This window comes from Myotis yumanensis, unplaced genomic scaffold (genome assembly GCF_028538775.1).
Source record: "Myotis yumanensis isolate MYYU_CA2020_CCGP unplaced genomic scaffold, mMyoYum1.0.hap1 SCAF_2, whole genome shotgun sequence".
Classification (NCBI taxonomy): domain Eukaryota; kingdom Metazoa; phylum Chordata; class Mammalia; order Chiroptera; family Vespertilionidae; genus Myotis; species Myotis yumanensis.
Genome location: NW_027223753.1, coordinates 114,463,125 through 114,592,897, shown reverse-complemented (window position 1 = coordinate 114,592,897; position 129,773 = coordinate 114,463,125). Strand labels below are relative to the sequence as shown.

Below are 129,773 nucleotides of genomic sequence, written 5' to 3'. Positions count from 1 at the left end.
TTCCGTGCTGTTTGTTTCTTTTCTTTATAAGCTGGATATAGATACGTAGACAGACAAACAGAAAGAAATCTGGTTCCTAGATAAAATTAAATTATATATAAAAATAAAATCTCTCCTTATGTCATTTTTTGTCTCTGTTAAGCCCTCTGCAGCTGCTTTCAGTGCTTAGAGGAAACAACTCTTTTGAGAATCTGATCTTCCCCTGTCCTGTTGAATGCCTACATTTTTCCTGAATAAATACACAGAGTAAGACATACTCTTTCTAAAGGAGCACATAGGAACCGCCTATACCTTTTCCTACCCACCCCACTGGTCTGCCAACTCACACACAAGCCAAAGGTTAGTTTGTAAAGAACAACTTTTCTGCACATATTTCCAAGTTAATTTGTTAATGCATTTTCATTTGGTTAAAAGAAAAATGTTTTAACTTAGGTAGCATGCAGAAAATGAAACTTCAAGGCGAATAATATTTTATGTCAAAAGAAAAAGCCAGTTTGGCGTGAATTGCTGATTACAACATCTGTATCATGGGTATTTTCATTCAGGATTTTAAATACATCGGGCAAATGAATGAGTCCCTACAGACCCCTGTCTCGTTTGGTCTTAATTTAGCAATATTGTGTTTTCCCTGTGCAGCCTGTTTTTGTTTTAGGAACATGGAGTTATCTCTAACAAAATGTCCCTTTTGGAGTGGACTGCTGGAAAGCTATTGCCAAATGAGAACCCTAGCAAGCGCCCAGCCACTGATAAGAGATCTCACTACAAGCGTCTCACACAGCCAGGACATTCCTTTCTAGCAAGAATGGTCCAGCAAGGGGTCCCTGACTCTTACACCAGTCACAGCTCACCCTCTAGGACTGAGCACAGGATCCTTGGTTCCTGTAGAAGGAAGGGCAGGGTGATGGTTGTGTAAACCCCAAACTAGCAGTGTTACTTCTTACAAAAGGCATTTTTAATTGACCTAGTTTCTGAATTTATTTTCTGTTCCTAGTATATTTTGTCTTTGAATTTTAATTTATTTATAATATATATTATTTTGCCATATTTTATAGGTTGTTGTACTCTATCTTAAATTGTTCTTGGAACAAATCTTTAAGTAAAATAATACAGCAAAGATTAAGTATCTATGTTTTGTACATAAAGGTATAATAATTTCTATATATAAAGGTATTAATAACTTTATATGTCAATGTTCAGTGAAAATAAGTTTTTATTTTATCTTATAAACAGGGCACTCAGTAAAAATTGAAATGTTTTTAAGGTAAAAAGTTATTTATTAATTTAGTTAAATTAAATCTTTATTGTTCAGATTATTACAGTTGTTCCTCTTTTTTTAGCTCCCCTCCACCAGGTTCCCACCCCATCCTCTGCCCTTACCCCCCCCCCACTGTCCTCATCCATAGGTGTACGATTTTTGTCGAGTCTCTTCCTGCACCCCCACACCCCTTCCCCCCGAGAATTGTCAGTCCACTCCCTTTCTATGCCCCTGATTCTATTATATTCACCAGTTTATTCTGTTCACCAGATTTTTTATTCACTTGATTTTTAGATTCACTTGTTGATAGATATGTATTTGTTGTTCATAATTTTTATCTTTACCTTTTTCTTCTTCTTCCTCTTCTTTTTTTTTTTTTACAAGTATACTTTTTACTCCATGGAGGTGGAATAATACCTTTGTGTTGTTGTTGTCATTGTGTGTGTCTGTGTGTGTCTTTTTTAATATATTTTCATAGATTTCAGAGAGGAAGGGAGAGGGAGGGAGGTAGAGAGAGAGAGAGAAACACCCACGATGAGAGAGAGAGAATCACCAGGTCGGCTGCCCCCTGCACACCTACTGGAGATCGAGCCCCCAACCCGGGCCTGCTCCCTGGACTGTAATCGAACCCAGGACCCCTTCGTTCCCCAGGCTGATGCTCTACCCACTGATCCTTCTTCCTCTTCTTAAAGAATACCTTTCAGCATTTCATATGATACTGGTTTGGTGGTGATGAACTCCTTTAGCATTTTCTTATCTGTGAAGCTCTTTATCTGACCTTCAATTCTAAATGATAGCTTTGCTGGGTAGAGTAATCTTGGTTGTAGGTTCTTGCTATTCATCACTTTGAATATTTCTTGCCACTCCCTTCTGGCCTGCATAGTTTCTGTTGAGAAATCAGCTGACAGTCATATGGGTACTCCCTTGTAGGTAACAAACTGTTTTTCTCTTGCTGCTTTTAAGATTCTCTTTGTCTTTTGCTCTTGGCATTTTAATTATGATGTGTCTTGGTGTAGTCCTCTTTGGATTCCTTTTGTTTGGGGTTCTCTGCGCTTCCTGGACTTGTAAGTCTATTTCTTTCACCAGGTAGGGGAAGTTTTCTGTCATTATTTCTTCAAATAGGTTTTCAATATCTTGCTCTCTCTCTTCTTCTGGCACCCCCATAATTCGGATGTTGGTACGCTTGAAGTTGTCCCAGAGGCTCCTTACACTATCTTCATATTTTTGGATTCTTTTTGCTTTTTGCTTTTCCTGTTGGGTGTTTTTTACTTCTTTGTATTTCAAATCTTTCACATGATTCTTGTGATCCTCTAGTCTGCTGTTGGATCTCTGTATAATATTCTTTATTTCAGTCAGTGTATGCTTAATTTCTAGTTGGTCCTTTTTCATATCCTCGAGGGTCTCACTAGATTTATCAAGGGTCTCACTAAATTTATTGGCGGTTTCTAGAAAATTCTTGAAAAACCTAAAAAGTGTAGTTTTGAATCTATATCCAGTAGTTTGCTTTCCTCCATTTCTGTCATTTGTGACCTGTTTCTTTGTCTCCGCATTTTGGCAGCTTCCCTGTGTTGATAGGGTGGCTTTCTGTGCTAGCTCAGCCTCCCCAATTACCTGAGGTCTACACTCTTGGTGCACCCCTTTGTGGGCTGTGTGCACAGTCTTGTTGTAGTTAAGCCTTCATTGTAGTTGGTATCACTGGGAGGAATTGACCTCCAGGCCAATTGGCTGAGAATCAGCTGTGTCTACAGTGGGAGAACTTCTGTGCTGGAGACACCTTTATGGGGCAAGACTTGCTTCAGTGGGGCTTTGGTGCTCACTGAGTCTGCCCCCTGAGTGTGTCCCTTATGGATCTGAGGAGTTGTAATCTGGATGGTCCCACTCTGACCACTGGGTACACTGGCTCTTGGATCTCTAAGGAGGTGCTAATTTAGCCTCTGCCTGAGGCTACCTAGCAGGAGCTATGGAGAGATCTGCAGATTCCTCTTCCTTGTTTGGGGTTTGGAGGTGCCCAGATGAGGCCCAGCTGTGAAGCAATGCAAGCTGCTGTGGTGCCTTGGGCCTTCATTTGGAAGTTCTGGGTCTCTCTGACCCAGCTGCAGTTTGTTAGGTAATTTTAGATTGCAAAGGGCCAGGCCATTCATATGCAAAAGGCTCTGCGCACAGCTTGGGTGGGGTGGGGTCTCAGGGAATCAACAGGGAAGAGCAAACAGCTATGGCTGATCCTCAGCCCTGCCCTAAGAGGCCCCAGGTCTCAGTGTCCCGGTGGTAATCGCTGCAAGCACCTCTGAGAGTAAGCTGCCCTCAAGTTCCACCCGATGCCAGACAGTCCAGTTTCTCCCCAGATTAGTCTGGGTCCCCAGAGACTCGCCTGGAACTGGAGTTCAGAGCAGTTGGGAGCGTGTGTCTCCCTCTCAATTGAAAAAGACAACCGTGTCCTCAGTTGCCAGCCCTTTCCCTGCACACCTCCGTACCTCTGCACTTTACTTCTGCACCTCCTCTGAGTCTCAGTGTGCTTTTCTCTTTCCTTCTAGTTGTAGAATTTCCACTCAGCCAGCCTTCCTGTGGTTCTGGATGATGTCCGTTTTGTCTTTTAGTTGTATTTTTTAAAAATATATTTTATTGAGTTTCCACAGAGAGGAAGGGAGAGGGACAGAGAGTTAGAAGCATCGATGAGAGAGAAACATCGATCAGCTGCCTCCTGCACACCCCCCACTGGGGATGCGCCCGCAACCAAGGCACATGCCCTTGACTGGAATTGAACCTGGGATCCTTCAGTCCGTAGGCCAACGCCCCATCCACTGAGCCAAACCGGTTAGGGCTTAGTTGTATTTTTGAAGTGGTTGTGCGCAGCAGCAATTTCAGGTGTTTACCTATGCCGCCATCTTGGATTCTCCTGGTAAAAAATTATTTAAAAGTAGCTAGAAATTTCCTGGGACCATCAATTTGCCTTTGAACTTTCTGTGTTTTGAGAAAAATGACTAATTGTCCTTTCAGCTTCTCAAACATGGAGCAGGCGAAAGCCATTTGCTTGAAGACAAGGATCATGATTTTTCTGAATAGTTACCTAAATTGACTGTGTCTTTAGTGGGACAGCCCTGAAGGAGATGGCAAATGCGTTTCTTTTTCTCAAATATTGAGTTGGACTGGAATGTCCCTCAAAATCATTGTTTGTTCTTAAAGAAGATGCATGTAACATTTTTCCAAATGTGCAGGCCTGCGATCCTTTTCACCTAGCACTGGCTGGTTTGGCTTCGTGCTGTACAGGTTTATGTGCAAACTTCAGTCACACCTGGACCTGATTTTATTTTTAAGTGAGTAACAAACTAGGGACATTGTCAACTGTTGTAAATGCCTTGTCAGGGTCCTAGACTGACACAACTGTTCATTCATTGGGGAAACTTTTTAAACTTTCCCTACGTACCAGGTGGAGGCAGGAGAAACAGTAAGCAAAGTCAGCTGTGGCCCCTCCTCTCTCACAGAGCTTAGGCTCTTTTGAGGTGATGACAATAGGACTAATAAAAAACACCTTAATGACTATAAACTTGAAAAGTGAGACAAGGGTTCAGAGGGCAGGGGTTTCTGATGAGTGATATCTTGTAATAAAGGCCTGGAAGTTTAGGAAACAGCATCTCTAAGAAGAGACAGTTAAGCTGCACTTGGAAGGCTGAGTAGAGTTTACTAGGAGAGGGGAAGAGGAAGAAGGTACAAATCCCTGTGGTGAATGAGCCTGAAGAACAGAGAAGCCCCAGGGGCTGCCATGCAGAGAGCAGGGTGAAGATGGTGGAGAGGCAGCTGGAGGGGCAGGTAAGCACCACCACAAGCAGGGTAGATGAGAGGCATGGGCAACCTCGGAAGGTTTTTAGTGGCCTGGTAAGATTTGCACTTTGAAAAAATCGCTCAATGTAGAGAATGAGTTGGAGAGAACCCAGAGTAGATGCAGAGACTAGTTAGAAAGCTATAGCAGTGACTAGGCAAGACAGGACCAGAGTAGAGGGGCAGCAATAAATGTAGAGCAAATACCACTTGGGGGGTAAAATAGACAAGGGGAAGAGATTGATTGCAGGGGGATGGAAATGAAGGAGAAGACGGGCTCAGGAATGACTTTTAAGTTTCTTGTTTGAAAAGTGGTGGTTGTGCCTCCATTGAATTTGAAAACACTAAAGAACAACAGACTTGGAGGGGAGAAAGTCACAAGTTCAGTCTTGTACATGAACATTCATGTGGAGAGATAGAAGAATGCATTAGAGAAAAACAAAGTTGGAGGGATCACAATAACAGATATCAAGTTATAATATAAAGCCACTGTTCTCAAAACTGCCTGCTACTGGCACAAGAACAGACATGTAGACCAGTGGAACAGAACAGAGAACCCAGAAATAGACCCAAGCCATTATACTCAATATTTGACAAAGGAGGCAGGAGTCTACAAAGGAGGCAAAGTATACAATGGAGTCAAGACAGTCTCTTCAATAAATAGTGTTGGGAAAATTGGACTGATACATGCCAAAAAATGAAACTAGATCACCAACTTACACCATACATAAAATAATCTCCAAATGGTTAAAGGATTTAAATGTAAGATGGGAAGCCATAAAAATCTTAGAAGAATCAATAGGTAGCAAAATAGCAGACATATGTCGTAGCAATATCTTTACTGATACAGTTCCTAGAGCAAAGGAAACTAAGGAGAAAATAAATAAATGGGACTAAATCAAAATAAAAAAGCTTCTGCACTGCAAAAGAAACCATCAACAAAACAACAAGAGAGCCCACTGCATGGGAGAATATATTTGCCAATGTTATATCCAATAAGGGTTTAATCTCTGAAATTTCTAGGGAACTCATACAACTTAACAAAAGGAAGATAAACAATCCAATCAAAAAATGGGCAAAGGACCTAAACAGACACTTTTCAAAAGAGGACATATAGAAGGCCAAGAGACATGTGAAAACATGCTCAAAGTCACTAATCATCCGAGAGATGCAAACCAAAAAGACAATGAGGTATCATCTCACACCTGTCAGAATGGCTATCATCAACAAATCAACAAACAACAAGTCAGGTGAGGATGTGGAGAAAAAGGAACCCTCATGCACTGCTGGTAGGAATGCAGCCTGGTGCAGCCACTGTGGAAAACAGTATGGAGTTTCCTCAAAAAATTAAAAATGGAACTCCCATTTGACCCAGTAATCCCACTTCTAGTAATATATCCCAAGAAATCAGAAACACCAATCAGAAAGGACATATGCACCCATTCATAGCAGCACAATTTACCATAGCTAAGATTTGGAAACAGCCTAAGTGCCCATCAGCAGATGAGTGGATTAGAAAACAGTGATACATCTACACAATGGAATACTATGCTGTGGTAAAAAAGAAGGAACTTTTACCATTTGCAACAGCATGGATGGGCCTAGAGAGCATTATGCTAAGCAAAATAAGCCAGTCGGAGAAAGATAAATATCACATGATATCACTCATTTGTGGAATATAATGAACAACATAAACTGATGAACAAAAATAAATCCAGAGACATAGAAGCATCGAATAGGCCATCCAACCTCAGGTGGGGAGTGGGGGGAGGGGAGTAAGAGAGCAACCAAAGGACTTGTATGCATGCATATAAGCATAACCCATGGACACAGACAGTAGGGAACGGGGGGGGGGGGGTGAGAGTGGCCGGGAGAGGTCAATTGAGAAAAAAGGAGACATATGTAATATTTTAACCAGCGGTCACCAGCCTTTCGGACCTCACGGACCACCAGTGGTCCGCGGACCACCGGTTGGTGACCACTGCAAGTTTAAACAAAAAAGAATTTTTTTTTTTTTTAAAAAAGAGTGCATTAGAGCGCAGCCTGTGTGTCTCAGGGGTTGAGTATTGACTCAGGAACCAAGAAATCACTGGTTCAATCCCCAGTAAGGGCACATGCCCAGGTTTCAGGCTCAATCCTCAGTGAGGGCCTGCAGGAGGCAGCCAATCGATGATGTTTCTTTCATCAATGTTTTTATTTCTCTATCCCTCTCCCTTCCTCTCTCTCTAAAAATCAATTTTAAAAAATATTGCATTAAATTAAGGATCTGGGATGCAGAGGAGAGGTTTGGACCAGAGAAATACGTGGAAGTCACTGATGGTAACATGATGGTCTGGAATAAAATTGCCTCTGGAAACTATGAAGCAAGAAAAGAACTGGACCTACAACTGAGCCCCGAGCAATTCCAGAGTAAGTAGTCAAGTGAGGTACTTGACTAGTAATAGCCTAGAAAGGAGGCAGAAAACACACAGCCAGATAGAGGACGTGGCCATCAGTGATACCCAACTAAAAGGTATTTTCAAACTTCTGGTTATGTGAGGCCCAGAGCTTCTGCAACTTGTGGGACTATCTTTATAATGGATGAATGAATGAATTAATGAATGATTTTCAGTCAAAGACTCTTTGTGTTAAAATCAACCAGAGAGGATTAAGTTTATTTATTTATTCAATCCAGTCAGTTATTTTCAGGATATCCAGTTTAACTTCAACTCTGATGAATGGATTCATATCCTATCTCCTTCCAGAAGGACTCAGGGTGGCTGATAACTGGTAAACCCTCTGGAGAACTTTGTATATCTTCAGGTTCTTGTTATTGAACCCAATTTAAAAACAAATAAACAAACAACAAAAAAACTTCTCACTTGTCCACAAGATGGTGCTATTAGAGTGATTTTTTTCAATCTCATTATCCAACATAATTATCAAAGTAAATATGGACAATTTAGTCACAATACACACACACAAAGTAAATAATTATAAAATTGATGTAATGGATATGTAATCTTCGTGATACTTAGAATTGGTGTCACTAAGCATGGTGAGTAGGAGTCTTCTCTCCAGTGGGGACAGCAAGAACTATATTAAACCAAGTAGCTCCATGTGCACCATCTCTTCCCAGTACAGACGCCACTGTCTCTCACCTGGACCTTTAAAATGGCCATCCAAGTGCTCTCCTCATCTTTTCTCTTGTCCCCTTCCAATCCTTTTCCAACAAAGCAATTTGTTCTCTTCTAAAATTTGGATGATCATAGTATAGTAATTCATATTATAATCATTTTTATGTACTTCAGACAAAATGCCAAAATCTTAACATGATTTACAAGAGCTTATAAGATACCAGAGGCCCCGGTGCATGAATTTGTGCACAGGTGGGGTTCCTCAGCATGGCCTTCAGGGATTGGGCTGAAACCAGCAGTCCAACGCTGCCTGCTGCTCCTGCCTGCAACTCCAGCTCATCCTGGCCCCCTGCTGCACCTGCCACAGGCTCGTGCCCAGTCAGTCCTGATCAGGAGAGGCTTATGCCGCTGCACCTGCACTCTCCAGCCGTGAGCCCTGAGTCTGGAGCCCATCCCAAGGGGGATGGAGGGAGGGCGGGTTGCGATAGGCCCTCCGGGCAGGCAGTGGGATGCCCTTGCCAGCCTGGGATCCAGATCAATCGCCGGTTGTCGGGAGCCTCCTGGCAGCCGCTTTTATATCCTTTCTTCTTTGCAGAGCATATAGGGAGGGGAAGCAGCCAAGGTGCAAGAGGCCAACTTCCAGAAGGCACTGTCGGGATCATGCCATAGGTGCTGGTACATCGGTGCCTGGCCTGTTCTCTGGAGATTGGACCTGCAGGACTACTGAGGGAATGAGTGGCTGCCACCTGCTGGTGGGCCACTGGGCCGGGTCAGTCAGCTGAGCGGCACTCCTGCTGTGGGAGCACACTGACCTCCAGGGGGCAGCTCCTGCATTGAGCATCTGCCCCCTGATGGTCAGTGCACGTCACAGCGACTGGTCAACAGGTCATTCCGGTGGTTCCAGTTATTTGGTTGTAACTGTTGCTTAGGCTTTTATATATATAGACTTGAGGCCTGATGCACAAAATGCGTGCAAGGGTATGCCTTCCTTCCCCCGGCTGCCTGCACCGGCTTCCCTCTAGCACCCAGCTTCCCTCCAGCTGCCGGCACATGGGACCCGGGCTTCCCTCTGGCCGCCAGCAGGCACCCAGGACCTGGGCTTTCCTCACAGTCCCAGCTTCGTCTGGAAGATCGTCGGGAAGGATGTCTGGAAGGACGTCCAATCTAATTAGCATATTACGCTTTTATTATTATAGATAGCTCCTGACCCATCTCCTGCCATTCTCCTTCTCCACCCAAATCAAGGTCACCCCCAATTCAGGGCCTTGCACATGCTGTTCCCTCTGCCCACAATAATCTTCACCCATCGTGTTCTTCAGATCTCTGCTTAAGAAACTGCTTCTTCAGGAGGGCCTTCTCTGAGAGCATCCCCCATCTAATAGGTCCCCCTGGTCCTCTCTCAGCACCTTGTTCTCTGTATCACCATGGTTTCAATTATGTACTTATGTGTATGCTTGTGTGTTAAATACCTTCTACCCACTAGACAATGGTTCCCAAACTTTTTGGTGTCAGCACCCATTTATGCTCTTAAAAATTATCAATAACCCCAAAGAGTTTTTGTTTATCTGGGTTATATCTATTTAATATTTATCCTATTAGAAATGAAAACTAAAGAATTATTTAAATATTTATTTATTTAAAATAACAATAATAAACCTATTACATATTAACCTAAAATAGTGGGTTTTTTTTAAAAAAGAATCAATATTTTTCAAAAAAATAGAGAAAAGAGTGGCATTATTTTACATTTCTGTAAATCTGTTTAAAGGCCAACTTAATATGAGACAGCTATATTCTTATATCTGCCTCTGCATTCAATCTATTGTGATATGTTTTTAGGTGGAAATATATGAAGAAAGTCAAGCCTCACATAGATATTTAGCTAGTAAGGAAGGAGAAATTTAATAGCTTTGTGGCTGTTCTTCTTTGATGCTACCTCAAAACTCTACAAGTAGTCATTTCTTGCCGGAAGCCGGTCCATCCTTGCTGCTTGACACAGTCGCTGCAGGAAAGAAACATCTGCACAGCATATGTTTCAAGGGACCTGGCATATATAGCATATTGTTCTTAATATGTTTGCTCTCCTTAGCACCATGTGTTTTAACCAAGGTCACCTCTCTGAGAAAGGTTGTTTCCCCAGGTGGGGATTTTTCCCTGAGGTTAGGGAGGGGATACAACCCCTTAATTAAGTGCCAGGCGGGTAGTTAAGCTACATAATCTTTACTCCCTGGAATGGAGATAAGAAACGCCCTAACCTTTGTAATAGAAATTGACAGGATTATAATCAACTGGTATAAATACAGATGTAACGAGACAACTAGAGAGAACCAAGACACAGAATCTAGAGACAGGACTTGGCAGAACAACATGGCAAGAGAACCTTACTAGAACCTGGTGACTGAACCTGGCTGGAGAACCTAGCAAGAGAACATGGACACAGCACCTGGCTGGAGATCCTAACCAGAACTTCGCTGGAGATCCTGGAGGGAGAACCTCGCTATGCTGATGAACTGAAACCAGTTTCCATGTCATTCATTCTTCGCCGACTCCGTCCACACCTTTGGGGATCCCTGGACCTGCTGGGGCTGGACCCCAGCATGCAGGCGCAGAACGAAGACTGAAGATGACTGAAGATGGCAGCGGCCACAGAGCTGGAGCAAGCAGGAGGCTTGGGTTGCTCCTGGCAATGGAGGAAGCCAAGCTTCCCTCCGCCCTGGGCTCTGCTCAAGGAGGGGCTGGGGGCCTGGGGTTTACTAAACTTCACTGGAGCTGCTCCCCACACCCCCACCCCCTGCCCCAGAACCGCACTGCCCGCAGCGAGGCACCCAGCAGCGTCCTGACAGGTGGGCGGCCAGGAGACCGGAGTGGAGTGGGGGCTGCAGGGAGCCACGGAAGGGCGGGGCTGGAGCCAAGCTCCTGAGGGTCTGAGGAGAGCGCCTGAAGGAAGAGGAAGCTTCAGCAAAGCGGCCAGCCAGGAGAGGAGGACAGGCCTTCACCTGAGAGTCGGCTCCTAGGTGAGTGCCGGAGCTCCGACTAAGCGGCTGGCCAGGAGGTGGGTGGCCCAAGGGGCGCAGAGCGGCGCCAAGGCTGGGTGCACTGGAGGGGGCTCAGGCCGAGGCAGGGTGCTGGCAGGCAGAGAGCGAGGTTCTGCAGTGGCCCCAAGACGCGGGAAACAAGAAGTGATGACTGGCATGGAAGGATTCCCCCGGCGGAGGGGCGCGGACTCGCAGCCCTGAGGCGGGGGTTAAGGGGCGGCACCACCTCAGTGCAAGGGCGCCGCACTGCTGGGTACCCCACTGCAGCGGTTCAGTGAAGCTCCCGGCGCTAACCAGGCCTCGCCTCGGCCTGCGCACTTGAGAGGCCGGGACTCTTGCTCCCGCCTTGGCCCAAAAGCAAGCCTGTGCCGCCCACTTCCAGTTCCCACCCCGCCCCCAGTTCCCGCCCTGCCCCATGGGGGTGCACACCTGCACGGTGAGTGCAAGCCTACCACCTGCTCCCCAGAAGGGGGGGCAGTAAAGAATGGGGGTGGGGCGGGGGAGAGGAAAGAATGTGGAGCATCCACCATAAAGAGGTGTTTGAGAACGAGGCTTGGAAGCCTCACCTGGAGGTTTTTTTCTGTTTGCTCCGCAGCAGCCCCTTAGGAAAGGTGGAGAGCACAGTTGTGAGAGCTCCCTGTGTGCTGAGTCCAGTACCACAGCAATCTGGAATTGGCCTCAGTTTCCTGGTCTGTAAAATGGATTAAGCGTGTCCCAGTGCCTTCACTGAGGTTTGAGGGCCAATTGAAATACTATATAAAGAAAATGAGTGAAGAAGTGAGAAAGAAAAGGAAGGGCAGGCAACACAAAAGAAAGATTGAAAGGAACCTGTAAACCTATTGTCACTTAAATAAGGAATATAGTCAATAGTGTTGTAATGACGGTATGAAGCCAGGTGGGTACTGGAAATATCAGGGAACACTTTGTAAAGTATATGATTGCCTAACCACGATTCTGTAACTAATATAAAACCTGAAACTAATACAAAATAATATTAAATGTAAAGAAATGAAAATAGGAGTGAAATTTTTCTAAATTTCAAAGTTTAAATAAAGGCTGCAAAGGAAGGAAGGGGGAGAATACAAATAGTGTTTTTCATTTTACCACTTTATTGTCTTTTCAGTACATGAAAAAGACAGTTGTCTTTATTCGGTGCTTGTATACTTTTCTAAGTCATTATCTCATTTGATGTTCAGGGCAACTTAAAGACAAGATAATTATTCCCTCCACTATTCAAAGAAAGGAAATCTTGGTGTCTGGCCCCAATGATTCAATCATCAAGCCCTTATTGTAAAGCAGGGTTAGTGAAATTTTCTGTGAAGGGTCATATCTATACTAATAAAAGCCTTGGGGGTGATCGGGCCAGCAGGGGAGGGCAGTTGGGGGCGATCAGGCTGGCAGGGGATTAGTTAGGCGTCAATCAGGCCGGCAGGGGAGCTGTTAGGGGGTGGTCAGGCTGTCAGGCAGAAACGGTTAGGGGCAATCAGGCAGGCACGCAGGCGAGCAGTTAGGAGCCAGCAGTCCAGGATTGTGAGAGGGATGTCCAACTGCCTGTTTAGGCCTGATCCCAGCAGTTGGACATCCTGGGATCAGGCCTGCTGGACATCCTGGGATCAGGCCTGTCAGACATCCTGGGATCAGGCCTGCTGGACATCCTGGGATCAGGCCTGCTGGACATCCTGGGATCAGGCCTGCCGGACATCCTGGGATCAGGCCTGCTGGACATCCTGGGATCAGGCCTGCTGGACATCCTGGGATCAGGCCTGCTGGAATCCAGGGACGTCCTGGGATCAGGCCTGCTGGACATCCTGGGATCAGGCCTGTCAGACATCCTGGGATCAGGCCTGCTGGACATCCAGGGACATCCTGGGATCAGGCCTGCCAGACATCCTGGGATCAGGCCTGCTGGACATCCTGGGATCAGGCCTGCTGGACATCCTGGGATCAGGCCTGTCAGACATCCTGGGATCAGGCCTGCTGGACATCCAGGGACATCCTGGGATCAGACTTGCTGGACATCCAGGGACATCCTGGGATCAGGCTTGCTGGACATTCTGGGATCAGGCCTGTCAGACATCCAGGGATGTCCTGGGATCAGGCCTGTCAGACATCCTGGGATCAGGCCTAAACCAGCAGTCGACATCCCCCAAAGGGTCCGAGATTGGAGAGGGTGCAGGCTGGGCTGAGGGACACCCCCCTCCCATGCACAAATTTCGTGCACCGGGCCACTAGTATCTCAATAAAGCTGTTTATAAAGATAGCTACTTATAAGGAGTACTGATACATTCACTTGAAAGGGGTCATAGTAAAATTATAAAAGCCTGTCAGATTCGTGGGGACAAAAAACCTCTCTTTCTCTAACCAGAATGTTTTGAGAGGCATAAGTGTATCTGGGAGAGAGGTGGTGAAAATTTCATCACCACACCCCTCCCTTGGGTAACCAAAACAGTTCCTTTACAAGAAACTAATATATGGTCTGCTTCACACCCTGAAAGCAGACCCTCCCCTACTTCACTTCTAAGTAGCTTTTGTTTTGCATGAGATTATAAACCCCACAGAAGGGATGCAACTGGCCCCTTCCTCTGCCAAGGACACTCAAGTTCACAGCACTCTTTCCCCTGCCTCCCTGTGGTGCCTGCACAGCTGAGCACCATTCGCAGATGTGTGCAGGGAGCACACAGGTTACCCTCAGCAGCAGCCCAAGAAGCCACATTGTGCAAGAGCTAATCAGAATCGACGGCCCAGAAAGATGGGGAGTCTGGAGAGCAAAACAAAAGTGGCAGGTGAGCAACCTGCTTGACTGCTACTTAACATTAAGACAGATGCACTAACTAAGCAATTTAAAACCATGGGGGTGGAGCAGGGCGGGGCACATGAGCTGGCTAAGGGAACTTAACTGTCCTGTTTGTAGAAATAAAATAGCCCCTTGTTATTGGCTGGTTCTCAGGCCAGTCTCAGCGCAGGAAGTGCCGACCACATGTGAGGTGTGTGTGAGTGCACATCTCTGAATGTGAAGCCAGTTTAGAATGACAGCAGAGAGAGTCCAGCGCCTGAATTTCTAGGCAATAAAAAGGCAGAAAGTTATGTGCACGTAGCTGTAATCAGGCATGTAAAACCAAAAGCCAATTTGGACTCTTCCAGAAAATGAGATTTCCCATTTCGAAAAAGGAACAGTACAGCATGAGTAATACTTTGCTCCTGCGGCGACCTGGGTCACTTTGCCCTGCACACTCAGGGCTGAGCTTGCTGGCTAAGGGAAAGAATGAACTAAGGATGTAAGACGCCAGGGCTCTTTGTTCTGCCTCAACATTAAAAAAAATTGTGTGAACAACTGCCATGCCAACCTGCAGGCCACACCTGGGCTGCTCTTTTCTGGCTTCCTTTCCCTGGAAATCCTGAGGTTTTCAATAGTTTTATTTACATGGAGTCTGCTACTGAATAAATAATTCAAAACCATTCCATCCCTTCCATTACTTCTTTGCTTCTGTCTTGTGAGTCATCTTTTGGCCTGAGAAATAAATGTAATCCATCCTTTGATTAAATGGTATCTTTAGGGAGGGAGGGAGGAAGAGGGAAAGAGGGAGAGAGAGAGAGAGAGAGAGAGAGAGAGAGAGAGAGAAGAGAGAGAGCACCCCAGGGTGTTTAAGACAGGCTGGTAAGGGGCAAGCTGCCCAGAGAGCTGGACTGGGAGGAAACAGAACAGTGCACCCTGGTAATTGTGCACATTTTGTGAAAAGCCATAACAGTCACCAGCTTAGTCAGAAAAGCTGACTTCTTGTCATGTCTGACTTATTTTGTACCAGAAGAAAATAGTACTCTCTCACTGAGTTTGTTTTCTTATTTTTAAACTAGAAGCCCGTCGCATGAAGATTCGCGCAATAGGCCTTCCTTCCCCTGGCTGCCGGCACCGGTTTTCCTCCAGCACCTGGGACCCAGGCCTTTGGTCCGCTGCGGCTGCAGCGAGGCTTGGCTTCTCCCCTCCAGCCTCAGTGAGGCTTGGCTTCTTAAAGTCAAGCCTCTTCAGTCTTCAGTCTTCACTCCATGCCTGTGTATGCAAATTAACTGCCATCTTTGTTGGGTTAATTTGCATAGTCGCTCTGATTGGCTGGTGGGTGTAGCAGAGTGACACCAATTTGCATGTTTCTCTTTTATTAGTGTAGATAACTACAGTCCACAATCTATTTCCAAAAGTATTAGGACTACAACAATACATTAAGTGCTTTAGGCTCCTTGAAACAATCAACATGGGGGAAAATGATTCAACGTTTAGTTGAAGTTTAATAGTTAAACATTTGGCATATGTTTTTAAACCCAATGTGTGCATGCACTTTAAAGATGTGGAATTGAAGAGTGCAGGCAATGGTTCCTAACATTGACTTAGGTGTAAGCTTTGCAATTGCTCTCTTCTCCTCACTCCCCATTCTCCAGCTGTGAGATTTCATTATCAAATTGTAAACACAATCAGTTATTTCATGCAAATGCCTTGACATAAATTTAATATTTTTAGAGCATCAATAAATATTCCGAGTGTGACCAAAAAGGTTGCTTATGAGATTACAGTCGGCATTGAGGTTTCAGGCAAATAATGACCAAAAATTAAGTTTATTATTAAGTTACAGCAAGGGACACCCTGTATGTGCAAATCAGAATCACAGAAAATGGCTTTCCCTTGGACACTACAGAATGTAATTTCGTGCAAGATGGCAGAGAGGTTCGGACCTGTTAAAAGAACTCTGTCTACCCTGACTGAGACAGCATTTCTCCTAGTGGTTCTGAACCTGAACCTTCATCACCCTCCATCCCACCTCCTCCTGAGTCCTGAGACACCCTGTGAACTTCCACCCCTTCTTTCAGCCCTAGGAATGGGGACCTTGCTACTAGGTCAAATCCTAAGAGCCCCCTACTACAACAAAGGAGGTTCAAACTTAAAGAGAAGTCTCACACTATCACCAGATAGGTGCCTTACATGCTTCCTTAATCTTTGATTTAAACCCCCACTTGAAAATAGCTTCAGCATCTAATACCAAATTGGAAATGCAGTTTACATGGCAAGAGAGAAAGAGTCACAAAGAAAGCACACGACAGATTTCCAAACTGACCACCTCTGTCACTAGGTGTTTGTTTTTTTTTAGCTCATAATCAATATAGCATTAAATAGACTGAAATCGTGCATTAGGTTTGCAACATGCTTTTCCATGTATCAGCTATTGTAAACTTCATAATGATCCTGGAGGTGTTTTAGCAGCCCATTTACTGGTGAGGAAATACATTCAGAGAAGGTAAACAAGCTGAAGTCTTACATCTGCAGGGGTCCTCAAACTTTTTAAACAGGGGGCCAGTTCACTGTCCCTCAGACCGTTGGAGGGCCGGACTATAGTTTAAAAAAAAACTATGAACAAATTCCTATGCACACTGCACATATCTTATTTTGAAGCAAAAAAACAAAATGGGAACAAATACAATATTTGTATTTGCATGTGGCCCGCGGGCCGTAGTTTGAGGACCCCTGATCTAGAAGAACTCAAACCTGGGACTTGTGATTCCATTGGGGGAGGGGTATCCTTCTACCCTTGTCTCTGCTGCCACCTGTTCACTAAATCAGGTGTGCAGGGGAGGCCAGCCCACCACCCCTGAGTCTTGAGGGCTGATGGAAAGAGTGACTTCAGAGCCAAGCACTGTTCTGCCGTCTCCCTGACCCCAAACAGTGCTCTTCATGAGTCTATGACATGATAGCTGAGTTTTGAAGTCTTTCTGAAAGACTCCAGGACTCTTCTGGATCCTTTAGCAAAAAAGTGAATACTGCCCCAGCAGGCCATTGGTCCTTGTTTGCACAGAATTCATTTATTCATTCATTCATTCATTCACTCATTTATTATCTCCTTGACGACAGAAATTCTATGTTTTGTTCACTGATAAAATTCAGCATTTAATACAGTGCCTTGCATGTTGTAAGCTCCAAATAAAACTGAAAGATCAGTCAGAGGCCAAAAACCAGGTGACACAGGCTTTATTAGAGGAAAGACCTGCTGGGCTGTCTCGCAAAGGGAGAGCAGCAGTCCGTGCAGCGGTTAGAACTCGTTTTAAGGAGAATGAGGAAGGCACGAGGGCTTGGGGTACTTGAAGAGAGCTGGTTGGTTAGTCAATGTATATGTCCATACAAGGTGTTCCTTCTGGGTTGGGACCATATCACATTTACAGTAAGTCATCGCCATTCCAGGGACGGGTGGGTTTAGTAATCACATTCCAGGGAAAGGTGAGTCTATCAAAAACTGTTGAATAAATGCACAGTTCCTATAAGCTTCCCCTATCGTGACTAAATTATATCTCACCATCATGTGTGTTTAAGGCCATAGGCAAAATCCCCAGAAGAAAAAGGAAATGTTATGGGAGGGAGCTGCCCAGAAGGGGATCCTCTCTGTCCTGGGGGCCATACTAAGATATAAGGGGAGTGAGGGACACATAGTAGCTCAGTCCCAACAATCCTCTTTCAAAACACTGAAAAGGTAGACGGGGTAATTATAGTGTAACCTAGCATTTCTTTTTTTTTTTTTTTTGAGACAAAACTGTCAATTTGGATATTAAAGCAAATATGTATCATAATTTATAACTAAGATCCCTAAAGGAAATTGATGCTAGCAGATATTGATTACACCGCTGGACCAAATGCCTAATAAATAACAAAAGATTCTTCATCAGAATATCACAGAGCTTTAGCCCTTTGCCTCATTGCACTGCCCAGACACCGCTCAGGCTGTGGCACCATGAAGATCTGGACTTCGGAGCACGTCTTTGACCACCATGGGAAACTGTTACAACAACCGCAATGCAGAAATACCCAAACCCTATGAACCCAAGTGTGGTTGGAGATGATGTACCGGACAGACATAGAGATCTTTCTGGAAAGCTGCACAGCCATAGACTGCTCAACACAGAGTGGGGACTGCCTTCCACTGAAATCTCTGATAGGTGTGGCAGGAACCAAAACACATGTGCAAGACCATTCTGAGGTTGACTCTGTAGAGAAAACAATGGAACTAAAATCCACTAATATTTCATTTGCAAATATGGTTTCAGTAGATGAGAGACTTATACACAAACCACATCCTCAAGACCCAGAAAAAAGTTTTGACTCCAGAGGCCATAATCACTGTGAAAGGAGCCAGTCTCAGAAGTCATCTCTGGCAAGTACGATATCTCAAATGCTAACAGAGGCCAAGAAGCAATGGAATGGCTAATGCATAGATTAAACGCTGACATTAAGAACTGACTGCTTCGACAGGAGGGAGCATACAGATGCCAATGGCAGCAGCAGCATTTGTAGAGCAAGCATGTCAAACTCGCAGCCTGCAATGAATATTTATTTACTCATTTATTTCAGCCCGTTGTATTCAGCATACGTTTCTATGAAAATTGAAGCTTTTGGTTTTTTCTTTTGCGGCCCACATAAATTTAAAACTTGTTTATTTGGCACATGTTAGCCTTTGAGTTTGACATGCTTGTTGTAGAGAAATGATGGAAGTTGATATATAACACCCAGTCCCAGATCTCTACTAGCTGGCATTATAATTATTTGTCATTTAAAAAATACAACTATGTTTTAGGTTGAATTTTTTAAAAAATAAGTTTAAAAAAGGTTATGTGATTCGATCAAAACAAAGAGGTACAGTGTTTCTAAATAAAAGGGAACAGTGAAATTATTAATGTTGTTTGAAATGACTGTCTGTCTTTGAAGGTTCCGTTATTTATGTAAAAATTAAACAATTTTTTTAAGTACTTGGAAATTGGTGTTAGCTTATTAAATCTTCTTCAAGTAGAATTTTAAAGCTTTTCATGCATTGGAACTCTACCGGGCTTTGGAGCAACCCCAGGACAAAGCAGAGCCACCTGCAAATAGACACAAATGCCCTGCTGAGGAAAACTTCAAGAGGGAACTTTCTAAGGAGAAATTGTATCGTTTTAAAAGATATTAATTAGTATAAAATAACTTGCTCTGCTATAAACCACCATTAAAAACTACAGTGTTTTAATTTGGTACTAAAATGACATTTGTTAATGTAAAAACATTCAAACCTGTAAAGAATTTGTGAGTTTATTTGAACCAAACAGTCGACAATTGACGGGAAGCAGTATCTCAATGGATTGGGATAGTGCTCTGAGTATGGTGGGTTTTCATCTATTTTTATACATTGCAATCAAAGGAGGAGATGTAGGTGGGTTACAAGAAATCCATTGGTGATAGATTAGAGAGGCGGGAGAAAGCAAAGCGGGGATACCTCTGGGATTGGATGAAAAGTAAAATGATAGACACATACTTAGGTGGGTGTAGGATAGGGTGTAAGATAGCCAACAGTCAACAATTAACATGATAACAATGAAGGAATTTGTGGTATCTGTCCTGGCGCCCAAGCACGTTAGCTTGTTCTGCAAGGGGTCCAGAAAAAGGGAAGTTACAAGCTACCCAGACATTTCAAGGATATGTTATTATACATGCAAAAAGACAGATAGGCTCAGTTAAGGTAAAGGTTGACCTTGTCAGTGAAGATACCAGCTAGGATGTATCTACCCACCATAACTGCTTTTAGTTAAAGTTCCATTTCAGACCATCCTTTGAGGTGACTTTAGGTCTCTGAGTTTCAAGACCGCCATGTGGCCCCTTTCGTCCACACATTTTGGGAGTGAAAATTATCAGTCAAGTAAAATATAACTCCAACAAAAATATGATTTGATTCTATTAAAGAGTACTATTGATTTGCCAAAGTTTTGTAACTTAGTGAAGGTGTTCCCTTCCTTGGATTTGTACTCTAGGAGTCAGTGTGCTGTATTGTGGGCTGGTTATGTTAACTGAAAAAATAAAGTCATTACTGAATTTTGCTTCACTCTAAACTTAAAAAATAAAAATAAAAATAAAAATCACACAGCCTTAAACAGCAAAGTCCAAGTCTTAGGGGTCTAGGAACAGAGCCTGGAGCTGCTGCACACTGGACTTGGCTTCTCAATGTCCTGATTCCTCAGCAGGAAGGCAGAAAGGGCAGAGGGAGGAGGACGGAGGAAGGTGGGGGAGGGGCAAAAAAGGCAGAGGTAATGGAGTTGGTTAGGAAGGAGGCACTTTACGTGATTGGGCACATTTTTTTAAGCTAATAGTTAAACAACAACAAAATAATCCTGGTTTTGTAAGGTGTTTGATAATTACAAAAAAACAACAACACCCTGGATTTTAGAAGCCTCATTTCAATAATGTTTAAAGAATATATTGTTTGGTATGATCCCAGAGTTTAACTATAAGATATGGTATACTTTATTTACATATTTAGTAAATGCTTCTGGCAGTTCTCTAGTTGAAAGATCAGACGGAGGCCTAAAACCAGGACTACAGGCTTTATTAGAGGAGAAGCACCTGCCGGGCTGTCTCGCAAGGGGAGAACAGCAGCACGTGCAGGGGTGGGCACGCCTTTTGAGGGGCGGAATGGGAAGGGGTGGGGGGCTTAGTGTACACGGCGCACACTGATTGGTGGCCTACTACATTGTCCATATAGGACAAGGGCTTAGGGTATTTGGCAGGTGTGGATTGGTGGTCCAATGTATAGTCCATATAAGGTACCTGGTTAGTCACTCAGGTATTTCTGGGCTGCAGGTTACGTCATACTCCACCCACCCGTTGGGGGAGGGAGGATCTATCATTCCAGGCTTTTGGTAATATTAAAAAAAAATTGAGAGTCAGGGCAAGGTCAGGGGGCGGAGGTCTGTCTTCCATAGCTACTTCCTGCTGAGAGGGGATGTCGTCAGGGGCATCTACCCGGGGTCTCAAAGATTCCAGTGACATAGGTGTCTCTAGGTTCTGGATTCAAGTCCAGATAGATTTCTCCCACCTTCTGGTTGGCGAACGCCTGCATTCTGTTCTGTAAAAAACTAGTAAAACAGCGCATGAGACGGGCCAAAGAGCAAGATTAAAAGAATAAATACCAGTGGGCCTAATTGTAGGAGAAGCCATGGAGTAAGTGAGCCAAAGATGGCATAACCCCCTTCTAGCTGGTTATGTCGTCTTTGGTCAATCCTGTCCTGGAGGGATTTAATGTAATCTTTGACAATTCCTGATTCATTTACAAAGTAGCAGCATTCTTCCCCAAGAAAGACACAGGTACCTCCTTTTTCTGCTGTCAAGAGATCTAAAGCACGCGGGTTCTGTAGGGCTACTGCTGCTAAGGAGTCTACCTGCCTTTGAAGGGATTCAAGAGGATTGCTAATGATGGAGATATCTTCTGAAAATTTAGCAGACAATTTGTGGGAGAAATGAACAGAGGAGGAAATGCCTCCTACTCCTGTCTCTACTGCAGTGAGAACTCTCGTACCCACTAAAAAGGGAACAAGGGCTGCCCTTTTGTGGCGAGACCTGAGAAGACCAAGAGAGGATTCGAGTTCTCCCTCTGTTCTGATAGAAAGATTGGGGGTTAGGAAGACATAAAGGCAGAGCGAGTGTGACAGGTCCTGGGGGACACAGGTGTAGTCTGTAGTCCCACAAAGGAGAAAAATACCCCATGGAGGACAGGCTAAGGGAGGGGGTAAATTTATAGATTGTGCACAGTAGTAAGGTAGGTGCAGGAGTAGTTGAGGTAGTGATTTGAGAGGTATTTGTTAAACAGGTAGTGTTTTCCGTATTAAAGAGAGAGATGTTGTATAGGGTGCGTTGAGGTCTGGTATAAGTGAGAATTAAGTTAGTGGTCCAATAAGTTGGGATTGGAATGGCTATGATGAGGGGTTCGAGCCAGTGACAGACAAATCCAGCAGGATGTAGAGAAGAAGGGATTGATGTTAGAGAGTAGATGGAAAGTTGTGTTGATGAGGGTGGGCAAAGGAGTAGGTCCAAGGTTTGCAGGGAGAGAGAGAATGTCCGTTAGTGAGGGAGGGATAGGTCGGGATTAATAAAGACAATTATAGTAGAATTGATGACTCCTTCATCATCCCAAGTCCGTTTCATCTGAAAATATTAAAAACCTGAGCTTCTTCCAGAGTAAAAAGTTGGAGGGTCCCTTGCCAGGTAAGAGCCTGTGAGGAATGATGTGTCATCAGGTCCTGGATGGTGTCGCCGAGTCTTCTTCGGGGATGGTGGGAGGCATTTGGTGAGCCTGAGGGAGGTAGGTATTACAGTGAAAGTGGGAGGGAATGTTAGAATGGGCTGTTATCCAAAGGAAAAGCAAACAGGAAGGAAAGGAGCAGTGGAAGCCAGGGACCTGGATGGTTGGATAAGAAGACACTGTGCTGGCTTAACTTCTTATTTTTACTGAACCTTAACCCTTGCTGTTTTTCTGAATATTCTGGTTTAGCTTAAGAAGTATCCAGCAACTTTGTCCTGCCAGACTTGGAGACTGAAACCTCACTTTCTTGCTCAGAGAAAACTATTTACAATTCTTGTAAATAGTTAATTTAGAACTCCTTTCTTCCTTCCTTTCTTCCTTTCTTTCTTTCCCTTTCTTTCTTTCTTTCTTTCTTTCTTTCTTTCTTTCTTTCTTTCTTTCTTTCTTTCTTTCTTTCTTTCTTTCTCTTCCTCCCTCCCTCCCTTCCTTCCTTTCTTTCTTTCTTTCTTTCTTTCTTTCTTTCTTTCTTTCTTCTTTCTTTCCTTCTTTCTTCTTTCTTTCCTTCTTTCAACATTTCTCTTTTCCTTCTCATCACATACACAACCTTCACAAATTTCACACTTTCCAATTAGCCTTCAAACCTTCTTTCTATGTCCTTCAAAAATGCATAACCCTGCCGAAACCGGTTTGGCTCAGTGGATAGAGCGTTGGCCTGCGGACTGAAAGGTCCCAGGTTCGATTCCGGTCAAGGGCATGTACCTGGGTTGCGGGCACATCCCCAGTGGGAGATGTGCAGGAGGCAGCTGATCGATGTTTCTCTCTCATCGATGTTTCTAACTCTCTATCTCTCTCCCTTCCTCTCTGTAAAAAACCAATAAAATATATTTAAAAAAAATGCATAACCATGCCTCAGACCTTCCATTAAGTATTTCTCTTACTTTCAAGAAAGAATACATACTAAGAGCAGGCGAATTAAAACATGTAACCCAGCAATGCTCCAAAGTCTTTAAGTTAATAAAGACTTTGGAAAATTATGTATAGGTAGGTATATGAGGCTGGAGAGAATGCAGCAGGAGGAGGGAGTAGGCCCTGCAATCTGTTCTCAGGCCTCTAGCTGCTTGGATTTTAAAACTGCCGCATTTTTCCTAGAGATAACGATCTCAGTTTCTGATAGTAGCCGGACTGTTGAGTAAACCTGCCCAGTCAAGGAAGTTGTTTTTTGGGAGCAGGGTGAGAAGACGCTGAGGTCAGAGTAGTTTTCAGAGCATTAAAGGGGTGAGAATGTTGGCCTTGGGATCTAAAGGCTCAGTGAGGGGGGTCCCTTCGCCATGTCACGTCATGGAGGAGCTTTGCAAGAAGACTACAGTTGTGAACCCAGAGGCAAGAGTACCCAGTGAGCCTGAGAACGGAGAAGATTTCTTTTTCAGATGAGGGGACAGTCACAGAGGAGATAAGATAAGGCATTTACAGTCCCAGGAATGGCGCAGCCTTGTGGGGTGAGACAGTGAAACTGAGGTAGGTGACTGTGGTTTGGGACAACTGGGCTTTATGAGGGGATACATGGTAGCCCTGGCTGGGCACACAGGTAGAATGAGAAAAGAATGAATGGGGGAATTTAGTAAGATGCAGTGTAAAGGTGAGGTGGCTAATGGCTGTGAGACTGATCCGTCAACCCCCATAATAGAGACTGAGGAGTGGACAAGGGTCCCAGCGAATTCGAAGAGGGCAGAGTAAATGGCCCAGTGTCAATTAAAAAGGAGATCGGCTTACCTGTCACCACAGTCGTTACCCGAGGCTCTGTCCTGGTGATGTAAGTCTGTGGGGCCCTGTCGGGGCCTGGGCAGCTTCTTCGGTGGCCAGTCCCAGAAGGTCTGGGAGCTCCAAACCGGATCCAGAGGGTGGCCGTGCTGGGCTGGCTGAGGCCTGACCCAGAGGGCCAGACTACAGTCTGATTTCCAGTGGCCTTTCCTTCCACACCTTGGGCAGGGCCCAGACGGGGGTCTTGGGTTTGAGCAGGACTTGGCTCACTGTCTTTCCTTGCTGCTTTTGAGGCATGGGCCCGGAGGCGGCTTAGCCCCTGACTTACCCGCAGTTGGAGGACCGGCACTTTGTTTGGGGTTTGAAAGCGGTGGCTAGGAGCTGGAAGGCCTCCTAATCGGCCTCAGCCTTGGCCTGATCTCGTCTTTGATTTTGGATATGGGTTTCCTCGTCTCTATTATTAAACACCTTAAAGGTAATGAGGTCTTCTTGAGGGGTTTGTGGAAGTTTGGTGCACATGTTGCGGGGAGTAAAGGTGGTCAGGTACTGGGGCGAAGGTGGCTGCTGGTTAAGAGGGTCTGAAGAGAAATGTCTGAGGTGTTTTTCGATTTGAGAAAGATCAGAGAGTGAGAAGGGAATGACTACCCAGGTAATACCCTCGCCCCTGCGACTTTCGAGCAAAGGGAACTGGCCAGCCACCTCAATTTGGTTGCTGGAGGTCAAGGGTGGAGAGCACCCAGGGGAAGGTGGGCGGTTAGAGGTCTCAGAGAGCGTGGGATGCAAGTTTCTACCTCAGGGCTGTAAGGGTCAGAAGACAGAGAAAGGAGCTGAGAATCAGTTTGAGAGGGCAAAGAGGACTTTGCGAGGAGGATCTGATGAGTGGAACATGAGGAGTAAAGCGAGGGGCGAGAGCAGAGGGAAAAAGAAGCCTGTTGGTAGGGATTTCGAAAGCTTTCCCTGTCTGGTGGCAAAAATTATCTAGATCTCGGAGGATATTGGAATCGAAAGTGCCGTTTCGGGCCACTGAGAGAGTTTATATTGTGGCCAGGTAGAGCTTCTTTGGTTTGATGTAGCCAGAAAGACCAAGGGTCCAGAGATTGGCAAGAAGACACCCTAAGGGTGTGTTTCGAGGGGGTTTGGACTGAGAGGTCCCTATGACTGGAGGGAAGGGCGAGAGAAGTTGGGGAGGGAACAAGGAGCGTCCTTTCTTTTCCCTCAGCCAACCTGTAGCAAGAGAGAGACGAGAAAAGGTTCCAAGGTCGTCACCCCGAGACCTTTCCTGCAGAGTAGAAGAGAATTCCCAGCCAGGTACCTGGGCTTTCGTAGAACGCACGAAACCTGTAGCCGAGTAGACGGGAAACTCTGTAGGCCCTAATGCCCCTCCAGGTCACAGGGAGCGAGAGAAAAAAAATAGGGGGGGGGGCGCGGGGGGGGCGGGGGGCGGGGTTGGGAAAGTCCCTGAAGCCTACCGGTGGAAGGGAAGCGATGAGATCCCCACGTGTCCTGGTGCGGCAGGGTTCGAGAGGTGTCCGGAGCGGGCCAATCAACTCAGAACCGTACCACCGAGCAGAGCCAGAGCAGGAATCAGAAGTTCGGGCCTAGGTTCGAGGATCGTCCATGCTCCCGCTCACCTCCCCCTGGGTTTCGGCACCAAAATGAAAGATCAGATGGAGACCTAAAACCAGGACTACAGGCTTTATTAGAGGACAAGCACCTGCCGGGCTGTCTCGCAAGGGGAGAACAGCAGCACGTGCAGGGGTGGGCACGCCTTTTGAGGGGCGGAATGGGAAGGGGTGGGGGGCTTAGTGTACACGGCGCACACTGATTGGTGGCCTACTGCATTGTCCATATAGGACAAGGGCTTAGGGTATTTGGCAGGTGTGGATTGGTGGTCCAATGTATAGTCCATATAAGGTACCTGGTTAGTCACTCAGGTATTTCTGGGCTGCAGGTTACGTCATATCCCGCCCACCAGTTAGGGGAAGGGAGGATCTATCACTAGTAAGCAAAGGCAAAAGGTCCCCTCATGCCTGGTCACTTGAGGCAGCGGGGTCCTGGCGATGGCTGGACTCCCAAGGGCATAGTGTGCCAATGCATCAAGTCCCACTCCCAGCCTAGTGGCATCACCTTGGTAGGTTGAATTGGCCATGGTAAGAGTATTTACATCACAGAAATTGGCAAACAATCAGAACTTTTAATTTTTTCAGAGATCTGTGGTTAAACATTTGTCAATGTACTGCTGATTGAGAGATCCTCTTAACAATAGAAGTATAATGTGGTGGCCACCTGTGGTGTTGGAGAAAAGGGTGTAACTGGTCCCCATTTTTTTGTGGTAAGTAGTACTGGAGGATTGTCAGGATGAATAGATCTATTAGCATAAAGTGCTGAAGCTCCTTCAGGGTAAGAAGGTGCTGTCTGCTCGTCCCCTGCTTACTGAAATTCACATTAGGGAGATCTGTTAGGAGAATCATGGGGTTATCCCAAGCAAAACCCAGCTTAGCAAAGGGCAACAAGGTCATGATATAAAATTACCCTGAGGAAAAGGGGTAATTTAGACTGGTCCAGACGCAACCCAAAGGACTTGAAGGTTCAGGAGGGGCTATAGGTTCCCCAGCTGTGTCATTCCTCAGAGGTTTCATGCCTTGGGCACCCATGGTTATGAACTAGAAGCTAACATGTGAAGCACCTTTGCAATGTTTCAGAGAGTACGGAAGTCATTGGTTCAACAGCACAGAATAGTCTTCAAGAGCAATACATACTAGGAAGCAATGAGTGGTGAAGGAATGACCAGTTTCTGGTGCTACGCATGCCTGACATCTGAAAGCAGGACTAAACCACTATCCCAAGTAAACTCCTGCAATTTTTCAACAAATAAGTGGAAGGAGACATCCCTTCAGAATTTGTGAAGGAAACACTGGGCTTCATGCTAATGAGATAGTGTGAGTGCTCAAGCCATCACAGGATAAGCAGAGACCCTTTTATGTGTAGATATGGAAGAAAATAGATTCCAGTAGTAATAGTAATTATCATAAGATGTTGGTGTTGTGGATGACTATTTTTACACTCTGTCTTCTACAGTTATTTAAGAAAATTAACACTTAAGCCCTTATGCTTTACTACTGGATCAAAAAAATTCAAATTCCTCCCAATGGCAGGAAGTTGCTCCCAGACCCAAAGAGTTGGCACTTTCTGGCTAATGAGGGAACCACTTGGACTGTACCCCGCAGTTCCAACCACTCTAGGGTTTGGCCCATGCGAGGCCCCAGGATTCTACCATGGAACAAGTACGGGGCCTGGGAAGGTGATGGGCTGTCAGCCTCAGCAGGACTGGGAAGAGAAACACATCACTTAATATAGTGCCAGGGCCTTGCTTAATATAGAGCAAGGCCCTGGCACTATATTGAGTGGGACTGTGGCTGATCTTTTATCTTTTTCTTAAATGTTTTTAATGCCATGTTCTTATAATTAAAAAAAAAAGAGAGGCAAAAACAAGATTGGCTAACAGGTAGTAGATAAAATCTCTATTATTTCAAGTAGGGACTCCACAGTCAAGATGAGACTCTGTACTATTTTCCTTGCTGAGTGTCTGGGGGGGAATTTTTTGTGGGTATGAGGTGGGGGAGAGAGGACTTTTCTTCTAACATGAACTTGACTCCAACTCCTTGATGCCCCAGCTCCACCTGCCTGCCTGCCCCACGCACGTGTGGATGACAAGCTCCTCTGTGGCAGACAGAGGCAAGGGCAAGAACCATTCAAGAGCAGACTTAATAACTCCCTCTCCACATGCTAACATGGGATCAATGTGATCTAAATTGAAATATGTGGTTGAATGGCTTTCTGAAAAAGTCCTGTGCCTGTAAGTCTTTACAAAAGTTAAAATCCTTCAGGGAAAGGGAGGGGTGGGGAAGAAGAATGCTCCTGTGGACAGGTATTGTGCCTCTCACTCTTTTCACAGAGATGACAGAGAAGAGAATGAATTTTGTTGCTGATGGAATGGGAAGTGGTATTTGAGGAATCAAGGTAATCTCCGGAAAGCAACCTAAGTGGTGAAGGCCTGGGCATTTGTCCTTTATTAGGGATGGCAACTCCATGGGCAGAAGCGAGGGACAGAAAGTGAAACAGGGAAGAAGGTCGACACATGAGTGTGCGCCTGACTGCCAGACCTCAGACCACTCCTCTGAGAACCCACTGAAAACACGCCTCAGGGTCATTCAGCCTGGAGAGAAAGGGCTATAAATGAATCTATCAGCTCTTATCTCAGGCATAGGGTGTATTTGTGTGAACCTTTCACACTCACCATCAACAGGGAAGCCCTAGAACCGAATGCAAGAGTTCTGAGTACAGGCGTGTAGCTGGGTGCTGTCAGGTGGCACTGGCATGGAGTTGATGGTGGCCTATGTGTATCTGGTCACCATTGCAGCCTCGAGACCTGGAGCTATAGGCTCACCTTCACCTGGCTAACTCCTACTGATGCTTCAGAAGTCAGACCAGACCCTCCTCCCTCACAAAACCTTCTCTGCCAAGCCACTCCTCTATCCTTCCACTAAACTGATTCACTTAATAATGCAAACATTGACAAGTTATTGCAGCCAAAAAGTTCTTAGAGTCTATCAAGTAAATTACTTTCAACATGTTGATTTAACACAGCACAAACATATACCCAAGATAGACTCTATATTGATTTTTAAATTCTTGTTCACTGTGGCAGAAATTGATAGTTGTGCCCAAGTATTCATTTTCCTTCTTATATAGTAATATAGTAATACTAATAGTTTTTATCTGGGCACATGGCCTCCCAGAATGCATTTCCCAGGCTCTCTTACAACAAGGTGTAGCCACATCACTCAGTTCTGACCAACAGTATGTGAGCGGAGGTGAGTAGTGCAAATACCAAGATGGGTCCTTAAACGGAAATGGTGAGTGCTCCCTTCCCACAGGTTTGAATGTGGGTGGACAAGAGCAGCACTTTCAAGATGGAGGAACAAAGAGATGGAAGAAGCCTGGGCCCTTCCCCCTGGTGCTTCTCTCCCAGCCCTGAATGCTGGATCCAGACTGTTAGGTGAGGAAAAGGTACACATCACACATTCAGTGCCTAAATGAAAAAACTGTGTTGACTGTCTTACATACTTAGGACTTCCTAAGCTCTAGGAGCTCAGAGTAGGGATATGGAGATAAAAGATGTAGTCCTTAGCTAAAGAAAGCTGTTAGCCTGGTAAGGAGGGAGACTATAAAAAGTTACATACACACACGTATGACAACTGATGACAGAATTAACTACAGGTGCCATGTGAGTGCACGTGAGAGGAGGTGATGTCCATTCTGACTTCTAAACAAGGCAAAGGAGTTACTGAGATATGAAGGGCAAAAGGAACAGCATAAACAAAGACGGAAAGCCAAGACAGAGCTTGGTGCTTCCAGGGAGAGGCAAGGCATTGGCTCTGTGGTCAGACTGTGTGGGTTCAAATCTTAGTCAAACACTGACTGGCTATAGGGAGTTACCTAGGCAAGTTACTTACACCCTCTGAGTCTTCCTCCTAGAGTTGTCATTAGGACTAAATGAGATAACCCATATACAATCCTTAGGACTGTACTTGACTTGTAGTACAGAGTAGGCTCAGTGAATATTAGCTTTAGAAAAGAGAAAAGTCAGTAGGTATGATTGGAACCCCGAGGGCAAAGTGAAGTTACCAGAGATGAGACTAGAGCAGTGGTCGGCAAACTCATTAGTCAACAGAGCCAAATATCAACAGTACAACGATTGAAATTTCTTCTGAGAGACAAATTTTTTAAACTTAAACTATATAGGTAGGTACATTGTTATTAACTTAATTAGGGTACTCCTAAGGCTTAGGAAGAGCCACACTCAAGGGGCCAAAGAGCCACATGTGGCTCGTGAGCCGCAGTTTGCCAACCACAGGACTAGAGGATAGTCTGTAACCACATCGTCAGAGAGATGGATTTCATCCTGGAGCCTAAGGGATTTTAGGCAGGAAATCGACATATTCAGATAGGTTTCTGCCTCAAGAGCTCAATTTGACAGCAGAGTAACATGGTCAGAAAGCGCCTGGCCTTCTTTCTAAATGAATCCTGGCTTTTCACAAAGAAGCATTATTCCACACATTGCACACTCTATTTTGTAAATTCTAATATTGAAACTGGGTGAATTGAGTAATATAAACAGGTTACCTACCTGGTAATGACAATTCATAACTGCCTTATCTTTGTCTAAAAGGAAAGCTTATTACAGCAAAATCTTGATATAATGGACAAATTTGGGCAAGGGGGTGTCCATTAAAACCAAAAGTCCTTTATATAATAAAATAGGTTTTTGAATTTGTATACTAAAAATTAACAAACTAGTTAGTTTATCTGTTTTTACTTATGTAGACACATTTGTGTAATTAAAATTAAGTACATGAGAGAAACCAAGATGGTGGCATAGGTTAACGCCGGAGTTTGCTGCCTCGAACAACCACTTCAAAAATACAACTAAAAGACAGAACGGACATCATCCAGAACCACAGGAAGGCTGGCTGAATGGAAGTTCTACAACTAGGAGGAATCGAGAATCAGAGGAGGCGCAGTGCTGAAGTAAAATACTAAGACTCCCAACAGCAGACCAGAGGAGCGCAAGAATCAAGTCAAAGATTTGAAATGCGAAGAAGCGAGAAACACCCAACCGGAAAAACAAAATGAAAAAAGAACCCAAAAATACGAAGATAGTGTAAGGAGCCTCTGGGACAGCTTCAAACGTACCAACATCAGAATTATAGGGGTACCAGAAGATGAGAGAGAGCAAGATATTGAAAACCTATTTGAAGAAATAATGACAGAAAACTTCCCCCACCTGGTGAAAGAAATGGACTTTCAAGTCCAGGAAGCGCAGAGAACCCCAAACAAAAGGAATCCAAAGAGGACCACACCAAGACACATCATAATTAAAATGCCAAGAGCAAAAGACAAAGAGAGAATCTTAAAAGCAGCAAGAGAAAGAAACTCAGTTACTTACCAGGGAATACCCATACGACTGTCAGCTGATTTCTCAACAGAAACTTTCAGGCCAGAAGGGAATGGCAAGAAATATTCAAAGTGAATGCCAAGAACCTACAACCAAGATTACTTTATCCAGCAAAGCTATCATTCAGAATTGAAGGTCAGATAAAGAGCTTCACAGATAAGGAAAAGCTAAAGGAGTTCATCACCACCAAACCAGTATTATATGAAATGCTGAAAGGTATCCTTTAAGAAGAGGAAGAAGAAGAAAAAGGTAAAGATACAAACTATGAACAACAAATATGCATCTATCAACAAATGAATCTAAGAATCAAGTGAATAAATAACCTGATGTACAGAATGAACTGGTGATTATAATAGAATCAGGGACATAGAAAGGGAATGGACTGACTATTCTTGGGGGAAAAAGGGGTGTGGGAGATTCGGGAAGAGACTGGACAAAAATCGTGCACCTATGGATGAACATAGTGGGTGGGGAGTGAGGGCAGAGGGTGGGGTGGGAGCTGGAAGGAGGGGAGTTATGGAGGGAAAAAAGAGGAACAAATGTAATAATCTGAACAATAAAGATTTAATTAAAAAAAATAAAATAAATAAAAAATAAAATTAAGTACATATGAAAAGTTTAATTTCATAGAAAAATTTTCTATATGTATTACTATAATCTTAAATTTATAGGAGCAAGTGGGGGTCCTGTGGGGCAGGAGGCCTGGCCTTTGCAGTGCGGTGGGGGTGGAGGCAGAGGCGCAGGGAGGGTGGCATGAGAAACCGCACAAATACTCCCACAGCCTCCAGCAAACTCAACCCAGAGCCTCTACCCCCACCCCCCACCCCCCACCTACCTCCCCTGCACTGCCGCCCTGGAAGGGGAAAGAGAAGCCCTGTCGCTGCCACCATGATTTCAAAACAGAAGAAGCAGACTCAGCTGCATCCGCCGCCCCAGAACCACCCAGCCTTGTGGGCCCTCCTCCCATGGCCAATGGAAAGCCTGGTGACCCCAAGTCAGCCCAAGCTGGAATGACATGAGAGGACTTGAAACAAGCAGCCAGAGAAGGGAATGGTAGGAAACTGCTCCAGGCTCAGGAATCGAGGGCAGTCCCGGGGGCTAGGTGGACAGATGCACAAGAAGCAGCACCAAATGCATCTCCTGCTCAGCAGTCAGTGGTGACGGGGAGGAGGACCCAGGAGGCAGTTGAAGGAGCAAAGATGGGGTCCTGAAGGCGAGTCTCTGGAGTCTGGATCAGCAGAAAGAGTGCACACTTCACCCCAGTGATGAAACACATGTCCACCATCAGTGGAATCCTATCTAATAAAAGAGAAACATAGTAATTAGCCGTACCTCCACTACCCTTCCCATTGGCTAATCAGGGCAATATGCAAATTAACTGCCAGCCAAGATGGCAGCCAGCAGCCAGGCAACTTGAAGCGAACAGGAGGCTTGCTTGCTCCAGTGACAGAGGAAGCCAACGTTCCCCGCCTGCTGCTGCCGGCCTCTGAGCTTGCAGTTTGAAACATTGTTACAAATATAGAAGCTAAACAAATCCCCAGTAACCTGCTTTCAGCCAGCCGGGATCTCAGAGCTGGAGTTGAAACAGTGTTTCGATTATAGAACCCAAACAAACCAGATACCTGCTTTCAGCAGCCGAGGCCTCAGAGCTGGAGCCAAGCCTCAGAGCTAAAGCTGGCCCAGAATTTCAAAAAAAAAGAAAAAAAGGAGCGGTTGGGAGTTTCAGTCACCCACCAGCCTGAAAAAAGCCCTCAGCCCCTCACCCAGACTGGCCAGGCACCCCAGTGGGGACCCCCACCCTGAAGGGGGTGTGACCAGCTGCAAACAGCCATCAGCCCCTCACCCAGGCTGGCCAGGCACCCAAGCGGGACCCCCACCCTGATCCAGGACACCCTTCAGGGCAAACCAGCTGGCCCCCACCTATGCACCAGGCCTCTATCCTGCTGTCCTCAGGGCCAGTTCAAGACTGAGTCTGCTCATTGCTGTTTTCAGAGAAAACAACCAGCAGCAGCGACGCAGGGACGGGGGTCGGGAGAGGGCGGCCAGACTGTCCAGGTGGAGAGTCACAGAATTCAAACGGAAGGCCCATGGCCTCCAGTGACGTAGTCTAAGGAAAACAGGCTGTAGAGGAAATAGGGGAGGCCCACCAGAGGCTTAGAGAACATCTCATGGGCCCATCAAACCCAGAAAAAGCGACATCAAAAGCATGGGGAGGCCAGGGTGGCAGTCTCGCGGAAGTTCCGGGTGCTCCTGTGTTGGGGGTGGGGAGAGCCTAGAGGGCATCAAGAGCCTCACTCGTTCGGGCAGAAACACTCTAGTGGGGAAGCCGCAGAAATGCCCCGACACCAAGAAAGGCTACAGGGGTGGGGGTGGGGGTGCGGGTGGAGGGTGGGGAGGGGTGGGGTGGTGGGGAGGGGATGCGTTCACCAAGCACAGCGATCACAGGCCACAGCAGTGGGGGCCGTGCTACTGATGGAGAAACTACGAAATCCAAGAGCAGGGAGAGTGGCCTTTCAGGAAGTGACTCTGTTCCAGTCCTCCAAACTTGACCCCAGGTCAGACAACCTGGGAGTTCCTCAGAGCAGCTGCTGACACGGGGGACAGGGGTTCGCACATGAGAGGACTTGAAACAAGCAGCCAGCAGGGAATGGTGGAAAACTGCTCCAGATTCAGGAATCGAGGGCAGTCCCGGGGGCTGGATGGACAGATGCACAAGAAGCAGCATCAAATGCATCTCCTGCTCAGCAGTCAGTGGTGTGTGGGCAAGAGAGAGGGTGAGAGCCGTTGGAGAACTGAAAATGAATTTTTTTTCTTTTTAATGTGTTTTTGTTTTTTATTAGTAATAAATGCAGTGGAAACTATACACACACACACACACACACACACACACGCACACACTGAGTAGGTCTAGTAAATGCGTGCATTCACCTCTCACCAATAGGAAACAAATGCACAGTCTGGGGCTCGGCTTGGGGGCGTGGCTCAGCACAGTTAAAACTGCTGCAGAAAGTCATAGCAGGCGACAGCAGAACCAATTACCATGCACTGTGCAGTGTTACCACGTGATAATCATCCACTAAACACTGTTAATGAGTGGTGACTATGGAATTATATATGTAGACTATAGATGTAAACATGTCATATTTATTTATGTCAGCAAAATTACTAGTGTTTTTCCAACCTTTTGCATATTCTCTAAAATTTGTTAAAAATAACAGTGAAGCCCAGCCGGCCAGAGTGGTTCAGTGGTCGAGCATCCACCTACGAACCAGGAGGTCTCAGTTCAATTCCCAGTTAGGATACATGCCCTGGTTGCAGGCTCGATCCCCAATGTGGGGTGTGCAGGTGGCTGCCAATCAATGATTCTCTGTCATCATTGTTGTTTCTCTCTCTCCCTCTCCCTTCCTCTTTGAAATCAATAAAAAAATATTTTAAAAATAACAGTGAATTAATAATCTACACTAATAAAAGAGAAACATGGTAATTGGCGTACGACCGCTACCCTTCCCATTGGCTAATCAGCATATCCTATGCAAATTAACTGTCAGCCAAGATGGCCTCCGGCAGCCAGGCAGCTTGAAGTGGAACATAAGGCTTGCTTGCTCCAGTGATGGAGGAAGCCAAGGTTCCCAGGCCTGCTGCCGCCTGGCTCTGAGCTCCTGAAGCAACAGCTCCAAAAGATACAATGTTTCAATTATAGAAGCTAAAAATGGCAGTTAATTTGCATATACCAGTTGCGAGGGAAGACTGAGGACAACATGGAGGCCAAGAGGTACAGAAGAAAGCTAAGTAGAGGCCTCGAGGACAGAAATGGACCCAAGGCTGCAGAGGTGGGAGGTGGGAGGTGGGAGGGCAAGCCCAGCCACAGCGGCTGCAAGGAGGGGCAGTGGCTTGGAGGGGAATGGGCAGTGCCTGGGAGCGGGAGGGGAAACACTCCACAGCGCCTGGGAGCTGAGGGGAAACCGGCCACAGCGCCTGGGAGCGGGAGGGAAACCCGCCTGAGCCCCCGGGAGCGGGAGGGGAAACCCGCCTGAGCGCCCGGGAGCGGGAGGGAAACTTGCCTGAGAGCCTGGGAGCGGGAGGGGAAACCCGCCACAGCGCCCGGGAGCTGAGGGGAAACCGGCCACAGCGCCTGGGAGCGGGAGGGAAACCCGCCAGGGCGCCTGGGAGCGGGAGGGAAACCTGCCTGAGCCCCCGGGAGCGGGAGGGGAAACCCGCCTGAGCGCCCGGGAGTGGGAGGGAAACCCGCCTGAGCGCCCGGTAGTGGGAGGGAAACCCGCCACAGTGCCCGGGAGCTGAGGGGAAACCCGCCACAGCGCCCGGGAGCCGGAGGGGAAACCAGCCACAGCGCCCGGGAGCGGGAGGGGAAACCCGCCACGGTGCCTGGGAGCAGGAGGGGAAACTGGCCACAGCCCTTTCACAGGGACAGGCGTCCTCTGGAGCCAGGCCGCTTTGAGCCTGTAGGCCTGTGCATAGGCCCTGAGCGGCTGAAGTCCGGAATGTCCGGCCTAAGCTTGCAGGTGCCAAGCGGCTGGGGTTGGGGTGGGAACATCCCCAGGACCCAGGCACTCCAAGCTGGCGCACACCCAAGCGGCCAGGAAGGGGGCGGGAATGTCCCCTGCAGCAAGTGAGCAGACAGCAGGGCCCTGCTTGCCACTGGCCATGGCAGCGAGGGCAAGCGGTCCCTTGCAGGGCCCCCACAGAGAGCAGACACCAGGGCCCTGCTTGCCCCTGCGGTGGCGAGCCAGAGAGAAGACAGCAGGGCGCTGCTTACCCCTGACCCCAGCAGCGAAGGACAGGCAGGCCCCTACAGAGAGCAGACACCAGGCCTACGGTGGCCTCAAGCAGGCAGGTCCGCAGAGAGCAGAGCACCATGGGGAGCAGGTCTAAGCCGTCAGTAGGACATCCCCAGAGGGCTCCCAGATTGGAGAGGGTGCAGATCGGGCTGAGGGACCCCTCCTTCCCCGTGCACGAATTTCGTGCACCGGGCCCCTAGTAATAAATAACCTGTTAATTTAATTATAAGCAAATCTTGGTTAAACTCATTTTAAAATTAACAGAGTGTTAATTTTTATATATGACATACGGGCCAGAAACTTTGTCTATTAAATCCGAAGTGCATTAAATTGAGGTCCTAAAAACCGAGAGTTTACTGTATTTCTTTTGCCGTTATTATTCCATTACAGCCTAAATTCCCACTTCCTGTCTTGCTAAGGAAAATGTCCATGGTCAGAGGACCAAGAGTACCATTTTCCATCTGAATGAGATTAAGTGGACAGAGAGCTCCCTCATCGCAGGGCTAAATTCACTGAAGCGCTTCTCATGATGAAACCTGACTTGTGTTTGTCTGGTTGTTCCATGCAAACGTATCAGAAAAATGCTCAGGCCTTTGCCCATTTGTTAACAACCTTCAGAACATCCCAGTCTATTGACCAGAGCTCTGGGAGCAGAGGGCTCCTGTGCGGGCATTCTCTGATACATCGCCACCTGGTGTTCAAACTGTCATGTAGTGATTTTCCTTCCTTCAGAAAGGGTGAGTACCAAAAATATTGTGACTCTTTTCCTTTAATAAAGAATGCCAAATAAGGTCTGCACACTTTCCTGTAAAATATCTCCACAACTGCACTAAGGGAAATAAATAACATAAGCAAATCTTTGCAGAAAGGTGGGTTGATTTTATTTCTCAAATAAAATTACCACAAATCATGATTTCATGGAGTTTCTCCATAGGCAGTGAGTGTACCCAAATTCACCAAAATCCTGAAAGCTTCCCAGGAAAGACAATAAAAAGCACTAGAATACCACTTCTATTTTCTGGAAGGATGACCAGTTAGGTCTGCAGAGCCTCGGCTATAAAGGCATAGGCGACCCTTGGTCTTTGCATTATGCATTTTATAATAATGGTGATCAGGCACTGAAGAAGAAAATTACATGAATCACACCAGGAGACATACACAAGCTGGGAATTCTCTGCCTCTGCAAAGGGTACCCATCCATCATGGGTTCACTTCTGATCTTCCAGGCCCCACCTATCTGAAAGTCTAACTTTTCATGGGAATTCACAGTTAAGTCTCTCAATTATTGGAGACTGGGTCCTGTCCCCTCATTAGCAGGGCAATCACCCGTTGTGTCACATGCATGGCTAACGTCCATTCTAGCTTCTCCATCACTTAGCTCTAGGTACTCTAAATTAGTGTTTTCCCATGGCACAGCAAGAAGGGAGGAGCAAAACCTCTTCTCACTCTTTGAATGTCTAATGGATTCCTTGCCCTCAAAACATTCTAGAGACAGGTGGCAGAGCTCCTCAGGACTCTAATTGCCTCTGGCAAAACAGAGCACTGCAGCATGGCCACTCAGAGGTGGGGAACATGAAAATCAGACAGATTCCATTGATTCCAACATCCCTTAGTCATGAGCTTACCAAACCTTTCAATGATTTCTGCCTTTGAAAAGCAGAAATTATTCATTCACAGATTGGGGCAAGCTTCACGATTATTGTTATAGTTCCTCAATGTCAGCTACTAAACTAGGAAAACACCTGGAGGGTGCATATATAGATTTATCCCATCCCCAAGGTGCCTGAGGAATTCATGACTTACTATGCACTGCCACCGTGCTGATGTTAACTATGCATATGTATCACTTCTTCTACCAGATTAGAAGGTGTGGGAAAACATCTCCCGCCTCTTTACTTTGGGGAACAAGCTGGAAAATAGAATCATAGATACACAAATTCACACACACACACACACACACACACACACTCACACATACTGCATACACCACAGCCCAGCATAGTGCCTTTCCTATTACATTTATTTTTAAAAATGTGTATATTTTTATTGATCTCAGAGAGGAAGGAAGAGGGAGAGAGAGATAGAAACATCAATGATGAGAGAGAATCATGAATGGGCTGCCTCCTGCATGCCCCCTACTGGGGATCGAGCCCAGAACCCGGGCATATGCCTTGACCAGGAATTGAACCATGACCTCCTGGTTCTTGGGTCGATGCTCAACCACTAAGCCACACCAGCCTGACCCTATTACATTTCTTAACTGTTAAAAGTAAAAACAAAAAATATGTTCAAGGTTAAATACTAACAGTCTAGGCCCTTGGTACCCTCTGGCTGTCTACCCACAGGCTTTGCCAAGCTCAGGCCTAGAGAAATATGGAGATAAACAAGTGAGGGAGGCCTAAAAATTGTAATTTGTTATTATCTCAGTATAAACTGACAAGGCAAAGCATCTACTTAAGAAGGAAAAAAGACGATGTCTAGTGACACTGTTATGCCAAAACAGTCCCATCACCTGTGCCAGCTGCAATAACTGGTCATGGCTGCCTGGAGTACAGTGCTGAACATCGTGAGGCTGTGTATGGATTCAGCAAGAAGGAGCACTAGGGAGAATTAACAATGCCGGTCGCAGGTGGAGTGGGGAGAGGCCCTGGCATGCAACGTACTGCTGCATGGGCTGGGAGCCAGTTCTCCGGAGAAAGCTGTGTCTTACCAGATACCGAAAGTCATAGACTAGAGAGCCTGCAGAAGCCAGGCAGGTGCCAAAAAAGAAAAAGTAGGTAGGAGGGGCCTGTGCCACAATATGTAGAGAATATTTTTAATGGCAAGTAATAAAGAAAACAAATTCAACTGACTTGAATAATATGTAACTGTATTATTTCACCTAATGAGATTCTGAGAGGCAGGGTGAGTGAAAGTTTAAGCTCTAATCCCCAGTCTTCCCTTGGCTTTTCCCTCCTCCGTGTGGATGCCCATCACAGTCATTATACCTCCCCTGCCAGTGGCTGGTTCAGGACCCCCAGGCTTAACCTGCCAGTAGCTGGCACTCCCACGACTGGTCCAGGGGGCATATGACCCAATCCATCTAATCTGGCTGCAGGTAATACCTTATTTCATGCTTGAGGGAGAGGTTTTCTTCTCCTTCCCATAGATGTGAACAAGGAAGTCTACTGTTCATTTGCTGTTGATCATCATCTTGCTGCCATGAGGGAAAGTCAGCTTGAGAACATTCCACAGAGAGGAAGGGAAAATAAAAAGAAGAGTGGGAAGTAGAGCCAGAACCCTCACTGTAACACATTACCTTGCCTCTCAAACTCTGACATGGGTCTCACTGGGCTAAAATCAAGGTGTCAGCAGGGCTGCATTCCTTCTGGAGGCTCCGGGAGAATCCATTTTCTTTCCTTTTCCAGCTTCTAGAGGCTTCCTGCATTCCTTGGCTCCATGGACCCTTCCTCAATCCTCAAAGCTTGCAATGTTGCACCTCTCTGGACACACCTCCACAGTCACATCTCCTCTGACAATAGCCAAAAAAGCGTTTCTGCCTTTAAAGACCCATGTGATTAGGCTGGACCCACCCCAACAATGGATAATCCTCACATCTTAACTGAATCACATCTGCAAAGTCGTGTAAAATAATAAACTCAGGGATTCCAGGGACTAGATGTGGACAGCTTTGGGAGGACATTATTCTGCCGACCATACCGCCTCATAATTTCTCAGGCCCAGATTCACACTTTGTGGTTGTATATTTCCAAAGTGTAGACAGAGGTTAAGAATGTCAAGGAAGCCTGACTGGTGTGGCTCAGCAGTTGAGCATCGACCCAGGAATCAAGAGGTTACCAATTCGATTCCCAGTCAGGACACATGCCCGGGTTTGGGGCCCAATCCCCAGTGGGGAGCATGCACAAAGCAGCTGATCGATGATGTTTCTCCCTCATCAATGTTTCTATCTAAAAATCTATAAAAACACATATTTTTTAAAGAATGTCATGGGAAAAAGTATTTTCCAGGAAATAGAAAGAAAAACTTAAGTGGATACAGCAATGTGTTCCATTTGATGGATAGCAATCTCTTCCTGGATTAAATGACAAACTATTCACAAGGGTCTACAGGTTAACTGTAACCAAAAGAAGACTGAGCAAAGCCCAAATTAAACTGTATAGGTTCCATGATGTCTTTGGAGAGCTTGCAGTGTGAAAGGGAGGTCACAGGTGAGATGATATTTCTTTTTTCAAAAATATATTTTATTGATTTTTACAGTGAGGGAGGGAGAGGAATAGAGAGTTAGAAACATCGATGAGAGAGAAACATCGAACAGCTGCCTACTGCACAACCCCCACAGGGGATCGAGCCTGCAACCATGATACATGCCCTTGACCGGAATCGAACCTGGGACCCTTCAGTCCACAGGCCGACACTCTATCCACTGAGCCAAACTGGTTAGGGCGAGATGATATTTCTTATAACCCCAAGGACACAATAACTTCACGGTCAAGCTGGAAATGAAATAAAATGCTGGCTTCTGGAAACTGTCAGATCAAGGAGAATATCCTGACTTGACAATGAGAAAATATATGTCTTCAGTCACCACCTCAATCCTTTCAACTCTGGAGACTGCCATACAAAAACAAACCTAGCCATGGAAATTAACTCCCCAGTCAAAAAGAATGTGTGTCTGCCTGGGATGAACAGCAGAGGATCTGGCTAAAAGCTCTTGTTCTCTTCGCTTGGCTACTCAATAGAGAAGGAAGGGGGAAGGGTGAAAAAATCAAATAGAATAAGCAATGAGGAATTTTTCCAGCTACATTTTTTAAAAATAGCAACCTGTGCAGGGGCTTGAACATTGGGTACTGGCTCATCATACCAGCATTCTAGCAGGACAATTAACCAGTTGTTAAGACTCTGTTCAATGGCTTTAACTTCTTAGGAACCAACCCTCATGCAATTTTTTAATTCTAAAAGTATTTATGGGCATCTTATTTAAAAAGTGCATTAAAGGGAAAAATCATAATAACCCATGCAAACACACACACACACACACACACACACACATCCCTCCTCTTATGCTATCCCCCCAAGGATCAAAAGCCTAGTAGGTACCTTTCCAAACCTTTCATCTTGCTTGTTTGCAAACATATATTCCTACATACAGAGTTTTCATATTTTCTTCTTATAAAACTGAATATACTATGTTCAAGATTCCACAATTTCATTTTTTTACTCAACTTACCTGTCCTTTAGAGCAATTCATTCATTATATTCACTAAAATTGAAATTATGAATGTACCAAATTATATTTAGAGCAAAATACTGATGGACATTCAGTTTTGTTTTGTTTTGCCACTAAAAAAAATGCACCCAAGCATCCTTGACTATTTATTTTTATGTTCTAACAGTTTTCTTTTTTAATTATTTTTACAATATACAAAATAAATCTATTACCAGATTGTACATACAAAATAATTAGCCATTTACATGCAATAAACACTAATATTTCAAGAAAAATGATTTTAAATATAATAATATTTTATGCAATAAACATTATTACCAAAGCTATACTAATATACAAGTAGTATAATATCAAAAAAGTTGAGTGAGATCATTTATCTTTCTCCGATGGGCTTATTTCGTTTAGCATACTGCTCTCCAGGTCCATCCATGCTGTTGCAAATGGTAGGAGTTCCTTATTTTTTATAGCTTTGTAGAATTCCATTGCGTAAATGTACCATTATTTTTTAATTCACTCATCTGCTGATAGGCACTTAAGCTATTTCCAAATCTTAGCTATTGTAAATTGTGCTGCTATGAACATAGGGGTGCATATATCCTTTCTGAATGCTGTTTCTGATTTCTTGGATATATTCCTAGAAGTGGAATCACTGGGTCAAATGGGAGTTCCATTTTTAATTTTTGAGGAAACGCCATACTGTCTTCCACAGTGGTTGCACCAGTCTGCATTCCCACCAGCAGTGCACAAGGGTTCCTTTTTCTCCGCATCCTCTCCAGCACTTGTCATTTGTTGATTTGTTGATGATAGCCATTCTGACAGGTGTGAGATGCTACCTCATTGTCGTTTTGATTTGCATCTCTTAGATGATTAGTGACTTTGAGCATGTTTTTATATGACTCTTGGTCTTCTGTATGTCCTCTTTTGAAAAGTGTCAATTTGGGTTATATATATATATATATATTATGGTCTGATGCATGAAATTCATGCACCTTAAAAGGGAATTAATTAGAGGAAATATTTTAATATTGCTATTTGCCCTTTCTCTATAATAGCAGTGTCAGAGATGAAAGAAAATTAGTAAAATATACATGAAAATCTCCCTCCTGTCAGAGTCTGGGGCATGCCATGGGACCAAGAGTCAAGTCCCCGCCCACGCGCATGTGTCTCAGAATTGTGTGAGACCCACCCAGCCGACCCCCCTCCCATCAAGCCCTGCAGTGCAGGGGGTGCAGGCTCAGGTCCCCTGTCAAGCCCCGCCAGGCAGGGGGTGCAGCCTCAGGTCCTCCATCAAGCCCCACCGGGTGCAGGGCATGGCCTCAGGTCCCTCGGCTCCAACGCCGGGCACAGGGCACAAGGGTGCGAGGGCGTGAAGGTGCGAGTGTGTGACAACTATTTGCATATTAGCTCTTTATTATATAGGATATATATTTTTTTTCTTTATTGAATAAGGTATTACATATGTGTCCTTATCTCCCTTTTCCCCACCCCCACTCATGCACTCACCGCCCCCCTGGTGTCTGTGTCCATTGGTTATGCTTATATGTATGCATACAAGTCCTTTAATTGAGCTCTCCCTCTTGCCTCCACCCTCCCATACCTTCCCTCTGAGGTTTGACCATCTGATCGATGCTTCTCTGTCTCTAGATCTGTTTTTGTTCATCAGGTTATGTTGTTCACTATAATCCACAAATGAGTGAGATCATGTGATATTTATCTTTCTCTGACTGGCTTATTTCACTTAGCATAATGCTCTCCAGGACCATCCATGCTGTTGCAAATGGTAAGAGTTCCTTCCTTTTTACATCAGTGTAGTATTCTATTGTGTAGATGTACCACTGTTTTCTAACCCACTCATCTACTGATGGGCACTTAGGCTGTTTCCAAATCTTAGATATGGTAAATTGTGCTGCTATGAACATAGGGGTGCATATATCCTTTCTGATTGGTGTTTCTAGTTTCTTGGGATGTATTCCTAGAAGTGGGATCACTAGGTCAAATGGAAGTTCCATTTTTAGTTTTTTGAGGCAACTCCATACTGTTCTCCACAGTGGCTGTACCAGTCTGCATTCGCACCAGCAGTGCACGAGGGTTCCTTTTTCTCTGCATCCTCGCCAGCACTTGTCATTTGTTGATTTGTTGATGATAGCCATTCTGACATGTGTGAGATGGTACCTCATTGTCATTTTGATTTTCATCTCTCAGATGATTAGTGACTTTGAGCATGTTTTCATATGTCTCTTGGTCTTCTGTATGTTCTCTTTCAAAAGGTATCTATTTAGGTCTGTTGCCCATTTTTTGACTGGGTTGTTTATCTTCCTTTTGCTAAGTTGTATGAGTTCCCTATAAATGTTGAAGATTAAACCCTTATCAGATATAACATAGGCAAATATGTTCTCCCATGGAGTTGGCTTTCTTGTTGTTTTGTTGATGGTTTCTTTTGCTGTGCAGAAGCTTTTTATTTTGATGTAGTCTCATTTGTTTATTTTCTCCATAGTTTCCATTGTCCTAGGACAGTGGTTGGCAAACTCATTGGTCAACAGAGCCAAATATCAACAGTACAACGATTGAAATTTCTTTTGAGAGCCAAATTTTTTAAACTTAAAACTATATAGGCAGGTACATTGTTATTAACTTAATTAGGGTACTCCTAAGGCTTAGGAAGAGTCACACTCAAAGGGCCAAAGAGCTGCATGTGGCTCGCAAGCCGCAGTTTGCCGACCACTGTCCTAGGAGCTGTATCGGTAAAGATATTGCTACAGCATATGTCTGATATTTTGCTGCCTATGGGTTCTTCTAAGATTTTTATGGTTTCCTGCCTTATGTTTAAGTCCTTTATCCATTTTGAGTTTATTTTTGTGTATGGTGTAAGTTGGTGGTCTAGTTTCATTTTTTCCCATGTATTTGTTCAATTTTCCCAGCACCATTTATTAAAGAGACTATCTTGATTCCATTGTATACTCTTGCCTCCTTTGTCAAATATTAATTGAGCATATTGGTTCGGGTTGATTTCTGGGCTCTCTATTCTATTCCATTGATCTACATGTCTGTTCTTGTGCCAGTACCAGGCAGTTTTGAGAACAGTGGCTTTGTAATACAGCTTGATATCTGGTATTAAGATCCCACCTAATTTGTTCTTCTTTCTCAGGATTGCTGCAGCTATTCGGGGTCTTTTTTATTCCAGATGAATTTTTGGAGAGTTCGTTCTAGGTCTGTGAAATATGCCATTGGTATTTTAATGGGAACTGCGTTGAATTTATAGATTGCTTTGGGTAGTATGGACATTTTAATGATATTGATTCTACCCATCCATGAACATGGTATGTTCTTCCATCTGTTTATGTCTTCCTCTATCTCATTTTTCAAAGTCCTGTAGTTTTCTGAGTAGAGGTCTTTTACCTCTTTAGTTAAGTTTATTCCTAGGTATCTTAATTTTTTTGGTGCGATGGTAAATGGGATTGCTTTTTTAGTCTCTCTTTCTGTAAGTTCATTATTGGTGTATAGAAATGCCATAGATTTCTTGGCATTAATTTTGTATCCTGCTACATTGCCAAATCCATTTATTAACTCTAATAGTTTTTTGATGGAGTCTTTAGGGTTTTTTATGTACAATATCATGCCATCTGTGAATGACAGTTTTATTTCTTCTTTTCCAATTTGGATGCCTTTGATTTCTTCTTCTTGTCTAATCACAATGGCTAATACTTCCAGTACTATGTCGAACAGGAGTGGGGAGAGTGGGCATCCCTGTCTTGTTCCTTTTCTTAAGGGAAATGGTTTTAGTTTTTGCCCATTGCTTATGATGTTGGCTGTGGGTTTGTCATATATGGCTTTTATTATGTTGAGGTATGAATCTTCTATTCCCACCTTGCTGAGAGTTTTTATCAAGAAAGGGTGTTGGATTTTGTCAAATGCTTTTTCTGCATCAATCGATATGACTATGTGTGTTTTTTCTCTCAATTTGTTCATGTGATGTATCACGTTTATTGATTTGCAGATATTGTACCATCCTTGCATCCCTGAGATAAATCCTACTTGGTCATGGTGTATGATCTTTCTGATGGACTGCTGGATCCGATTTGCTAAGATTTTTTTGAGGATTTTGGCATCTATGTTCATGAGGGATATTGGCCTGTAATTCTCTTTCATTGTGTTGTCTTTATCTGGTTTTGGTATTAGGGTGATGCTGGCTTCATAGAATGAGCTTGGAAGTGTTCCTTCCTCTTGAATTTTTCGGAATAGTCTGATGAGGATAGGTTTTAGTTCTTCCTTGAATGTTTGGTAAAACTCCCCTGTGAAGCCGTCTGGCCCTGGGATTTTGTTTGCTGGCAGCTTTTTGATGACTGCCTCAATTTCTTCCATAGTTATTGGCCTATTGAGATTTTTAGATTCTTCCTTATTGAGCTTTGGAATGTTGTATTTTTCTAGGAATATGTCCATTTCCTCCAGGTTGTCTAGTTTGTTGGAGTAGAGTTGTTCATAGTATTTTTTAACAATCATTTGTATTTCTGTGGGGTCTGTTGTTATTTTGCCTCTATCATTTCTGATTTTGTTTATTTGGGTCCTCTCTCTTTGTTTCTTGGTGAGCCTGGCTAGAGGTTCATCAATCTTGTTTATCCTTTCAAAGAACCAGCTCCTGGTTTCATTGATTTTATGTATTGATTTTTGGGGTCTCTATGTCATTTATTTCTGCTCTAATCTTTATTATCTCTTTCCTTCTGCTCACTCTGGGCTTTTCTTGTTGCTCTCTTTCTAATTCTTTGAGATGTAGAGTTAGATGATTTTTTTCTTGTTTTTTGAGGTAGGCCTGTAGAGCTATAAACTTCCCTCTCAGGACTGCTTTCATTGTGTCCCATAGGTTTTGGATTGTTGTGTTTTCATTGTCATTAGTTTCCAGGATGTTTTTAATTTCTTCTTTGATCTCATTGGTAACCCAATCAATATTTAATAACATGCTATTCAGCTTCCAAGTGTTTGAGTGTTTGGGGTTGTTTTTATTGTAGTTTATTTCTAATATTATGCCATTGTGGTCTGAGAAGATGCTTGGTATGATTTCAATCTTCTTGAATTTGGGAAGACTTTGCTTGTGACCCAATATGTGGTCTATTTTTGAAAATGTCCCATGTGCACTTGAGAAGAACGTATATTCTGCAGCTTTGGGGTGAAATGTTCTGAAGATGTCAATTAAGACCATCTGATCTAGTGAGTCATTTAGGATTGCTGTTTCTTTGCTGATTTTTTGTCTAGAGGATTTATCCAGTGATGTCAGTGGTGTAATAAAGTCCCCTACTGTGATTGTATTGTTGTCGATCTTGATATCTTCCAGGAGTTTTTTTATGTATTTGGGTGCTCCTGCATTGGGTGCATATATTTTTATCAGAGTTATATACTCTTGTTGTATCAATCCCTTTAGTATTATGAAGTGGCCTTCCTTATCTCTTATTATGGCCTTCACTTTGAGGTCTATTTTGTCTGATATAAGTATTGCTACCCCAGCTTTTTTTTTCATTTCCATTTGCCTGAAAGATATTTTTCCATCCCTTCACTTTCAGTCTGTGTGAATCCCTTGTTCTGAGGTGGGTCTCTTGTAGACAGCATCTATATGGGTCATGTTTTTTTATCCATTCAGCCACATGATGTCTTTTGATTGGAGCATTTAGTCCATTTATGTTTAAAGTTATTATTGAAAGGTACTTGTTTGTAGCCATTTTTATTTTTTTGAGCCTGTGTTCCTTCTTACCTTTTTATTTCTTCTTTTTTCAGCATTCCCTTTAGCATTTCTTGCATTGCCAGCTTGGTAGTGATAAACTCCCTTAGCCTTTTTTTGTCTGTGAAGCTCCTGATTTCCCCTTCAATTTTGATTGATAGTCTTGCTGGATAGAGTCTTCTTGGATCCAGTCCCTTGCTTTGCATCACTTTGTATATCTCCTTCCATTCCCTTCTAGCTTGATATGTTTATGTTGAGAAATTATTTGATAATCTGATGGGGGATCCTTTGTAGGTAACTCTCTGTCTCTCTCTTGCAGCCTTTAAGATTCTCTCTTTGTTGTTAACATTTTCCATTGTAATTATGGCATGTCTTGGTGTGGGTCTTTTGGGATTCACCTTGCTTGGGACTCTCTGTACTTGTGTAACTTTTTTGTTCCTCATATCAGGGAAGTTTTCTGTCATTATTTCTTCAAATAAATTTTCTAATCCTTGCTTCTCTTCTTGTCCTTCTGGCAGCCCTATTATACATATGTTATTTCGTTTTGCATTGTCCCAAAGCTCCCTTAAGGCTCTCCTCCTGCTTTTTAATTTTTTTCTCTAGTTGCTGTTCAGATTGGGCTTGTTTCTGTACTTTATCTTCTAACTCACTAATTCGGTCCTCTGCTTCTTCTAGTCTACTGTTGAAGCCTTCCATGGTGTTTTTTATTGTAGTTATATAATTTTTCATTTCTTCCTGATTTTTGCATAGGTTGTTGATTTTCTCGTCCATCCGGTGTATGAACTGTATGACCATTACTCTGAATTCTTTTTCTGTCATGCTGCATGCTTCTGTTTCACTTATTTCCTTTCTTGGCGATTCCTCCTTTTCTTTCCTCTGGGGATTGTTTCATTGTCTCCCCATTCTGACTATCACCAGAAGGTTCAAATGTCAAGTTGCAGGGGCCTGGGCCATGTGCAGTGCGAGTTTTGCACTCCCCAAGTGTCAGTGAAGAGCTCTGACACCAAGACGTGCGGCTCCTATGGGTTGGTGGGAGCCATGCTCACCCCGGGTCAGAGTCTCAGATGCTTAGTGTGGCCTCGTGTGTGCACCTAGATTCAGGGACCCTGCCTGCACTACGTTGAAACAGAGAACCTGCTGGGGTGTGCCAAAAATCAAAGTCTCCTAGTGCATGTCAGGAGTCAGAGGCTCCCTGTGTCCGCGCCGAGAATCAAGTATCAGAGTCTCTGTTACTTGGTGCTATCTTGCACCAAGAATCAGGGTCCCTATGTGCGCATGCACCAAGAATTGGAGTCTCTGGCTCCTAGTGTGAATGTACTGGGAATCAGGGATCTCAGGTGCGTGCAATGAGAAACAGAGTCTAGTCCCTGGTGCTCATTGCTGCCTCTTGCATGGAGATTCAGGGTCCCTGATCTGCTTTGGAGATCGGGTTGCACAGTTGCACTGTGTTGGCAGGAGGTCCACTCCTGCCCTGTGGAAAACAGCCTTGTGTGTGTGCTTGCCCTGAATCAAAGTCAGGTGGCACTGCCGCTCAGTGTGGGTGTGGGGTCTGATCACGCAGGTGTGCACTGCAGGAAGCAGACTCCCCATGTCCATGCACCCAGGTTCAAATTCAGTGCTGCCCCCCTGGGTGGGCATGGGGTCTGGTCGTGGGAAACAAACCCCAAGTTCGCACGTTCAGGTTCAAATTCAGTGCAGTCTCCCTGTTTGGGTGCTGGGTCTGGTCATGGGAAGCAAACTCACCAGGTTCGTGTCCCAGGTTCAAATTCAGTGCTGTCTCCCCGTGTGGGCACGGGACCTGGTCTCGGAAAACAATCTCCCCAAGGTTGCGCACCTAGGCTCAAATACAGCACACTCTCCCCACCTGGGTGCAGAGCCTGGGTGAGGGCAACAAACTCCCCGGGTTCGCATGTCCAGGTTCAAATTCAGTGCAGCCTCTCTGCTAGGGTGCAGGGTCTGGTTGTGGGAAACAAACTCCCTGGGTCTGCACCCCCAGGCCCAAATTCAGTGCTGTCTCCCTGCATGGGCACAGGACCCGGTCGCAGAAAACAGTCTCCCCAACAATGCGCACCCAGGCCCAAACTCAGCACAGTCTCCTTGCCTGGGCACGGAGCCCAGTCACAGGAAACAAATTTCCCGAGTTAGCACGTCCAGACTCAAACTCAGCGCTGTCTCCCTGCCCTGTGTGGGTGTGGGATCTGGTCCCAGGAAACAGTCTCCCCAAGGATGCACACCCTGGCTCAAATTCAGCACAGTCTCCCCGCCCACAAAGCCTGGTCACAGGAAACAAACTTCCTGTGTCCGACACCAAGGCTCAAAGTCACACAGAGCTGCTGCTGCTGAGTGTGTGCAGAAAGCCCTATTGTGCAGCTGGGGTCTGGCAGTTCCTATACCGCTGCCCCGGGGGTGGCGGGGGAGGGGGATTGGCTTTGTGACTCACAGAAATCTGCGGCCGGGGTGCCTGGAGTCTTAGTGTCCCTGGGTCTGCAGCTGTGGTCTCAGGTCTTCTACCAGAGCAGCTGTGGGGTTCAGGTTTGCTACTGAGACCAGACTGGGTGGTGGCGAGGCTAGGATCCTAGTCTCATACAGTTCTGTTCTTCAAGATGGCATGGTCTCTGTGCTGCTGGTGTCCTCCCCAGAGTGTTTGCGGTGGCAGCAGGGTTTTGCTGTCTAAGACTGTCCGGATTGGCAGCCCCTTGAAAGACCTGCAGGATCTAACTGTCCCTATTTCACTCACACACACACCCACACACGTCCACACACTCCTCTATAGCTCCCTCACTCTCTCACACACTCTCCCTCCCTGACTTCCTGCCGGTCGCCATCTTTTTTTTTTTTTTTTTTTTTTTGAGTGATATTTTCAACTCTGTCTTCTAATTCACTGATCTGATCCTCAGCTTCCCCTATTCTGCTCTTTATTCCTTCCAATGTGTTCTTTATTTGTGTTATGTCATTCTTTATCTCAGACTTTTCTTTTTTAATAGTTACTATATCTTTTTTCATGCTGTTGAACATTTTTACCATCATTACTCTGAACTCTGTGTCAGATAAATTTCTTATTTCTGCTTCCTTTATCTCTTCTTCTGGAGAATTCTCTAGTTCTTTCATTTGGGGGTTGGTTGCTTCTTTGTCTTCTCATTTTGGCTTTCTGTTTGGGTTTGTGACTACATATTAGGTAGATCCTCTACACCTCTCAATCACTAGTGCAGGATAGTGTTAAAGGCTGTTTCTGACTAATTAGATCAGGCATAGACTCAAAGCCTCAAGAGACCACTTCTGCATACAGACTGATAGGGTTCCAACTTGAATTGAACCTCAGGCAATCATCCTCAGATGTGGCATGAGTTTTTTCAACAGGGTGAGACAGTTTCTTCTGCCTGGAGGCTAATTGTTATTTTTAATCTTTGAAGTGGCCTCAGGGCAAGGTATTTTCCAATAGGATGTGTCAACTGTCTCTCCCCCGCCCCCGACCCCCCCAGGCAAGTCCAATGTCTTTGTGGGAAAGATATCCTCTGTTGCATGAGGGAATGACAAGTTTGAGCAACTTGGGGTGTCTGCCTTCTGAGCTCTATCCCCCAAGTCCCAGTCCTGACTTCTGCTCTCACAGCTCCAGTTCACTTCACCCTCCCTCTGCTGGAGCACAAGGTAGGTGGCTCCACAGGGAATTTTATGCATTGGCCCTTTAAGAGGGTGTCTGAATTTTCAACTGTTACTCCCTAGCAGACAGCACTCCACTGCTTTCCACAGCCAGATGTTATATGGGTAGCCTCCTCAGTTTTGGTACACTCTACTAGGGGGCCCAGCATGGGGAGTAGATCCCAGAGTTCTCAATGGAAACCCCCCCAGAGCTGAGATATCTCTCTGAGACTTCAGTTGTTGTTGTGGGTGCCCAGCCAGCCTTTTCGCACTCCCACCCCTCCTACCAGTCTCTATGCCAGGCGTCCTCAAACTATGGCCCGCGGGCCACATGCAAATACAAATATTGTATTTGTTCCCGTTTTGTTTTTTTACTTCAAAATAAGATATGTGCAGTGTGCATAGGAATTTGTTCATAGTTTTTTTTTTTAAACTATAGTCTGGCCCTCCAACGGTTTGAGGGACAGTGAACTGGCCCCGTTTAGAAAGTTTGAGGACCCCTGCTCTATGCAGTCTCCACTTTCGGTACTCGAGTATCAGGTTCTCTCCTGCAAGTTTTCCATTGATTATTCAGGAAGTTTTTCTGTATTTTAGTTGTAATACCAGTTTGTTCCTGGGAGCATGTCCATGCAGCATCCACTTACTCTGCCGCCATTTTTAATCTGCATGTTCTAACAGTTTTCATATTTAAAGAATATACTATGCCAAATGAGATTGGAGACAAAAATATTTTTTATTTTAATATATATTGCTATACACTTTCCCAAAGATAGTAATAATTTATATTCTTAAGTATCACATGAGGGTGTCTGTTTTTCTACTCCCAGCAGCACTGTATGTCACAGTGTTTTTAATTTTTGTCATTTGATGAAAAAAAAATGGTACTTCGTGATGTTTAATTTGTATTTCTGAATGCTAGTAAGGTGGTTCATCTCACTGTTTAATAAATTTAGTTAGCAGGTCAGACTCTTAATTTACATAGACTCTGCTCCTGAGAAAAAAATGGAGGAGTCAGACTAAATCTCTAGCAAAATAACCTACAACTGTTATCTGGACACCATTTTTTAAAATGTATTTTTATTGTTGATGGTATTACAGATATCTCCCCTTCCCCCGCCCCCCCCCCCACCCCCCATTTACCCACACCTCCCAGTCCCTACCCAGCTCCCAGGTCTTCACTACGCTATTGCCTGTGTCCATGAGCTATATATATATAAGTATATAAGTTCTTTGGTTTATCTCTTCTCCTCCCCGCAACCCCACATCGAGGTATGTCATTCTGTTCTATGACTCCCTGCTCCAGGTCTTATTTTGTTGGTCCATTCATTTTGTTCATTCAATTTCACAAATAAGTGAGATCATGTGATATTTATCTTTCTGGTTTGGCTTATTTCACTTAGCATAATATTTTCCAGACCCGTCCATGCTGTCCCAAAGTGTAAGAGATCCCTCTTTTTTACAGCTTTATAGTATTCTATAGTGTAAATGTCCCACCATTTTTTTATCCATTCATCTACTGATAGGCACTTTGGCTGTTTCCAAATCTTAGCTATTGTAAATAATGCTGCTATGAACATAGGGTGCATATATTCTTTCTGATTGGTGTTTTGAGGTTTTTAGGCTATATTCCCAGAAGTGAGAGCACTGGGTCAAACAGAAATTCCATTTTTAATTTTTTGAGGAAACTTCATACTGTTTTCTGTAGTGGCTGCTACAACCTGCATTCCCACCCGCAATAAACTAGTGTTTCCTTTTCCCAACATCCTAGCCAGCACTTGTTGTCTGTTGATTTTTTTAATCATAGTCATTCTGTCAGATGTAAGGTGATATCTCATTGTGGTTTTAATTTGCATTTCTCTGATGATTAGTGACTTTGAGCATTTTTTTCATGTGTCACTCGGCATTTGAATGTCCTCTTTGGAGAAATGTCTATTCAGGTCTTCAGCCCATTTTTTATTAGATTGTTTGTCTTCTTTTTGTTGAGTTGTATGAGTACTTTATATATTTGAGATATTAACCCCTTCTCAGATGCATCATTGGCAAATATTTTCTTCCATTCAGTGGGTTCCCTTTTCAATTTGATGTTTTGTGGCTGTTTTTTTGTTTTGTTTTGTTATTGTTTTTTTTGCTGAGCAAAAGCTTTTTTTAATGTAATCCCATTTTTTTATTCCTTTTCCCTACAGATGTATCTGTAAACATATTACTGCATAAGATGTATGAGATTTGACTGCCTATGTTTTCTTCTAAGATTTTTAAGATTTAATGCCTTACATTTAAGTCTTTTATCCACCTTGAGTTTGTTCTTGTGTATAGTGTAAGTTGGTGATCTAGTTTCATCTTTTTGCATGTGTCTGTCCAGTTTTCCCAGCACCATTTGTTGAAGAGACTGTTTTTACTCCATTGTATGTTCTTGCCTCCTTTGACACACATTAATTGACTGTAATAGTGTGGGTCAGTTTCTGGGGTCTCTGTTCTGATCCATTGGTCGATATGCCTGTTATTGTGCCAGTATCAGGCTGTTTTGGTTATAATGGCTTTGTAATATACTTTGATATCCAGTATTGTGATCCCTCTTACTTCATTCTTCTTTCTCAAGATTGCTGCAGCTATGGTCTTTTATGGTTTCATGTAAGTTTTTGGCATGTTGGTTCTAACTCTGTGAGTATGCCATTGGTATGTTAAGATGGATTACATTGAATTTGTGGATTGTTTTGGGTAGTATAGACATTTTAATGGTGTTAATTCTTCTCATCCATGAACATGGTATATGTTTCCACTTCTTTGTATTTTCCTCTAATTTCTTTTTTCAATGTCCTATAGTTTTCCAAGTACAGGTCTTTTACCTCCCTGGTTAAGTTTATGCATAGGTATCTTATTTTTGTTGTTGTTGTAATGGTAAATGGGATTGCTTTTTTAGTTTCTCTTCTGAGAATTCATTATTGGTGTATACAAATGCCATAAATTTGTGGATGTTGATTTGGTATCCTGCTATCTTGCCAAATTCATTTATTAAGTCTAGTAGTTTCCTGGTGGAGTTTTAGGGTTTTCTATGTACAATATCATTTCATCTGCGAATGAGAGTTTTACTTCATCCTTTCAAATTTGGATGCCTTTTATCTCTTCTTCTTGTCTGATTGCTGTGACTAGGACTTCCAGTACTATCTTGAATAAGAGTGGTGGAAGTGGACATCCTTGTCTTGTTCCAGTTCTTAAGGGAAACATTTTTAATTTTTGCCCATTGAGTATTATGTTGGCAGTAGGTTTGTCACATATGGCCTTTAATATGTTGAGGTATGCTCCCTCTATTCCCACCTTACTGAGAGTTTTTATCAAAAAAAGGTGCTGTATTTTGTTGAATACTTTTTCTGCATCAATTGATATGATCATATGGTTTTTATTTTTCAATTTGTTTATGTGATATTACATTTGTTGATTTGCAAATATCGCACCAGCCTTGTATCCCTGGAATAAATGCCACTTAATCATGGTATATGATCTTTTTAATATATTGCTGGGTCTGATTTGCTAATATTTTGTTGAGGATGTTAGCATCTGTGTTCCTCAGGGATATTGGCTGGTAATTCTCTTTCTTTGTAGTGTCTTTACCTGGTTTTGGAATTAGAATAATTCTGCCTTGTAAAAAGAGCTTGCAAGTGTTCCTTCCCCTTGAATTTTTTGGCATAGTTTGAGGAGGATAGGTGTTAGTTCTTCTTTGAATGTTTGTAAAACTCCCCCGTGAAGCCACCCAGACCAGGGCTTTTGTTTGCTGGAAGATTTTTTATTACTACTTCAATTTCATCACTTGTTATTGACCTACCCATGTATTCTGATTCTTCCTGATTGAGTTTTGGAAGATTGTATGTTTCTAGGAATTTGTCCATTGCACCCAGCTCATCCAGTTTGTTGGCATATACTTGCTTATAGTATTTGATTACAATCTTTTGCATTTCTGTGGTATCTGTTGTTATATTCCCTCTTCATCTCTGATTTTATTTATTTGGGTCATTTCTCATTGTTTCTTGCTGAATCTGGCTAGGGGTTCATGAATCTGGTTTATCTTTTCGAAGAACCAGCTCTTGGATTTATTGATCTTTTGTATTGTTTCTTTAATCTTAGTGTCATTTATTTCTGCTCTGATCTTTATTTCCTTCCTTCTACCTACTCTGGGCTTTTCTTGCTGTTCTCTTTCTAATTCATTTAGTTTTAGGGCTAGATGGTTTATTAGTCCTTTTAATTATTTCTTGAAGTAGGCCTGTAGTGCTAAGAAATCCCCTTTCTGAACTGCTTTTGCAGATGCACTATAGATTTTGGGTGGTGGTGTGTTCATTTTGATTTGTTTCCAGGAAGTTTTTAATTTCTTGCTTGATCTCATTGGTAACACATTCATTGTTTAATAACATGCTATTTAGCCTCCATGTATTTGAGTGTTTTTTGTGTAGTTGACTTCTTACTTCATGACATTGTGATCTGAGAAGATGCTTGGTATTATATCAATCTTCTTGAATTGGTATAAACTTGTTTTGTGCCCTAACATGTGGTCTATCTTTGCAAATGTACCATATGCACTTGAGAAGAATGTATATTCTGTTGCTTTGGGATGAAATGTTCTGTAAATATTGGTTAGATACATCTGATCTAATGGTTCATTTAAGGCCTCTGTTCCTTATTAATTTTTGTCTGAAAGATCTATCCAGTGATGCCAGTGGGGTGTTAAAGTCCCCCATTATAACTGTATTGCTGTCAATGTCTCCCTTAAAGTCTATCAAGAGTTTTTTAATGTACTGTGTGCTCCTATATTGGGTGCATATATGTTTACAAGGGTTGTATTTCCTGTTGAATCACTCCCTTTAGTATTATGAAGTGGCCTTCTTTGTCTATTCTTATGGCCTTTGTTTTGAAGTCTATTTTATCTGATACTAGAGGCCCAGTGCACAGATTTGTACATGGGTGGGGTCCCTCAGCCTGGCCGGTGATCAGGGCTTATTGGAGGGAGGCTGGCCAGCTGGGGGGAGGGACCGAGGGAGGTTGGCCAGCTGATCTCCCTGATCAGGGCCAATGGATGGACCAGCTAGCTGGGGGGAGGGACTGAAGGAGGCCAGCCGGAGGCGGGGGGGGGGTGGCAGAGGGACTGCAGGAGGTTGGCCGGACAACTGGGGGGAGGGACCGCAGAGGTTGGCCAGCTGTGGGAGATTGGCTGTGGGCGTGCACTGACCACCAGAGGGCAGCTCCTGCATTGAGCGTCTGCCTCCTGGTGGTCAGGGTGCATCATAGCAACCAGTCGACCAGTCATTCAGTTGTTAAGTCATTCAGTCACTTAGGCTTTTATATATATAGACAAGAGGCCTGGTACACAAAATTCGTGCATGGGGGGGGGGGGGGCTCAGCCCAACCTGCACCCTCTCCAATCCAGGAGTCCAGAAGTTGTGAGTTGTGTCCCCATTTTTGGCATCTCTGGTAGGTAGGGCAAGGTTGGCATCTCCACAGATCCCAGAGCAGTTAAGGGGTGGGGGAGAGAGAATGGGTGAAACCAGAGAGAGAGGGAGACACAGAGAGAGAAACAGAATAGTCATATATGTGTCTGAGAGAGAGAGAGAATGTATATGTGTCTATAGAGAAACAATAGTTGTGTATGTATCTATGAGAGAGAGAAACAGAATAGTTGTGTATGTGTCTATGAGAGAGAGGATCTGAAAGATAGGGTTCTGGGTGTGTTTCTATGTAAGAAATGGGGAGAGAAAAAGATTGAAAAGTAGGGAAAAAAGGGGAGACAGACCCCACCTTCCCCTTAGGGGAACCCCTTCTTGCCATGTAGTCAGCAACCCCAGCACTGAGTCGGCTGGGGTAGGGCGACCCCATTTGCCCTTCTCCATCTTGTGCTTCTCCTGTGTCTGGGGCTTGTCCTCTGGATGCCTTTGTCCTTTCATCAAGAGTCACCTCGTGAGCCCCCACCCTGTGGCCTGAGGGGTGAGATCAGTGGGAAGTGTCAGAATGAACGCTCCCTGGTCCTTCTGTTGGGGACGTCACTGAGGACGGGGTCACAGCCTCCTGCCAGCGCCGTTTGCCCTCATTTCCCAAGGGCTGTCCATCTGGCCTCCCCCGAGGTTATCTCCATAGCCCCCTGGGAACCATCGAGTGTCGGAGTGACTCCACCTGGGAAGCAGGGTAGGAATCTCCATTGAGCCTGGGCATCTCCAGAAACATGTCTCCAGATCCTGAAAGACTGAAAGAGCCACCAGAGCCTGTGGAGGAAGGGGTTGTCAAGGAGCTGGTGCAGCTGTCGCCCCGCCCCCCACCCCGGTGAAAGACATGGCGGTCTTGACAGCATAGATGTTTGCCTCGTCTTGAAACTTTCCGATATTTTTCTTATGGCGAATCCGCTTGTTGCCAAACCAGTTGGAGACCTGAGAGACAGTGATGCCATACTTCTTGGTGAGCTCCTCCTTAGCCTCTTCACTGAGATATGGGTTACTCAGGTGGGAATAGAAATAGTCATTTAGGACCTCGGTGGCCCATTTGCTGAAGTTCCAGTATTTCCGTCTGGCATCCAGGAACCAGGAGCGCAGGATCATGACAGCCTCACAGGTGGCCACTTCCTCTGGGGGCCACTCCTAGGCCAGGCGGCATGGTGTGCCTATTTGCGACCCCTGGCTGGGTCGGCCTCAAGGCTGGGCAGTGAGTTCTGTGGGCCGTGCACGCCCCTGCCCGTGGCCACTTCTGCTGGGGGCTGCTCCTGGGCCCCGCCTTACTGGTCCTGGTTAATTAGCATATCCAGGCTGATTAGCATATTCCTCTCTTATTATATAGGATGAGTATTGCTACTCCAGCTTTTTTTTTCTTTCCATTTGCATGGAATATATTTTTCCATCCCTTACTCTCAGTCTGTGTGTATCTGTTGTTCTGGGGTGGGTTTCTTGTAGACAGCATATATACGGGTTATGATTTCTTATCCATGCAGTCATCTTATATCTTTTGACTGGAGCATTTAGTCCATTTACATTTAAGGTTATTATTGATAGTTATTTACTTATTTCCATTTTTATATTCTTTATGCCTATGATCCTCTCTCTCTCATTTTCTGTCGGGGTTCTTGTCCCAGCATCTAGAAGGGTTCAACAATCTGGAGAAGGTTGTGCGTAGATTAAATAGGGGTCTAGACTAATCATCAGAGAGATGCAAATCAAAACGGCAATGTGGTACCATCTCACACCTGTCAGAGACGAAACATAATTTTGAAAGGCATTTGGGGGGTCAGAGGAGCTAAGTTCTAAGGTCTTAGGTCTAAGGTCTCCTCATCCCAGGACCCCATGCTTTTTATTAACACAATTTGTCCTGAGGTGAGGCAGAGATATACACTTCAAAGGGTATACACAAGCATTGTCAGAATGGGGGAATTAACCTACGGCTGTTCAGGTGTTTGGCCAGTAGGAGGCAATAACATGTAGATTAAGATGCCTTTTAGCTGTCTGGCAGCCAAGAAATCAATTTAATGTATCCTATTCAGGTTTGGGGAAATGCCTTCAGCCATTCCCAGATGGAGCCCTGCTGTCATGCTGGAACTGATCCCCGGCAATTTTCCTCTTCTTAAAGCAGTCCCTTTAACATTTCTTGCATTGCTGGTTTGGTGGTAATGTACTCCTTTAACCTCTTTTTGTCTGGAAAGCTTTTTATTTCACTTTCAATTTTAAATGACAGCCTCACTGGATGCAGTGGTCTTGGATTTAGGCCCTTGCTTTTTATTACTTCAAGTACTTCATGCCACTTCCTTCTGACATCAAGTGTTTCTCTTGAGAAGTCAGTTGACATTCTAATGGGAACTCCTTTGTATGTATCGCTCTCTTTCTCTCTCTCTTTGCCTTTAAGATTTGTTCTTTGTCTTTAACATTTGCCATTTTAATTATGATGTGTCTAGGTGTGAGTCTCTTTGGGTTCATCCTGAATGATACTCTCTGTGCCTCCTGAACTTGTGTGGTGTTTTCCTTCACCAGATTGTGGAGGTTTTCTGTCGTTATTTCTTTAAACAGGTTCTCTGTTCCTTGCTAATCTTCTGTCCCTTCTGGCATTCCTGTAATTCGGATGTTGTTACATTTCATGTTGTCCCAGAGCTCCCTTAAGCTATCTTCCTGCTTTTTAATTCTTTTTTCTATTTGCTGGTCTAATTGAGTATTTATTTCTACCCTGTCTTCCAAATCACTGATTTAGTCCTCTATTTCATCCAATCTACTTAAGTCCCTTCCAGTGTCAGATACATCATTCATGTCAGATATATCATGCTTCATGTCTGTCTCACTCTTGTTTATGGCTTCTATTTCCCCTCTTGTGCAGTTATAATTTGCATTAAGCTCCTTAAGCATCTTTATAGCCATTGCTTTAAACTCTGTTTCTGATAGGTTGCTTGCCTCCATGTCATTTAGTTCTTTTTCTGGAGATTCCTTCTTTTCTCTCAGTTGGAGGTTGTTTCTTTATCTCCACATTTTAGCTGTCTCTTTATATTTGCTTCTACATATTAGATAGAACTGCTATGCCTCCCAGTCTTTGTGGGATGGCTTTATGTAGGTGTCTTGAGGGGTCCAGTGGTGTAGTCTTTTTGTTCACCTGAGCTGGATGCTCTAGGAGTGTCCTCTGTGTGCATTGTTTGGATTCTCCTGTTGTAATTAGGACTTGATTATTGATATCCCATTTTAGGGAGGGGTCTCCCCTCTGACTTGCTGCCAGTGAGGTTCAACCCTGATGTCATTGTGCCAGCTGTCTCGTTTTCAGGGACTCCTTAGCCCAGAGGCTGGGTCTGCCTTGAGTCTCACACCTTGACTGACCCTGTTCTGACCTGTACTTCCTTCCTCTATGGAGCTCTTCCTGCAGGTGTCAGCTGCAGGTGCTTGGGGGTGCTGCTGGTTTTTGCCTCACTGAGCAGTCTGGGATGGTGTCTGTGGTGGGGACCCAAACTGCTGTTTCTGACTAATTAGATCAGGAAAAGACACAAGGCCTCCAAGGAACCACCTCTGCCTGCAGACTGATTGGGTTCAGTCTGAAGTGTCCTCAAGCAATTGTCCATAGGTTGGTTGAGAGGTTTTCCAATAGGGTGGGACAATTGCTTCTGCCTGAAGGCTAATTGTTATTTTCAGTCTCTTATTGGGCCTCAGAAACTCTACAGGGTAGGGCAGGTGATTTTACAATAGGGTGGGTCAACTGTCTTCTCCCCAGGCAAAAACGTCAGGATAGCACAGGATTGCCTGAGAAAGATGACCTCCGCAGTGTGAGGGAATGACTCAGCACAGAAAACCAGGGTGTCTGCCTTCCAAGCTCTATCCTCGGATCCCCCAACCCTGGCTTATGTTTCTACAGCTCCAGTCCACTCTGCCAGAGCCTAAGGTGAGTGGTTCTGCAGGGAATTTTGTGCATTTGGCCCTTTAAGAAGATGCCTGCATTTCCATCCACCTCTCCCTGGCAGACAGCAACCCTGCTGCTTTTCACAACCAGATATTATGTGGGTACCTTTCTCAGTTTTTATGCTCTCTTCTGGGGGGCCCAGCTTGGGGATTAAACCCGAGAATTCTCAGTGGGAACCTCCCACAGCTGAGATATTCCTCCAGGACCTCAACTGCTGTCTATGGGAGCCTGGCCAGCCCTTTCACGCCTCTGCCCTTCCTACCAGTCTTTATGCCGTCTCCAGTTTCTGTTCTTGGTTATCACGGCTCTCTCCAGCTAGTCCTCAGTTGATTTTTCAGGGTCATTCTTCTGTATTTTAGTTATAATTCCAGTTTGGTCCTGGGAGCGTGTCTGTGAGCTTCCACTTACTCCACTGTCATTTGTAATATCCTAGACACCATTTTAGCTATAAGTCAATCAGTGCCTGAAAGTAGTCCATTGTTTGGCCATTGTGCAAAAATACCTCCACCACATTTTAATAAAGACTCTCAAGAAACTTCCAGAGACATCTAAATTGCAAACAATGGCCACCACCACAGAGGCAGGAGAGATGAATGTTAAGTTCAACATAAACTACTTTTGACACCTAGGCACTGCCAAACCTGAAGAGAGCCACGTTAGTAGTGACCACTTCTAAAGCACTGGATTGAGAAGCATTCTCAGGCCAATCACAACTTACCATAAAAGAGAGACTGGGCAGCAATGTGTGCCATGGGCACAAGAATCTAAAGGGACAATATCCCAGAGTGGGAAGAGAGTGGGATTGTCTCCTGGGGCTTAAAAGTGTGGGAGCTCTTGATTTGGGTAAGACATCACCCTCATCTCTCCTCCTCAATTAGGCTGTAGAAAGCAGGGATCAGAATAAACCTGCCCTCCGTCCACCCCCAGCCCACCTCTTCTTTGACTCTTTTTCATTTTATCCAGAATTCACCTGAATAAAAATGTTGTGAGAAATGAAAGTAATGTTGCAGTTTTCTGCACCCTAAATCCACTAGAAATGGCCACACAGGGCTAATAAGGGAGAATTAAATGACGTTTGAAAATCTGCCAAGAAGAGACACTGCAAGCAAAATAGATATACAATCTATGGTCCTCGTCATAGAATTAGCTTTCAAGCCAGAAAAACAAAACAAATTTTTTAAAAAACCCACCTCTTATTGCTAAAGCTCAGAATGCCTACATTTCAGGTCCCTGCAGGAATGGTTACATCTTTCTCTCTCTGAAATGAAATGCAAGTTGGTTAGGTGCTGTCCTCCCCTCTCCTTTCTCTCCACCACCAGGGTCTCCTTTCTCAGGACATCGCCTGACCCCTAGTGGTCACACTGCCTCCTGCAGCTTGTCAGTTCTAATTTGTGGACAAGTGTCATTATTGCCTTTGAAAAAGTGATGTTTGTAAATTACTACAGTAATGAGTATCTGAGTTCAAGAAAGTCTTCAAAACAAACTTAAGAGAAATTACCAGAGAGGCCTAAACATCAAAGAACACAAGTAACCTTTTGTCATATGACAGTGCTACATGGCATGTCTCCTCTCCAGGCCCCTCAGCCTCACACCCTTGCTCACTCCCTTCCCTGGGCTCTCTGGGCACAGAGATCTGGGTTTCCCCTTCTTCTTGGCTGGTCCTGAAATGATGGCCTTCCCCAGCATTCAGGCCTGGGCCCTCCTCACTTCTTCACCCACACACTGTTGGTGCCCATCCTCTCATGGCTTCAGTTATGTCAGTGGGCGGAGGACATCAAAGGGCTAACTTTAGGCCCTCTCCTGTGCAAGCCTATATCCAACTGCCTATGGATATCTCCACTTAAAGATAATTAGTTGAAAAGGAGATTATTAACTTGTTTGAGGCATTGTGTTAGTTTGCTAGAGCTGCCAAAATACTACAGACTGAGTGGCTTATAAAAAGCAAATTTATGCCTTGGCAGGGTGGCTCAGTTGGTTGGAACATCGTCCAAAAGGCTGTGGGTTTAGTTCCTGAGCAGGGTACATACCTAGGTTGTAGGTTTGATAACGGGTTGGGGTTTGTATGGGAGGCAACAGATCTATTTCTCTCTTTCCCTCCTTCCCCCTTTCTCTAAAACCAATAAAAGCATATCTTTGGGTGAGTATTTTTTAAAAAAAGAAATAAAATTTATTGTCTCACAGTTCTAGAGGAGGGAAGTCCAAGATCAAGGTGTCAGCAAGTTTGGCGTCTTCTGAAGCCTCTCTCTTTGACTTAGAGAGGGCCAAACTTTTCACTGCATTCTCACATGGTCTTTCTTCTGTGTGTGCACATTCCTGGCTTCTCTTTGTATGTCCAAATTTCCTCTTCTTATAAAGACACCAGTCAGGCTAGAACCAAGATGGCGGCGTAGGGAGCGGACCTGTGTGTGCTGCTCTCTCACAGCATCATTGAAACTATCAACTATGAAGTAAACAACCGCCACTCAGAACCATGGGGAAGTTGGCCCAGTGGGAGATCTACAACTGGAGGAAAAGAAAGAAGCGCAGTGAGACTGAGTGGGAGCTACGGAGGCACCAAAACCAGAGGTACGCAGTCACACGCCACGCGGGCTGCAAATGGATTCTCGGTTTTTTACGAACCCTCGAATCCTCTGGGCTTGCGCGGGGCGGGTCTCTGAGGCCCCAGATCCCACAGGGAGAGGCGGCCACGGCCTTGCAGTGGTCGGAGAGCGAGGGAAGCTCTGACACGCGGCTGCTCGCCGGCACCGAGGGACAAGAAGTCCTGGTGTCCCGGGGAGGCGAGGGGCGCGGAGACGCCGCCATCGCTATTTCCTCCACGCTGGCGACTCCCTGTGACCCCGCCCTACCCTCAGGGCTGTGCCAGAGGCACAAGAGGGAATGACTGTGCTTTTACAAACTCTCAAATCCACTGAGCTGGTTCGGGCGGGTCTCTGAGGCCCCAGGCCCCAAGGCCAGAGACGGCACGGCCTTCCAGCGGTCAGGAAGCGAGGGAGGCTCTGGCGCTCGGCTGCTCGCCGGCACTGGGGGACGCAAAGTCCTGGAGTCCTGGATAGGCAAGGGGCCGCTAAGTCTCCGCCCCGGTGACTCCCTGTGACCCCGCCCTACGCAATTTACATTCCCATCTGGGCTGTGCCAGACTCACAAGTAGAAACGCCTTTGCTTCTGCAAACTTTCAAATCCACTGAGCTGGTTCAGGCGGGATCATGAAGCACCAGACCCTACGGGGAGAGGCAGCACGGCCTTGCAGCCATCAGAAAGCGAGGGAGACTCTGTTGCACAGCTGCTCGCCGGCACTGGGGGACACAAAGCCCTGGCAGAGAGTCAAGGGGCCGCGGAGACTCAGCCAGTGCTATTTGCTCCGCCATGGCGACTCCCTGAGTCTCAGCCCTAATCAATTTACATCCCCATCCAAGCTGTGCCAGGTGCACAAAAAGACCCACCTGCGCTTTTGCAGCCTATCCCAACAAATTGCAGACTTCAACTGCTCGCAGCCATGAGAGACACACTCAAGAAGCAAACCCAGGAGAACCAGGATGGCGGCATAAGGAAGAGACCTGTGCGTGCTACCTCACACAACAACATCGAAACTACCAAATATCAGACAAACACCTATCATACAGAACCATGGGAAAGTTGGCCCAGTGGAAGCTCTACAACTGGAAGGAGAGAAAGAACATTGAGACTGAGTAGGATGTGACACCAAGTACAGAGCCCAACCCAACAAACTGCAGATTTCAACTCCTCCCATAGAAAGAAGCGCATTGAGACTGAGTAGGATGTGCAGAGGCACCAAGTACAGAGCCCATCCCAGCAGGCTGCAGATATCAGCTCCTTGCATCTGGGAAGGACGCAATCGGGGGGCAGAGTCGGGTCCGGGGCCGGCCAGGGCTGGGCCTGACTCGGCCGGCACTGTGGAACCGCTGTACCAGCAAGCGCACAAACATGCCCACTGGTCCCAGTCTCTTGTGGGGCGCTGGGGGACAGCAGACAGGCAGTCTGTGCACTTGGTGGAGGGCAGGAGTGCTGGATGTTCAACCACCAGGAACGCCTGGAGATTTTGTCTAGTGGGGAGCCGCAGGCAGGGGACAGAGGGCCAAACTTCCTGTTTCCCCGGTAAGGCTGGGATGGCCCCGGTGAGGTCGGGATGGACCCGGTGAGGTTGAAGCGGTCCCGGTGTGGTAGGGACAACCCCAGTCAGGTTGAAACAGCCCCCGTGAGGTAGGGACGACCCTGGTCAGGTCGAAACGGCCCCGGTGTGGTAGGGACAACCCCGGTCAGGTTGAAACGGCCCCGGTGTGGTAGGAACAACCCCTGTGAGGTTGAAACGGCCCCCGTGAGGTAGGGACGACCCTGGTCAGGTCGAAACGGCCCTGGTGTGGTAGGGACGACCCCGGTGAGGTTGAAACGGCCCCCGTGAGGTAGGGACGACCCCGGTGAGGTTGAAACGGCCCCCGTGAGGTAGGGACGACCCCGGTCAGGTCGAAACGGCCCCCGTGTGGTAGGGACGACCCCGGTCAGGTTGAAACAGCCTCGGTGTGGTAGGGACAACCCCGGTGAGGTTGAAACGGCCCCCGTGAGGTAGGGACGACCCCGGTGAGGTTGAAACGGCCCCCGTGAGGTAGGGACGACCCTGGTCAGGTCGAAACGGCCCCGGTGTGGTAGGGACGACCCCGGTGAGGTTGAAACGGCCCCCGTGAGGTAGGGACGACCCCAGTCAGGTTGAAACGGCCCCGGTGTGGTAGGGACGACCCCGGTCAGGTTGAAACGGCCCCCGTGAGGTAGGGACGACCCCGGTGAGGTTGAAACGGCCCCCGTGAGGTAGGGACGGCCCCGGTGAGGTTGAAACGGCCCTGGTGAGGCTCAGACGGCCCTGGTGAGGTTGAGACTACTCCAGTGAGGTTGGGACAAATAAAGGGGACCAGTATGGACTGATGAACAGGGGTAGATACAGAAGCAGAGCAACATTGAACAGAATGTTAAACTACAGTGGGAAGCCTGGGGAGGGTTGGGGGGGGGGATTAAGAGACCAACTGAAGGACTTATATGCATGCAGATAAGATTAACCAATGGACACAAGACACGGGGTGGGGGGGGGCGGGGGGTAGGGGCTGGGAGAATGTCAAGGGGGGGAAAAAAGGAGACATATGTAATACTCTTTGTAATACTTTAAGAAATAAAAATTATTAAAATAAAAAAAATTAAAAAAAAAAAAAAAAAGACACCAGTCAGAGTAGATTAGGGCCCACCATAATAGCCTCATTTAACTTAATCATATCTTTAAAGGCCCTATCTCCAAATGCAGTCACGTTCTGAGGTGCTAGGGGTTACTACTTCAATATATGAAGTTGGGGAGAATGCACTTCAGCCCATATAAGTATCTACTTAGAATGTCAACTCAAGATATCTGTGAGTCCAAAAGGCACTTCAGGATCAATATAACCATCACTCCATCTTTACACTTAGACCTCATCCTCTGCCCATGGGCCCTTCCCAAAATATGGCACCCCTTGAGATTACTACCTCCCATGGTCCTTCCATCACAGGCATGACTCTGAAACCTGTTCACTTCTCTGCAACAAAGTTGGTCCAAACCACCACCCTCATTGGTTTCTCTTCCCCATTCTTGCACAACTCCAGCCCCTTCTCCACATGGCACTGAGAGTGAGCCTTACCGATTCCGCTCTGAATTTCCTTCAGTTCAATTGCACCATTCTCTTCTGTCTGAGGCCTTTGCATGTACTCTGCTTTTCCTGAGATCCCCTCCACCTTTCCCCTAGTAAACTTTTACTTGCTCATCAGTTTTTAGTTTAGACATCATTTCCTCCAGGAATTTCTCCCTATTTCCCCCACCAAAAGGATTGGATTTCTCCCTTTGTGCTACTGCATGAGTAATTAGGTGTCTCCTCCACTGAAGATCATAAGAAGATAATATTCTTATCATCCCTACTGGAGGAGATACCTAACACAGAAAACATGTTTGTGTTGCTCCTTCCCCAATGCCAAGCACTGCATCTAAAATAGATACTCAAAAAATAGTGAATGAAAAAATGAGTGAATGTGCCCTGATCGGTTTGGCCCAGTGGATAGAGCGTCGGCCTGGGGACTGAAGGATCCTGGGTTCAATTCCAGTCAAGGGCATGTACCTTGGTTGCGGGCACATCCCCAATAGGGGGTTTGCAGGAGGCAGCTAATAGATGTTTCTCTCTCATTGGTGTTTCTGACTCTCTATCCCTCTCCCTTCCTCTCTATAAAAAAAATCAATAAAATATATATTTTTTTTAAAAGAAAGACTGCAATTTTTTTAAAAAAATGAGTGAATGTAAGCATAGAATACAGCAAAAAATAATGGATTTACTCAAAAAAGATCTGGGTCCTTGTCTCAGCTCTGCCACTAACCAGCAATGGAGTCTATAGGCCAAAATAAAGTTGGGCTGGAGGATCATCTCTCAAAGTCTCTCTTAGTTCTAAACAGCTATAATTCTTCATCTATGATCCCAGGGAGAATATACTATGCTCATATCCAAGAAAGAGACCTTTGCCTGCTATTGATTCTGACAGAATGTCAATAGCTTGATGGAAATATAAGAGGCCTAGGAACAGTCAGTAATAAAAAAGACTCTAAAAGTCTTCTAAATCAAGACAGTTAAATAAATCATTCCTGACAACTCAAAGAGAAAAGAGAGACACCAAATGCAGTGACTCTTGGTCTCTCCTCTCCACCCTGTGTTCTCTGCTTTGTTGCCCTCCCTTCTACACACATTCAGAGACTCTTGTCCTTAATAATGTGTGTGTGTGTGTGTGTGTGTGTGGTGGGGGGGGGGGGGGGGAGTGTCCCTTAGATTAAGATGATTATGGATCAAGTCCCCAAATTTTCTCTTAGCTTGAGGAGATTGCTGTCTATTTCCAACAAGGAAAACACAATTTGTTTTAAGTAAAGAAAGCTCCTTCCTGGTTTTCAAAAAGCATGAGGGGGAGAGGCAGGTGAAGAAGTTTGATTAAGAAGTCACATCTAGACGGCATTCAGTCAGTCATGGAAAGCAGTGGGCCCATGTGTTATAGATCAAACAAAACCTGGCAGTCTGCCTTTCCCTTATTTTATTTCTCATCTTACATTTGGTTTAGAAGAAGCAACTCTTTCTAGTGTATCTGTGGTGCCTGCAAAACCAAAGAATAACTGTGACTAGGGGAAAAATACATGTTCAAAACTTAAGAAAACTTCAGAGGTCCCTCATTGCACCTGCCTTGTGGGGAAAGCTGGGTTAGCTACAGATTCGCAGAAATTACATAGAAATAAATGAACACAGCACCGAGGATTCTACTCAACATTAGAGCCATGATCCAGCTTGCATATCGTGTTGCAGAGACTGTGCGCACAGAGGGGAAGAAAACACTCTTGTCCTTGAGGTCAGTCTGTTGCAGGAGTTCTCAACCTTGGCTGTCCACTCAGATCACTAGGGAGTTTTGGAAGAAAAAAAAACACTGATGCACCATTGGTGGGGATGTAAAATGCTGAGATCACTATGGAAAACCATGTGATTGTTCCTCAAAAATGTAAAAATATAATTACCATAGGATCCAGCAATTCCATTTCTGAATATATACTGAAAAGTATTAAAAGCAGGGTCACGCATGTTCATAGCAGCATTATTCATAATTGCTAAAAGGTCAAAGTAACACCCAAGTGTCCATTGACAATGAAAGGAAAAACAAAATGTGGTATAAAAATAAAAGGGAAGCTCTTTTCCTCCCTGGCTGCTTGAAGACCAACCTTCATCATGAATGACACAGTAACTATCCGGACCAGGAAGTTCATGACCAACAGACTACTTCAGCGGAAGCAAATGGTCATTGATGTCCTTCACCCTGGGAAGGCAACAGTACCCAAGACAGAAATCCGGGAAAAACTAGCCAAAATGTATAAGACCACACCTGATGTCATCTTTATGTTTGGATTCAGAACCCACTTTGGTGGTGGCAAGACCACTGGCTTTGGCATGATTTATGATTCCTTGGATTACACAAAGAAAAATGAACCCAAACACAGCCTCGCAAGACATGGCCTATATGAGAAGAAGAAGACCTCAAGAAAACAGAAAAAGGAACACAAGAACAGAATGAAGAAAGTCAGGGGGATTGCAAAGGCCAATGTTGGTGCTGGCAAAAAGTGAGCTGGAGATTGAACTACAGAAGGAGTAAAGATTCTTCGGTGACTTTATCTGTGATGGTTGTGCAGATTTTTCATGAGAGGATTAATAAACTATAAACTTAAAAAAAATAAAAGGGAATATTATTTGGTTTTAAAAAGGAAGTAAATTCTGACGTATGATACAACATGGATGAACCTTCAGGACATTATAACTAAGTGAAGTAAACCAGTCACAAAGAGAGAAATACTGTATAATCCCACCTATATGAGGTACCTCAAGTAGTCAAATTCATAGAGGCAGAAAGCAGAGTGGTGGTTGGCAGGGGCTGAGGGAAGGGGGTAATATGGAATTATTGTTTAATATTTATGGAGTTTCACTGTCACAGGATGAAAAGAGTTCTATGGGTGGACAGTGGTGATGGTAGCACAGCACTGTGAATGTACTTTATGCCCTGAACTTTACTATTAAAAATGGTTAAGATTGCCCTGACTGGTGTGGCTCAGTGGTTGAGCTTCATCCCAGGCACCAAAGGTTGCTGGTTTGATTCCCAGTTAGGGCAAATGCCTGGGTTGTGAGCTCATCCCTGGCAGGGGCTGTGAGGAGTCAGCCGCTGATGTTATGCTCTCCCATTGATGTTTCTCTCTCTCTCCCGCACCCTTCCTCTCTCTCTAAAAATCAATGCATATTTTCTTAATAGTTAAGATGGTAAATTTTATGTTATGTGTATTCCACCACAATATATAAATAAATAAGTAAATAAAAGATAAATTTTTAAAAACACATACTCTACTTCTAGCGTCTGATTTAATTGGTCTGGAGTACAACCTGGGCATGGGGATTTATTAAACTGCCCAGGAGATTCTAATGTGCAGCCTAGTTTGAGAACCATTTCTGTGGAATGTAAAAGCCATTGGTCTACAGAGAAAGTACTAAATCTGGAGCTACAATATCTGGGTTCTTCATCATATAAAGCCACATGAGTGCTTTAAACTGTGCTAAGCCTCATTTTCTCTCTTTACTAGAGTCCCGGTGCATGAAATTCATGCACAGGTGGGGTACCTAGGCCTGGTCGGTGATCAGGGCCGATCATGTTCCCCGCCTCCCGCCTCCTCCTTCCCTCGCTGCCCACGTCCACCGCCACCCACCCCTGGTTCCCTGTCCCAGCCCGGAGCCCGCTCAGAGAGAGGAGCTGGGAGGTTCGTTGGCAGGCCCCAAATCAGGCAATCGGGGCCTGCCGGCCAGGGGAGGGATGGAGAGAGGGACCCAGGAGGTTGGCTGCCAGCCCCAAGGAGGGAGGCAGCCCTCGGCACCCCTGGGAAAGGGGCCGTGTCCGCTGTCACCCACTCCTGGTTCCCTGTCACAGCCCATGGGGGAGGGACCGGGAGGTTGGCTGCAGGCCCCGATCTGGTGATCAGGAGGGACCAGAAGGTTGGCTGGCAGGCCCCATTGGTGATCGGGGCCTGTGGGATGGGGGAAGCTCCTGCATTAAGCATCTGCCCCTTGGTGGTCAGTGAGCATCATAGAGACCGGCCGTTCTGGTTGTTCCGTCCTAATGGTTGCTTAGGCTTTTATATAAACTGAGTGGCCAGATTATTATGACCACCCCATCAATACTTCGTTGGGCCACCTTTTGCCTTCAATACTGTGGCGATTCTTGGCATTGACTCCATGAGATGTTGAAAGGTGATGCGAGGAATCTGACACCATGCCTGATGAATAGCACTGTCCAGTTCTGTGAGATTTGATGGTTGTGGAACCAGCTGCCTGATGGCTCTTTTAACTCTGTCCCACAAATGCTCAATTGGATTGAGATCTGGTGATTGTGGAGGCCACCTAAGCAAGGTAAAGTCTCCCTCATGTTCTTGAAACCACTCCTGCACAATATGAGCACCGTGGCATGGCGCATTGTCTTGTTGGTAGAAGCCATCTCCATTGGGATATGCCATCAACATGATAGGATGAACTTGATCAGCAACGATACTTAGGTATGTTGTGCTATTCAGATGTTGTTCCACATGAATTAAAGGGCCCAAATCATGCCAGGAAAGCATGCCCCAAACCATAACACTGCCCCCACCAGCTTGAAGGGTTGTTCTCATGCATGTGGGGTGCATGTTTTCATGCTGTTTCCGCCAAATTCTCACTCTGCCATCTGCATGATGCAACTGGAAACGTGATTCATCAGACCACATGACTTTTTTCCAATGCTCGACTGTCCAATCCTTGTGTTCCTGTGCAAATTGGAGACGTTTTATCTTGGTAACTGCAGACAGCAAAGGTGTTCGAACAGGCCTTCGGCTATTTTGCTGATACTCGCTCCATGGCTCCGAGTGCCAACAATCATCCCACATTCAAAGGCTGTTAGATTGCGTTGTTTACCCATATCTTCAGAAAAAAATCACTTCTACTGTTGTGGTAAACAACCTGCCTCCCTATTTATAATGGTTTGGCCCTCTAGCAACTTCAGCATGAAATTATAGCTAATTTGCCTACAAACGTCAGGTAGTCATAATAATCTGGCCACTCAGTGTATATAGACTAGTGGCCCAGTGCATGAAATTTGTGCATGGGGAGGGGGCTTGTTTCTCAGCCTGACCTGCACCCTCTCCAATCTGGAACCCGTTGGAGGATGTCCGACTGCCAGTTTAGGTCCAATTCCACAGTCGTAAATCCCTCTCGCAATCCAGGACCGCTGGCTCCTAACCGCTCACCTGCCTGCCTGAATGCCCCTAACCACTCTTCCTGCTGGCCTGATCGCCCTCCATTCTGGCCTGATCACACCTAACTGTCCTCCCTGTCAGCCTGATTGCCCCCAACCATTGCCTCTGCCGGCTGCTCGCCCCCAACTGCCCCCCACCGGCTTGCTCGTTGCCAACTGCCCCTCTCTGCCAGCCTGCTTGTCCCCAACTGGCCTCCTGCCGGCCTGTTCTCCTCCAACTGCAACCCCTGCCGGCCTGCTCATCCCCCACTGCCCCCCTGCCAGCCTGCTCGTCCCCAACTGCCCCTGTCTGCTGGCCTGCTCTCCTCCAACTGCCCCCCCCTGCTGGCCTGCTTGCCCCCAACTGCACCCCCCTGCCAGCCTGCTCACCCCCAACTGCACTCCCCCTGCCAGCCTGCTCACCCCCAACTGCACTCCTCCTGCCAGCCTGCTCACCCCAACTGCACTCCTCCACCGGCCTGCTCATCCCCAACTGCCTCCCCTGCCTGCCTGATCACCCCCAACTGCCCCCCCCGCTGGCCTGCTCGCCCCCAACTGCTCCCCCCGCAGGCCTGCTCACCCACAACTGCACTCCCCTGCCAGCCTGCTCATCCCCAACTGTCCCCCCTGCCAGCCTGATCCCCCCCAACTGCCCCCCCCCCGCCGGCCTGCTCACCCTCAACTGCCGCCCCCCCCCACCCCCCCGCCAGACTGATCACTTCTAACCGACTCTGCCTCGGCCCCACCACCATGGCTTTGTCTGGAAGGATGTCCAGAAGGTCTCCCGGTCTAATTAGCATATTACCCTTTTATTAGTATAGATGTATAAATTTACATGGCAAATCCACCCATGGTGTGCTGTAAGGATTCACTTTAAGTTAGACTATGCAAAAGGATTTTACATCTTAATAATCATTAAGACATAATTAGGTGACAGAAAATAACAAGCACACAGAGATCATTTGCTTTTCTCACTGACTTCTAGAGTTCATTCAACTCCCAAAGTGGAATGAATCCCTCTTCCCGTCCCTCAAAGTCTCATAGAACCTATTAGCACAGTGGTCGGCAAACTCATTAGTCAACAGAGCCAAATATCAACAGTACAACAACTGAAATTTCTTTTGAGAGCCAAATTTTTTAAACTTAAACTATATAGGTAGATACATTGTTATTAACTTAATTAGGGTACTACTAAGCTGGCCTTGGCTAAAAACGTCCTCAATCTGATTGAGGTACATTCGCTGAGGTCGACTCCTTCCAACTCTCCCATCCACACTCGTCTTATATACTTGTTTCAGATAGAGAGTGTGGATGGGAGAGTTGGAAGGTGTCGACCTCAGCGAACGTACCTCAAAACAATGTACCTCCCCCGCGCTGCGTATCCCCACAGCCCACCTGTGCCGCGTCTCCCGTTGCCCGACCGACTGGCACCCCCGACTTCTTCTAACGCCACTTCTTCAAAAATAGACTCGCCCAGGCCGAAAACCGACTTCTGCGCATGGGCCACGAAGTTTCAATCGCACTGTATGTGAGCGCCCGCACGTGGTATTTTGTGGAAGAGCCACACTCAAGGGGCCAAAGAGCAGCATGTGGCTAGTGAGCCGCAGTTTGCTGACCACTGTATTAGCATCTATATTTTAGCACCAATTCTGTATCCAAGTGGCCTGTGGTTGCGTCTGCTACTCCGCAGACCTTGTCCCAAAAGGCAGGCCATGACTGATTCATCACTTCAGGCCTCACTGTGCCTAGCACACAGTGGGTGTTCAATACACATTTGCTAGCCCTGGCCTGGTAGCTCAGTTGGTTAGAGCATCGTCCCCATATGCCAAGGTTGTGGTTCTATCCCCAGTCAGGGAACATATAAGAATAAACCAATGGCCCTGACTGGTGTGGCTCAGCTGGTTGGCGCATTGTCCTGTACACCCAAAGGTAGCAGGTTTGATTCCTGGTTAGTGCATGTACCCAGGTTCTGGGTTTGATCCCTGATTGGGGAGTGTGTGTGTGTGTGGGGGGGGGGGGGGGCAAATATCTCTCTCACATTGATGTTTCTCTCTCTCTTCCTCTCTCTCTCTCTTTCTCTCTCTCTCTCATCAATCAAAATAAATAAATGAGCAAACATGTGCTAAATCAGGTTGAACTGTACTACTCAACAGCATGTAAACCTGAGGCATTTAGTGCATGTCAAATATGTCCCTGTCACCAGCAGATGCATTACTCCAAGGACAAGATTTATTTCCATAAATAATAAATTGAATACACACAGAGCAAGGATGGTGGCCCAAAGGACAAAGAGATACTGTGATACCTACATGAGATCACAATCTAAACAAAGGCCCTGCTGCTCCTGACACCCAAGCCACTCAACCATATTCTTCTACTTTAGTGCAAATGCCGTTGCTATAAATGAGAAGGGTTAGCTGGTATAAGTCCAAAATAATAACACATTTTTATAAAATGCAAAGGTATTTTTCCTTGAATTTTTAGGAGATATAAAAGCAGTGAGATGGGTCAACACTCCCAACACACAAAGTCATCTACCGCTGAAATATAAAAAGGGAAAGACAAAACCCACTGCTCCGTCCCATCACTGTTATCCCTCTCTTATTCAGGGCATTGGTTCAAGATATAAACAGCTCAGAAAGGATGCAAAGGTATTGTGTAATTTCACTTGGGCCCCATAAACTCCAACCAGAAATATTAATTTGGGAAGAGATAAGGGGAAATAAAATTACCATTTTAAAAATTTATTTATTTTTGTTAATCCTTACCCAAGCATATTTCTTCCATTAATTTTTAGAGAAAGAAACATTGATGTGAGAGAGACACATTGATTAGTTGCCTCCCGCACGTGCCCCGACTGGGACTGGAGATCTAACTTGCAATCCAGGTATATGCCCTTGGCCGGGAATCGAACTCATCACCCTTCAGAGGGTGGGCCGGCACTCTAACCACTGAGCACTCCGGCCAGGGCGAATTACCATTTTTTTGTGTTTGCTATATGCTAGTTTCTTTATTTTCTTATTACACTCTTACAACAACGAAACCAGATGGCAATATGTTCAGTTACAAATAATAGAAACACTGACCTAAAGTGACTTAAGCATATAGGATTTCTTTTTCTCAGATATAAAACCCTGGAGGCAGGAGCTGCTGGCACTGGCTCTGGGACTCCCCTGATCACTTCTTTATGTCTATTGCCTCTTAGCCACAAGATAGGAGCTCTAGCTTCAGACATCACAGCAATCGATGTTCAAGGCAAATGCTGTCCCAGAAAGGCACTCCCACCGACTTCTGCTTATGGCTGACTGAGGTTCGGTTCTCTACAGTCTCAAATGGGGATTCTTGTGCCAGTGACTACTGAGGGGGTGTTTTCAGTAAAAATTTAAGGAAGTAAAGGAAGCCGTGTACAGCAGAGGGAAGAAGTTAGGCAATGATGAGGGCTCAGCCTGATCCTACCACAGAGTCATCCCATATTGAGGCAAGAGGTTCTGGCTTTGGAATCCCCATATCAGTCCATCATTGGCTGCAGGCTGCTTAGGATGTGTGGCATCATCTCCTAGTCATTTCCAAAGGAGGCTCCTTTGGTTGAAAGCACCTGGGGCATAGGCATGTTGTCGCAGTAGCGCAGAGCTGGACAGGCCACCAAACAACATCTTCTACAATCTTATGGTCCAAAACAAGGTTACATGGTTGCCTCTTTAGTTAACAAGCTGATTGCAGCAATGACCCTGGACCAAAAGGGGACATCTGACCCAATCTTAGATGATCAAATGCTCTTCCCTGGAATTTGACCCAGGTTTGGTTAAATCCTGTCCTCTAAACAGTAGATAGGTCAAGGGAAGTAGTCCTTCCTGGGACAAAAGGAAGGACTACTTGGCATTGTACCCCTACCTTCTGGAATCAGCATCAGAATTTGATTTTGACCATCCAGTCCCATGGCCAGCAACCATGGTGGAATTGCCAATCAGAGGGCACTTCCTCCAGGCCTGAGAGGAGGACCTGTTAGAAATAGGTCTTTCCCTGGAATCCAAACATTCTTCCCTGGAATCCAAACCTTGAGCTGAGTGACTTTGAGGTTGGAAATGAATCATTTACCCAAAGAGGCTGTCTGGTAGCTCTTGCCAACTGATTCCTAGTTCTATCAAAGACTACCCGTCATCCATTTTTATCCAGTTCTCTGAGCTCCTCCCGGTTCTACCAATACTGCCCCTTTTGCTAAAATCAGCCAATGTCTGTTTCTGTTCCTGCACCAAATGACTCGTTGATGTAGTCCCCAAAGACAAATTGTAAGCTCTGCCCTAGGAAGCATAAACTGCTTACAACTCCCCAAATTGCAATTTTCCAGTCTCTAAAATGTTAAGGTCCACCAGGTGCTCATTATATTTCACTGAGGTCCAGGATCTGGGATTTGTGCACATTTTCACGGCTGCTATATTCATTTCCATGTCACCTACAGTCAAGCTTCAGTGGGAAGTCTTTCCACAGCCATTTCCTAAGAAAGCCACAATATTTCCCAAGCTCCTAAAACATAACCTTTTAATTATTATTTGATAGAGGAAACATTGTTTGCTGGATTTTTGGATCATGCTTTAGCACAGGATATGCTGGGGGAAATGAGCATTAATGCTTTGGTGCCATGGCTGACTGAAGCCACATAGATCCACTAGGTTATTTAAATGTCGTGGGAGGTTTTTCAAGATGGCTGAGGAGTAGGTGGAAACTATACTCACCTCCTCCTGGTACCAAAACATACAGCTAAATGATAGAGCAATCAACCTGAATGACCAACTGAAAGATAGCTGAATAGGAGTATTATACCCCAGGATTTATAGAAGAAACTACATAGAAACTGGTAGGAAGGGCAGAGACACAAAGAGGGCTGACCCCTACACCCATGAGCAGTGGCTGAGAAGCTGGAAGGATAGCTTGGCAGCAAAAGTCTCAACTGAGAAGCACATACTACCCCTCACCAGTACTCCTAACCCAGAGCACCAGGGCCAGGAGGTGGCACCTGCCCAGTGTCTGGCAGTGAAAGTCAGGAGGCCCCTTTCTGCCAGGAAGAGGAGGGAGTCTGCTAGAAACCCAGGTGCTCTCCTAAAGGGCCAGGGCACAAGAGCTTGGTCTCTGCAGTCAATTGGGGTTCTGGTAGAGGGCAGGCGACTCAGGGCATACAGAGTCATAAGGAGAAGACCTGGATGGCGTAGCCCTGAAGAGAGATCTGGAGGGTCAGCGTCTGAGTCAATATCCCACACTGCCCTCAGGAACCATCTTCCCAGGGTTGGTCACTCCTATTCTTATAGCACCAGCCTAGGGAGTGCACTAACACAGTCCTCCAAATACTGGTGGCACCACCCTGCCAAGCTTGAGTCCAGCAGAAAGGACTCTTGGCTGCACCCAATAGGGACCTTTGGTCTGCTCTTTTTCTGGAGAAACTTTTGGCAGACACTCAGAGAGACATTAAACTGCAAGGCTTTACAATGGGGGCCAGTATTCCCTCCACCTGCAGGCTCAGTCGTTCTGTTCCATTTTCCCAAGTCCTGGTGGCCCCATCCTGCTGAGCTCGGATCTGTGGGGAGAAGGGAACACCACTCAGAGTGGGAACCTTCTAAATGCATCTTCCCTCGCGGTCCAAGACTCGAGCAGGCACAACTATGCAGCTAAAGGGAGACATAGAACTCACTCCCCTCCTGCCAGTCCCAATGAAGGACTGTCTTGATCTGTTTTTCCAAGTCCTAGGGGCCTGCCCTGTTGAGCTTGCTCCTACAGTGGGGACAGCTGGTTGCACCCAATCTGAATCTGTGGTGCGCTCCTCCAGGGGAGCTAGAATTGGGAACGCTAGCAGAGACTAAGTGGTATGGCTCTGGAGTAGGGGCCACATTCTGCCCATTGAGTGCCTGACCACACTGCACTCAAGTATGGGACCCACTAGCCCTGTCTCCTGAGCTGGTTGTTCCTCCTGACTGAGCTTGCACAGAGTGGAAGAGGCAGTGGGGCACAGCCAACTTGGGCCCACTCTACAGTCTTTTTTTCAAAAGTCTCTGGAGGAAATCCAGGCAACCTCAGGGGGTGACAAAGTAGCTGATAGGTGGACATCTACCTCAGAGAGCCTTGGACCTTTTATTGATCTGTCCCCATCTCAGGGCTGCAGGAAGCCCAACCTTATACACAGCTTGGTGGCCCCTCCCATGCACACCAAGCCCAGTAGACACGGCCATAATCAGTGAATAACGTGGTAGCTCCAGACAGGTAGCCCAAGGTCATTTACACAACATCTGACACCAACCTGCACAGGAATCCCATCGAAGTGGGCCCAGAATTAATACAACCAATGGTGGGCTTCAAACCTCGCCAAAGCTTGACCCAACTAGCCACAAAACCAGCACACCCAAAGGGGACTCCAGCAGGTACTAGAACCTGCTGGGAACAACTCCATCTCAGGGGGCAGCCCCTAAACAGTGACTCATACACAGTGAACAAGATCTGTCCTTATAGTCAGCCAGCCTGAGGATTAACTCCACCCATGAATGGGCCAAAGCATTCAAGACTCAACTACAACAGGAAGGGGCACATAACCCATACAAGAAAGATTTCTGGAGTACCTAGATAAGGTGATCTAGAAGGCTGCACCTCTGAGACCCACAAGGTACCTATATCAGAAAGCCCTCATAACAAACTTGGAAGTCACAGCAGATCTATCTAATACGCAGAGTTAAACACAAAAAGGCAGACAAAATTGGGAGACAAAGAAATATGCTCCAAATGAAAGAACAAGAGAAATCCCCAAAACAATGGTTATAAGGATGCTCAAGGACATTAGGGGAAGAATGGGTGATCTCAATGAGAACTTAACAATAAAAGGAAAAATAATCTATCTTAGGTTTATTATCATAGTTGTGGCGAAGTTTCACTGGTGCATAAGTAAGTCAAAACTTACCAAATTGTAACTTTAAATATGTGTGGTTTATTGTATGTCAATTAAATCTCAAGTTAATAAAACAGCCTATTATAGGACCACACATACTTGGCAGCCCAGCACAGATTTGAAGTTTTCTTATATATTATTTCAACTGATGAGGAAGGGAATTTATTACAATTTTTTTGTCGTTGCAAGTGGCAGAATCTCAATTCTTTCTGGATTAAGAAACAAAAATGAAGAGAGGATTATTGCCTGGTCTGGTATGAATATTACCTTACTTATAAGCTAGTAAGTTAGCCTGTTACTATTCCATGAATGCTGGCAGAGAACACAAAATTCCTGGATCTACTTATGGCATAACAAGCAGCATGAGTATCAGCATATTTACCTAGGTTCCCTTAACCCTGAGCCCTTCAGAGGTGACACAGTATGACTTAGATGGATGCTCTGCACACAGAAGGTTTTAATCACAGTTGAGGAACACTGAGCTCGGGAAATCCATCGGTTTTCTGGCAAGCAGTAAGAAAACCTTCTCTTTATCCTGTAGGCAGACATCACCTCATCCTTCAAGATTGTTTGCTATGAACATAACTATGAGAAATGGCCCAATAAAAGTGGTCAGGGCCTTGTGTTCTTAGTACACTCAACATGATGTATACAAGTAAGAGGGACGAAGGAAGGACTGTCTCCCTCAACAATTATTAGGTAATTTAAATGATAAATTCCAGAGATAACTCCATAGCTTTAGGCACATCTGGATCAAATAGCTCACATGATGCGTTTATGCTTCTTTCCATCTCTCAGCAGTTTTTCCCATTGTGTTAGCATTACTGTCAGACAGAATTTTATGTGGTACAACTACCTCCTATCAGCCTAGCTTGGGTAACTTCCCTTTCCCTGATCTGGGACAAGAGGGTAGTCTGCTTTTAATTGGCCCAGGTCAGAGCACCTTTGCACAGCTGGGCAGGTTAGGTAGTATACAAAGTACCACATGTAAGGGAGCACCATTCGTTCCAGATATCACACATCTGTATATGAACTACAACAATTTCTAATAGGTGGAAGTAAAGTGTCCTGAGGAAGGTGCTGTATGGGTAGCCCTGGCCAGGGATATGTGTCCATCCCCATGCTGGGAGGTGGGATCAATCTTACCCAAGCCACCCAGAGTGGTCCACCACCCCCATGACACTGAGAAGCATTTATTAGGAATGGGAATGGATGCTGGACAGACAAAACAACAGATACCTACTATAGGCCAGTACTGTTATCCCTACTTTCTAGTTGAGGACCCTGAGGTTCTACAGTTAAGGAACCTTCCCAAGTCCCATAAAACACAGGAAGGGACAGACTCAAATCAAGGAGTATCTGATTCCAGAACACACCCAGTTTCCATTCAGCCATCCCAATTCCTGATCCTTAATGAAGCAAGTCTAAGCTTATTTATTTGGTATTCAAATCCCTCCAATAATTGCTTCCATTCTACCCACCTAAAGGGCCAGAGCACAAGAGCTCGACAATCTTTACTGCCCTCATTCATTCCCGTTAGGAACCTATGCTCCTTCAAATATTCTCATTTGAAATTACCATTCTCCCAAAAACTCAAAGCTGTATGCTTCCCTAAACTCCAAGCTCTGTCCACAAAACAAAGATTTTACATTGGTTTGAAATAACTCCAACTCAGCACTCAATTTTCCCAATGGGGCTTAACTGCTGAGAAGACAAAGATTATGTCTTTCCTTATAAGACACAGTAGACAACTTCTGTAGCATCTGGCCAGCCCCAAACTCCTCTTCTCAAAGGTCTTTCCATGCCCAACAAGTGAGGGAGGAGCCCTAGAAGCCAGATTGAGTTGAGTGAGCCACCTGCCTGCACTTAGCTGATTGGACTGGGAATGATCAGCTGACCTAAGCTGGCCCAATCAGATTTTTTCTCCGCAGACGTAGGCTTGAAGCTGGTCTGGCCACAGCCTCCTCATCATAGTGTGGGTTGGTTACATTGTCCCTGGGCTATGGGCAGCAATGAGAGCCAGTCTGCAGAAAGGAAGCAAATAAAAACTCTTTATGAGAAAGAATTGGAGAGTACAATTGGCCTGTTCCTGGAGGCTTTGTGGTTCCTGACTTCAATGTCAGGGCCTGCTAGCACTGCCTACCCTTGTTTTCCATGTGAACCCTCTGGACTAGTGTGAAGTAAGTTCTGTCTTGTGCAAGCCAAAGAGCCAGGCTAACCTACCCAAGGCGGGTCTCACAGTAAGTAAGCATTTACTTTATTTTACACATGGTGGATACAACAATAAGGGAAGTGGTTTACATGCCATTACTCATTCCAGGGCATCCAGCCACTCAGTTGCCAGGGTTATTTATGTTTGTACTTTAGAGATGGCAAAAGAGGTACTGGAGGAGGAAGGCCGGTGACAGGGTGGCAGGCGGCAGAGTCCCGTGATTAATGCTGACCTCAGGAAAGGCAGGGCAGCAGGATGGCAGAGGAGCAGGTTGTGGAAGCTGAGACAGATCTAAGCTGAGCCAGTGGGAGGGGAAGTGAGAATTGCTCCCTGAGTCCTAGCCAGGCACACAGGGGCAATGATGAGGCCATTCACCAAGTCCAAGAAAAATGAAGGGGAAGGAGGAGATCTGGGGAGAAAGATACCTGCACAGGCTTGTCTCCCTTTTCTGAATTTCTGTAGCATAGACAGCCATAGAGACAAATTTTTAAAATCACCTGCTTTCCATCAGGGAGTCAGATTCTCCCTTTTATTACACCATCTCTTTTCTCAGATTTGATGACAGCCTTCCATTGGACTTTTAATCTGACAAAACTGATACTAAAGGAGAGGAATGTACTAGTTGAGGCCTCAAGGTTATGTCAATCTTGCTGGTTCTCAGTGGCCCACATTTTGTGTTGGGCCCTGCATGGGTGAGGCCATCTGGTGAATCTGGACCAAGCCTAGGGATGTAGGGACTCTCTCTCTCCCCTCTGGTTTTCTTCATTTTTCCACTAAGGATTAAATATTGTTTGTCTCACCAAGGTAGACATCTCAGAATAAACAGTCCTGGGAGAACTGTATGACAGATCTATAACGGTATGTCACTAGCTAATTCAGAAAGGGGGAGAGCAGGGGTCTGATTTGGGGTGGTACAAAAAGGAAAGAGAACAGAAGACTCCGAGAGTAAATAGAAGGTTTAAGAGCTCTATGCCTTCATGAATACTGTTCCCTCTCATTCTTTAACCCCCCTCCTTTGCTTTCACATTCCTACTCTTGCTTCAAGACCCAACGCAAACAATGTCCCTTTTTTCTTGATATCTCCTTCATACTTATCCAGGAGCACAAGTTTCACTCTCCCTTTTCCAAACACTACTATGGCATTTATCAAAAGGGTTTCTGGCAGGACAACCAAGTTGTTAAGCACACAAATACTGGAATTAAAATCACCTGGACCCAAATCCTGGTTTGGCCACCTATCAGCTGAGTGACCAAGATCCTTACTTTCTTCATCTATAAAATAGGATAATACTACATGCCTCATAGGGTTATGAGGATTAAATGTAATGTGCTTAAAAGGGTGTCAGGTGTCTAGTAAGCACTGTGTAAGGGTGAGTTATCATTAATATTATTCCCCTTTCTGGGCTACTATCACCCCAACACGTGAAGCCTGGGTTTGATTTTATCCTTGGCCTCCAAATGTGACACTGTTAACTGAATAAATCTTTGCACTTGATCAGTTGACTGATAGCCCCAACTACCTCTGCCCCAGGACTGAATTTCTGCTTGTCTCAGGAAGCCTCCCTTAAAGCACCAGGTCCCCAGCCTGTCTAATTCCTGCTGTCCAGGGTCTCCAAGTTCTACTCACACCCTGCCTTGGAGTTACTCTTATTAAATTTCCAGTTTCAGCCCAACCTCCCAGACCCAGACCTGACTGAAGCTCCCATGCCTGTCCGTCAAGGACCACCTCTTCTGGCTGGCTGATCTTTTATGTGTCACTCATTTTGGCACCAACCCTACAGCTAATAAATCCTACTCTAAAATAACCCCAGAAAGGCAAGGACAACACTTTCTTTTTAATTACACAAGAAACACGTGGAATAAATTCTTATTTTCCCCCTACCCCCCAAAAAAAGAAAAAAGAGAAGACAAAAAAAACACAACCCTATAAAGATACAGAAAATACAAAGCAAAAGCTCCCCACATTCATTCATACTCCTCTCCCCAGAAACCAGCACTGTCATCAGTTCACTGTCTCCTTTCAGACCTTCCTATACCCTTTAAGCATGTAAAGAAATTGTCACTTTATTTTGGTTCTTTTTCTATAAATGGGATTGTTTAGGGGCTTCTTGGTTGCAGCTTGTTTTTTTCATATAGCAGTTAATCTCCCAAGTTGCAGAAGATTTTGTGGGATGGCTTACATAGTTCATTTTCCTGTTGAAGGACATTGACATTGTTTCCAAACTAGATAATGATTTCATTTTAGTACAGCTTCCATTACATGACATTATCATTTTTAAAATATATATATATATTATTGATTTTTTACAGAGGGGAAGGGAAAGGGAGACAGATAGAGAGTTAGAAACATCGATGAAAGAGAAACATCAATCAGCAGCCTCCTGCACACTCCCTACTGGGATGTGCCCGCAACCAAGGTACATGCCCTTGACCGGAATTGAACCCGGGACCCTTCAGTCCACAGGCCAACGCTCTATCCACTGAGCTAAACCGGTCAGGGCAATACATTATCATTTTAAAAAGTATAAATTTAAATCAGAATAAGTAATAAAAAAACATTATTCTGGGTATTTATGAAATTTGGTATTCCAATTTTTTATTTTTATAGCTGTATACAACAATAATCATAAAAACTGCATTCCTAGATTTGTTTCTATATACTTAAGTAGCATTATAATAAAAATAATTTAAGAGAGGAAAAATGTACAGGGTCTATAATCTGCAATTCTTAATAGAGACAAGCTTTTTAACCTTGAGCAAGTGTATTAGTGATATTGCTGTGTAATAAATTACCCCCAAGCCTAGTGGCTTAAAACAACAAACATTGCCATGGCCAGTGTTGCTCAGTGATTGGATTGTCAGCCCTCGCACTGAAGAGTCACAGTTTCAATTCCAGTTGCAGGTTAGATCACAGGCCTGGGTCGAGCAAGTTCAGAAGGCAACCAATTGATGTGTCTGATATCAATGTTTCTCTGTTTCTCTCTCTTTCTTTCTCCCCCTCCTCCTTCCCTTCCACTCTGTATAAAAAATCAATGAAAAAAATATCCTTGGGTGAGGATTAACAAAAAAATTTTTTTAACACATTTATTATCACAGTTTCTATATCAGCTCAGCTCTGTTGTCACTGGGTCCTCTGGTTCAGGGTCACACAAGTGCAATCCAATTGTCAGATAGGCCTGGGGTCTCTGCTGGCTATTGGCCAGAGGCATTAATTCCTTGTGGTGTTGGCCTTTATAGGGCTACCCCCATTGTGGTAGCTTACTTCACCCACACAGAAGTCTTAGTCTTTTTGTAACCTAATCTTGGAAATGATGTTCCATCCCTTTGGCCATATTCTGTTCATTTAAAGTGAGTCAGTAGGTCCAGCTTTCACCTGAAGGAAGGGGATCACACTGGGAAGAACAGCAGGAGGAGGTTTCATTGCAGCCATCCTAAAGATACTTATTATAAGTCACTTGGCCTCTCTATATCTCAGTTCTATTATCTGTAAACATCTACCTCATAGGAAACATTGTGAATATTAAAAGAATTAAAATATGTAAAGTGCTTAGCACAGTATCTGGCAGAAGATGAGCACTAAAGAAATATTAGCTAAGTATGGATACAAAAATAATGCAAATGTATATATATACTCTGTGGCAATACTCAGTACGTACTAGGTTCATGGTCATTGTTCATGAAATACTAGCATTAAAAGACCCATAATTATTCAAAAAAAGTTAGAGCATGTGGAAATTACCCCAGAAACAAAAGTACTTTATAAAGATGAAAGTTCCTACCGTAATTATCAGGGGGCTTCACAGCCACCTTCAAATTTCCCACAAGCTTTCCCCACATTAGAAATTCCCAAGCAGCAAGCTCCAATGACATCCTGAGTCATCTCTAAACCTAAACAGAAAAAGCCAACCACACTTTGCTCTGAAAATGCATACCATTAGCCTGATTGCAGAAGTTGCCCAATTTGCAAAAGCACACAATTTATAAGTTACAGAAAGAAGGGCAAGAGCTTATCTGCCTAGCTGGAGCCTTTCTCATTCTGCTCAGCAGTATAGGTGAGATTTGGGGCTCACCTGTGAGGGGTTTTAAAAAAACAATATTCACTGATATTTTAAGGAAAGAAAGGTTATCCAGTACACCCATAGTCTTTAAAGGGTTATACAGAGTGGGAGACGGGTTAAGGAGAGGTGTCCTGCTTTGCACATGTCCTTTTTATGCAATTTGGGATGCAGTGGGTGGGGGAAGGAGGCCAACCTGTCATGCAACAGGTATGATAAATGAGTCATAAATCAGGAGCTAATAAAAATCTGGACTCCCCCTCCCCCTTTCATTTCCTCGAGGCCTCAGAGTCACCCATTAAACACAGCCCAGCAACTCTCCAGGGCAGATAAACCTCACAATAGTATGCATGGCCTCCTGATAGAGAGTGCTCTAGCTCACAGTGTCCAATGTGCAAAGGCCATCTTTCCCTGTATCAAAAGTTCCAAGGAAGGACTGGAAAGGCCGGCCTGGCAGCCTGGAGGGGTCACTAATGTGGGTCAACCAGCAGCCTGTTCACTCCCATCCCACCTACCTTCAACAGCTGCCAAAGGAGTGCAATATCATGAAGGTGGAAGCAAGAAGAAATTTCTCCATACCATGGGAGGCACCTGCCAGGGTAAGAGTGGATGGGTTAGTTGTATTTTTGGAAAAATAAACCAAATCTCTCTGCAGATAATTGTTTTTCCTGTTCTTTGTTTCAACACCTCTGAAACCAAATTGCCTTTTGAACTAGTTCCTCACTGACTGGAACACTGAACGCTCATGTCAACATGACAAGGTGGGGATCCCACTTCTCCAATGAGAGCTAGTGAGCCCTGGGCATGGAGGACACCTGCACTGAAAGGCCAGAGGTGGAAGGAAAGGGAAGGAACCTTGGTAATAAATTCCACTGGCTTGGGTGTTAAATTAAGAGTGGAAAATATTATATTTTCTCCAATAAAAGTGAAACTGTGGCTGATTCTTTTTTCTGTTGTCACTATTATGTTCTTTGTGATATAAAAAGGCACAAATGGAATAATAGAATATGATTTAATTTTTTCCTCTGAAGACCAGCTAAGGAAAGAATTTATGTAAAGTGTGCCCACAAAATTCAGTGCTTTATTTCAGGCTGTGCAACTGTTTTCTGACTGTGTTGAGTGTGCTAATCTTAACTCCTTAACTAGACTATAAGTAGGAGTCGGACATAACTGAACGGGGTATAGTCTAGTTAAGTAGTTAAGAAAAAGGACTCTGGAGCTTTTCCCAAAGATTATCAGCTGTGCGATCCTGAGCAAATTAATCTCCCTGTGTCTGAGTTTCAACTATAATAATGAAGATGAGAACAATAGTACCCATCATGTAGACTTGTTGCAAAATCCTGGTACGTAGTGGGCACTCAATAAATATTAGTTATTATTATTTTGTATTCCCCCTTCAAAACTCTGACTCACCATGGTACAGTGCTGTTCAAAAACCTACAGTGGTTACCCCTTGTTACTGAGGTACAGGGCTTATCAGGTCCATTGAGACTACATGCACCATCCCCAACCCCCAAGCTCAATGCTCTCCTAAATGCATTATCTCCCTGTGCTTTAGCTCCTGCTACAATGTCTTCACCCCCACCCCACCTATTCATCTGAAATCCTCTCCCATGAGTGTGTGGCTATCCTCATTGCTCCCTTACTAGAAGGTAAACTGAATGAGAACCATTCTCAGAGCACAAACAAGGACTGTACATAACAAATACTCAGGAATCATTTACTGAATGATTGAATAACATCATATCTATTAATTTTTTTTCAAGACTCAGATCATATTCACCAATCCCATGCATGTAGTCCTTCTAAGAAATTAAGATTAAACTTAATTTTTTCTAGATTATATATATATATATATATATATATATATAATGTTTTTAGGGATTTCAGAGAGGAAGGGAGAGGGAGAGAGGGATAGAAACATCAATGATGAGAATCATTGATCAGCTGCCTCTTGCAAGCCCCCCACTGGGATAGAGCCCTGACCTTGAATGGAACCAAGACCTCCTAGTTCATGGGTCGACACTTAACCACTGAGCCACACAGGCCGGACATCTAACAGCATATTTCTTAAACTGATTTATTCACAGATAATATTAATATTAAACACTAACAATATTTTTAAAATAACTAACATTTAAGCAATGTTTATGATTGGCATATATCAAACTCCTAATTCTCACTATCCCACCTATGAGATAGGTACTTTTTTCATTCCACTTTTACAGATGAGGAAATTGAGGCACAGAAAATTACAGAAATCCAGAGTCACAGAGATGGTAAGCAGAAAGCACCATTCTTCACCCAGTCCTGTCTCTTGCTCCTTATCACTCACTGTCTCTCCTACAAAGAATATCTGAATCCCGTCCAAGTGGCCTCTTCCTCCAATTCTGGTGTCAGTGGCTCAAAGTATGAAAAGCAATTTAACCCGGAGCACCTTAAATTAACGTGTGGTTCACTCGGCAAGGTGAGTGTCTACACCTCGCATCAAAGCCTTTAACTTCAGCGGGAATCTCAGATGAGGACGCAGCACGCTAAACTGGGGGGTTACCCATTGTCTTCCTGGGGCCTCACGACCCAACCCGTATTTCTGGCATTTCTAGGGGGTCTCGAAATCTCATTTAAGAGACTAGGGGCCCAGCGGGCCGCGCCACACGCCTTCCCCAGGCACCGGTGACTCAACCCGGGGAAGAGAACCGCACGGTTTTTTCAGACCCGTCCAGGTCCCGCCCCGCCGTCACCCCGCCCACGCCCCCTTGAAGTTGCCCTTCTGGTTGAGCTCTGACGCGTCGGCCCGGCTCCCCCGGGGGTGGCCCCACGGAGTGTGGCCTGACGACTTCGGCGACGCCTTCCCGAAGGGCGGTCCCTCCCCAACGCGGAAAAGCAGCCCCCGCGCCGCGCGGAGCCGGGCGCGCTCAGGTCTAGGGCCCGGCTGCCGTCCGAGCAGGAAGCGCCCGCTCTAGGCGGTCCCCGCGCGGCCAGCTGGCGCCGGGAGGGGCCGGCCTCCGTCGCAGGGTGGCTCTGCCAGTCCCCGCGCGCCCGGCCGCCACACACGTGTCCAGGCGTCACGTCCGCGCGCGCCCCCGGGGCTTACGTCAGCGGCTGCTCCGAGCTGGGGCGCCGGGTTCTGCGCCGCGCTCGGGTTCGGGGCCCGCGACGCCGCCGGGAGGAGGGGCCTGGGGGCGCGGAGGGGTGTTCGGAACGCCCGGGGCCGCGGAGATCGTCTGCGCGGTCCGGCCGCCGCCTGCCCAGCGCCCGCCGTCTCCGTTGCCGGGTCCCGGGCGGGCGCGGTGGCGTTGCTCCGGAGCCCACCGCCCGGGCGGCGCGCACCGCCTTGACCCCAGCGGCCCCGCGGTCGGCAGACACCCGCAGTTCCATGGTTGGTTCGGAGCGCGATGAGCCGCCCGTCCTCCACCGGCCCCAGCGCTAACAAACCCTGCAGCAAACAGCCGCCGCCGCCGCCCCAGCACGCTCCGTCTCCGACTGCGCCCCCGGCCGCCGCCACCATCTCGGCAGCGGGCCCCGGCTCGTCCGCGGTGCCCGCCGCGGCGGCGGTGATCTCGGGCCCCGGCGGCGGCGGTGGCGGCGGCGGTGGCGGGGCTGGCCCGGTGTCCCCACAGCACCACGAGCTGACCTCGCTCTTCGAGTGCCCGGTCTGTTTTGACTATGTCCTGCCCCCCATCCTGCAGTGCCAGGCCGGGCACCTGGTGTGTAACCAATGCCGCCAGAAGTTGAGCTGCTGCCCGACGTGCAGGGGCGCCCTGACGCCCAGTATCAGGAACCTTGCTATGGAGAAGGTGGCCTCGGCAGTCCTGTTTCCCTGCAAGGTAAGGCCGGGTGCCACCTGCGCACCTCTGCCTGGCGATCTCCCAGAACTCCTGTGTCCTCCATCCCACTCGCCGGCGCTGAGAGGCAGGTGTCACCTCATTTATTTAAAATAAATGTTTACACTTTGCCCTCCTTTCTCCATACCCTACCTGCCCACTTTGGGAGTAGCTCTGGGCTGACGGTTGCTCGAGCACTGACCCCAGGCGAATTGGCACGCGATTGTTGTTAGAACACATCACAGCTCTCCCCATGCAGAGCCTGTGTGCTCTGCAGATGTGTACTCGGGTGGGCCGCACAAATAAAACTTGGATGGAGAAGCAGACTATCTGTGAAGGTTTGAAATGGGAGGAAGTGGGCGAGCTACACGCACCCTTTACCAGCACTCAGTTTGGCAGGATTGGTACCGGATTTCTCCTGCACCCCGCACGTGCCATCTGGCTGCCCCTGACACGTGGGAACCCTCAGGAATATAGCTAAAAAGGGGGAGGGGACGACTACAGCCTGTTTTCTTTCATTAAGCAACAAGAAAATCCATGCAAGCCAAGCCTTTCCCTCGTGTAGCCTTCTAAGTACTGGAGAGTTGTGTGTGTTTTTGCTAAGTGGGGTGAAAACAAAAGTTAATCAGAAATTTAACAAGAAAGGCACACAGGCGCTGTGGTTACAGTTCTTTAAGTATAAATACACTCATGCAGCTGAATTTAGAATCGGAGATGTCAGTGTGTGTCAAGAAGGTTATATATACATACATGTAGGCATGTTTGCTTTTGTTTTCAAAAAATGGCTTCTGCAGCTTGCTGTTTTAAATTCATATTATCACATATTTTTCGATGGCTGAAACATAGTTCTCCCTTGCTGTATTTTAAGTGGCTATATAGTATTGCATTGTGTGGTCATATTATAACATCTATTTACCTACATCTGTCACTTAAAAATCATAAGGTGTAATTTCAGAGATATACCTGTCTGTATTACTTCATTACAACCTAGAGCTATACCATAAAGTTCTTTTTCTAAACTTAGAAATGGAAATAATGTCATTAATACTTTTGAGTTTTTGTGTAAAAGTAACTGCTCTGCCTCTAGAGCCAGTTAGGCTGTCTTGCATTTCTCCTTGGTGCTGCTTATTTTTATAGGGCAAGAGCTTATTTTTAAATTAAAAATAATCCACCCGAGAACTGAAGCTTGGGACTCAAGTCAGTAAATGAGTGATTTAATTTGGTCTGTGCCCTACCACAGATAAGTTTAAAATAGCATATTCAAATAAGGGTTTGAATTCATGTTTGGACTGTGGTTTCTCTTTCAACCTTAACAAGTTACTCTATTTTCAACCACTCCTCATAATGCTTACAAATTTACCCAGTCTAATCAATAGTTGTTTCTCTTAATATATAGACAAACTATTTCTGTAATTTTCTTAGGATCATGAAGAAGGTGGTAGCCTAATGATCAAGAGAAGATTTGATGATAGTGACACAAGAGTGGATATTTGATGTTGGAGATGTATTGTGGGGGCTGGGTTACAGGGGGTGTGTGCCACAGGATTTCTGGGGAGCCATCTTCGCAGCCCTTCACTTTCCCCCAAACCTTCAGTGGGCAGTAGAAGAAATGGCTTTAGATGATTTACAGTTCACAAATGAGTATTTTATATCAGTCAATATTCCATAATTTATTTTCAAAAAGCAATCTTCTAAGAGAATTGTTTTGCTCCCAAGAGAAAGTGAAGGAAATAGTTATAACATGCTATCCGAACTGTGAAGTTTCTCTTTCAGGATCTAGGATTCTGGTTCCTATTGACATATATGTTCTTTCCAACATCTAACATGCTAGTGAAGTCTTTTTTGAAGAGTAGTTCTCTTGGGAATCAGCTACTCACCTTTCTCTATACATCATTGATTTTCCACATCCCTATTCTGTAAGAATGCAGTTGGGCAAAGCCAGCACTTTGCAAGCTGAAATTTAACAGGGTCAACCATTTCCCTACAGACCAGGAACCAAGCTTAGAGAGTAATTAAAGTGTCGTGTGTGTGTGTGTGTGTGTGTGTGTGTGTGTGTGTGTGTGTGGTGTGCGTGTTTGTGTATGTATGTCTGTGAGAGAGAGAGAGAGAGAGAGATTAGAGAGAGAGAGATTTTATAATGCTGGAGTACCATGTCTTACCTTTGGTTGACCAATAATCTAAGCTATTGACAGGGGAGGTCAGCCACTTAGTTTGACAAACGAAACTTGAATGTATATAGAGTCCCAACAAGCAACTAAGATATGTTAGTTGGGGAGGATGAGAGCAGGAAGGAGTAGTAAGGTCTATGTCAACTTCAACAGAATAGATCTGTGTACCTAGCCCTGTGGCTTGCACTTGCTGCTGGAAAACAAAGGGACTGCCTTGTCACTATCCCTATCTGCTCTTAGAATCTCTCATGGGGTGGCTTATGTGAGAAAACCACCTTTGGGTGAAATACCAGAGCCCAGGTCTCAAGAGTTGCTGGAGTTGCCATTGTTTGTCTGAGAGCATTTCTGGGTCCTTAATTTCTTCTTGTGTTTATGAGGGGGTGGGACTGCTCAACTTCTAAGGCCCCATAGCGTCCAACATTCTGTGAAGTGAAGGGAGATTATGTGGAATGCTTATTGGGTTCCTTCTGTATGCCAGCTACTTACTTTGTGTGGGTCAGCTTTTATTAGTTTGCCTTTCTTCTTTTTCAGATGAGAAAACTCATGCCTATAGAGAGGTTAAGAGTTAAGTGACTTGTCAAGATCGCACAGCTAATAAGTGGACCAGCCCGTGAACCTTCATCCCAAAGGCACACATCCTTTGTACAACTCACTATGTAGGGATTTTGAATCTGAGCTTATCTCCAAGGCTCCAAATCATAACTCAAGGTTGACACCAGTAACAAAACCATCTGGTTGGATAAATGCACCAAGTGGGCCTCTGCTGGGAACATCTCCAAAAGACAACAGACATGCTCACTACAAAATTCATTGGCAAGAATTTTGTAGGGCATGGAGTAGGAATATTGGAGGCAAAATAATCTACAAGCCTAATATTTGGGGGCATTTCATTACATTTCTGCACTGTTCATGCTTCAGTTGACCCCAAGATGGATGTGTTGCCAAATAGCTTCCTTACATAGGTTTGGGGCCACTTAATTAAAGGCTAGAATGCTGCCAGCACCTTTGATGGAGGGCACCACATGCATTTCCAGCTCAGGTCTCCTTTTTAAAAAAGGATCTCTATCAGAGTATGTCTCTTTTCCACATGTGGTATTTTTAGTCCATTCTATGTCTTGTTCCATGCCTGAGAAGTTTGACATCCTGTTCCGCTATCTCAGACCCACCACCTCAGTGGAGCGTGGGTGTAAGAGAAGTAAAGATGACACCATTGTGCCCCCACTCAACTTTTTTTTTTAATATCCGCCAAGTATTTCTCTCCACAACTGTGGAAAATGCTAAAACCACTGCAGCCCACTTACACCATGATACATTTTCTTTCCATTTTTCCTTTTTCTTCTCTAAGAATTTCTAGTAGCATGTCTTTAAATAATTATTGAACTGGAAAGTCTCGGTCAGCAAGTCTTCCCTGCACTCAGATTGTGAGGTGGTGTTTTTGTTCCTTAAAAAAAAAAAAGTGAAGTTAGATAATCCAGTTGAAAGTTAAACGCTCCCAGTGTGGACTCATCCAGTTCAATGGAGACAAGTTCTAAATACCAGGAGAGCATCATCAGGCCCGTAGCCTTGGGGTTGGGAGACATCGGACAGTGGAGCCGCTGGGGAGCTGGGGAGCATATGCCTCTCCGAGGGCCAACTTCTGCTCTGTGCTGGGTGATTGGCAGGGTTGGCAAAGTGTTTGCAGCCATGCCCAACCTTTGGGGTTTTTTTTTTAAGAAAAGACAAAAATCTGCATCTTTTAGTGATAAAAATCGCACTTCTTTTTTTAACATTGCCCAAACTCAAATTTAAGGATGGCACTCTCAGGCCAAACCAACCATGTCTGCAGACCAAATTCCAACTGCCAGTGGGCAACCTCCTATCTCTCTTTTAGAGAGTGTTCATTGAACCTTATCGTCATGAACTTTGGAACTCGGATAGGTTCCCAACTAATGTGATTTTATAGCGCTTTTTAAAATCTTTATTTTGACAAGAGAATATTCCATTCTGGCCATTGGGAGACCTGCACTGTTGTGCTAGTGACTATGTTTGATTTTGTACCAGCCAGTTTATTTCTTTGCATCTGAGTGTCTTCATCTCAAAGAGAAGGGGTTGGCCTAAATGATTATACCAAGGATCTTTTTTCAGAACCCAGTAAACTACCAGGGAAGAGAGCACTACCAGGAGATAGAAGTGGGTTCCCCTCCTGGCTTCGTATGACCTTGGTTCAGTCATGTACTTCGCTGTGCCTGTTTGTTCATTCATTATAAAGAATGAAGATAACACCTAGCAGGTGGGTGCACTGAAATCAGATTAGAAGTGGTACAGAGGGCTTTTGCTTCACCATATCAAATAGAAGAGGACTGGTACTAGGGGTGTTGCTAGATGAGAGTGATGATCATCTAGAAGTCTGAAGGGAGAAGCCAATTTGCCAAAACCATTTCAGAGATCTCCTCTTAACCTCAGAAATCCCCCTAAGACAAAATAATCTCTTTGGAAATTGCCCCTGCGGTCCTCTCTACCAGCTGCCGTTGACCAGGTTGGCTCATAACAGCCTGTGCTAGCAGTCCTGGAGCCCACATACAGTCAGAGTGAGGCTCCAGATTGTAAAGCACAATGTTGAAAATACAGCTTTTAAGTGTAAAATTAAGATCAGAAGCACTAGAATGCGATGTAGGAGTACTGAAGTTTAATGCTGATTCCACACATAGTTGGCCAAGGATTTTTCCCGGGTTACCATAACTGGAACTGGAGTAAATCATTATGACTTGAAGTTAGTTTTTAGTACAATCAGAGTGGAGGCCAATCCACAGCAGGTCTGGCCTATGACGTCCCCAGCCCGAGTTGAATTAGATTATCCCGGTCGGAAGCCCCATGTATTGTGAAATATCTTAAGAGCCAGACATGTACATCTGACAAAACTTGTAAACAGTGGCATTTCTCAATCACATCCTAAAGGTCCTCATGCCCTGAAAGTGGCACATAGTAGGTACACATTTGCTAAAGTGAGTGGCAGCAGTCAGGCTGTTGGGTGAGTCATGAGGGTGCAGTCTGATAAGGCATTAGAATGTGATTGCACTGTAGACATCCTGAAACGGAGACGAAGAAAGCTAAACACTTTTCCTGATCAGATGTGTCTTTATATTACACCTTGGAGTGTCTGTTTCAAGACTTCTGAGAGATGCTGAAGACTCTGCAACAGAATTTCATCAGCTTTGCCCCAGATGCTCATCTCCGTTCACTTCTTAAAAATTGTGAAACTGTGTCCTCATTTCCATTTGGGTAAAGATTATATGTAATGATTTTTAGACTCTATAGTGTCTATGAGATAAGTTTTCATCCACAGACTTAATAGAGGTGAATGGAAGACACCCCTGGTGTTAAATGTGTGGGCCTGGGCCCTATTTTAAAACTTTGAATCAACAAAGGCAGTGTCTTTGGGTCACTCCTCCCCGCAGGCTGCCTCTTATTCAGGTGGTTTTGAGATCAGGCCCTACCTACATGAGCCTCCTGGTCCAGATCCCACTGTGATGGATTGGTGACCCCTCAAGCCTCATTGGCTTATTGGTAAAAGGGGGTGAGGATCAAACTCGGTAATAATTCGCACACAGTGCCCAGCACAGCCGCAGCACAGAGTAAACCCTTACAGACATGCATAGTTAGAAGCTAATAGAAAGTGGCCAGTGTATGAGGTCAGGCGGAGGCATAAACTTTAAAAAGTAAAAAAGGAATCTTTTTTATTTTCTCCCATAGATTCTACCAAGCTTCTCTTCCCTACTCCTAATCATGTAGGGTTTCCCTAGAGCTGAGTAAGTTGGCTTCAGCATTGGCTTTTTAGTGATGAATCTTTTTTTTCATTTATTTAATGCTTTTAGAAGGAAATCCTGGTTAGATCAAGCAGTGTTTTTTAATGTGTATATTTTTTTACACATAATAAAATACATTGTTAAAAGTTATTATTTTAAAATATAGAACATAGAAAGTAATCCTTATATAATAAAAAGCTAATATGCAAATTGTCCCCTGGGGAGTTTGACTGACAGGGAGTTCAACCGCTCACTATGACATGTACTGACCACCAGAGGGCGGCACGTAACGAAGGAAGGCCCCGATCGGCCCTGATTGCTGGCCAGGCCTAGGGACCCTACCTGTGCATGAATTTTGTGCATTGGGCCTCTAGTATAAATTATAATCCCCTATACTACCCCCTGCCTAGAAATAACCACTATTATCATTTTTCATATGTCTTTGCAACTTTACATCAATGGAGTTTTTTATCGTTTAAAAAACAGGTAAGATGGAGAATCCACACACTATTTTATAACTTATTTACATCTAACACATTGTGGCTGCTTCTCCACATTGATATTAAAGGTTGTGTCTAATGGCTGCATAGCAGTGCAGTTTTATAGCAGTACCAGAGTTACTTAATCTCTTGTTTGTCATCATATAAGTCATTGTTTTCTTACTGTGGTTTTAAAAAAAGCACTGCTATAACTGAATCTTTGTGTATAAGAAAATAATAATTTCCTAATTATATATTCCTAGAAGTTGAGGGGTAGGCCAAAGGGTATGTACAGAAATGAAAAACTTTACCAGCAGAGCCGGATTGCCTTCTCACTCGCAATCATTGACCATGGCCCATTTTTCTCCAGCATCACCAACATTGGGTGTTAGCCTTTGGTTTTCTTAATGCAGCTGCCTGCTTTCTCTCTCTGATATAACCTAGGCCAGAGATGGCTCCTCCGGATTATCCATAACTTAACATCGTACCAACCCTTGCAACTCCCTGCAGACCCAAGCCCTCCCCTTCTTACAGCCTATCTGCCTAGCCGGCTATCCCTCTCCTGCTAGATCCTTATGAAACTGAGTCTAACAGAGCAGCAGGGCCCTTCTGAAGTGGTAGGAGTGCAGGAGTCTGGAGACGCCCTGCAGTAGGTGGTGTCAGGCCTGCATTTTGCAGGATGAGCAGCAATCGGCCCACAAAGAAGGGAAGGATGGAAGGTCTGATGAGGTTACTGGTAGTATGGCACAGAGCCTTTAACTGCAGCTCTTACCTGAAGGTGCTTTTGTTTTCTTGAACATAGACTCTGAAGGGACCTTACAGAACTGGTTCTCCAAGACAGTGTGTGGTTGCCTGCTAACTCTGGCTACGGTCAGATGAGAAACATTCTTGGTCAAAAGTCAACTTTTGTTTAAAGTGTCTAAGATTAAAAATAGACCCCTGCCAGCCCAGGGAGTCTTTGTAAGGCTAAATGCACTCCCCCATTTCCCCAAAAGCAGGATGTTCTCAGATTACTGCAATAAAATTACCTCAGAGTCTTCCACCAAGATACCTTTAGTGAGAAGGCTGTCTGCAGCATGGGGTTTGTTAACTTTCTCAGGCAAAAGAAGGACTTTTTAACCCAATATGTTAATGAGAATTGCCTTCTCCAGAAAATAGTTTGTAAAGTTCAGTATCTTAGTCTCCTCACTGTTTGACAGTTCTGGTCCTAGTGGTACTGTCTTCTGTTATTATCTGTGAAGCCGTCACTGTGCTATTGGTTAGTAATTATCTTTTTGCACTATCTCATAGTGGAGGTGAGGAATTTACCATTCGATTTAAGTGAAAATTTGCTGAGACTCTTTACAGGAAGGATGCTAGACAGATGCAGGTTGAGTATTATAATTAATTCACAAGAAGAGATTCCACTTTCTCCTACTGCCCATGTCTGACCTCCTTCACTGTTGATAGTCAACAGATGAGTCATAGACATTTTTGTGAATGCGCTCAGAGGTGACATGGTAGGCTTAATTCAAGGTCACACAGGACATTGGGTACTTGAGTTCTAATTATAGTGACTCAACCAATAGTTGTAAACACCTTTTGAACAGGAGGAACATACAGCCATCAAAATGATGACAGCACCTTTTTTCTCAATCTATGTAAGATTACAAAAAATCATAAACACCCCCACTCTGAGTAGCTTATGTAAATAGAAAATGCCTTTATCAAAAATTACAAAACAAATATTTTCCCTACAGATCTCAAGTCAACTGAAATTTTGTTTTAATTCTTCCCACAGTAAAGATTTTAAAGTGAATTAACATGGTGGGAGAACAATTATCTTCTTGGAGATAAACCTAATATTAATTATTAATAGGCCCATAAATTAACTAGAAAGCCACCTGTGATCATATATTGGGGGCAGTAAACATTTTTAGTCACAGAGGAGCTAGCTTGAATTGCTAGACATTTTTTTAAAAAGTGGTAACATTTAAGTTTAACTGCTGGTTAAATTGTAAGTTTTACCCTGATTTGAGTCTATACTAGGTTCTGCTACAACTCTCATTTCACTAAGTCCAAAGAATGTTGAGAAGCTAGAGAGACCACAGCCAGTAAGTAGTCCCCTAATTATCTGCTTATCACACATAATAAGTTACACTGCCAGGAATTCATCCTTTCAGTGGAATTCAGATAACTCTCATTCCATTTCTGAGTTCACCTCCCTAGTACTAAAAGGGGTTTAAAAAAAGGGGGTTGGGGTGAGGGTACGTTTCATTCCTGGAGCTCCTTTTTCTGATGTAGTGGGGAATCAAAAACCTTGGACCTTGGACCACTGGGGGTGTGGCTGGGAACTGCACGCCAGGGCAACAGACTTGTGCCCACAAACCTTCAGAAGGGCCAAAGGAGGAAGGAGAAGGCTTTGGCTTCTACGGGGGTCAAAGAAGTATTGTTTATTATAACCATTGATGCCTTCATTGCAAAATTTTATTGGTTCATTCAGATGAGTCCCAAAGAACCCCTAGTAAAAGAAAAACTAAGTTGCATTTACACATAGATATGTAGTTTAAAATATTTTTCTTTAAAAACCGCTATTATGATAACACTTAATTCATTTGAGCAATTCTGCAAAAGGAATTTCTATCCTATAAAGCAGTGGTTCTCAACCTTCCTAATGCCACGACCCTTTAATACAGTTCCTCAGGTTGTGGTGACCCCCAATTTCATTGTTACAAATTGAACATAATTAAAGCGTAGTGATTAATCACAAAAACAATATGTAATTATATATGTGTTTTCTGATGGTCTTAGGCGACCCCTGTGAAAGGGTCGTTCGACCCCCAAAGGGGTCGCGACCCACAGGTTGAGAACCGCTGCTATAAAGGATTAATATGCTAACTCTGTCCCAGATTCTTTAACATTTGTTTATTCTTATGTGATTTCAAACTTATTACCAGTTGCAATAATAATGCCCCAAAAAATTCCATATACCCTTTTTCCAGAATTACCAATTGTTTCCTTTTTGCCCCATTTGCTTTTTCATTTGTGCTCACTCTGTTCAAACATATATATTTTTTAACTACTCAAATGTAAATTGTAGGCATCCTGCCCCTTTGCCCCTAAATACCTCACTGCATTTCTCCTAAAACATTTTCTTATATAAGTAAGGTAGTTACCAAAATCAGGAAATTTGACATGTAGTGGATACTATTATCTAATCCACTGTATTCAAATTTCAGTTGTTGCTCCAACTCTGCCCTTTTGGGCAATTTTGTTTCCCCACTTCCATTGCATTTAGCTGTCACTGTGCATTTTGTGATCATTACAGCATACTTAGATTGAAGAAAAGCAGTTGGCTTTTGCTTACTCCAAGACAAGGTCATTTCTTGGATTTAATTCAGAAGTTTAAGAGCATGAACAACAAAATACCGATTGTGCTTTGTTTTCCTTGAGACATTCTTATTTGAGGTGTTGGCAGATGTTTTGCTAATAAAGTTTACCGTTTCCTAGGAGGGAAGCAGGTGGAGGCAGGGCGGTTGCCTCACAGTCCCCATGGAGGGGCATGCTTCTGCCCGAGCTCATGGCGTCACCCCTGTAAAAGACGTTGATTATTGGAGTTTAGCAAATTGTTCTTGAATTGCATGGACTCACATTTAATTAAATAGGTTAAATGTCCTAAACCAGCCACAGGATTCATGACCTTCACCAAGCACCTGGCTAAGAAGGGTTATTGTGTTTATATACTCATTCCATAAGCAAATATAACACAACTGTGTCTATTAGATAAATAACAGGTGTCTAGTGTTTGACTATGTTTCTGATGGATCTGGTCCTATCTGTATATACCTGGTATAAAAGCCTAAGTGACTGAACAACCAGTCGACCAGTTGCTATTATGTGCACTGACCACCAGGGTGCATATGCTCAATGCAGGAGCTGCCCCCTGGTGGTGAGTGAGCTCCCACAGCCAATCTCCCACAGTCCCTCCCCCTGACCAGCCAGCTGCCTGCCCCCCCCCCCCCCATAGGCTCCATCGCCAGCCAAGGCCAAGGGACCCCACCCATGCATGAATTCATGCACTGGGCCTCTAGTTTGTATATAAAAGGGTTTCTATGCCAAAACCCTGCCTAGATTCATTTAAATACACCCTTCAAACCCATGCTGAGAAAAAGAATTAGTTCTGTTTACTGCTTTCTGGAAAGACTTAAAAATGAGGCACCATGCCCTAACTGGTTTGGCTCCGTGGATAGAGCATTGGCCTGTGGACTAAAAGGTCCCAGGTTCGATTCCAGTCAAGGGCATGTACCTTGGTTGTGGGCACATCCCCAGTAGGGGGTGTGCAGGAGGTAACTGATCAATGTTTCTCTCTCATCGATGTTTCTAACTCTCGGTTCCTCTCTGTAAAAAATCAATAAAATATATTTTTTAAAAAATGAGGCACCAGCCCTATCTGGTCTGACTCAGCAGATAGAGCATTGGCCTGCAGACTGAAAGGTCCCGGGTTTGATTCCAGTCAAAGGGCACATGCCTGGGTTGTGGGCTCGATCCCTAGTTGGGGGCATACAGGAGGCAGCCGATCAATGATTCTCTCTCATCATTGATGTTTCTATCGCCCTCTCCCTTCCCCTCTGAAATAAAATATATATATATATATATATATATATATATATATATATATATATTTTTTTTTTTTTTTTTTTTTTTTTTTAATGAGGTACCAAGTCACATATTGCCTTTCCTGACAGGACACATTTGCACAAGACTTTTGAGCTATTGTAATGCAAAAAGTTTCTAAAGAGAAATCAGAAGTTATATTTCAACATTTGTTTCTCATTCTGCTGGGCCATCCTCCCCCGCCTTGCATTCTTCTTTGCTTTGAGCTTCTGTGTGTGGTTGTGCCTCCCTGCCCCACCCCCAAGAGGTTTACTTAAGCATATTCCCACCTCACCAGCAGATATTTCCCTGTGGAGAAATCTTGTTTATAGCTGAGAACAAGTCCCAGGACCCACAGGCAGCCCTCTACAAACCAGCCCAAGGTGCTTCTTGGAAACAAGAGAGAGCATCCAAGACAAAGGCGTCTGAAGGAAAGCAGGCCTCCTTTGAACCCGCCCCAGTTGGTGGGGCAAGCTCTAGCCAGAGTGGGAAAAGTGAAACCTCTTGAAAGATGCCAGAGAAGGCTGGGAGCGCCAATTACTGGTTCCTTATTTGTAGGTGTGCTGCCCCTTCCTTAGGGAGAGGCCTTTCGGGGCTCTTTTTCTGCTTTGCAAACCAAAGAAGTTAATTTTAGAACCTGCTTCTAAAAGCAGTGGATCTCTCCACTCTGGTTTTTGCGCTTGTAGATTTGGGTGCTGGGGAATCAAGGCAAATGTAAATTAGTTTCTTTTTCTCATATTCTTTGTTTGACTCCTAAGCACAGGATGGAAGGCTCTGCTCCTTGTGACCACAAATGACTACAGAGCCTTGAGAGTCAGTCTGTAACACAGGTGGAACCAGCTCCCTGGCCTACCTCCACGCTTTGCAAACAATCAAGACCTACCTATGTGTGGGGCTGGCATACTTGAGCTGTCCTGAGTGGTGCCTGTGGGACGGGGTAGTGATCAGCCTGACCTGCCTACCCGTGTGGGCCCCTCCTCACAGCTCTGATTGTGGCTGCCCAGCCAGGTTTTGTCATTCAGTTAAATCAGTGCCTCTCAACTGGGGCCATTTTGCCCCCCAGGAGACATTTGGCCATGCCTGGTGACAGTTCTGGTTGTCATAGCTGATGGGGGTTGGGGGACAGTTGCTATTGGCATCTAGTGTGCAGAAGCCAGAGATACTGCTAAAACCCCACAAGGCGCAGAACAGCCCCATCACAAAGAAGTATCGGTCTAAAAAGTTGATAGTGCCGCTATAGAAAAAAACAAAAATAAACTGAGTAATCAATCAAGTCCCTGCTTCTCATTTAGGTTTCATCCCCACTGTTTGCTCCACCATCCTGTGCTGGAACCACTCCCACAGTCCCTTTGTCTACTTACCACCTCCTCATCCTGTCCTCACATTTAGAGTTGCTCCCTGGTCTTCTTCTGCACTGTTGTCTGTATTTCTGCTGTGTTGAGCTGTTTATTGTTGCAGGGGATGGCCCCTCTCCACAGGAAACATCACAGGGCAGGATGGGCTCCAGGATAGAACCCTGGGAGCTTATCAGGAAAGCACAGCCCAGGGGCCGGCCAGTGCAATTTGGGTTTGCTTCTCAGAGCACCCAGACAGTTTTCCATGCAGTTTCCAGAATTCACAGACCCTGAAACCCTCCCTCTTATCCCTGGATTCGAGCCCCTAATGTAGGTAGCAATAACACAGTAGTGTTTTCCAGAACAGTGCTGATTATAAGCATGAAATGTGACAGTGGAGTGTGTGTGTATGTGTGTATGAGTGTTTAAAGTTTTTTAAAAAATTTTTATTTATTGATTGATTTTAGAGAGAGAGAATAAGAGGAGGGAGAGGGGGGAGGAAAGGAGGAAGAGAGAGAACAACACTGATTTGTTGTTCCATTTATTTATGCATTCATTGGTTGATTATTTTATGTGCCCTAACCAGGCATCAAACCTGAAACCTTAGTGTATAGGGACAACGCTCTAACCAACTGAACTGTTATAGGCCACCTCTCATCAACACCAGAGAGGTGATCTTAGGACAACCCCCTGAATCAGTGGGAGAGGGCTGACCCCAACCTCCATCCTTGTCTTTTCATATAAATGAATTTATACAAGAGATCTTGACTGTGTTGTGAAATGCCAATTTATTAAAGCATGCACCTTTTTTGAAAAAGCAGAGCAAGCAAACATACATCTGGCTTATGGAGCACAGACGGGCTCTCAGCTAATCTAAAGAGCAAGTTGAAGGCGTTATATACCTTCCTGTCAATAAGCTTCAGATTCCTCTGCTGAATATTTTGGTACAGATTAATTCTCAAGGTCCCTTTTTTACTCTGTTGTGGCCTTCCCAGAATTCAGGAAAAGTACCTGGCAACTTTACCTTAAGTCTTGAGACAGCTGGCTTCTCTGTTTGGGGAGTAAAACTGCCTTTTTTTTTTTCCCTTTCCCCTTCCCCCTCCCTTTCTGCATTCTCTCATGAGGGAGGGTTTTAACCCTCTGCCCTGTGTCCTTGGTTGGGGGAGATCATAGTTTGTTAGTTATAAGCTGGCTGTAAATTGCCCGCACTGTTTGGACTTGTTTTAACTTTCCTGTCTCAGTTTCCCTATTGCTCCTGCCCTGGAATCCTGTAACAGAGCTACTGGGCCAGGGCTAAAGTTTAGATGTTTTCTTTTTAGAATAATCTCTAATCCAGACATCATAAAAGTGGTACTAGGGATCATGAAGACGCCCCTCACCTGTGATGGAAAAGAGAAGGAAGAGTTTAGCATTAAAGTTTAGCTTGTTTAGAAAAAGCATGGAGTAAACACCTAACACTTTAAAAATTCTTAAGATGAACAGAATAAACTGGTGAATGTAATAGAATCAGGGGCATGGAAAGGGAGCGGACTGACAGTTCTCGGGATGAAGGGGGTATGGGGGGTGCGGGAAGAGATTGGACAAAAATCTTACACCTATGGACGAGGACAGTGACGGGGAGAAGGCATGGGAGGGGGTGGGAACCAGGTGGAGGGGAGCTATGGGGGGAAAAAAAGAGGAACATCTGTAATAGTCTGAACAATAAAGATTTTTTTAAAAAACTTAAGTTAATGGAAGGCAAGACCTTTCTTCATAAGGTCATTGTCTGCACAAATGCTGAGTAAATGCCTTTTCTATTTGCATAATTTGGGGAGGTTCCCTGTTCTCTATATTTGGGTTGAAGGATAGTGTGTGACTTGTAAGGCAAACCAAATAATTCAGAATATAAATATTTCTACTTGAGTTACACAAGAAAAAGTTCTAAAATGACTGCTAGGTGATGAATATTTGCTGCGCATTGAGTGGGTGGATGTGGAGTGGTTTGGGGCTCTTAGTTGAGGAAGATGTACAGATGGCATTTTTCTGTACACTCTGCCAAAGTTCTTCTGGCTCCTGGAATTAGTACTGGGCAGCTGTGGTAAACAGCCCATTCTGAAATGCTTTCAGATTCTAATATTTCAACCAGAGAATCTGCCAGGCTCTGGGTTAATTCTTATTATTTTTATTGTTCGTATGTGTTTTACACTCTGGGCAGAAATGCCTCACCCATCACTCACAGAACATCAGAAGATTCTCTATTCCTAGCTGCACCCTAGATTTAAAACACAGTTAATACGAATTTGCTTATTAGGGCCTTATATCTGTTAGGAACACAAAATATTAACATATATGGGTAAGTAAACTTGTTTTTCTCCTCTGATTAAATTTTTTACACCCATGCTTTTGAGATTAGTCCATGTGAAAAATATGAATAAGCAGTTCCTATGGGCAAAGTAAGTAACAGTGAAATTTCTGACGATTTCTATTGAAGATTATCATCATCCACTTTAGGTCTGGGAGGAACGAGCTGCATTTCTTTCTCTAAGCCACTCTCCTCTTTAATAGGGGCTTGCAGCCTGGCTTCATTGCTTCTGTATCCTCAGTGACTATAGCTTGGGGTCTTGTATGGAGAAGGTGCTAATGCCTGTTTGTTGCTAATGATAAATTCAGCTGTAAAATTTCAAAGTTGACCTACTTAAAGTTTATAAGGGGTTGAATCCCTAAGGCAGGGTAGGGAGAAGCAAAAACAGCTGTGGGATTTTGTTTTGTTTTTTTAGCAGTTGGACACAGCATCTTGGAAAATGGCCTTGACCCTGCCCTCATTTAGTGTCTTGTTTCAAAAGGGGTTGGGGGAGTCTTACCTGCCACTGCTGCTCGAGAGTGCTGAGACATACTTCTAGCTTCACCCAAAAAGTTGTTCAGGCTTCTTCACCCTTTACAAGACAATTGCATAGTACTCTGGGCAAGTGTCTACTTGTTGGCTGGCTCCATCCGTTAGCTAGGAATGAACACTGTCATTTTTGTGAAGATTGGGAACAAATATCTGATTCCTTTCCATGTGGTCTTTTCCTGTGATAGGTGTGATTTATCCATCAGGAATGTCATCCTGAACTCAAGGGAGAAAAAGGTTTTGTTTGTACTCTATTAAAGCAGTAGTTTAAGGGGTGGACTGACCAAGTCAGAAAACTCCTCTAGGACAGCACCCACTCCAGGACCCACTTTAGTTCACCTTTCTGCTGGGCCTGTCGAGGACCTGACATACCTGGTCATAGGAGATGTGCAATTGAACTTGAGGAAGTGGTCTCAGGAAAGCTCAGAGGGCTTTGAGAGGAGTGTGGAGCCCTTCTCGTTTTAACCTCCACTGGCTGGAACCAAACCGACCAGCAGTCTCCCAAGTTAGTTAAGCAGCTGTCAGAAGTGATTTCCTCTCACCCAAGAGGTGTGTTCAGAGCCCCTCAGGGAAAGATTTAAAAGATAAAGAAGGTGAGGTATTATTTTTATCAGGTGAGTGGTCTCCGGCCTTCTTCTGCCCCAGACTGATCACTCCAGCAGGCAAAAGCATGGAGCCAAAGGGCAGTCTTCCCCACGCCTGCCTGCCAGTCACCAGTTTGATCCAGGATGAAGTGGAGACCAAAAAAAAAAGAGAGGAGTAGTATTTTCTAAATTGTTTAGGTGAAAACCAGTCTGGAGATAACATATTCCTTGTCCACCCCTACCCCTAAGCAATTTAAAATTCTTTTAAAAGGTCTTGAAATTCACAGAAAATAAGGGGAAAGACGGTTTCCTAGGACTGCCTCAGCAATTTTTTTGGTGTTTATACTAAGAGTAGTTGAGCTCTAAGTTTTTGATGTTAGAGGGGGTTGGAATGCAGCACATTCCTGCTGCAGGATCTGCCCTGGTTTTGTGCAGGGTAGTACTGACAGTGAATGGGAACTGAGACTTTTACTCAAGTCTTCAACTCATCTCCAGCAAAAATAGTTGAAATAAGACTACAGGTTAAGCCCCGGAAACCTGAGTGGGTACTCTTAGAGGCTTAAGCCGGTAGAATTTGTTTTTAATCTTTACTGTTGAAAGTATTACATATGTCCCCCGGTTCCCCCAATGGCCTCTCCCATCCTGCCCCCGTTCCCCACCCAAGGCCTTGACCACCCTATTCCTAATTCCATGGGTTATGCATATACCCATAAGAGTTCATTGGTTGATCTCTTCACCCCCTTCCCCACCCTCCACTGCCCTCCCTCTTAGGTTTGATAGTCTGTTTGATGCTTCTGTGTCTCTGTGTCTATTTTTGTTCATTAGTTTATATTGTTCATTATATTCCACAAATGAGTGAGATCATGTGATTCTTACATTTCTCTGACTGGCTTATTTTGCTTAGCATAATGCTCTCCAGGTCCATCAATGCTGTTGCAAATGGTAAGAGCAACAGCTCTTTTGTATAGCTGTGTAGTATTCCATTGTGTAGCTCTAACACTGTTTTTTAATCCACATAGTCTGTTTCCAAATCTTAGCTATTGTAAATTGCACTGCTATGAACATAGTGGTGTATATATTCTTTCTGATGAGTATTTCTAATTTCTTGGGATATATTCCTAGAAGTGGGATCACTGGGTCAAATGGGAGTTCCATTTTTAATTTTTTGAGGAAACTACATAATGTTTTCCACAGAGGCTACACCAGTCTACATTCCCATCAGCAGTGTACCAGGGTTCCCTTTTCTCCACATCCTTGCCAACATTTGTCATTTCTTGATTTGTTGATTATAGCCATTCTGACAGGTGTGAGGTGGTACTTCATTGTCATTTTTATTTGCATCTCTCAGATGATTAGTGACCTTGAGCATTTTTTCATATGTTTCTTGGCTTCCTGTATGTCCACTTTGGAAAAGTATCTATATAGATCCTTTGCCCATTTCTTAATTGGATTGTTTATCTTTTTTTTTGTCAAATTGTATGAGTTCCCTATAAATTTTGGAGATTAACCCCTTATCAGATGTATCATTGGCAAATATGTTCTCCCATGCAGTGGGCTTTCTTGTTTTTATGTTGATGGTTTCTTTTGCTGTGCAGAAGCTTTTTATTTTGATGTAGTCCCATTTATTTTCTCCTTAGTTTCCATTGTCCTAGGACAGGGGTCGGCAAACCGAGGCTTGCGAGCCACATGCGGCTCTTTGGCCCCTTGAGTGTGGCTCTTCCACAAAATACCACGTGCAGGCGCACACGTACAGTGCGATTGAAACTTCGTGGCCCATGCACAGAAGTCGGTTTTCGGCCTGGGTGAATCTATTTTGAAGAAGTGGCGTATCGGGCGACGGGAGACGCAGCACAGGGGGGCCGTGGGATACGCAGCGCGGGGGAGGCTCTCGGGATTCATGCACGAGTTGAGTGAGCCAGCCAGTCAGCAGTCTCATTGTGCAGTGGTTAGTGCTAGTCGCATCGGCAAATCGAGCACAGGTGACAAAAGTACCTACTCAAAGCATAAAGTTACCTGTATTTTTCCAACCAGCTGCAAATCCTACAGGTATTTTTGTCATCAATTTAAGAATTGTAATTATTTTGTGTTGGTGGCTTTATTATTATAAAATGAAACATTTTTTAGGTGCCCTGTTTGACATGGCTACAAAGAAGCAGCAAAGAAAAACGGAAGACGAAAACCGTGAATTTAAAATTGAATGGACTGAGACTTTCGCGTTTATTCAAAACTTAAATGGCCTTCTGACCTGTTTTATTTGTCAGGAAAAATTGGCGCATAACAAGAAATCAAATTTGGAGAGACACTTTACAACTAAACACCTGTCATTTAGTACTAAATATCCTGTCGGTGATGCAAGGAAGAAAGCAGTTGAGAAACTTCAGAAGAGTCAAGAAAAATCAAGTTCTGTATTTAATTACTGGATGCAATCTTCCGACAATGTTAATATTGCAAGTTTTGTGGTTAGTCAAGAGATTGCTAAGAGAGGAAAACCATACACAGACGGCGAATACATAAAAAGTTGTTTTATAAATGCATCTGAAGAGCTGTTTCAGGATTTTAAGAACAAAGCAGATATTCTAAAAAAAATTAGAGTTACCATTGTCTGCTAAAACAGTGAAAGATAGAACAGTCAAAATGTCTTCGAATATAACCAACCAGCAAGTCGAAGATCTTAAATTGGTTTCAGCCTTATCAATAGCAGTTGGCGAGTCTTGTGACATAAATGATACAGCGGAAGTTTCACTTTTTGTACAATTTATTTCATCTACAGGTCCTAAAGAAGAACTTTTAGGATTATTGCCACTCAAAGGTCAAACACGTGGAGAGGATATAGCAAATGCTGTAATTGAGTGCATTGAAAAACATCATATTCCACTCGATAAAATGTCTCAATTTCAACAGACGGGTCAAAAAGTATGACCAGTGTAAGAAACGGGTTTGTTGCTATTTTGAAAGAAAAAATTAATCACGAGATACTTACTTACCATTGCATCATTCATCAAGAAGCGCTTTGTGCACAGACATTTCTAGAAGAAATTTGCAAAGTTATGGAATTGGTGATTAAGATTATCAACTCCATTATAGCTAAAACTCTTAATCATCGCCAGTTTAAAGAATTTTTAGTTGAAATGGAGAGTGAGTACGCAGATCTTCTGCTACATAACAAGGTACGTTGGTTATCAAGAGGAAACATTTTGAAATGTTTCACTTCCTTATTAACAGAAATTAAAGCATTTCTCCTTGAGAAGGGTGTTCACTATCCAGAACTAACAAACGATCGGTGGATCCAAAAATTTTATTTCATGGTAGACGTTACGTCTCATCTAAATCAGCTTAATCGTAAACTACAGGGGAAAGGAAACACAGTTTTTTCGATGTTAGAAAGTTATTTCATTCGAAAACAAATTATTTGTTTTTGCTCAAGATTTTGAAAGAGAAACTTTGATCCACTTTCCAAGCCTGTTGAAACATCGCCAAGAATATAATTCTGATATTGACATTTGCTATTTCAAAACAACAGTTTTAAATATGAGGGAAGCTTTTCTCAACAGGTTTCAGGAATTCAGAAACAGCAAAGCGACGTTAGCCTTTGTTAAAAAACCTCTCAATGCTACTGTAACAGAATTAAATTTTTCTCCCTTTAATATTGACATTGGCAACTTTGAAATGCAATTGCTGGACTTAAAAAACAAAGAACTGTGGAGCTCTAAATTTGAACGTCTTTGTACTGATATAGAAATATTGGAGAAAAACAAATGTGAACTTAGTTCACAGCACAAGTGGTCTGCTTTGAAAAAAAGCAGACCTGGAGAAGGAAGATATGTTGATTTTTAACACCTGGAATAGTATTCCTGACTCATATAATCAACTGAAAAACTAGCGTTTGCTGTTCTTTCCTTATTCGGGTCTATATATTTATGTGAACAATCATTTTCAAGCATGAACCTTATCAAGAGTAAATTGAGAAGTCGTCTTGTTCATGAGAACCTGGAATCGTGCCTAAAATTAAAAACAACAACATACAAACCTGACTTACCCAAACTTTCCAAGGAGATGCAAGGCCATTGTTCACATTAGTGTTTGTCAGTCATTGTCATGATTTAATTTTATGGATATTGTAAGGTAAATTGTAAGGAATTTAATTTTATCAATAAATAATATCATTATTAAGTATGATATCAAGTTTTATTCGACGTACCTATAGCTTAACTAAGACTTAAAACTTTAAGTAAAGTTTATTAAGTTAATGTTAGGGAATGTTGTGGAGTGAAAGAAGATGTAGTGTCGAGGATTGAGAAAGGTATGTTGAGATGGTTTGGACATATAGAGAGGATGAACAAAAGGAGATAGAGGAAACAAGTATACAAGACGAGTGTGGATGGGAGAGTTGGAAGGGGTCAACCTCAGCGAATGTACTTCAATCAGATTGAGGATGTTTTTAGCTTAGGAGGCCAGTTTAGGAGTACCCTAATTAAGTTAATAACAATGTACCTACCTATATAGTTTAAGTTTAAAAAATTTGGTTCTCAAAAGAAATTTCAATCGTTGTACTGTTGATATTTGGCTCTGTTGACTAATGAGTTTGCCGACCACTGTCCTAGGAGATGTATCCGTAAACATATCACTACGAGAGATGTCTGAGATTTTGCTGCCAATGGTTTCTTCTAGGATTTTTATGGTTTCATGTCTTACATTTAAGCCTTTTATCCATTTTGAATTTATTTTTGTGTATGGTGTAAGTTGGTGGTCTAGTTTCATTTTTTTGCATGTAACTGTCCAATTTTCCCAACACCATTTATTGAAGAGACTGTCTCTGCTCCAATGTATGCTCTTGTGTGCTTTGTCATATATTAATTGAGCATAATGGGTTCTCTGTTCTATTCCATTGGTCTATATGGCTGTTCTTGTGCCAGTTCCAGGCAGTTTTGAGTACAGTGGCTTTGTAATATAGCTTGATATCTGGTATTGTGATCCCTCCAACTTTGTTTTTTTCTCAAGATTGCTGCAGCTATTTGGGGTCTTTTTTGATTCCATTTAAATTTTTAGAGTACTTGTTCTAGGTCTGTGAAATATGCTGTTAGTATTTTAATAGGGATTGCATTGAATCTATAGATTGCTTTGGGTAGTATGACCATTATAATGATGTTGATTCTACCAATCCATAAACATGGTATATTCTTCCACTTGTGTATATCTTCCTCTATCTCTTTTTTCAACATCCTGTAGTTTTCAGAGTACAGGTCTTTTACCTCCTTGGTTAAGTTTATACCTAAGTATCTTAATTTTTTTGTTGCAATGGTAGATGGGATTATTTTTTTAGTTTCTCTTTCTGAGAGTTCATAATTGGTGTATAAAAATGACATGGATTTCTGGGTGTTAATTTTATATATGGCTACATTGCCAAATTCATTTACTAAATTGAGTGGTTTTTTGATGTAGTCTTTTGGGTTTTCTTTGTACAATATAATGTTGTCTGCGAATAATGACAGTTTTAGTTCTTTTTTTCCAATTTGGATGTCTTTTATTTATTCTTCTTGTCTGATCGCTATGGCTAGCACTTCCAGTCCTATGTTGAACAGGAGTGGTGAGAGTGGGCATTCCTGTCTTGGTTTGTTTCTAGGGGAAATTGTTTAGTTTTTGCCCATTTAGTATGATGTTGGCTTTAGGTATGTCCTATAAGGCTTTTCTTATGTTGAAGTATGATCCCTCTATTCCCACTTTGCTCAGAGTTTTTATCAAGTAAGGGTATTGGATTTTGTCAAATGCTTTTTCTACAACAATTGATATGATCATGTGGTTTTTGTCTTGCTATCCGTTAATGTGCTGTGTCACATTTATTGATTTGCAGATATGTACCAGCCTTGCATTCCCTGAATAAATCCCACTTGGTCATGGTGTATGATCTTTTTAATCTGTTGCTGGATCTGATTTGCTAGTATTTTGTTGTGGATTTTAGCATCTATGTTCATCAGGAATATTGGTCTGTAATTCTCTTTCTTTGTAGTGTCTTTTTCTGGTTTTGGGGTTAGGGTAATGCTGGCCTCAGAGAAAGAGCTTGGAAGTGTTCCTTTCTCTTGAATTTTTTGGAATAGTTTGAGGAGGATAGGTAGGTGTTAGTTCTTCCATGATTGTTTGGTAAACTCACCTGTGAAGCCATCCAGACCAGGGCTTTTGTTTGCTGGGAGTTTATTATTATTATTGCTTCAATTTCATCAGTAGTTATTGGTCTATTCAGGTTTTCTGATTCTTCCTGATTGAGTTTCAGAATATTGTATTTTTCTGAGACTATGTCCATTTGGTCAATCAAGGTTGTGCAGTTTGTTGGAATAGATTTGTGCCAGCTCTAATTTTTATGATCCTTTGTATCTCTGTGGGATCAGTTGTTTCTTCACCTCTTTCATTTCTGATTTTGTTTATTTGGGTTCTCTCTCTTTGTTTCTTGGTGAGTTTGGCTAGAGGTTCATCAGTCTTGTTTATCCTTTCAAAGAACCAGCTCTTGGTTTCATTGATCTTTTGTATTGTACTTTTGGTCTCTATGTCATTTATTTCCACTCTGATCTTTATTATTTCCTTTCTTCTACTTACTCTGGGCTTTTCTTGCTCTCCTTCTAATTCTTTGAGTTGTAGGGTTAGATAACTTATTACACGTTTTTCTTGTTTGTTGTTGTTGTTGTTGTTTTTTAAGGTAGGCCTGTAGTGCTATGAACTTCCATCTCAGGATTGCTTTCACTGTGTCCCATAGATTTTGGATTGTTGTTTTCATTGTCATTTGTTTCTGAGATTTTTTTTATTTCTTCTTTTATCTCTTTGGTAACCCATTCGTTGTTTAATAGCATGCTATTTAGCCTCCATGTGTTTGATTGTTTTTGAGTGTTTTTATTGTAGTTGATTTCCAATTTGATGACATTGTGATCTGAGAAGATACTTGATATGATTTCAATCTCCTTGAATTTATAGAGACTTTTTTGTGTACTAACATGTGGTCTGTCTTTGAAAATGTCCCACGTGCACTTGAGAAGAATGTATATTCCGTAGCTTTGGGGTGAAATGTTCTGAAGGTGTCAATAGTCCTATCTGATCTAGTGAGTCATTTAGGATTTCTGTTTCCTTGTTGACCTTTTGTCTAGGAGATTTATCATGATGTCAGTGGGGTATTAAAATCCCCTACTATGATTATATTGCTGTTGATCTTTCCCTTGATATCTTCCAGAAGTTTTTTTTTTTTTATGTATTTGGATGCTCCTGTATTAGGTGCATATATGTTTACCAGAGTTATATCCTTTAGTTGTATCAATCACTTTAGTATTATGAAGTGGCCTTCATTATCTCTTGTTATTACCTTCACTCTGAGGTCTATTTTGTCAGATATAAGTATTGCTATCCCAGCTTTTTTATTTTTCATTTTCATTTGCCTGGAGATTTTTTTTTTCATCCTTTCACTTTCAGTCTGTGTGTGTACTTTGTTCTGAGGTAGGTCTCTTAAGACAGCATACATAGGGGTCATGTTTTCTTATCCATTTGGCTACCCTGTGTCTTTTTATTGGAGCATTTAATCTACTTATGTTTAAGGTTATTATTGATAGGTACTTGTTTTTATTCTTTGTGCCTGTGTTCCTCCTGATTTCCCCTTCAATTTTGAACAATAGCCTTGCTTCATCCCATTCCCTTCTGGCCTGATGAGTTTCTGTTGAGAAACCAGGTAATAGTCTAATAGGAGATCTCTTGTAGGTAACTTTCTATCTCTCTCTTGCAGCCTTTAAGATTCTTTTTTTTTTTTTTGTCTTTTATGTTTGCCAATTTAATTATGTTGTGTTTTGGTGTCAGTCTTTTTTGGTTCATCTTGACTGGGACTCTGTGAGTTTCTTGGACTTGCATGACTTTTTTCTTTCTTTTTTTCTTTTTTTTTTTTTTGAGAAGCATAGAAACTTTATTGCAAGTAGATACTACCTCTAAAACTACATTTAAGCTTCTAATTCTAAGACTCTGTCTCTCCTGGCTAAGGAGAGGCAGAGGGGCCCCCTAAAGAGGGGTGGCCGCTGCTCTCTTTGTCTGGAGGTATTATATGTCCTGGAGACCACCTTTTCCCTCATTGTGCCTTTCACCTGTGGGACCTTAGCCTTGTAATCAGTTCCCATGGCCCCCACGTCCTCACTTCTCCTCTTTTTGGTTATCTTACTTGTTCAGGTTGGAGTTGCTTTTGAGCTCCCTTATGGCTTCCTCTCAGTTGTCCTGGCTGGAGATGTTTTATTACCCCTTAGGTCAGGGCTGCTTTAGATCTAACTTATGGCTGCTTTAAGTGTCCTCTCTGGACCCCTCCCCCCACTTCCTGTCTGCCTAGTTAAGCTGGCTAGCCAACCCTGATCACTCGCATTCCTCCATGTTTCCTCCATAGCCATCTGGCCCTGCGGACTCCACACCCAATGGACTGATGGACCGCAGTGGGAAACACAAGCTAAACTAGCCTGATGTTGAACTGGACTCAGCTCCAAGGTGGAAAGTGTTAACGTAAAAAAACCATTGAAACCTGTAAAGAATTTTTGTGAGTTTATTTAAGCCAAACTGTCGACATATGCCAGGAAGCAGAACCTCAACGAATTGAGATAATGCTTCCTGCATGACTTTTTTCTTCCCTGAGTCAGGGAAGTTTTCTGTCATTATTTCTTTAGGTTTTCTATTTCTTGCTCAGCTTCCTCTCCTTCTGGCACCTCAATTATGTGGATGTTCTTTTGTTTCATGTTGTCCCACAGCTCCCTTAGGCTCTCCTCTTGCTTTTTAACTTTTTCACCCCTGGTTGCTGCTCTGCATGGGTTTTTTTTTCTACCTTGTCTTCAAACTCTCCTATTCGGACCTCAGTTTCTTCACGTTTACTGTGAAGCTTTCCATGGTTTTCTTTATTGCAGCTATGTCATTCTTCATTTCCTCTTGATTCTTATTCATGTTGGTGAAACTCTCATTCAGCTCCTTATAATTCTCATTTAGTTGTGTGTATTTGTCATCCAGACAATTGAGCATCCTTATTACCATTACTCTGAATTCTCTCTCTGACAAATTATTTGCCTCCATTTCATTTAGTTCTTTTCTGGCGATTCCTCCTTTTCTTTCCTTTGCGGATTGTTCTTTGTCTCCCCATTTTTGCTATATCATTGTATTTGTTTCTATGTCTTAGATGAAACTGCTATGCCACCCATACTTTTGAGGGGTGGTGCTATGTAGTAGGTGTTTTGTGGAACCCAGTGGTGCATTCTCTTAGATCTCCTGAGTTGAGTGTTCTAGGAAAGCCCACTACTTGAGTTATTTGGTGTAGTTGGATCTTGAATGTTATTGTCCCATTCGTGGGTGGTTTCCTCACAGATTGTCTGACTATGTACCTCACACCCAACCTCGTCATGCAAGCTGTTGTGCATGTGCTCAGGGTCATGATGTGGGACTCACTACGTGGTCCTGGAGCCCACTGCCAGAGTGACGCAACACACTTCAGGGTCCTGTAGCTCATGGGAGGTGTAGCATGACACACATAGGGTCCCGGAGTCCATGGCCAGGGAGGCAGGGGTCCCGATGTCTGTGGCTGAGGTGGCGCAACTTTGGCTGGGTTGGGACTCACTCAGCAACTCACTGCGGGGGTCCTGGAGACAGCGGCCAGGGTGGCATGACTCTAGCTGGGGTGGCGTGCACTCTGCGGCTCACTGCAGGGTCCAAGGTGGTATCCAAAGCAGTCTGGGTGTTAGTATGGCTGCACCCCTAGGTTTGGCTGCTCTCCCCTTCATAATGGTGTGGTTTCTGTGCCAGAGCCTTGCAGCTGGGGGAGTGCCTGTGGCTATAGCAGGGGCTCCCCGTCCAGGAGCCTGATTTGCCAGCCCCCGAGACTCCTGCAAGATCTAACTGTCCCTTCACTCACACACATACCACACATATCCACACACTCCCCACTCACTCCCTTACTCACTCTCTCCCTCACTCTCGTCCTGCCGGCTGCCATGTGTGTTTTTTTCCACCCCAGTAGAACTTTTGAAAAGCCCATGGCTCACTGTATTTCTTTCTGTCCTCACAGTATGCCACCACAGGCTGCTCCCTGACCCTTCACCACACAGAGAAGCCAGAGCACGAAGACATCTGTGAATACCGACCCTACTCCTGCCCCTGTCCTGGTGCTTCCTGCAAGTGGCAGGGGTCCCTGGAGGCCGTGATGTCCCATCTCATGCACGCCCACAAGAGCATTACCACCCTTCAGGGAGAAGACATTGTCTTTCTAGCTACAGACATTAACCTGCCAGGGGCTGTCGACTGGGTGATGATGCAGTCGTGTTTTGGCCATCACTTCATGCTGGTGCTAGAGAAACAAGAGAAGTACGAAGGCCACCAGCAGTTCTTTGCCATCGTGCTGCTCATCGGCACTCGCAAGCAGGCCGAGAACTTTGCCTACAGACTGGAGCTGAATGGGAACCGGCGGAGGCTGACCTGGGAGGCCACGCCCCGATCCATCCATGACGGCGTGGCTGCCGCCATCATGAACAGCGATTGCCTAGTTTTTGACACAGCCATAGCACATCTTTTTGCAGATAATGGGAACCTTGGAATCAATGTGACTATTTCAACATGTTGTCCATGATGCAGCGAAATTATTTGGGCATAGTGCTCTATGGTTAATAAAGGATTTTATGGATGTTTTATTCACTATGTCTTCACAAGTCAAGGTCCCCAGTTACCTTGTGTTCTGTTTGAACATCAGCCCAGTGGAGTTCATTAAACTGGGGTGAATGCTGTTGGCCTGTTGGTTCTATAACTTGATTATTAAATTTTACTTCCTGAATAGCCCTTGACCAGTTGCTCAGGGCTCCTGCAGACAGACCAGTAGGTTAAGAACTGGAGGCTTCTTCCTGCCCCCTCCCTAATTGGTCCCTCCAAATTGACAAAGCACAGTGACTGTCAGAAGATTGCTTTCATCTTGTGTTTAAGGGGTAGGAGTTGTTTTACTGCATTTTAAACAGTGTTTCTGTTTCTCAAACTGGAAGGCTAATCAGTATGCATAGTCACCTGAAGTACTCCTGTTAGACATGCAGATTTGAGAGCCTGTGAATTTAACAATCCCATCGGGTGATACTTTTCAACAGTGAAGTTTGAGAATTACTGGGTTAAGTTGTGGGGAAAGGGTCCAGATTTTAAAGGTGCTTTACAGTTGCCCTCAACTGATACTATTTGTCTTTCTACTATCTCTTCCCCCAAAGCCCATCCCTCAAATTAAAACTAGAACTACAGGTCCCCAGGAACACATTCCCAAGACTTGGTCTTTCTCTTGTGTTTGGGGTGGATTACCTAGAAAAGTGAGTCCTATGTCCACTGATAGTCGTCACGTAATTAGTTTTTGCTCATCACCAGTACAGGAGAGCTGTTTACATGAGGCTTCCCTTGGAGGCCCTCCTTGATCATAAATGGTGAAAAAGACTAGGTCAATAGAGTGGGAAAAGCTTTATAACCAATGTTATATGCTTGCTACTTAAAGGTATGTGTTGGGGTTTTTTGTTTTGTTTTTTGCCACATTCACTTTAGTTTTTTAATAAATATTTTTCAAAACTGAATGTTGTACTTCATTTTCCAAATTGAATAACGGGCATTTATTGTGTGCCTCTTGTGAGCGGGGCACTGCACCATCACCTGGGCCTGGAGCTCTCATCGTCTCCACAGGAGGAAACAGCCATTTGCCCAAGATCATAGCTCGAGTCAGTGGCCACATTAGGGTCCAAACTCACTTCCTTGTACATGGACTGTTGGTGGTGTTACAGGACTCCTCTGTGGAGCTGTTATTTGTCAGTGCCAGTGCTTGTGGAAAAAAGAGTATTATTTCTCATGCTTTACAGAATCAGAAGGAGCAGGCATGGCTAGAGCTGATGTACTGGCCTGGGTTTGAGCCAGGGTGACCCACTCCTTCAATCCCAACCCTAAACTCTTAAAAGAATTCGTAATATTAGCCCTGAATGCTCCATGAGGATTGAAGACTGCTCCAATGGCATTAGAGTAGTATCAGGTGGGAGTGGTTGCTTTAGAATTGTTCTTTTTTTTAGGTGAGATCCAGGATTGAGTTTTCAACCAGGGTAGAGTGCTGGCAGTTAAGGAATTGCCAAAGTGACTTATCTTTCAGGATAGTCTTCAAGTACAAGTGAAAAACAGTGCCCTGAACCAGAAAGGGTGCTTAGAACATGTTTGGGAAATGAAAGGAAATAATAGCTCTTGTCACCAAGTCAGTCACATTTCAAGTCAATATCTGGAAGGATCTGTGGAGGTGAGACTAGGATCTAGGAGCAGGTGGATTTTGACCATTGGGAGCAAAGCTGATCCAGGTCTGGCTGTCCAGTGCAGGCATGGCACCCAGGCAATGTGTTTTGTGCATAAACTAGCCGAGTTCATCATCATCATGTTTGGATCTAACCACTCTTATTATATATGATGGAAGAAATTAAGACTGGATTAGTCAATAAGTACCAAAGGGTAAAGCTATAATCAAAAGTGGAATCAAGTTATCCCAAAGCATAAAATGTTAGATCTTTAGCCCACCGAGGTGAAGTCATGGACCAGCAGCCATACAGTGTACCGGTGGCAGCACTGAGTCAAAAATTCAGACTTTCTGACCAAATTCAAACATGGTTCTTATGTAACAAATGAAAATAAATTTTTAGGCAACAAAACTCGGAACTTTTACTTCCAGGGTTATTTAGCCCCCTTAAATCTCTGTCACTGGAAATCTGTAAACTGAACTTTTACTCTGACTTTTTTTGAAACTAAGCATTTTCTGTCAGAAAAAAAAACAACCTGGTTTAGGAGGAAGTGAAAACAGCAAAATAGATTATGTAAACTAAATGTCTCTTTATATAGTTCCAATTTCAAATGCAGTTTAAAGCACAGCAATAAGAAGAAATGGGAGATATCTGTAATATTATCAACAATAAAATAATAAATAATAAAATAAAGCATAGCAATAGACACTTGTCAAACTCATCACATTACATTTTCTTAAAACAATTTTTTTTTTATTCCTGCCCCAGTTCTACTAAAGGGGAATATAAGACAGTTTGGGGAGGCTAGCAATCTGAATCTGTGCCAGAAACCAGTATTCTGCTGCACATTCTTGCTAGTATAATTGAGCCCCATCCCTCTTATCTGTAATGCTTGTACAGAGGCCATAAACCATGAACCATACACAAACCCCGGAAGGGGTTATAAGCGCTGGCGCCAGGCCAGGCCTTTGGGTGTAATCTCACTTCCCCCATTCCAACCCATGAGGCGGGGCGGGGGGCGGGGGGAGCGGGGCTGCAAGGCCTGTGAAAGGTCTGGAAGCTTGATTCATATTTGGGGGACAAAGGTACTAAAGGGTATAAAAGGAAAGCTTCATCCATATTCTCTCAGGCTTTGGAGATCTGACTCCCCTGAGTCACCATACTAGTACATCTGCAAATAAAGGGTTGCTTCTGGAATCTCTGAGTATTCATTGTGTATTTTCCAGTCACCTGGTAAATTCCGTAACACTACATTCTAATTTGATAGAAATTTGGCTGATCAAGCACACTGGTAGATTCAGTTTGTGCCTTACGATGCCTGAGCCATTCTAAGGAAAAAAATTACTCAAAATACCTTGGAAAAAACAGTCATTAATTCTGGGTGACAGGAACCTGGGTATCTACACTAATAAAAGAGAAACATACAAATTAGCCATCACTCCGCCACTCCGCTACACCCACCAGCCAATCAGCAACTATGCAAATTAACCCAACAAGGATGGCGGTTAATTTGCATACGCAAGCTCGGAGCAAAGACTGAAGATGACTGAAGGTGGCAACGGCAACGGAGCTGGAGCGAGCAGGAGGCTTGGGTTGCTCCCAGCGACGGAGGAAGCCAAGCTTCCCGCAGGCCCTGGACTCCGCTGAAGGAGTGGCTGGGGGTCTGGGTCCCCAGGGGCAACCCAGGCTTCCAGTCCACCCTAGGCTCTGCTAGAGGAGCCGGAGGGGAAAAAAGGAGGGTCTGGGAGCAGCTGGAGGGGAGAAGCTAAGCCTCGCTGCTGTGGGCGGACCAAAGGCCTGGGTCCCAGGTGCCGGAGGAAAACCAGTGCCGGCAGCCAGGGGAAGGAAGGCTTTTTGCACAAATCTTCGTGCAATGGGCCACTAGTATATTACATTAGTATTTGCATTGTTCTTTATTTTTAAAAAGTCTTTAAAAAACAACCAACTTTGAGATCAGGGTTCCGAACCTTTCTGTGAAAAGGAACTAGCCTTGATTTCTCTGAATTCTTATAATTTAAGGGAGTAAGTGAACTGTCCCATGTAAATTATGGGAAACCAGGGGAGAGGTCTCTGAGGCATCACTGTCCGGAACTCTACTAAGTAGAACCTGAAACTACCAACAGATTCAAACCAATGGCTCAGTCTGTCTCAGCAGCAGAATCATGCAAATTCCTCACAATACCACCCCACAGTAATTGTCCTTGTACCTAACTGCAAGTTTTTGGGACTTGCCAAGTTTATCAGCTGACCACTCTGGTTTCAAGTTTCCTAACTGACAACATTTGAAGGTTTATTTTCTAAATTTTTTTTACTATAGTACTAATATCTGTAAGACAGTCAAGCTATTTAAAAAATTCAGTTATGGCCTGGCCAGTGTGGCTCAGTGGTTGACCATCGACCTGTGAACCAGGAGGTCACAGTTCAAGTCCTGGTCAGGGCACATGCCCAGGTTACAGGCTTGATCCCCAGTGTGGGGCGTGCAGGAGTCAGACGATCAATGATTCTCTCTCATCATTGATGTTCCTCTCTCTTTCTCCCTCTCTTCTCCTCTCTGAAATTAATAAAAAATATATACTTTTTTTTTAAGTTTATGTATGTAAATCCTTCCTTGTATGAGGTGGTTATGGGATAATTGTGACCTAGCATGTGTGAGTGTGTCAGCAGGTGAGTCCAGCTCTCCAGTTGCCTCTCAGCTTCCCATGGTTAGAGTTAAGGATGGTGCCTGGGCATAGAGACAGTTTTGTTTTGTAGTTCTGGCTTGAGAAAACTGTGGCCTTTACCCTTCCTGACTCAATCTTTACTTGAAGTAAGGTTATAATTTCATTGACCTGTGCTGGCTGGGAAGAAAGGGAGTCAAGAGTTCTTAAAGAGCCGGCCTGAGTGCCTCAGTTGGTTGAGCTTCGTCCTGTGCACTGAAACATTGCTGGTTTGATTCCCCATTAGGGCACATACCTGGGTTTCAGGTTTGAGCCCGGGTCAGGACATGTACAGAAGGAAACCGATCAATGTTTCTCTCTCACACTGATCTCTCTCTCTCTCTCTCTCTCTCTCTCCCTTCCTCTCTCAAAGTATGTCCTTAGGTGAGGATTTAGAAAGAATAGGAAATCTAGGTTCATATATCAGTTTGTCCAACCAAAGCATGAGCACCCTATGCATCTACAGCACTTCAGTCACCAGGTCCCTAGTGACTGAAATCCCAGCAGAGCAAGGTGTCCTGCATCCTGGCTGGGAAGTACATCCAGTACCAATTAGTGGACATCTCCCAATGGCTCATGGGATGATATGGGAGCCTTGGACAACCCAAGGCCACCCCACCTGGGATTGTCAATGAGGATCAGTACTGTGGGGATTAGACACCCGTAGGGGAGGCTGTGGAACAAAGTATGCTGTGGGAGTTCCTGAAAGGCCTGAGCCAAGCCCACCCAGACAACGGCACTCTATCATATTTCCCCAGCCCCCAGTCTCGCGGGCCAGGAAGGACCTGTGACCTGCTCCCTGTTACTCCCAACCTTTGGACCTTGGAGCCCCAACCGGAAACCCAAGCCTCTCCTCCTCCTTCCTCTAACTGTAGACCCTCTCCTCATTCAGAGGCAACATTCCTTACCCAGTAGTCTCAGAAACTGTCTTAAGCAACAGTCCAAGTGCTGGCTGTCTCAGCCTGACTCTGGAGCTGCCCACTGCCTGGCACTGGCTGATGGTCACCTTTGTTGGTTCCACTAGCCAGGGCTCTGCCAAAAGCCCCGAAACCCCCAACCCAGGAGCACCCTAGAGACAATTAAATATTCCATTCCATTGGCAAAAAAAAAAAAAAAAAAAAAAAGAATAGGAAATCTAGCTCTTGCTATTGTTAAACCATCTGTTTCTGCTACTGATTTGAAGCTTAAAAGTTTGTATTTGTGAATGCTTTTAATTTGTCTTGGAATTCCTAAATGACAGGGCAGGGGAAAATGTTAGACCCTGTTGACACCAACACCTGCTACCATACCACTACTTTACAGAATGAAGAATGAATGAATGAATTGTTAACATAAGAAAACATTCAAGCCTATAAAGAATTTTGTGAGTTTATTTGAACCAAACTATTGACAATTGCTGGGAAGTAGAAGCACTATCTCAATACATTTAACGTATTGAGATAGTGCTCTGGAGAATGGCAGTTTTTTACCTTGTTTTATACATTACAATCAAAAAAGGAGATGTAAATGGGTTAAATGGACTCCATTGGTGTTAGATTAGGGAGGTGGGAGAAAACGAAGTAGGGAAACCTCTGGGATTGGATAAAAAAGTAAAATGATAGACACATATTTCTTCTACTTAGGTGGGTGCAGGATAGTTAACAGTCAACAGTTAACTCAATAACAATGAGGGGATTTGTCGTCTCCACAGAGTGGTGCCTGTGGTTTGAAATTCCAATATGTTATGGTAGATGCAAAAAGACAATAGGCTCAGTTTAAGGTAAAGATTGACCTGTGTCAGGGAAGATACTGGCCTAGGACATGACTACCCACCATAACTGCTTTTAGTTAAAGTTTAATTTCAGACCATCCTTTGTGGTTACTCTAGGTCTTTGAGTTTGCAAGACTGCCATGCAGGCCTTCCCTGAGCTAGTGGGTTTGCGTGTGGCCCCTTTTCGTCCACAGAATTTAAGAATTAATACACCCTACAAAGGGAAAGCCACTGGCCCCAAACCTCACAACTGGTTAGAATTTCTTGTGTTGATAACATGGTGTCTTCTGTAATGAATAAAGGGAAAAAATTATACAACTATTAAAACTACAAGCTGACATTTTATGATAATTAAGGCAAATGAAAGAAATTTGCTCCCAGTCTTGACTGCACCAACTCCCCAGCTCTCCTGCCACCACGCTGGGAGAACTCCTAACTGCTTGTCTTTCTTCTTGCCCTGCTCCCATCCATTCTACACATAGGCAATCAATCTAAAGGCTCTTTTTAAGTGAAAATGTATGGTGCAAGAGCTCTTAATAATATTTTTTTCTGCAGTGCCCTGTTCTTTTCCTTCATAGCACTCTCCACAATTGCGATTGTATATTTTATTTGTTCAGTGTCTAGCTCTGCTGGACAAACTCCAGGATAATAGAGATGATGAAGTTTTTGTTTGTCCCTGTATCCCTGGTACCTGCACACTCAGTTAATATCTGATTGAATAAATTACTACCATTGGTTAGTCTCATAATAGCACTGAAGTCAACAACTTAAAGAGTTTTTATAGCAAAAATCACTGGGGAATTTGCTGCAGGTAGGCAGGGAATAGAGATGGGGAGATACTCTAATAATCCAGAGAAGGGAGGAAACAAAGGTTTTCTCTGCCTGGGGTTGTTCTCTAGGTGCTGGCAGAAATGCTGGCTTGAATGCTCTCTGCCCTGAAATTCCTTACATCATAGTGTCACCTGACATTCAGATCAAAAGCAGACTCTGCTCTGTGTTTGCTGATGCTCACATGGGGCACAAGTCAAGGTTCCTTTGAACTGCAGTGAGCTGTATTATAAAAGATCAGCTTGCAAAGTCCATCAAGATAACAGCAGGTGACATCTGTTGGGTACCTATTGTTACAAAGTGCTTTGTCTGTATTAACCCATTTAATCCTCCCCATCACCCAATTAGAATGGGCTCTTTAGCCTCAATTTGGAGTAGAGAAAATTAAGGCTCAGAGAGATTAAGTAACTTGCCTAAACTCACGCAGCTGGTAAGCAATCAAACTGGAATATGGACATACTGCAGAGTGCATGCCCTTTCACCACGTTACATGATGTATCATTATTGGTGTTTGGCTTTCACATGACTTGTAACAAATAAGGATGAACATGATATAGGGATGCAGGATGCTTGGTGGATATAGGACAGAACTATGCTTTAAAACTGCTTTTACCACCTTCACAAAATGTTAGAAGGGGACAGAAACCTAAAGATCATCCAGACCCTCACTACTCAGTGTGGTCCATGGACCAGCAGCATAACCTGGGAGCTTGTTAGAATATAGCCTCTCAGGCCACACCCCTACTGACTCAGAATTTGCATTTTAACACAATCCCAGGTGATTTGGATACAGTTCAAGTTTGAGAAGCTCTGATGTAGACCAGGAGTTCTCAACCCACTTGCCCCCTTAGAAATCCCTGGGGAGTTTTAAAGCTACCAGGAGTTTGAATCCCTGGCAGTAGGGCTGAACTTGTATTCTTTTTAAAGCTTTCCAGGAGAGTCCAACGTGCAGTTGGAGTTGAGAACCACTGATCTAGTTGTGGACGGGAAAAAAAAGGCCACATGCTAACCTGACAAGCTCAGGGAAGGCCTGCATGGCAGTCTTGCAAACTCAAAGATCTAAAGTAACCACAAAGGATGATCTGAAATTAAAACTTTAACTAAAAGCAGTTATGGTGGGTAGTCATGTCTTAAGCCATTATTTTCCCTCACAAGGCCAATTTTTACCTTAACTGAGCCTGTTGGCTTTTTGCATCGAAGATAACATGCCTATGAAACATCAGAGTAACTTGTAACTTCCCTTATTTTTTCCTGACCCTTGGGCACAATCAAATGCGCCTGGATGGCAGGACAAGAGACCATAAATTCCTTCATTGTTATTATCATGTTGATTGTTGAATGTTAACTATCCTGTACCACCTAAGTAATGTGTCTATCATTTTATTTTTTATCCAATCCCAGAGGCTTCCCACTTTGATTTCTCCCATCTCCCTAATCTATCACCAATGGATTTCATGTAATCTGCTTACGTCTCCTCCTTTGATTGTATATATAAAACAAGGTGAAAAACTGCCAATCTCCAGAGCATTATCCCAATTCAAAGAGATTCTGCTTCCCGGCAATTGTCAACAGTTTGACTCAAATAAACTCACAAAAATTCTTTACAGGTTTGAATGTTTTTACATTAACATAGTCCAACCCACTGCCTTATTTGTATAAACACAAATGCAGTGACTTACCAAGTGTAGTGGCCTTTAGAGATTAAACAGGTCAAGACTGGATCCTGATTCTGCCACTTATTAGCAGTGAGGCTATAGGCAAATCACTATTCTCAGTGGGCCTATTTTCACATTTATAAAAGGGAGATAATCACACCCACTTATGGTAAATGGGAGCATAGGCCCCTTCCCATGCTCCCAACTCCCCCTCCCACCCTGTGAGAAATCTAGTGAAAGTCATCTGTAATCAGGCTGTGAAACCTTGGGAACTTGGCCACAAGAAAGGCCAAAGAGAAACTGCTTCTAGATGGGAGCCTGGATTGTAAACTGCTAGTGTTTTTATCTTACACAGGCCCGTCCCCTCCCCTTGCATGCCCTGTTCTCTGTTCTCTGTACTCTGTAAAACCTTGTGTTGGGAAAGTCAGGGTGGCAGTGAAACAATAGCACCAGCTGGATAGGACTTAGTGGTGCAACGTCACTGGTGGCAGTCTATGCAGCAATAAACTTCACCAGTTTGGCCTCCACCAGTGTGCATGTAAGGCCTAAAAAACCCATGTCTTTCACAGCCAATCCTCTGGGTTATTGCTTTGGGAATTCAAGAACAATATGTTGAGGTTTTCTGGGACCGCAGCACTTTGCATAACAGAGGGTCACTGTAAGAATTTCATATAAAAAAACAGAGGCAGAACATTTGCACACAGTCGGACCCTGATAAGTGGCAGCTATTCTGACTTGCCCAACTCAGATCAGTTGGGGCAGCAGATGGCTGCTGGAGGAGTAAAGCCTGACGCATCACAATACCAATCCCAGTATGTTCTACTTGTGTAGAGCCAATGAATTGACATAGCTTTTGTTAAAATGCTAATGAAAAGATGTGGGGAGAAAAATGGCAGCTGAACAGGCAACAATGTCATGTACCTCCTCCTAGGGCCAGGCCAGAAAAGCAACAAAATTGGAGAACATCTACCCTGAATTAAAAAAATTAGACAGAGCTAAGGAGACAATTTTCAATAAGGAAGGACAGAAGATGCCTAGAGAATGCCACTTGTCAGCCATAACCACTGTGCCCCTGCAGTGAACGGCACGGTACCTCCCAATGGGCCCCCAGAGGTCTGCAGGGAGCACAGGCCAGCAGAGTGAGCTCCCACACCACGTCTCCTCACCAGCCCACTGCATCCTATGATCTGCCTCCGAGACCCTGCAGTAAGTGCAAGCCAAGGGGAACCCTGTGCCCCACCCCCACTCTGGACCCCCAAAGTGTGCTGCTAGTCAAGAGTCACCCAGAGCCCACTCCACCCCCAGCCCTGGGACCTGCTGTCGGGGTGACCTGGAGCAACCCAAAGCATGGCCCGATCTGGGTCACAGGGGAGCTCTGACTGTGTGACCCAGTGCAACCCAGGCCTGCTCCACCCTGGACCCCAGGGCAGTCCTGCTGGAGCCATCCAGGGCAACCCAACACGCATGTCACCCCAGGCAACAGGGGAGCATGGACTGAGCACCAGGGCAACCTGCTCCCACCCCACACTGAGGACAGGCTAACTAGAGCAACTCAGCATGTGTCTCACTCTGGGCTATAAGAAAGCGAGGACTGTGTGACCCAGAGCAACCCACATCTACTCCACCCCAGCCCAGGGTCTTGCTCCTGGGGCAACCTGGAGTAACCCAGCACATGCCCCACTCAGGCCACAGAGGAGCTCTGACTGTGCAACCCAGAGCAACCTGCACCCATTTTTCCCTGGCCCCTGGAAAAGTACTGGGGCCTACCTAGAGCAAACAAGTACATGCCTCACTCTGGGCCATAGGAAAGTGCTGCTGGGGATACCCAGAGCAAGCCAGTGTGCCCAAGAAGGGGCCACAAGACCATGCTAGAAGTGCACTGCCAGAGGGTGCTGGGGCCACACAGCAAATTGCATGCAAGAGGGCTCTGGGTCCTCACAGGGACTTGCACATAAGAGGAACTGTGCATGCACTCCCACCACCCCAAGAATCTGAAGCAAACAACTGAGGGACCAGATCCATGGGAGAAGGGAATACAACTTAGAGTAGATACAATAAAGGCATGAGACTCAAGGCAGACCCAGCCTCTGGGCTAATGATTTCCAGACCCTCAACCTAATAGGGTCTTCAACTTTTCAAACCCTAAGCAGGGTGGCCAGGGCCAGAAAGAGACAGCAAAATGGGGAGACAAAGAAACAACCACCCAAGGAAAGAAAAGGAGGCATCATCAGAAAATGAACTAAATGAAACAGAGGCATGCAATATGTCAGAAAAACAATTCAGAGTAAGGGTCATAGAGTTCATAAACCAGACGAATGAGAAAATCAACAACTTATGTAAGAATCAGGAGGAGATCAAAACTGATATAGCTACAATAAAAACACAATGGAAGGTTTCAACAATAGAATAGAAGAAGCGGAGGACCAAATTTGTGAAGATAGGCTAGCAAAACACACCCAATCTGAACAGCAATTGGAGAAAAAAATCATAAAGCAGAAAGAGAGCCTAAGGGAGTTTTGAGACAACATGAAATGAAGTAACATATGTATAATAGGGGTGCCAAAAGGACAAGAAGAGGAAGCAAGGATTAGAAAAACTACTTGAAGAAATAATGACAGAAAACTTCCCTAATTTGGAGAAATAAAAAAATCACACAAGCACAGAGAGTCCCAAACAAGATGAACCCAAAATAATCCACACCAAAACGTACTTACAATGGCAAATGTAAATGACAAAGACAGACTCTTAAAGGCTGCAAGAGAGAGTCAGAAAGTTATGTACAAAGGATCTCCCATTACATTATCAAATTATTTCTCAACAGAAACATAACAGGCCATAAGGGAATGGAATGAAGTATACAAAATGATGCAAAGCAAGGGACTAAATCCAAGAAAACTCTACCCAGCAAGACTATCATTCACTATCAAAGAGGAAATCAGGAGCTTCACAAATAAAACAAGGCTAATGCAAAAAATGCTAAAGAGACTGTTGTAAAAAGAAGAAATAGAAAGGGAAGAAGGAACACAGGCATAAAGAATAAAAATGGCTACAAGCAAGTACCTATTAATACTAACTTTAAATGTAAATGGACTAAATGCTCCAATAAAATGACATAGAGTGGCTGAATGGATAAGAAAACATGACCCATATATATGCTGTCTACAAGAGACCCACTTCAGAACAAGGAACTCACACAGACTGAAAGTGAAGAGATGGAAAAATATTTTTCAGGCAAATGAAAATGAAATAAAAGCTGGGGTAAGCAATACTTACATCTGACAAAATAGACCTCAAAGTGAAGGCCATAACAAGAGACAAGGAAGGCCATTTCATAATACTAAAGGGGTCGATACAACAAGAGGATATAACTCTGGTAAACATATATGCACCCAATGAGGGAGCACCCAAATACATAAAAAAAATACTTCTGGAAGACATCAAGGGAGAGATCAATAGCAATACTGTCATAGTAGGGGACTTTAATACTCCACTGACCACTGGATAAATCCTCTAAACAAAGATTCGGCAAAGAAACAGCAATCCTAAATGACTCACTAGATCAGATAGACTTAATTGACATCTTCAGAACATTCCACCCCAAAGCCACAGAATATACATTCTTTCCAAGTGCACATGGGACATTTTCAAAGATAGACCACATATTGGGACACAGGCAAGGTCTCTTCAAATTCAAGAAGATTGAAATCATATCAAGCATCTTCTCAAATCACAATGGCATAATATTAGAAATAAACTACAATAAAAACAATCAAAAAAGTAAAACACATGGAGGCTAAATAGAATGCTATTAGACAATGATTGTGTTACCAAAGAGATCAAAGAAGAAATAAAAAACATCCTGGAAACAAATGACAATGGAAACACAACAATCCAAAATCTATGGGGCACAGTGAAAGCACTCCTGAGAGGGAAGTTCATAGCATTACAGGTCTACCTCAAAAAACAAGAAAAAAAATGGTAATAAATTATCTAACTCTACAAGTTAAAGAATTAGAAAGAGAACAAGAAGAGCCCAGAGTGAGCAGAAGAAAGGAAATAAAGATCAGAGTGGAAATAAATGACATATAGACCAAAAGAAAAACACAATACAAAAGATCAATGAAATCAAAAGCTGGTTCTTTGAATGGATAAACAAGATTGATGAACCTCTACCATGCTCACCAAGAAGCAGAGAGAGAGGACCCAAATAAGCAAAATCAGAAATGAAAGAGGCAAAATACAACAGACCCGACAGAAATACAAAGGATTGTAAAAAAAAAAAAAAAATACTATGAACAACTCTATTCCAACAAACTGGCCAACTAAGAAGAAATGGACATATTCCCAGAAAAATATGACCTTCCTAAACTCAATCAGGAAGCATTAAAAAATTTGAATAGGCTGATGACTATGGAGGATTTTGAAGCAGTCTTCAAGAAACGTCCAGCAAACAAAAGCCTTGGGCCAGACAGCTTCACAGGGGAGTTTTACCAAACATTTAAAGAACTATAACCTATCCTCTTCAGACTATTTCAAAAAATTTGAGAGGAAGGCACACTTTCAAGCTCTTTCTATGAAGCCAGCACTACCCTAATCCCAAAACCAGATAAAGACACTACAAAGAAAGAGAACTACAGACCAATATCTCTAATGAACATAAATGCTAAAATCCTCAACAAAATTCTAGCAAATTGGATCCAGCATTACATTAGAAAGATCATACACCATGACCAAGTGGGATTTATTCTGGGGTGCAAGGATGGTACAATAACTGCAAATCAATAAACATGATACATCACATAAAAAAATGAGAGATAAAAATCAAATAATCATATCAATTGATGCAGAAAAGCACTTAACATAATTCAACACCCTTTCTTGATAAAAAACTCTCAGCAAAGTGGGAATAGAGGAATCATACCTCAACATAATAAAAGCCTTATATGACAAACCTATAGCCAATATTATACAAAAGAGGCAAAAACTAAAACCATTTCCCCTAAGAACAGGAACAAAACAGGGATGCCCACTCTTACCACTCCTGTTCAACATAGTACTGGAAGTGCTAGCCATAGCGACCAGACAAGAAAAATAAATAAAAGGCATCCAAATTGGGGAAAAAAAGAGCTAAAACTGTCATTATTTGCAGAAGACATCATCTATTTATATAAAAACCCTGGGTGTAACGACCCATCATGACTGAGGCTCAACCAACTGGATGTCAGTCCTGTAGTCAGCACTGGGTTGCCATGGCAACCTTCACAGTCGCTGCCACATGCTGTGGTATAAAACACAGTGTGCAAGTGATCAGAAGTGCAGGAATCACCTCCATGCCACCCCGCAACTTCCATCAGTCCCACTGGCCCCTGAGGTGCCCTCCTCGAGCTGTTTCTGGTAAGGGCGAGGTTTGAGGGAGGAACCCACCATCCGAGCATGGAGGCATATCTTTATAAAGTTTTAATACATTATTATATTAGAGGTCGTGGTGGTACTGTTTTACCCACAGCATCTACAGGAATTCCTGCAAATTTACTTCTTGGTGGAAGAACTTTTCATTCCCAATATAAATTACCAATTCCATTAAATGAAACTCAATTTCTAGACTTGATATAAACAGTGAAGTTGCTAAAATTATTAAAAAGGCCCAACTTCTCATTATTGATGAATGCACCATGGCATCTGGTCATGCTATAAACACCATAGACAGATTAATAAGAGAAAATATGAATTTGAATGTTGTATTTGGTGGGAAAGTTCTCCTTCTTGGAGGGGATTTTTGACAATGTCTCAGTATTGTACTGCATGGTATGTGCTCGGCCATAGTACAAACGAGTTTAAAATACTGTAATGTTTGGGGATGTTTCAGAAAGTTGTCTCTTACAACAAATATGAGATCAGAGGATTCTGCTTATAGTGAATGGTTAGTAAAACTTGGAGATTGCAAACTTCATAGCAGTTTTTATTTAGGAATGGATATTATTGAAATCCCCCATGAAATGATTTATAATGGATCTATTATTGAAGCTACCTTTGGAAATAGTATATCTATAGATAATATTAAAAATATATCTATACATGCAATTCTTTGTCCAAAAAATGAGCACGTTCAAAAATTAGATGAAGAAATTTTGGATATACCTGATGGAGATTTTCACACATATTTGAGTGATGATTCCATTGATTCAACAGTTGGTGCTGAAAAGGAAAATTTTGCCATTGAATTTCTTAGTATTATTACTCCTTTGGAAATTTCGTGTCATAAATTAAAATTGAAAGTGGGTGCAATCATCATGCTATTGAGAAATCTTAATAGTAAATGTGGGTCTTTGTAATGGTACCAGATTTATTATCAAAAGATTGCGACCTAACATTATTGAAGCTGAAGTATTAACAGGCTCTCCAGAGGGAGAGGTTGCTCTGATTCTAAGAATTGATCTGTCCCCATCTGACACTGGCCTCCCATTTAAGTTAATTTGAAGACAGTTTCCTGTGATTCCAGCATTTGTGATGACTATTAATAAATCACAAGGACAAACTCTAGACCAGTGATGGCGAACCTTTTGAGCTCGGCGTGTCAGCATTTTGAAAAACCCTAACTTAACTCTGGTGCCGTGTCACATATAGAAATTTTTTGATATTTGCAACCATAGAAAAACAAAGACTTATATTTTTGATATTTATTTTATATATTTAAATGCCATTTAACAAAGAAAAATCAACCAAAAAAATGAGTTCGCGTGTCACCTCTGACACACGTGTCATAGGTTCGCCATCACTGCTCTAGACAGAGTAGGAATATTCCTACCTGAACCCATTTTCACACATGGTCAGTTATATGTTTCTTTTTCTTGAGTTCAAAGAGCGTGTGACATTAAAGTTAAAGTTCTAAATACTTCATCACAAGGGAAATTAGTCAAGCACTCTGAAAGTGTTTTCACTCTTAATGTGATGTACAGGGAGATATTAGAATATGTTTAATCACTTTATCAGTCGTTGTTTGCATCACTGTTGTTTTTATATTATGTTTTTGTTGTTTTCATATCATGTTTTTGTTGTTTTTA

General features: G+C 44.2%; 1 protein-coding gene, 1 long non-coding RNA gene and 4 pseudogenes across 2 annotated transcripts; 4 read left to right on the top strand and 2 right to left on the bottom strand.

Moving 5' to 3' along the window:
* The first annotated feature begins 17,980 nt into the window (after nt 1-17,980).
* LOC139002560 (PRELI domain containing protein 3B pseudogene) lies at nt 17,981-18,572 on the top strand (annotated as a pseudogene).
* Nucleotides 18,573-56,397: 37,825 nt separating this feature from the next.
* Nucleotides 56,398-60,563, bottom strand: LOC139002559 (pre-B-cell leukemia transcription factor 2 pseudogene; annotated as a pseudogene).
* Nucleotides 60,564-61,990: 1,427 nt separating this feature from the next.
* LOC139003749 (uncharacterized) lies at nt 61,991-86,503 on the bottom strand. The gene is made up of 3 exons (XR_011470300.1): nt 86,283-86,503; nt 84,361-84,436; nt 61,991-62,313 (listed from the first exon to the last, which is right to left on the bottom strand). It is a non-coding gene; the product is annotated as an uncharacterized lncRNA (long non-coding RNA).
* LOC139002057 (small ribosomal subunit protein eS24 pseudogene) lies at nt 67,575-68,071 on the top strand (annotated as a pseudogene).
* A 465-nt stretch (nt 86,504-86,968) lies between the features above and the next one.
* On the top strand, nt 86,969-115,090 carry SIAH2 (siah E3 ubiquitin protein ligase 2). The gene is made up of 2 exons (XM_070405972.1): nt 86,969-87,672; nt 113,566-115,090. The coding sequence occupies exons 1-2, from the start codon at nt 87,241-87,243 to the stop codon at nt 114,121-114,123; spliced, it is 990 nt and encodes a 329-aa protein (XP_070262073.1). The 5' UTR covers nt 86,969-87,240; the 3' UTR covers nt 114,124-115,090.
* A 3,832-nt stretch (nt 115,091-118,922) lies between these two features.
* LOC139002558 (SH3 domain-binding glutamic acid-rich-like protein 3 pseudogene) lies at nt 118,923-123,855 on the top strand (annotated as a pseudogene).
* Nucleotides 123,856-129,773: the final 5,918 nt, after the last annotated feature.

Excerpts from the sequence above, each read along its gene's own strand:
- SIAH2 (XM_070405972.1), top strand. The coding sequence starts at position 87,241 with ATGAGCCGCCCGTCCTCCACCGGCCCCAGCGCTAACAAACCCTGCAGC. Across the intron at positions 87,673-113,565 it reads CAGTCCTGTTTCCCTGCAAG|TATGCCACCACAGGCTGCTC; the intron begins GTAAGGCCGGGT and ends CTGTCCTCACAG.